The 144,179-nt window shown below is 37.0% G+C and overlaps 1 long non-coding RNA gene across 1 annotated transcript; it reads right to left on the reverse strand.

The window, feature by feature from the left end:
* Nucleotides 1-34,635: 34,635 nt before the first annotated feature.
* On the reverse strand, nt 34,636-118,124 carry LOC130540729 (uncharacterized). The gene is made up of 4 exons (XR_008954723.2): nt 118,056-118,124; nt 100,281-100,347; nt 38,223-38,407; nt 34,636-34,881 (listed from the first exon to the last, which is right to left on the reverse strand). It is a non-coding gene; the product is annotated as an uncharacterized LOC130540729 (long non-coding RNA).
* Between the last annotated feature and the right edge of the window lie 26,055 nt (nt 118,125-144,179).

Raw genomic sequence — 144,179 nt, forward strand, 5'->3', positions numbered from 1 at the left:
TGGCTTGCTGACACTCATGCGAATTTAACTTTCACACACACCCCCAACCCCAAGACATGGCAAGAAGCAAAGTCAACTCTATCAGTTATGGAAGAGAGCAGACCACAATTAATTTTCACTGCAGGTAGACAGTTTCCACCTCCCTCTGCCCTCAAGAACAAAAAGGAAAAAAATAAGTCAAACACACCAGTTCTGTCTTTCACTAATGAATTAGAAAACTCATCTCTCTTCATATGAAGAGAGTTCAGGGATTTTGATCTAGCATGTGGTTTTCAGCTGGTGTGCAGATAGACTCCACAGGAGACTTGAAGAAATGCAAGGAGATGCTCCTGGAATTTAGTAGGTGTGTGTTAGAGTTGCCAAACATCCTGCAAAGCACACTACAGTCCCAGCCAATGAAGAACTCTATTACCTAAAAGACAATAACACTCCTGTTGAGAGCACTTCTGCGGACCTTTCCACAGGAAAACATGAGGAAAAAGGAATGCATCACCCTAGCAGTATCGTAGGTGGGCATGTGTGTGTGCACGTGCAAGTCTGCACCTATGGGGACACAGCTAAGTGAATTATTGCTCTCTCTCTCTCTTTTTTTTTTTTTTTTTTTGAGATGGAGTCTTGCTCTTGTTGCCCAGGCTGGAGTGCAGTGGCGCGATCTCGGCTCACTGCAACCTCCACCGCCTGGGTTCAAGCGATTCTCCTGCCTCAGCCTCCCAAGTAGTTGGGATTACAGGTGCCCACCACCACACCCAGTTAATTTTTCTATTTTTAGTAGAGATGGGGTTTCACCATGTTAGCCAGGCTGGTCTCGAACTCCTGACCTCAGGTGATCCCCCTGCCTCGGCCTCCTAAAGTGATGGAATTACAGGTGTGAGCCACCAAGCCCAGCCAAATTATTACTCTCTTTTTCAAAAAATTAAGGTATAATTTATATTCAATAATAGTCACTGTTTTTAGTAAACAATTCTGAAACAATTCTGAGACGTTACTATCACCAAGATATAGAACAATTCTATCTCCTCCAAAATTCGTCCATGACTTTTGAAGAAAATTCCTCCTACCCCAAACCCCTAGCCACTATTGATCTGCTTTATGTCCTCATAATTGTGCCTTTCCCAGAAGATCATATAAATGGAATCATACTTTTGCATCTGGCTTCTTTCACTCAGCACAGCACATTGGAGATTCATTCATGTTGTTGCACATATCAATAATTCATTTCTTTTTATTGCTGAGTAATACCCCATTGTGTGGAGGTACCCCAATTTGCTTATTCATTCCCTAGTTGAGAGGCCATTCATGTAAACTTCTAACCTTTAGAGATTTAGGTTGCAGATAAATATCTTTCAAGAAGCCATGTCCAAAACTGAACTTGCTGAATCTCTCTCCGTATTCTCTCTCAACACCTTTGGGAAACCATTTTGATTCAGGTGATGTAATTCAGTGAACCCAGGTTTCTTGTACATGCTACCATTATATCATTTACTACATTGTGATTGCCAATTTCTCCCAACAGGCTTGAATTCACTGAGGTAGGTGTAGTGTCTCATTTAACATTTTTTATCCAAGGCACAAGTACAAGGCTTGGAGCATATAGGGTGTTAATATTTATTGAATAAATGCTTGAGCAAATCAATGGCAAGTGAATGAAAGCACTCTTATATGTGTCTTATTTATGTATTTTTGAGCCAACAATATGTGCATCTGTGCAGGAGTCCACACTTGACTGTTGATATCTAAGAGGAACTCAAAGTTCCCCTCTGCTTTTCTCTCTACACCCTACACATGCACACGCACACACACACACTCACACACACACACTCACACACACTCACACCCAAGTAGAAATGTAGACTCCTAAGTACGTGATTGTTTCTTTTGCAGCCACCTTATCCTCTAAGATTTATCAAGAAAAGATTTACACAGAGACCAAGCCAGGTAGGCGTGGGTGCCTTATAATAATGTCATTATAGGCAAGAAATGTTGGCACAACCAGGGAACTCCATCCCAGGCCTGATGGCCCTTAATTAAATAAGTCAAGCTGTCTCCTTTGCTCCTCCCCTCTAAGCCCAAGTCCAAATTTCAGCTCTCTGAATCACAGTACTGAGATGGCAGGAAAAGATGGAAAAGCTAGCAAGAACGTGTGGATACGCCTCAAGCAGGGGCCAGGTCCCATCCAGAAACAGCCTCTGGGAGGCTCTTGCCTACCCTACAGCTCTGGAGAGAGTGGAAAAAGTCAAAGGGACACCCAAAATGTTTATTTACCTCTGTCTTCACCACATGAAAACTGGACCCCTGAGAATTGTGGCCAGAAAACAGATCCTTGCACTTAACCCTGATAAAGGACTGAGAAGGAGACAGAGAGAAAGAAGCAAAAGGGAATCTTGAGTGCCATTTAGGGGTCAACAATCTAGTCTAACAATCTCATTTTGTAGATGAGAACAGCCTATGGTCAGAAAACTTCTTTAGAAATCAGAAAAGCTAAATTCTTGATCTCCTTCCATTGCTAATTATTAGTAATGAGACGATCTTGAGCAAGTCATTTAACCTTCCTGAACTTCATTGAGGAGAAGTCCCATATTCCATGCTTAACCCATTGATGCGTTATCAATGAAACAATATATTAAAAGTACTTTGAAATACGTATAATATTATCATGTTTAGAGTACTACTATAAACAACTCACTTGGGAGAGCACTTAGAAATATCATAGATTCAAGGATAGACTATGCCTGGGACTGAAATCAGAAAACCTTGATTAAGCCTTGCCTTAGTTCTGTTACCAGCTGGTTCTGTGATAACCAAAAGGAATCTTTCTCAGCCACTTATTTTTTTTCTGGGCATTATATAGGAACACACAAATTTCATATAAAACAGTGTAGAAAAATAAGTATTAGCTACATTTTATAGGATAAGAAAATAAAACTTACAGTGGGTAAAAACTTTGCCCAGGAAACAAATTATAAATGTCAGCTTTGGGATTCAAATCTTGGTCCACTTGATATTAAGCTTGTATTCTTCCCATTACCAACATTTCTAGCTGCGGTTATTTTATCTGAAAAGTAAAAATGAGAGAAGATTTGAAAATCTACATTATCCTGTACAGGTCAGAAATATTCTAACTTTTAATGATTCTAATTTTAAATTTTATATTTCTCTCTTATATCTTCTTAATTACAGAAATTTTTTTATTTTGCCCTTCTACTCATCATTTCAGTTCCTGATTTTATAACCATGTGTTACAGAAATCGTTCTAACTCAATAAAGTGAGATATAAGTAGTTTAAGTTACTGCCTTCATCTTTGCTCACCTAACACTTTAAAATATTTTGAAATTTAATGTAGTTTGTTTGGTTTATATCTAAAATTTTTCAAATGAGTTTAAGTAAATAACATAAATATATTATTAAATCTATAAGACATGAAAGTAACATTTTATTGCAAATGTATCTCCTAAAGAAAATCGTGAGCTTTTTTTTTAAGTTAGTTCATGTCTCACTGAATGAATATGACCAATAACTAGAATGAGGCAATACATTAACTGTAAAGAAAAAAAAAGAATAAAAAAAGTCCAATTTTCTCTCTAAGAGATATATTTGCAATTAAATTTTACTTTACTGTTAAATACCGATTTATAGATTTTAGAATGTATTTGTGTTGTTTACTTAAACTTTTTAAATTTTTTAATGTCAACCAAAAAGAACTACATGAGCTCATAATAAGTAGGTGGTAATAGAGGGGATTTTGATAACAATGTCACTTACTTTGTAAATTTCTTCTGAATGTTATACCAAAATTGTGATATATTATCAGGAATGATTTTAATAGTATGTCAATTAATAACTCAAATATTTTGTTTTTAATCATGTTGAAAGCAAATTTTGAAACCACCTGACCTGCAAAAGAATATGTTGCCCAGAATTTACTTTCTCAATATCTGACAAGTATCCTAGAAAAGCTTTACCAAGACTTAGTAAGTGGCTCTTCTTTATAATGGTAGCTCTTTCACTTGGGGACACCTTTTTTTAAAGCGAGTGTGCAGAAAGGAGTTGACATAGAACTTTAAAAAAAGCTATCCTTGGCCAGGCGCAGCGGCTCATGCCTATAATCCCAACACTTTGGGAGGCGAAGGCAGGTGGATCACCTGAGGTCAGGAGTTCGAGACCAGCCTGGCCAACATGATGAAACCTCTCTACTGAAAATACAAAAATTAGCAGGGCATGGTGGCATGCACCTGTAATTTCAGCTACCCAGGAGCCTGAGGGAGGAGAATCGCTGGAACCTGGGAGGCAGAGACTGCAGAGTTCGCAACACTGCACTCCAGCCTGGGTGACAGAGCAAGACTCTGTCTCAAAAAAAAAAAAAAAAAAAAAAAAAAAAAAGCTATCCCTTTGAAAGGTCTGCCTGCAAAATTTGCTCATGACTGGCACCTGGAACTTAGATTTTGAGTGGATTCCCACCACCATTAGAAGATAATAATGGCTTATGATTTCTAAACTGTTTATGCAAACAGCATGGCTTAGGCTGAACACCTGCTTTCGTTCTGGTAGTCTGGGATTTGGGTACATGACAGGCCGCAGGTACCTATGTGACCAGTCCCCAGTAAAAACCCTGGGCAGTGAGTCTCAAAGAAGCTTTTCGTGGCAAACAACAATTCCCAAGAGCTAGTGTCAGTTGTTGCTGGGGGAATTAAGTGTGCCCTGTCTGACTCCACTTTGGAAGCTGTGCCTGGTTTTCTCAGGACTTCGCCTCATGCACCTTTTCCCTTTGCTGTTTGTGCTTGTACTTTCATTGTAAAATATTAAAGCGCTGAGTACAACTATATGCTGAGTCCTATGAGTCATCCTACTAAATCATCAGATCTGAGGGTAGTCCTGAGTACCCCCAACATACATAGTATAGTCAGAAAAAGTTGGAAAAAATTAAAATATAGTTATTTCAACACCCTTTTCCAATGCAATATTTTTATAACTTTTTCATCTTAATTTTTGTAAAATATGCTTTCATATTTTGAAGCCTTGAACTTGCATACTTTGGTTACTTCATTTATGGAAAATTTTCACATTATAGCCTAAATGACAAAAACATTCTTATTGCCAAACAATTAGCCAAAGCTGACTAAAGAATAAATCATCTTGCAATATTAATTACTAAAGGTTATCTCATCAAAATTAAACCAAATGAGATCCAATATATTTATTTTATCCAAATGTATAATTTTAGAAAATAAGTAGAAAAACATACAGTTTCTCTTTACTTTGTAATGAGATAAAATATAAAATTAATACGTGAAATATAGCTAAAATTAAAGGTATTAATAAAATGGAAAATATAAGTTATGGTATTCTTTGAAAAATGTTTATATGGAGAGATTGAGGTCCTGGATTCAATTTTGTAGAATAATTGAGTAAGAATCAACTATCAAGTAAGAAATAATTAACTTTATACATCATGATCAAACTTTTCTAATGTACCAATGAAAGAGAAAAGAATATAATGTTAAAATGAATCCGTCCATGAGCTAGCATATAATTTTAGACTTTGTCTATAGGTGGCAAAAAAATACTAAATACATAATAAAATGAAATAAGATGAGGCTACAATTGGAATAAATATTTCATAGTATGGCTTATTTTGAACTTGAAAGAAATCATAATAAATTTTTATCTTGGACTTTTAGCCAATGTATCATGAAAAATTTAATAGTCCTTGAAAATATTCCAGTTAGAGTTAAAAAGTCAATATGAAAAATCTATTTTGCTTTGACTTTTTAAATGTACTTTTAAAAATTTTCCAAGAGTGAATTTTAAGAATAGTGAAAAAGAATTGTTTATTATTACATACATGAGAAAAACATTTTTATTGCTCAGTATAGCTTACTGATATTTACTTCGCTGTGTTTTACTCTCCTTCAAGAGTATTGCAGTTTTTACAATAGGACAAAAGAGGAATGAAATGAAACAAAACAAAATCCTTGAATAAATGTGGCCATTAATCCCACAGTTCTATTCTACCAAATACCTGAATGCAGAAGATCCCATACAAATCAAAATACCCTGTTGTCTGATGCCATGCTGTATGCTTAAGAGAATACGTATGAAGAAAGAACAATAAAAATCTCTAATGGTTTCTTGTGCATTGATCAGTTGTCAAAAGTTAAAGGGGTCATCCCTTTTCTCTTGTCTGCAAAGAGTACCGAGGATGCCTAAAGCACCATGATAAAATTTGGGGTATGGTAGGGTGCCTTTCTTTGATAAAATGGAAGGATTATCGCTAAAAGTGTCACAGACTAATTTTAGAAAAGAGTTCATATAAAGGTGGAGAATCTGAAAAATATTCCTTAAAACATCTGGGCTCCCTTACCCCTTAGAAAGTTTTCTTACACTCCCAGGATTAACATGTCAATCCCAGTTTGAAGATCACTAGTGACAAAAATTTTTCCTGAATATCCCTAAGCTTTCTTTCTGACTCAATTCCCAGGTCCAGTTGCAAGTGGAAACATATTATGAATAATATAGGATAAACTTGGAAATGAAGGCTTTTGCCTACCTCACTTGCTAGGCTTTCTTTCTAACGATGCTTTCTATGGTTCTTCTTTGTAGGATTCCATACCACCCCAGCTCCAATTTGCCAGGCGTTTTTACTGCGTCTTGTCAGTCTAGGTAGCAGCTCTATTAATCCACTGATGACAGTAATGTGATTTTCCTTGTTCAAGAGGTAACAGCGTTATTAGATATAGGATCTTTAACAGCAAAAATATACACCCCCGACATTAGTGCAGTAATTTGTATTTCTAAATCTTATTATAAATAGCATTATAAAATTCACATAAATATATGCAGGTGCAACTTGGAAAAAAGTGAGATTTTGTGTTTATTGTGTTGAAACTTAGATTCTTTCATAGAAGAACTCACGGGACTTAGATAAAAGAAAAAAAGTTGAGAGCTACTAGTTTAGGAAATAGAAAGCCAGTTTGGCAATAACCAGCCATTCTACTTTCTTCCCCTTCCTATATTCTCTGGCCAGTGCTTGGTAAATTTTAAATCATGATTTTCTGTAATTTAATCAATAATTATTCCAGGCTAGAAATGAAGTGTATTATTATTAATATATTTATAATAATGTGCAATAATAAGGCTAGACAATCATCTGGCATCCAGAATTAGCATAATCCATCTCTAAAGTGGTTGACGCAGTGAAATAAATGAAGTAACCTAAGTGAGTTTACACAGAGATGTACTTACGTATCTAGAAATAAAACCCCAAACCAATTTTGGTTCAGTCATTTATCATCCCACCAAACCACAATTCCTTCTTCTATATTGTTTAGGCTCTTTGAACCACCAGTCCTTCAAAATGATGTATTTGAAATAGATTTCAGAAATTGACTTTCACTTTGTTCCTCATATGTGATATTTTGAGCATGACTAGTAATGGCAGAGAATGAAAAGAAAAGAAAATGAAAGAAAAGAATAGAAACGAGAAAGAGAAAAGAAAAAAACTATTATTGTGAAAAATCTGGACACACAAGACTATCATGTTAGATAGATTATTACATATAAAAATAGCCCTACTAAATGAAAGAAATAGACTCATTATTGCTTACAACATCCTAATATTACATTATCATATTTCTTTCTTTTTTTTTTTTTTTTTTTTTGAGATGGAGTTTCACTCTTGTTGCCCAGGCTGGAGTACAATGGCACGAACTCGGCTCACCGCAACCTCCGCCTCCTGGGTTCAAGTGATTCTCCTGCCTCAACCTCCCAAGTAGCTGGGATTACAGGCATGCGCCATCATACCCAGTGAATTTTGTATTTTTAGTAGAGACGGGGTTTCTCCATGTTGGTCAGGCTGGTCTCGAACTCCCGACCTCAAGTGTTTCGCCTGCCTCAGCCTCCCAAAGTGCTGGGATTATAGGCGTGAGCCACCACACCTGGCCACATTATCATATTTCTTTTAAGAAGCCTTGCTATACTAACAAGTTTATTGACATAAAACAACAAAGCACCACTGACAAAACTGATAATGTTTAAATAAATCTCTGATAGATTACTAAAAAGGTCTAGAAAACAACTTTCTATTTAGTTTATATTTATAATTTCATCAAATGCAGCCTATACAAAGGAAATATTATGTGTTTCTGTGCATCACCATAATTCAAATATAAAGCAAATGAAACTGGGAAAAACTATGCATTCTACTGGAATTTTATTTCACTTCTTTTGCTTTATGAAGCACACCCTTATCTGGCTTTTTAGAAACCAATTCTTTATCCAGGATGGCAGTTTCAGGAAATGATGTATAAAGTTTCTGCATATCTGTTGCTTAAAATTCCAACTGGACAATTTTATAGTTTCTAAAGGATAAATCAGACCAATCTTATGCACAATACTGTGCACTTTTTTCAAAAGAACTGATATTTATGTGCTTTGCCAATTTCTCAGAAACCACAACTATCTGAATCTCTATGAAATAAATAGGAAGAATTTATGAAACCATCTACATTTTATCTATAAGGTCAAATGAAAATATTTTTCATGGAAACCCTGGGATATATGGAAAAGTTGGGAACTGTGTAGGAAGAAAAGTTAGTCAATTTACTTGAACTTCTTTTTCTTGCAAATATCCAATGGAGTCAACACACAGTGGTTATACAGCTATTAAATAAGCTGAGAAAACCTCCAAATATTTGAAATTCACATTTTCTCCTCAGCCCTAAGTTCCTCTGAGAATTGTACTCAGTTCAGAAGTGCCTGGGAATGCAGCTCCTAATTCCCCCTGAAGAGAAGTTTCTTCCCACTTTGATTTTCTCAGCCACAAACTAATCATTCTTAATTGTTTCCAGCTGTGATTCCTTCTCCCTGCGGTTGCTTCCTGCTGGTACCCAAGTAGTACAGAATCATGCAATTTTGTTAAACTCCAATAAATACATGGGAGTGTTGTAGAACCTAATTCACGATACAAGATTTCAAGCACTGTGACTATCAAGTAAACTTTCACTCAGCTTTGAAAGCTGACCACATAATGAAGACCACTTTTCATTACAAAGAGGTGACAAGATAGCAGGCAATTAAACGTTATATTTTCTACTATTAGGGATTATAATGGAATAATATTTATATGTTTATTTGTAATATGTGTATATATGTATATGTATTTGCATATGGACATACATGGTAAATTATTTGTAATACATTAAAAGTAGTTTTCACATATATTTGGGATATTTATTTAAATTATTGTTACAGCAACAAGAAATAAAATAACGGTTCAGGACTACATGATGCTGTCTTGAAACAAAACACTCTATAACAACACCAAGAAAGTAAATCAAAATAGGAAATATTGACACATTCAGGTCTTCATAAAATTAAATACTTGGTTCCTCCTTACATGTTTACATTTTAATCTCCAAAACAAATATTAAAAAAAAATTTTTAAATCCTTGTTATCAGAAGAGCATTTAAATTACATCATTGAAAGAATATTAGGATTTTATCTTTTCTAGTTTATTAATGTTACAAACTCAACCATTTTGTTGGTATTAATGAATCAATCCTTTTTAAGTTACTTTTAAACAAAGAAAAAGAAGCAACAAAAAACATGATTAGAAGAAATTAAGTACATGTGAAGTGATTTAAAACGTGAACGTAGGCTTTCTTATTAAAACCAGTGAATCTGAAGTTTCAGTTAATGAACCACCATTCATGGCTATTAGCTTCACTAATAAACTTTGTTACTGGGGAGAAAACTGAGGATAATAAAGACAGCATTTCAAAGCTTGAGAAGAGGTTGTCATTGACAGAAAACGTGCAAGTTCAAAATGCCTAAGAAAGTTTGCAAAAAGACATTAAGAAAAGCACAAAAATAATTGTTCTTCTGCACCTGTAGCCTTAATGAACTCATTGGCTATTTCAACATACTACAGTTTATTTATGCTCCAAATAATACTTACATAGCATCAATGTGCTGAAGGAAGATTAAGAGGCTAAGCTGTGTTGGTTATAGAGTTTTATCCTAAATAACAATAAAAAACAAAAAAAGTTAAAATATTTACACATTTTAGGGTAATATGGAGAATTTCTTAGTGTTTTTTTATTTCTGAAAGTAATTTTATAAATAATAATTCAAGGTGTGCCATATTTACACTAAAATTCATGCTATGAAAACACAATGTTCAGACAGAAATAAAATTTAGAAAGACTAAACTGAGAGAGGATTGAGTAGTTCATGCCATACTAATGCCTCCACAAAAAGCAAGTAGGAAAGATAGACAAAATATAATAATCACTTATTTAAAACATCGGATTTCTGTGAAAGCAACAAAAACTAAAAACTAAAAACTAACATATTAGACATGGGGAGACTGTGGAGAAATGAGCTGGTGATCTGCAACCACTAGGGCATATGTCAGGCTGGAGCATCAGGAAGAGGGAAAGAATGTGGTTTGGTCTAGGCAGAAGGCCGCTATGTGGAGAGCAAAACCAGCGGAGTGTTCAGTGGTTGTACAAGCTGGAAAAACAAGACTGGAAAGTTAAGTGGCCTCCAACATAGCATGTTATCCCCAAAACTGGGTAGGAAAGAGACAGAAGAGATAATCCAAAAACCTTGATAAAGTAAAGCAGCCAAAGAAGATAAATACAGGGGAAATAAACCTATAAAAAGATGCGCTCCAGGCCGGGCACGGTGGCTCACGCCTGTAATCCCAGCACTTTGGGAGGCCGAGGCGGGCGGATCACAAGGTCTGGAGATCGAGACCATCCTGGCTAACGTGGTGAAACCCCGTATCGACTAAAAAAAACCCAAAAAATTAGCTGGGCGTGGTGGCGGGCGCCTGTAGTCCCAGCTACTTAGGAGTCTGAGGCAGGAGAATGGCACGAACCTGGGAGGCAGAGCTTGCTGTGAGCCGAGATCCCACCGCTGCACTCCAGCCTGGGCGACAGAGCAAGACTCCGTCTCAAAAAAAAAAAAAAAAAAAAGATGCGCTCCATCAAATATCATCAGGAAAATGCAAATTAAAACCATGAGATACCACTACACCAATTAAGATGGCCAAAACCCGGAAGAGTCATAACATCAAATGCAGGAGAAGCTGTAGAACAACAGAAACCTCATTCATTGCATTCATTGCCTGGGGGGATACAAAATGGTACAACTACTTTGAAAGACAGTTTGGCAGTTTCTTATGAAACTGAACATACTCATACAATGAAGTTCAGGAATCATGCTCCTTGGCGTTTACCCAAACGTGTTGAAAACATGTCTACATGAAAACCTGTTTATGGAGGTTTATTGCAACTTCATTCATAATAATCAAAACTTGGGAGCAAGCAAGATCTCCCTCAGTAGGTGAATGGATAAACTGTATTACATCTGGACAATGGAATATTATTTAGCACTTAAAATGAGCTGTCAAGCCATGAAAAGACATGGAGGAAACAATGTATATTACTAAGTGAAAAAAGAACAACCTGAAAAGGCTACATACTGTAGGATTCCAACTATATGGCATTCTAGAAAAGACAAAATTGTGGAGATACTGAAAAGATCAATGGACGCCTGGGGTTAGTGGGAGGTGGAAGGGAAATACGGTACAACTTGAGCCATAGAGTGGAGTCAGTGGAGACCAGAGGATTTTTAGGGCAGTGAAAATATTCCATATGATACTATAATGGTGGATGCTTGTCATTTTCGATTTGTCCAAACCCATAAAACACACAACACCAAGAGTGAATTGTAATGTAAACTATAGGCTTAAGGTGATAATGATGTGTCAATGTAGGTTCAGAGTGGTAATACACCCTGCTGGCAGGGGGTGTTGAAATAGGGGAGGCTATGTTTGGGGTGGAGTGGCGGCAGGGCTGCATTTGGGAAATCTCTGTACCCTCCACTCAATATTGCTGTGAACCTAAAACTTCTCTAAAAAAATCTATTTGGTTAAAAAAAAACGAGCCACTAAAACTGGAAAAAATAGTAAAGCAGACAGTTTCACAGTAATGTGATGCTAAAGAGAAAAGACTGTTCAGACGAACTGGTGCTAGTGAACATCATATTTTCAGTAGAAAATCATGGAAGGAGAAATATATTGGTGAGCCACAGATGTACTTTCAATTTTTTCAGTGGGCAGAGAAAGGGATTCCACTCTTGTCCCTGGAGAAGATCTGGAATACAAAGAAACCAGCAGAGACATTTGTGGTCACGCAGGATTAACATGACTAAATTAAAGGCTTGAGTTTCCCCTTTAAGACCTTTGTCTGCTGACTTCAATAAATGGATCACCTTCTGAAATTGGATTCTTTAGTAATCAATTAATTGTTGTATAATAATTTTGATTTAATGCTACACATTGTAAACGAAAAACAAGAGACACAAGATAAGGTTATCTTCCTCCATTTAGCAGACAGAGAAACAGATAAGTACCTTAAAATAATAATGATATGTTAATGGAAACAGAAGATGAGAGGAATAAATAGATGAGTGAGAAAAAGAGAAAGAATATGATCATTTAATTGAAACGCCTTTTTACTTTTACTTTTAGAACTGAAAAATATATCTAAAATTAAGAAACTATTGGTTGGGTATACTGGCAGGTTGAACACAGTAAAAGATAAGATTATTGGAAAGATAAACTGGAAGACAGGTCAAAATAAAATATAATAACTGAAATACAGAAAGAAAAATGATTGTGGAGTAAAAAAAGCATGAGAAGCATGAACAGCATAGCGAAAAGGTCTAAAATATGTAAAATTGGAGTTCATATAAAGAGAAGGAAAAGATCGAAATAGAAAAAATATCTAAAGAAACAATGGCTGAGAACTTAACAAAATTAATGAAAGTGATTAATAAAAATCTACAGGGAGCTCTGCAAATATGAAGCAAGACTACCAAAACCATGGGAACCAAAAGACAAGGGAATGGTTTCTTCATAATGCAGAAAGAAAATATCTGCCATCCTAAAAATCTATGCCAAGTAAAAATTCTCTTTAAATATAAATACTAAATAAAGTCATTTTTAGGCAAATACTAGTTTTTTAAAATGCATTGACAGAAGACTTTCACTGAAATGAATAAAAAAGGAAATTCTTTATGAAAAAGAAAAATGGTCTTACAAAAACAAAAGCAGTAAGAAGAGTAAAATAGGTGCTTAAAAAGTGGGCAAACACGAACAAATATTAACTGTAAAAATAATATTAAATCTTGATGCATTAAAAAATATATCTACTTATCAACTAAATGTAATGTGGTATCATAGATAGAATCCTTGAACAGAAAAAAAAATCATTAGGTGAAAACCTAAGGAAGTCTGAGAAAAGTATGGACTTTCATTAATCATAATATATCAATATTAGTTTGTTAATTTTGACAAATATACTTAATAAAGTAAGATGTTGATAATCAGGAAAAGTGAATATGGTTATTTGGAAACTCTGTGTAGTATCATCGTAATTTTTCTGTAAATCTAAATCAAAAAAGTAAAATTAAATGTTTATTTAAAATATGTAGAATTAAAACACATGGCAATGACACAAAGCATGGAAAGAGTATATAGGGCTGGACTATTCTTAGATTCTAGCATTATTGGGCAAGTGGTAAGAATAATAATTTCAGATAGACCCTAATACACATATGGGCTCCACTCTCTAGAGAAACACTGTAAAATAAAAATTTCTGCAATTGTAGAAATGTCCTGTATATGTACTAACAATACCATAGTCACTGACCATTTCAAATGCAGCTAGTGGGACTAAGGAATGAAATTTTAATTTTATTTAAATTTAAATAGCCAGCTGTGGCTCCTGGCCACCACGCTGAGGAGCATAATTCTAGAGTAGCCTAAAAGAACAATAAAAACTTAGGTGGCCAACAAATTATCAGGAAAAAAAATCAAATAATAAAAAATTATATTTCGTTCATCCAATTGAAGGCAAAGAAGGTAAGAAAATGTAACATAATACAAGTGGGTCTAAAAGAAAATAAATTGTAATATGGTAGCTATAAACTCAACTGCATCAATATTATATTCAATGTACTTGGACAAAATATTCCAAATAAAGGAAACAATATACTGCTTAGACCCGATTATATTTTGTTTATAAAAATAAAAATATCTTTCCAAGACAGCAAAATAAGGGGAAAAATCAATTTTGCAAGGTAGGTAAGGAATTCAATCAACGCAGAGAACTGAAAGAGTAGTATCTTAAATTTCAGTCCAATGTTAATCGGATATAAAGCAAAGGCAGAATAGACAACTCTTCCAAAGATACCTTCTCAATCAATACTTCCATATTTAAACTTCAGCTGTCAGATATGAGTGACAGCACAAAAGGAAAATTTGCTAAGGTTATACCCTTCACCTGACATTTTTAAGCCACTCCTTTTCTCACTTATTTTTATTTTCTCCTACTTTACCAGCTCTTGTCCAGCATGGTAACATTTCTAGAGAGCATCAGTTTCAACCACAACCAGTGATCAAAAAAAGAGAACTAAGACTTTTTTATAAATCACTCACATTTTTTCTACTAGATTTTTCTTTCCTAAATCTGTGAGACTATATTGTTCTTGTTCATCTGGGATATTGAGTCAGCCCCAGTGAATTGAATTTATTTATATGTTTCTTTACATTCAGCTCCAGTTTTGGAGAAATCTAGTTTATTCATGAGAGGTTAAGTTAGCAGGTAACAGAAAATCCCAAAATCTAAGTAGCTTAAGAAAAAGTTTTTATTTCTTGCTTAAGGAAGTTGGCAATGGGTCTGGGTGATGCTTCAGGGGTTCTGTCTTCTAACAGCTCAGCATTACACCTTCATATCAATATTTGCTTTTATAACCACATAGCAAGGGTGAAAGCACTGAAGGGTCTCACAAGTAGAGGATTCTTAAGAGGAACATGAGTCACTTCTGGTCATATTTCATTAAGACCATAAGTCAATGGCCATGCATAAAACCTCAACAAGAGAGAGGAGTAAGTGTCATCCTTCCCTTGCAATCTTATCCCAACAGAAGGCAAAAAGGAACCATTGATCAAATAAAAAATATATTGGGTAACTAATGTTTTAAACCAATTGTCCAAGCTATGTCAAGTCTGAACTTTAATATAAAGGAGAAAGAAATATTAGACTTGAAAAAAGTGGATACTAGATAACGAAGAGAAAACAGGGTCTATCCAATGATTCAATTTCACATAGCTTCGTTGAACACTGACTTGAGAAGAATTCTGATGCCAGTGTTAACTCAGTGGAAAAGAGTGATTTAAGAGGTCAGTGATACCAGCTAGGAGCACAAGAATGAGGGGTAGTTCTATGTAACAGACTGTCTTACTCACCCCAATTCCAACTTTCTTCTGCATCCACACTTTTTCTGGGCCTCATGGAGGGAGGGCAGAGTGTGCTTCTCCATCCCTCAATCAGGCTTGACCCTGCAACTTGTTTTGGCTAATAGCACATGGGTAGAGTGTGCAATTTCTGAGCCAAGACTTCAGTGTCCTCCTGTGTTGCCACTTGTTCTCACGTGCCTCTGTCATTCTCATGAAAAAAGCATACCCCAGGTGACACTCTGGTACCAGGAGAAGAATGTGAGATATATGAAACATAAACCCCTTGTTCCCACAGCCTGAAATGGAGTCACCCCAGGCATTCCATAGGCTTGTGAAGGGTGATCATCAAAGCCATATGTTGAGTTCAGCCTACACTGGCTGAACTTCAGCCAACCTTCAGAGAAGCAAGAACAGTTACAAATGTTTGCTGTTTTAAGCCATGGAACTTTGGGGCAATTTGTTATGCAGCAAGAGCTCATCAATACATGTTGGTGTGCCAGACAATGACCACACATAAATTACAGTGGGTGGAAAAAAAACCCACATCTACAAAAGAAAAGAGATTGCAGACTGTCACACAAAGAAAAAAAAAAGATAGGCATTCTTGAAAATCTGGAAAGAAAAAGAAGAATAGATACATGTAATGTGACCATTTTCTAAATATAGATATATGAACTAACAGTGTCTTTTCTAGTTTCAGTCTCTATTTACCTGGAAAAAATTCAAAGATACAAAATTGTACTTTAAAATATATACTTAAAAACTGATTTTATTTTAAAAGAAAAAATTAAATGAAATGGAAATAGTACCTGACAATATAACATGAATGACTGTTAATAATTATTCTATAAAATTATAAATTTAAACATCAGGTTTATTAAAAATACATATTTATTTATTTATTTATTTTTTGAGACAAGATCTGCCTGTATCACCTAGACTGCAGTGCAGTGGTGCAATCTTACCTCACTACAACCTCCACTTCCTGGGCTCAGGTCATCCTCCCACCTCAGCCTCCTGAGTAGCTGGGACTACAGACACATGCCACCATGCTCGGTTAATTTTTGTATTTTTTGTAGAGACAGGGTTTCGTCATGTTGCCCAGGCTGGTCTCAAACTCCTGAGCTCAAGCAATCTGCCTGCCTTGGCCTCCCAAAATGCTGGAATTATAGGCATGAGCCACCATGCCTGGCCTAAAATATCTTAATGTATTAAAATTAAAGAGATGTCTCAGTTTTGAAGGAAGAAAACAAAAGAAAGCATAATTTCCAACAGTAAAACCATAGAATTCAGTGACTTAATATGAAATATTAAAATGTAAATGCTATCATGTACCCCATAATGACATTTTGATCAATGACAGACCAAATAAACAATGCTGGTCTGGTGGGATTATAATACTATATTTTTGCTGTACCTTTTCTACATTTAGATATGTTTAAATATGCAAATATTTACCACTGTGTTACAATTGCCTACAGAAGGGGTGTCCAATCTTTTGAATTCCCTGGGCCACATTGGAAGAATTATCTTGGGCCACACATAAAATACACTAACACTAATGATAGCTAATGTACTAAAAAAAAAAAAAAATACCCTCCAAAAAAAAATCATAATGTTTTAAGAAAGCTTACAAATTTGTGCTGGGCCACATTCAAAGCTGTCCTGGGCTGCATGCGGCCCGTGGGCTGCTGATTGCACAAGCTGGGCTTACAATATTCAGCACAGTAACATGCTGTACAAGTTTGTAGCTTAGGAGCAATAGACGATACCATGTAGCCTAGGCGTAGGCCATACTATCTCGGTCTATGTACACTCTATGATGTTTGCACAATGATGAAATCTCTTAATGATACATTTCTCAGAATATATCCCTGCTGTTAAGCGATGCATGACTATAGATGTTTTAAGGTGAATTTCAGAATGACAATTTGGGTATGGGATATTTAAGAAAGCTAATTTGAAATACGTTTTGAAATGAATACCAATGTCCAAAAGGTAGCCAGGCACTAGTTTTATGAGAGCAAGTATTGGTTTGATTTGGCAGCACTGTGTTTTTAACCCAAGACTCCAGCCCGAGTATCAGCAACCTTTCCTTGCATAAGAATCACTTGGGATGCTTTTTAACATAGAGGCGCCCAAACTCTATCTCTGAGCTTTTCATTTAATTGGTTTGGTTACAGCCTAGATATTAGTAATTTTTAGAAGATTTCTATATGATTTCAAAGTGTGACTAGGATTAATAATCATCACTACTTTGTCCTTTTCAAAATATAAGTAAGTCCATTATTTCAAAATGATTCATGACAGTTACCAACTCTCCAGATCCCTGGCTGTTCCCAGTCTCATTGCATTGAACCACAGCAGGTCTGATAATTCTTATCATCTGTTTATAATCATTCTGATCCTTCTAATAATCTATTTCTTATTCTGATATTTAAAATCTATAGGAACCATCGTGTTATAAAATATGTTCAAAGTAACACAGTGGCATCTTTGCAAATTGTACCTCCCAGTAGTCAAAGTGGGTTACATAACAAACAGAGGCAAAACATTACCAGTTAACCCTAAAAAGAATCTTCTATATCTATAGAGATCACTGTTTACACAGAAAGTACTAGTTTCCAATAATATGAGGTAGAGAACTTTTTTAGTGTAAGCATTATGATATGGAAGAGACTGGACAACAGAAAGAACCACTATATCATATAATCAACTTTTGAAAAACAGTATGTGTTGTCAAAAAAAAGGCATAATATTGAAGCTGTATTTACAGGTTATATAGAAAATGGTCACAGAGAAAACATTGCTGAATACCTACTGAAGTTCAGGTGTAGGAACTTAGTACATGGACTACAAAAGGGCACAAGACTAACCTTTATTCCAAAAAAAAAAAGAAAAAGGAAAAAAAGAAGAAAAGATAGAAGGAAGTAAAAGGGAAAATGGGAAGTTTTATTTTCCTTTTCAATTTTGAAGAAAGCTAAAGAAACGAAAACAAGGAAACCATTTGAAACTTACTACTTGCCAACATTACTATTTGATTGAAGTGATTTCATTAGAAAATTCCATTTGAAGTTATTTTTTGTTAATAAATTGATGTGTTTGCAACTGTAAAACATCTTTAAGGTTCCTATAGTTAAGAGTGCCCCACAGAACAGCAGGTATAAAATAAGTAGAAGCTTTAGCAAGAAAAAAAAATGTTTAAGAGTAAGGACTATGCTATCCATGTTTCTGTTCAAAGGGGCAATCTGATTATAACCCTATCCCAGATTTGGAAGCTATGAAGGGGTGTGGGGGGAATTTACAGCTGCACAGATTATAGAACAAACTGGCAACAGCACCAGAGGGAGCCAACAAGCTTCATGCCCAGGCAAACGGAGCGGAAAAGGGAGGAGAAGAATGGGAGGAGAGGAAAGAAAATGTTAACTGAAAGTGTTTTATGCCAGAAATGTACCAGCACCTTTGTTATTAAACACAGGCTTTGATGATGACACATTTCCCGTGTTCATAACTTGTGATTGGTGAGTTACTTTTACATTTATCTTAATGAGATGACACCCTGCTCTGAGATTTTATAAGCCATTTTCCTACCTATGAAACAAACAAAATATTCTTTTCTCCGATTTCATTTCTTCGTTGACCTTGGGAAAGCTAAACAAGAGAATAGTCTTGGTTACGCATTAACCTATGTGTCTGAGGTTGTGTGGAGAAAAGGACTAGTCACGCTTTACTAGCGCTGAGGAATTTTTCACCTGGAAAACTCGGTTCAGTGTTTTTGTGACTTTTATTTGTACCTTGAAAAATTAGAAAGACAAATGATGAGAAGTAAATTGTAGGGGGAAGTTCTCAAAAAATGTAAATACATATTCGGCCTTGAAAAATGCATCTGAAATCAATTCCTTTTTGTGGGTGAATAAAGATTAATGGAATGTGATTCATTACGGGCATTAAATATTCAAATTAATGAAGAACATAGCCAAGTAGACACAATTATTGTATTCTTCAGTTATTACCTGCATGCTGCAGTGGACAGAGGAATTTGGAATGTGTCTTTTATTGCTGTCACGCTGCTTGGGGCACTGGCTTGGGAATTAAGGATTCATGCCTCTGCATAATGATATATGATTAGCACTGTGAAAGTAATTGAACTCTTCATTCTAGACAATCCTTTGCAGTGTCAGCAAGAAGCTGGAACAAACTGTGTCATTTAACAGAGTTATACTGTGAGAAAAACCTCTGATCCCTGCACAATTAACTTCCTAATAATTTTTAGGTTTTTGAGATCAAATGAGAGAATTAATATAATAGGGCATGTAAATGTGCATCAGAATATAAAGCAACGCAAAGGCACGAAAAGGGATGGAAAATTTAAAGAAATTAATAATTGCTCTCAAATATAATAAGAGACAGGTGTCGAGCTGTTAAAAGGATGATTGTTGTAACCGGAACAGCTGAGGATGGTAAAAGCACAGCTGTTGCGAAGATTAGTTGTATAGTAACAGAGAATACTTGTTTCACTGTGCACTCCACTACACTAAATTGTATTACAACGAGCTCATAAAGTACCACAGAAAGTGAAGTAATCATTATATTGACACCTATTTTACATAATAAAATGCTGTAACTCAAACCATTTACCATAATTTTATGTCTTCAAAATTCCACAAACTGGCTTTATTCTTTATGAAGTTTCTCAATTTTCTTCATTAAATGCATAGCATATCTCATCATAATTGTAAGATAACAATAATACAATTACATTATATCACATTAGGATCACATGTTGAAAGCAGTATATTCTCCTTGAGGTTTGCCAGTGCCAAACATTTATTCTGGGAGTTTAGCTTTATCAAAATGTTATTTTGTTCAGTCCAGAGTAATAAATTGTATTTCAGGTAATTCTGTAAATTCAATGAGTGCCGCTTCTGGATAAGGACTGGATTGTGTTTGTTTCAATGTCAGACTCATGCTGACATTCAGGGAAAAAAAAAAGGAGGTTGTTTTATAATTATTCTCAGTTCTTTGTTACAAACAAAATGATGACTGGGCACGGTGGCTCATGCCTGTAATCCCAACACTTTGGGAGGCTGAGGCAGGAGAATCACCTGAGGTCAGGAGTTTGAGACCAGCCTGGCCACCACGGTGAAAACCCATCTCTATTAAATACATACATACATACATACATACATACATACAAAAAAAATTAGCCAGGCATGGTGGCTGGTGTCTGTAATCCCAGCTACTTGGGAGACTGAGGTGGGCGAATTGCTTGAACCCAGGAGGCAGAGGTTGCGGTGAGCAGAGATTGCACCATTGCACTCCAGCCTGGGAGACAAGAGCGAAACTTCGTCTAAAAAAAAAAAATCATAACTAACCCCCTTTGTACAGCATAGATCACAGAGCAAAAAAAAAATTATCAAAATAGAGAAGTGACTGTATTTATGGTTCCCAATGTTATTTCTTTTTTAAAGAGTCTAAGAATAAAAATGAATTTTAGTCACTTATTTTTAACTTCCTAAAATATGTACCTTTCTTGATGGCGCTGGGATTATTCAGTGAGTTTTCTTTTTGGTTCCTAATATTTTGTTTTGATAAATTATAAAATTTCCCTTTCTCACCTGTCTAGTCAACACCATCTCATGTGAGTTACACTCACACTGGCAACTAGATGCTCATTCTACCAAACATGAATTAAAAATGGAAATAATATATTTGAACTGACAAATTGCTTTGCGAATTGGTCTCAAGCACCAGTTTTGTGCAACTTTGGAAACTTTTCCAGTATTTAATATTTGTTTGATGGCTGCTTAAATAAACATTTTTCACCCTAGCAATATTAAATTGACCAAACACAAGGTATTAGACATTTTTTGTTAGTGATGGGAAGAGTTTTGTGTCTGCCTGGATAGACTTAAATAAAATGTTCATCTTTTTACTATTAAAGTTAATTTGATATTTTGCAGAATTCAAATGCTTAGAATTTTATTCTTTGGGTTTTGTTCTGCCTTGTTTTTGTTTGTGTGCTTTTGTTTTTTGCTGGAGTAAGTTGGCTATGCAATTAAGCTTCCACTAGTCTTTAATTACTACTGGCCCACTGATTTTGGAGCCAAGATTTGGTAGACACTCTGGGCTGATTTCCTAATAACATTTCTATTTGAATACTCAGAGAGAGACCAGTGTGAAGTGATGATGAATTTTGATAATACTAAGCTGTTCTCCTTATAAAGAGCAAAAAGGAAAAAGCATGCTATTAACTATGTTAAAGAAAAGTTTAGTAGAACTTTTCCTATATATGCTATTCTACTCTTTCAAGAGCAATTACTTCACTTACTGTTTCTAAAACCTTAACAAAATTTTACTTATAAGAGAGTGAATGAAATAATTCAATGAAAAATTATATTGTTTCTGCTGCTATGAATGATTGTCAAGGGTGTGTCTTCAGGGTGACATCAGCATTTTGAGATGGTGAATCTGGCATAATTAATAACATGCCACAACCACTTGACTTTTCCATTATCTTTGCAATTGAAATTATATAACTAGTTTCTCTGGATCTTTTGTTTTTTATCAAAGTTACTGCCACTTAAACCAATGAGCTAAAATGCTTGGAAAGTTTTTAGATCTTAGTATATAAGTTGTTTGTTTACTTACCTTTCCTCCCTGTTTTCTGCCCCATGCTTATACCAAAAATGAGCCAATCGCGCAAGAGTAGGCATTTTTTTCAAGGTTCTATGCCCTGCAGTATTCAACAAATTGCCTTTCATTTAAAGGACTCACAAATAAGTTTAAATGAATTGATCACATGAACACCCATGGAATCCAAGCAAGGGAACAGAAGGTCAAGGTAATGCACAGAAACCAAAAAGGAAGATAGTATCCAGAATGCAGTAGGGAAAATAAGTGAGAAACAACAGAAACCCTAAAAAGTAAAAAGAGGCAGATGGGCTTCAGGATGGTTGCAGCAATTGGAGGATCCAGACAAAGTAAGAGTTTATTTCACTCAATGCCCAAATATTGGTCAAGTGACAGGAAACATAACAAACACTGAGTGACAATGAATAAGACAAACACCTAACCTCCTGCAGGTGTTGCCTTGTGGAAAGCACAGTGAAGGAAATGAACATTGTGCTTCGGTAGATGGTAATGGATGGACAAGGGGTTGACAAGGAGCGGAGTAGGCAGCTAGGATTTCCATGAAGAGATATTTATTTTGAGATCTATTCTTTCCAAAAGTGGAAAAAAATAAATTCCAAGCAGAGTGGACATGTGCCAAATTCCTGAAGTGAGAGAAAGCTTGGAATGTCCAAGGAACTGGAAAAAAAAAAAAAGTCAGTGAGGCTGGAGGACTGAGAGGGGGGGTTGGCAGAAGGAAAATTGAAGAAAAAGGTGTGGCAAGGTATTGTAGGGCCTTGAACACCAAGATAAGGATTTCATTACAAGCGCAATGGAAGAATTTCACAACTCTTCCAATTGCATTAGATATCAGTACTTAATTTAACTTAAAGAGGAAATATATATGTATAAAACACTTCCTGGTTGTCATGTGAAGATTAAGTGTTAGGGAAACGAGAGTGGAAGTGGGAAGGCCAATTTGCAGGCCATGCAGCATCTCTAATGTGAGATGATGACAGCCTTAATTTGGGCAATGGTGGTGAAGACAGTGAAGCATGGAGCTCTTTGATGATACAGCATTTGCTGAGGAATTGGATGGTGGAGATGGAAATGAGGAAAATAGTGAAACAGCTGAATTTTGGGTTCAAGTCTTGAGAAACTAGATGAAGTTAATCCATTGACTAATATGGGGAACGTAACAAAAGGGAGGGAAAACCGAGTTTGAGTGGGAGTATGAATCAATAGCCCAATTTTAGCTATGTCCATGCAGAGATACCTAAGATGTCCAAGTAGACATGTCTGTCTTATATGCGAATTTGGAGATCAAAGATGCCTTGGCTAAGGGATTTATTTGGAAATCATCTGCACCATATAGCATTTAAAGGAAAGAAAGTGAATGAGGTCATCCAGAGAGAGGAGAAACAAAAGTAAATACCCAAGTACCACCAGCAATCCAGCAATCAGAAATGCCATGACTATTGCTGTAAGGTGTTTTGTCTCTGCCCTAAGAAGAACTTCCTTAGACACTTCTAACTACACTTCCATCTACATGGAACAGGGTAGGTCTTCTCATGGAAACAGGAGATTCATTGATGACTGGCTTGAAGACATATGTAGCTAGAAAATAATAATAGATATTAATAATGTGATGTTTCTGTCTTAGTACTGCCAACATAGCTTCTGGTTAAGAAACACCACCCTATCTTCCTTAAATCTAAAGCATAGTCTGGATATCCTCTTGCTCAGGTCAAGAGGAAGAGGAAATCTTTTCTCTGAATAAACATTCATGCCATACCCCCTCCTGTAAACATCTTAAGATACCTGGCTGCAACTGGTTACAATTACTAATAAAATTTTGGTCTTTTGAGCCCCAAACATCTTTCCCACCCTCCTCTCAGCATGGTTTTCCTTCTTTGAACAATATAAAATCTCAGGAATGGATCCAAAATTGTTCTGACATAGTTAAAGATGACTGGTAACTTTTAAAATATTACCTCTCCCTGAGGAATTTTCTTTTCAACAAAAAATTTGGAAAATTATGGTATCATTGAAAATAGGATGGTTGAAATTGAAGCCTTCAGTGGTAGAGTTTCAGATGATTGCCTTCAGGAAAGATGAACCAAGATGGAGAAGGGAAAGAGGGTTTTATGCTTCTGTTGGTAGCGTTAATATTTTCTATTAAACACACACACACACACACACACACACACACACACACACACACACACACACATATTTTGGAAGCAGAGAATACAGATTTAGCTGAGAAGCCTATCTTTTGTATCATATGCCCCTTGGTTGGTATAAAGTCCAGGCATCCTGATTCAAGTGAATTCTGTGTAAAAGTAAAAATGAGTTGTCAAGCTTTTACCCAATAAAATTGGTTATGTTTTTCTTTATGAACTGAAAAGTATGTCTATTGTAGCATAAAAATAATAACAACAATTCTTAAGGTTTATTTTATGTTTATGAATTTATTTTTCTCACGGAAAAATTTATTTTTCTCTTTAATAATTGCCTTCAGCACTCTTCCTCCTAGGAGGAACAAAAGCAAGGCACACTAGAAAGTACTAGACTGAAAGTATAGCAGAAACTCTATTAATTGAAACACAGTTCAAGTCAACACAGACAATAAAGCCAGTGGCTGGGGTAAAATTTAACTGACCCGTTCAAGGTTGAGAAAAATCTTCAATCAAAATGTTTCTCTCTCAGTGGATGAAGAGCTCTACATTGAACTGATTTAACGGTGAAACTTACTGAAATACTTCTCACTAGGGAAACATAAGCTAAAACAAAAACAAAGATAGTAAAAACCCACTACAATAGTGGTTAAGAATATGCTTTAAGCTGTATTTTTCTGCTTCAAAGTCTACTACAGGAGAGAGGATTTTTTTAAGTAAAACAAGTCAGATGGACAAAATTAATATTTTTTAAGAGTAATGTTATTCCTCTCTACTGTTATGGTTAAGTTTGGCATTAGATCTAAGATTTTAGACTTCCATATATATAATTTATATTTATGTAAATCTATATATAATTTATATTTATATTATTTTTATATTTATATTATTTATATTTATATTATTTTTATAATATAAAAATTAAAAGGTTCTATATATAAGACATAGAAGTAACAATATACAAATAAAACGAGGATTTTTTTACACAAAAGGATATTTATGGTTTGCTCTATTATACTTACTATCAATGTCACTGGCCTGCCTTCAGGGTTAAATCCACCAGTAAGTATTCTGCAGTAAAAGAGTTACCATAAATATGGTGTTAACTTGCGCTTCCTGGAAAATAGAAACAAATTTCTCTGGAAGTTGAGGATGTGATTATTCATCATAATGAAGTATCTTCTATTGGCTCCATTTTTGTTTTCTAAGCTTTCAATTATTTTAGCCACAATCACAGCCAGTGCACAGGGTCTCAAGCTGGACACATTAAAATCAATGGGTGGCTCGAAATGATTCAACATGATGTGCCTTTTTCATTTCAAAATGAAGAACAACAAAAATTATCACTTTACTTCTACTGATTCAAGCTGGAAGCAAATCTGATAGGTTCACAAATCCCTCACAAAGGAAGGTTAATAGAAGCCATAATTCTGATACCTTCTCAAATTGTGGGAAGCAAGTCAGAGGCCACACAACAAACCCAGCTCCATTATTAATTTCACACTTGAGTAGTACCACATAGTTAAGCATTCACTGCATGAATTCAAATCACAGCAGACTATTGGTTTCAGTAATAATCAAAAAGGAAAATTAAGTTTAAAAAAAGATGAAAACTGTAGAATGCAAGGCTTTCTGTCATTAAAAGTCACTTTTACCAAAATATAGATTTATCAGATTTAATCATAATGTTAGTGTACATAATAAAAACTATCAAAGAGGCCAAAATTTTTATTCACCATCTGAGTGAATAAAAGTATGAAAGTAATTTTCCAGATAATTCTATAAGTGACTATTCTTCTTGCCTGAAATCTGAATTAGGGTGAAAGTATTCTCCTCCCTTTTTCTATCCCTAATTGTCATATTATTTTGGCAGTTTGCTCAATTCTTTACTTTGATAGTGCAAATTTCTTGCAGTTATTAAATGTTCTCAAATGATTTCATAATCCCTAGAAAGCTCAGGAAAGCATTGTATGCTTAGAACAAAATATCACCATTCAACAGCAGCCAGAATTATGAAAAAGAAACAATTCTGAATAATCATTTTGTGTGCAGATACACACAAGTTTTTAAAAAATCCTCAAAAGCAACAATGAAGTCAAATTCAAGACAATGACTTTTAGGTTAAAGAGAATTTGGATTTTTTTTTTCCTTATAGTTACCTTTTATGCCAGGGCTACATAACAAAAAGTCAATAAAAATTGTTAGCAATCAGCAATTTGATTATAAACTAAATAAATTGTGTCATAATTTCAACAAGAGAGATTACCTGACTACATTCATTCTTTTTCTCTTGAATTCTGTGAAATTTAATTGGACCTTCTAACACCTGATGCTAGTAATTATGTGTCTTGCCTTACTTTACTACATTCTAACTCTGCATTTCTCAGAATGTAGTAAGTATAAATTTTGGAAATGGTAAGTATATTCATAAGTGAAGCCCTAATATCCACTGTGTTTAGGGTAATCTTTTATCAGTTAATGGCAAAAACAAACAAAACAAAAAATTCTAAATAAAAATGATACAAATAACCATTAAAATAATTAAAATTGATTTTTATTTTAGCAAAAATGCACACATTTACTTACTTTTTTTTAACATAGGTCTTTTTGTTAATTACAAATCAGTAGATAAGTATTTCTCAGAAATTCATTATTTAAAATGTTGGGTTTTATTTCTTTAAAGTGGTCCGAGAATATAAAGATACTAGCAAAGCAATCAGAATACAGAAACTAACGGCTGGTATTTTTTATCTCAGTCTTTCGCCTTCTTGCTCATACCTAGAGAGCCTTTTTTAGTAACTTACCATTATCAAGGCTTTTCATAGCATTCAACATGGTTTCATAGAAACAAAAATAACTGTATCAAGATATATAACTGGATACGTACATATATCCTGACATATAAAGAAAATGTATATTATAGAATCCTAGAAAAGTATAAGCTTCTTATTTCTGTCTGTCCCCATATCAATAGCATAAATAGGTAACTTTATAATTTAATTTGTTCATACTGATTTCTACTCATTTTGACATGTCTAGCAAATCTGTAAGAACTTAAGGATGGAGGGAAGGAAGGAAGGAGGGAAAGGAAAGGAAGGAAGGAAGGAAAAGAGGGAGGGAGGAAGTCTCAAATGAGTTTAAGCTTCACTATTTTTAACCTGTGTTATAATAGGCAATATCAAATATCATATATACAGGAGTGCTGAACTACACCCAGTTCATGTAGGCCTAAAAGAGTACATTTGTAAATTTAGAAACCAGTTGTTAAATACAGCCATTGCCAAAAATTGGATTATATAAACTTACAATTAAATAAATTACAAAATAAGCAAACGAAGTAATACTCAAAACTTAGTATTTCCCAATTATTTTAATGCATTTCACTATTATGTGTGCTTTTGTAGTTGCTTATATTTATTGCTTCTTTACTGTAAAAATACTTTATAATGATACCCTTCCTAACTGTATGTCCAGTGACATCAAGTTGGTACTTTGAAACTGGACATGTGGGAGTATTTATACTATATAAATCAGCAAATGTAACAAAACAAGTTGCTGTTTTTTGGGGAGAGGGATAGGTGTTGAACATTCACAAGTACATAGTTTTATATACGGCATAACATGTAACTAAAAGATATGTTATAAATATATTTTTGTCATGTTCTTAAGTATTGAAAGTCATTTTTGAAGTCAGTTTTCAAGATGTTTCAAAAAGGTAATTTCTAAATGTGCACTGTCCTCAAGAAGAAAGAAGAGTACTTTGGCAGACACAATGGGAAATCAACTCAGATTATACAAAGAAATTTAAAATAATCTGAAAACCAATGGTCTACTCACTATGATATTTAAATAAAGTTAAACATGAAATGAATTGTACTACTTAAATGCTGTGGCTAAGAGCTGAAAACTCAGCAAAATTTCTAGTGCAATGCACAGATTTTGCAACCTATAGGTATAAAATTTTGCACATCAAAAATATTTACAAATGGTTTAATACTCTTCTTTTAATAATAGAAGTTATAAAAGCAAAACATTGTGTGCTGGAAAACTCAAGAAATATAAATTCAAAGTTTATTTTGCATTAGATAAGAACTCATGGAAAATAAAGCCTAACCTTTCTAGGCATATGCTATCATTGGGAAATCATCCACTTACATTGGTTGTGGCCTAAAGTCCAGGGTCTTTGACATGTACCCAAAGGTTTATGTCCTGTAAATGCTGTAATCTAATTAAGTAGATGCTCCATTTAAGCATTAATAGCAGAGTGCCTGTTAAAGTCCAGAGGGACAGTAAAAGATGAGCTTAGACTCAGAGAAAAAAGGAGAGTGGAAGAATAATCATCTGAGATTGGAATATTTGTCTGTTACATAGTCCCCCTCCCCATTCCCAGGTCCTTCTAGCCTTTGTCTATAATGGAGGATAGTATTTCCTCAAATCTGAGACAATTATCAAATTATCAATTTTAGATGTACCGTTCATTCATGTGGAGCTAATTTTAAGAAATCATACAATTAAACTGACACAATGCTTTCTTATACCTTAGAATCTTTATTTGATACTTGTTGAAAAATTTAGACATATATGAATATAACACTTTTCAAATATCACTCTCAGGCACTCGTAAAATGAAAATAGAAATAAAAATAAACTGGTAAAGAAATTCACAAACTTCTTTGCAGAATCTTACTCTTTTGGATAATTTCCAACAAAAAGTCATTGATAACTCTGTTTTTCCATAAGTCATCCTCGGTGCCATACAGAGTATTGATGATGCTCTTAAAATATGCCCAAATATTGTCTTTGAGGTCTTCTTTCAAGCTTCCTTTGAGTTTTGGTGTTAGTGTTTTCTTGATCTTAATTAATTCTGACAATGGAAAAGTTTGGGTAACAGTCAAAAGACATAAACTTTCCTATTAATGCTCTCAAATAGTTTATGATTGAGATATCAAAGTTTTTATTTGCCATATGGTACAGAAGCAACAGACAAGGCCAAGCATGGGCGGGAAATAACATATCATCACTTCCACCCGATCAGAGTCCATTTTAAGATTCCATCAATCATAAGACACATCCCAACTTCCGAAAAATTAAAATGCGGAAAATATGCAGCCTAGAATCAATAAAATTAAGTGTTCAAGCTGCCCCAAGTTAATTTGGGCAAGCAGAGTTAGGAATTTTGACACAATTGTTAAGTCATTAGACTGCTGATTAATTTAATCTGTCTGTCTATGTGACTTTCCCTTTCATAAGAACCCATCCTTCCTGCCCTCATAATCCATTACACTGAAGTCACCTACATTGCCCTCTATGCCTGGGTCTAGAGTTTGTAATATCAGCAAATTTTGCTCTCCGAATTTCTCCTCCCTTCATGAAGGACACTTTGTAAACCACTTCTCTCAGAAAAGGATCCAATATTTCTTTATACCAAGCAGTGAAACACATAATAAAATACCATCCAATTTAAAGTTAAAGGTCTATATCTCTTCTCTAGGACCAGAGGACAGATGAGTTTCAGAATTCTTAATTTTTTAAAAAAAGTCATAAAGATTATACAGTACATGTACCATATCCTACGTAACCCCAGTGGGGTCTAGAGTGGCAATCTGAAATCAAACTCTAACATTTCTACACCAAAATGTATAAATAGTAATATTAAAAGGGATAAAGTTTCTTGTAAAAGAAAAATCTAGGGTACAATAAAATTTTAAAGAGTTTATTTGAGTAAGAAATAATTCATGAATTGGGGAACACCAGACTAAATGAAGTTTAGTGTTCCAATGACACAGCTTCAGAGGCAAATATTTATAGGGTGAATAAGAAAACAAAACAACTTATTTGACTAGTGGCAGTTACAAATTGCTTTTTATGGTTTACCTTGTTGGAAAGTCCCTAGTCACATAATCATATCTTAGTAGACTGCTCATGATTGGCTAGGTTAAGTTTTGTCTCTGTATAACATAAGCATTTACCCAAAAAGATCCGAGTTAACTTTTGCTTATGTTTGCAACTTAAGCAAGGCTAAGGCTCTCTTTAAAGCCTTGTTGGTTTTGTTTGGTAAGGCATTCTTCAGGCAGTCTCCATTTTAATCTTTCTTTAACATTATCAATGACATCCCTTAAATTCAAGCTGGATTTTGCCACCAAATTAGACCAGATAAGGTGAATTTTGCTGCCAAGTAGGTTACACAAATCTATTACTTTTCCAAGCTAATGGAATTTGGAATTGCAGATATGGTGTTGTGGACATATATTAGACACAAAGAATCTAGGTTTTGCAAAGAGTTTTAGACATGAGAAAAAAGTGAATTATATTTTAGAAAGATGGAGAAAGCAGTAGTTTTTCTCAGTTCCCCAGTAACTGCATCACATTTAGAGAAATGGACAATATCCACAGCTAAGGTTCACCTAGTTGCTCTAAAAAGTTTCCTCACTGCGTCATCTTCCTCCTTAAATATCCGTATCTCAGCAATGGCATCATGAACCATCAATTGTTCAAACCAAGCACCGTATAGCTGTCCTTGGTTCTTTTTGATCCTTCCTCACATAACCTATCATGAAGTCTATCAATTCTGCTTCCAGAGTATTCTCTTCTACGTCATAGGACCTATAACATCCTCTCCATTTCTGTAGCTACTACCTCAATCCAAGTGCATCATGTTTTTCCTGAATTAAAATAACTTCCCAATCAGTCTTCTGTTTACATCCTTATCTCCCTGCTGCCATTCTGCATGTAGCAACCAGCGTCATTGTTCAGTCAAAAATCAGATGATCTCATTCCCCTGTTTAAAAATTTCAAAACTCTTAAAATGACTAAAAAGGCTTTTAATGACCCAGCCTTTTCCTCCCACTCTGCCTTCACTTACTGCGGTTTCATTGCTCTCATCAACTTTCTTTCTGTTTGGCAAATAAGTAAGCTCCTTCTTCCTTTAGAGCCGTTTGCATTTCCTGCTTCCTCAAGGACACAGTTGGAGACATTGATTCCCAGCCTTTGCCTTGCTGGTTTCTTCTGGGTCTTCAGTTGTCAGTGAAGATGTAAATCCCTCAGCCATGACTTCTCTGGTTTCCAAACTAAAGTACATTTAATTCCCAAGCCCTCAGGCACGACCCTAGTTGATTTTCTTCAAAGTATTTGTTATTATTTGAAGTTATATTGACGAATTGTTTGCTGACTTATTTATTGGTCTGTCTTTGCCTTCTAAAATGTAAGCTCCATACAGGCAAGGACTGTTCACCAGTGTGTCGCTGCTGCCCAGAACATTGTCTGGCACACAGCAGAGGCTCATTGAATATATTTCAAGCATAGAATCAAAGCCAAGTAATTGATAGTTTAACATACTCATTTTATTATTGCAGTCATTCACATTACTTGTGTTCCTGGTCCACTTAGGGTGTGCTCAGATTAGAGTGGTCTGTGGATATTTCAGAGAATAATGATGTGTCCAGAATATGAGACACAGTTTTTATGTCTGGTATTTTTTTGTTGTTGTTAATTTGATATTTTGCCTACCTAAATCAGTACTGTGGGTCTACAACTTGGATTACATTTAATGAGGGTTTGTATAAGAACTCTATGTGTGTGTGTGTGTGTGTATCAGATAGATAGATAGATAGATAGATAGATAGATAGATAGATAGATAGTTTTTTAAAATATTTTACCCTTTTAATCCTCTGAAGAGAATAAGTGACCTGCCCAATGTCTCATAGCTAAAGCGCAATCACACTTAGTTTAAATTCCACATTATTCAGAGTACAAATGTAAAGAAATGAATGTAATTATTCATTTTTAAACAAATTTAACCTTCTGTATGTAGATGATTTAAATGCAATTTTGGAAATAATGCTGTTCTATAGCGAATGAAAAGAAGTGGTTATTTGAGCTCTATGGATTTTGAAGAACATGGAGAAAGAAAGGTTTATTGCGTCTTTAAATCAGAAAGATTATCTTCTTTGTGGAAAAGCTCCAGAAGCTGGAGTCTCCAGATTTATTTCCTGTTACGCTCAGAGAAGATTTAAATAAAGTAAGAAAATCCTCTCATGAAAACAGCCTGGTTTGCAAGGCTATCATTTCGATAAGGACACCAAAAATCTGCCTTCCCCTACAGTCTGGACCTCAAGGAAGATGTATTTTCAGTATAAAATTTAATGTTTTGGTTTAAAATTTGTAGGAATATTAACCTTCTTTTGGTGAAGAAAGTCCAGATTATCTATCAGGATAAAACAATCTTATGTAATCCAATGGAAACTATAAGAAGAAGATGTTTTGCAAACAAATTGCTAATATGTGAGTCATTTGACTAGACCAACAGGGTGACCAAGCTGAAAGCTTCAAACTATCTCATGGGCTATTTATGCACTTATTTAAAGACCACCCTGCTAGATTGGGTGAAATAACATTTTCTTTGTCTTATTTTCTCATTTATTTACTATGTTGCAATAAAGTGTATGTTTCCTCAAAAATAACATTCACACACCAAGAAATAGAATTTTAAATCAGAAAGTTGTCTTGAGGTTTATTTTCAACTCTTCTTGTCAACACTTCTCAATGCTAACTAGATTTAGTGAAACTTCTTTTATAAGCGTGTGAAGACCTTATAAGCAATGACTATCCCTGCTAATATTAACAACAAAGTCTGGGGTGTGATTGTAAATGACTCTTCATCTGCCAAAAGTATTTTATTTTTTGAAGTGTCAAACCCTTTTCTTAACTAGCAAATAAAAAATCATATATATTTATTGTGTACATGTTGTTTTGAAACATGTATACATTATAGAATGGCTACGTAGAGCTAATTAATGTATGTGTTACCTCACATGCTTTTTTTTGTGGTCAGAACACTTAAAATCTACCCTCATGGCTTTTCAATAACACAACACATTGTTATTAACTGTAGTCACCATGTGACAGTGCGTCTCTTTAACTTATTCCTCCTAAATGAAATTTTGTGTCCTTTGATCAATATCTCCTCTACCCCTGCCTCCAGCCCTTGGTAACTACTGTTCTACTCTCTACTTTCAAATCCTTCTTTTATTGCTGGCTTTACACAATGGCTATAATCATTCCAAGAAGCGACTTCAAAGAAGCCATTTCAAAAAACATTGCCTAAACTAATTTTAAAATAAAGTTGTTGTAAGTTATTAAAAAAGAAACAATACATGCTAAGTATAGAAAATTCAGGACTAGAGAATTGTTATTCAAAACATTTCTCTCTTCATGTTTATTTAAGAAATTATATAATGCCAAAGAATAAATATTAATTTTCTGAAAGACATCTAAACCATCCAGATATAATATAATCATGGTCATATCAAAATTATTCTATCCATGATCATAACCATAGAGAAGAAAAAACCCATACTTGTAAGTTCTTTAATGGTTGTACTGACTTTATTTATACAATGATGGCATCATCCATCTTTCACTGTATATTATTTCAGTGACCTTTCAGTAACTTGATTTTAAAGATCTTTGTTTCCCTATTTCTCAGTTTTCTTCAAGGCCAGTACACATTGGAGGGAAAGCTGTTTTTGCAAGAGGTGCAGTTTGTGACTGATATAGGCAGGCAAATCAGCCTGAATGGGGCTTATTTTGAGTCCAAGCCTGTTGACTGAAAGAGAGAGGGCTAGAATTTAAGCAGCACCCACCATAAACTAGGCTATGTCTTTCATCAGCATATCAAGAAAGAAGCTTGGAGGCTCAACTCCTTAAGTTCCTCTACAGAGAGGGTACCACTGACATTCCTCATTGCATTTAATCTCATTAATAATTATCTCCTGTTTGTTAAGTTCTGTTATAGACCTCATGTTCCACATAAAGATACTGAGGCTCAAACAGTCAGTGCATGGTGGGCAAGGGTTTGAATCAAAGACTCTGGCTGCAGGCTCATTCTGTTTGTCATACTTCCTGGCGAGGGAGGGTGACTCACGCCTCTAATCATAGAACTTTGGGAGGCCAAGGTAGGGCCAGTCACTTGAACCCAGGAGTTCCAGACCACCGTGGGCAACATGAGAAAACTGAGAAAACCCTATCTCTCCAAAAAAACACAAAAATTAGCTGGGTGTGGTGGCATGCCTGTGGTCCCAGCTACGAGAGAAGCTGAGGTGGGAGGACAGCTTGAGCCTTGGAGATTAAGGCTGCAGTGAGCCAGGATTGCACCACTGCACTCCAGCCTGGGCGACAGAGTGAGACTCTATCTCAAAATAAATAAAATAAAAATAAAATGAAATAAATACTTCCTTTCCAAGCACTAGAGAACTGAGAGATTTATATACAGTTAAAAGGGCCAAAGCAGTGATTTTCAACTATTTTATGAATAAATAATGAAATCTCTGTGTGTGTGCGCATGCATGAATGTATACAGAAAGAGCACGTGAAGATAGACAGAGATACACAGATGGTTTTGGTAGAAAGCACCAAGCTTTAAGAACAAATGTAAATATAAAGATTAAAGAACTTAGGATTAATACCATGATTGCTTATTCAGAAAAGAGGATTTTTTTCCTGTAAATTTCATTACTTGAAATCATTTCTCAAAAAGCATTTAGATCATCCTTTATTCATATTAAGAGGAATTAATTGCTTTTCATTTCAATTTATTTTTTCTTCAAGTTAGCCAGTTTTTTCCCTAGTATTATAGATTCATGCTTCATAGACAAGATTAACTTTTTTTAAAAAAAAGTTTAAGTTAGCAACAAGGAGGGTATGAAATGATTAAGAGCTTGAACTTTTTCCTTAGATTTCCTGGATTCAAATCAACTGCACCTCAGATTTCAGATTTCTCTCCTGTAAAATGAAAGTTGTAATGATTAAATGAGAAGATACAAATAAAGCACTTAAGACACCTGATAAACATTAAATTATAGCTCTTACATCAAAATAACATGCAGAAGTGAGCATTTAAGTGTCTTAGATAACAAAGATGCTTCAATTATCAACAATTCATACTAGACCTGCATTGGATTGTTGAATCAATTCTCCAGTGAATAAAGTATTGATTGCCAATCTCCCTCAATTTTCAAATAATAAGGGTTTTTTAAAAAATGAATCATATTCTATGGGCACAAATGCTCTTTGCCTCTCTATCTTAAAACCACACACCAAACCACTCATGAATCACTTAAATCAGTCATTTGGAAGTGTCAAACCAGCATAACACAATCTAACAGTGTTCGTAATGTTACATCTTAAAAGATTTATCCATAAACAGGCAACATAGAATCATAACAAGCATCTTCCATTTTGTACATAAAGTATGGGTATTTTGACAATTTGAGAAGAATTATAGGTGGGGCATTTTGCTTCTCAGATTACTGGTTTAGTGAGGGCTAGGCTAAGTATAATAGCGTTGAACAATTTACGCCCAGGATCTCAAGAATAAAACTCTATTGCCCCAAGTGGTAGCCCCAAAGCAGTTAGCAATTAGCAATTCTGAGCCTAGGGTTCTTTCTCTGCTTTCTAACCTCTGGCTGTTATTTGCCTGAGAGTGCTCAAGTCTGCTGATGACTGGCACGTCAAGTTAGAATGAATAAGTGGCAGACTCCATTCCTGAAACCTGTGGCATCTGGGTGGAATCCGGATTGCCAACATGGCTCAGCTGATTTTGCATGTGCAGCTAGAACTTCCTTATGTAATAATCTGATGGACTTCACGTTACAATGTAACTATTGTAACATGTGCCTGTGTTCCTTGCTCTGTGTGATTAACTCAATCCTGAGAAGAGTTGGGTTTGTTCTTAATTAAGTTGTCAGTAATAAAGGAATTACTTTAAGGGCTTAAAGGGATTTCTGAGACCATATGTATGGTAACGCAATGTTATATTGATGAAGCACGGATTCTGACTCATTTATGGATACCTAAGATGGGCCATAGACAAGGGCTCAATAACTATCTGTTGCTTGATGACTGAGTGAAGAAATGTATAAGGCAAAGCCTGGAAGTGAGTGAGTTAGGCAGGAAAAAGAAAAAATCTGGGTGTAGGTGGAAAAAAAGAAAGAATTAGGTACCTATTAGGTTAGTAGATCAATATGTTGTCAAAAGTTACAGAAAATTAAATACTCAACAAATTCCACACACATTTACGGCCACCTTCATGCGTTAGTTCACTGTTTCCCACACATCAGTCATTTGTTTAGTTCCTTCACAATTTGTCATATTGAAGCAATACCTACGTGTTATTTTCCTTTAAATGAAACTTCAATCAATGGATCTTTTTTAAATGTGGCCCATTCTACACAGTATCACCTGCTAGATGATGGGTTTGGTGCTCTCAGTGCTTCTCATACTTTTTTTTTTTTTTTTTTAAGGCAGTGTTTCGCTCTTGTTGCCTGGGCTGGAGTGCAATGGTGCGATCTCGGCTCACTGCAGCCTCCACCTCCTGGTTCAAACAATTCTCCTGCCTCAGCCTCCCAAGTAGCTGGGATTACAGGCGCCTGCCACCATGCCTGGCTAATTTTTTGTATTTTTAGTAGAGACGGGTTTTCACCATATTGGCCAGGCTGGTCTTGAACTCTTGATCTCAGGTGGTGATTCACCTGCCTCAGCCTCCCAAAGTGCTGGGATTACAGGCATGAGCCCCCGTGGCCACTTATCATACTTTGATGTGAGCTCAAGCCACCTGGGATAAAGCTAAAATGATTTTGATGCCATCAGTCTGGGTTGGGGCCATTTCTGCATTTCTCACAAGTTCTCAGATGAGTCTGAGAACCACATTATGAATATCAAGATGCCACATACGTATTCTAATAAACACTTAAATACTTAACTAGCAACATTTTAAAATTTATCTTCATATCAAGTAAAATTGTTTCATATACCCCATCAGTGGTAAATTCAATGATATAAATACAAACACTCTACTGCGGTTAAAAAAAATAAATTTCCATTGCTCTCTGGGAATTCACTGCCAAGAAGAAAGATAATTATGTAAGAAACCAAAGTAACATGTGCCATGGGCTATTCTAGAGCTCTGTACAAAATGCTCTGAGAAAATTCTAGAAATTTGGGGAAAACCATGGAAAAAGTGTGTCTCTGAGCATGAAAATAATGGTAGTATGTCTTTTGATAGGAAAGAACTAGTTGGAGGGGTAGGAGGGTCAGGGGAACCCAGAACCTGGGCTGTCTTCTGCCTGCCCCTACAGTTGTGAAGACTGTGCCCCATGCAATGGAACCCAGCCGAGGGCTGCATGGGTGTGCCACTTGTCCATTTCTGCAGACCTTCAGAAGACTGCACTGGCCTGTGTATTAGTCTGTTTTCATGCTGCTGGTAAAGACATACCCGAGACTGGGAAGAAAAAGAGGTTTAATTGACTCATAGTTCCACGTGGCTGGGAAGGCCTCACAATCATTGGCGGAAGGCAAGGGGGAGCAAGTCACATCTCACATGGATGGCAGCAGGCAAAGAGAGAGCTTGTGCAGGGAAACTCCGCCTTATAAAACCATCAGATCTCATGAGACTTCTTCACTATCATGAGAATAGCACAGAAAGACCTTCCCCCATGATTCAATTACCTCCCACTGGGTCTCTCCCACAATATGTGGGAATTCAAGATGAGATTTGGGTGGGGACCCAGCCAAACCTTATCAGCCTGGAAGGGGGCATCATTTTGGTATCATCCGTCCCCAGATGGAGAAAAGGTAGCTTTTTCAGCATTTATCTTCCTGGAAGAGGCTCCCTCTTCTTATTCATCTTCCTGGGTTGGGGGGGGGTTGGGGCGGGGCATCTTAATTCTAATTTGCACAGACATCATAGAGCTGCTTCCCTGAACTATTTCCTTCCTACCAAAAGACATCCCATCCTTATTTAGTGCCACACACTGTAAATTATGTGCATAATTTCTTGTCAAATGGGGTTCAATTCTATTCTCTTTCCCAACTTTCTATCCCATTAGTAGAAGGTAAGAGGATGGATCGTTTAGGTGAGGAGAGGAGAGGACGAGAAAGCCTTAGTTCCAGCTCTCAGAGATTTTTGGCCTTTCTTCAGTATTCTATTTACCCTCTGTCACAGGCAGGATAATGGTCCCCCAGAGATGTTCATGTTCTAATCCCCTGAACTTGTCAATATGTTGTGTTACATGACAAAGGAGAATTAAGGTTGAAAATGGAATTAATGTTGTCAACTGACTGACCTTAAAATAGGAAGAGTATCTTAGAATATCCAGATGGACCAGTTGTAATCACAAGGTCCCTTAAAATGGAAGAAGTCTCGAACTGCCAGCCTCAAGCAATCCTCCCAGCTCAGCCTTCCAAAGTGCTGGGATTACAGGTGTGAGGCACTGCACCTGGACTAAGATAAATTACTATAAAGTAATATCTGTAAAAAAAAGAAAGTCAATATATATATAAACTAAGAATTTTCCAATTTTCTTTCTCAGAAAGAAAACTGGCAATTATCATTTCAAATGTATTTCCTTAGTCTATATTTATGTGTTAATTTGAAAAAATAACAGCTTGAGTTCAAGCTGGTATCAGTTTTTTTTAAAATTCCTACTAATAAGGCAGTAATTTAACCAGATATCATAAGCATATATAAAAACAAAATATTTTGCCATTAGAGGCCTGCACACACCCTCAGTGATATGCTCAACAACTTCTTGAATATTTTCTTCAACACCTAAAATTAATTACTACACAATTATAATTTGTTTCCATGTTATACCTTGCCTCATATAAGTTCAAAAAACTATCAAACAATAATGCATATGATTAATAGCACTAACAACAACTAAAATAACCATAACAATATTTCAGTAAGTTCAATACATTTTAGACATTACTAATTGTATCAATAACATATTACTGTGATAATTCCTAATATGTGTCTGGAAAGCCTTGTTAATTTATTTGGCTTAGAGTTAATAAAATGAACGCTATTTCTTTGGGTGGGGGAAGCAGGAGAGGGAAGCAGGAGAGGAGGTCAGATGGTGTGATATGAGAAGGACTCCACACTCCTGGCTGGGGGAAGGGGCCATAAGCCAAAGACTGCAAGCAGCCTCTAGAGGCTAGGAAAATAAGGAAGTGGATTTTCTCCTAGAACAGTGATCCCCAGCCTTTTTGGCACCAGGGACCAGTTTTGTGGAAAACAATTTTTCCACGGACTGTGGAGGGTGGATGGTTTCAAGACGGTTCAAGCGCATTACATTTATTGTGCACTTTATTTCCATTATTATTATGTTGTAATATATAATGAAATGATTATACAACTCACCATAAAGTATAATCAGTCGGAACCCTGAGTTTGTTTTCCTGCAACTAGATGGTCCCATCTGGGGGTGATGGAAGACAGTGACAGATCATCAGACATTAGATTCTCATAAGGAGTGTGCAACCTAGATACACAGTTCACAATAGGGTTTGGGCTCTTATGAGAATCTAATGCTGCTCTGATGTGACAGGAGGTGGAGCTCAGGCAGTAATGCCAGTGGAGCGATGGGGGAGCAGCCTTCAGTACAGATGAAGCTTCTCACCTGCCTGCCACTTACCTGCTGCTGTGCAGTACCAGTCCGTGGCCCTGGGGGTTGAGGACCCCTGTCCTAGAACCTCCAGAAGTAACGCAGCCCTGACCACACCTTGATTTTAGCCCAGTCAGACCCACATCAAACTTCTGGCCTGTAGAATTATAAGATAATAAATTTGTGATGCTTTAAGCCACTAAATGTGTGATAATTCAGAACAGCAGCAATAGGAAACCAACATGACCTCTCGAGACCCAGAGACCCCTCTGTTTTGCCTCTTTCTGTTTCTAGGATGCTGCTCTTTCCTGGCTACATCTCCTACTTTTCCTTCACAGTCTCTTTTTCTGGCTTCTCTTTATCTCTAAAAATTGGTTCTTCTCCAGATTATGCAGTTACTTCCCTTTTCTCACTCTACGGGAATCACAAATTTGCTGGACACGGCCCAGATTCAGATTTCGGATATGTTTTCCTTGGCCTACACGGTGTTTTTTCACAAGCCAAAGTGAAATGCATTTAGGCGAAGCATGCGTCCTCTAGACTTCCATAACTCACACTACTCCATACTGTATTTTACCTGGCCTTCTTCCCTCATTTACATTATTTGCTTTGTCCCTAAATGTTTTGATTTGAGGATTCTTCTTCTACAACATACATATGTAATGAGATGTTAAGATGTTACTTTGAAAAGGATTCATGGGTCACATAAGTTTAGGAAATGCCGTTAGACAAAGGTGGGTTGTTATATGTCAAGAATTAGGAGCCTCGATTATGCTAATTATCATATATCTGCATAGATAGAGTACATACATGCACACAGTATGCATCTGTATATAGCGTTCAGCATATCCCAAACTTGCATCCCTATGGGACTTTAACTAGTGTGGCATCTTTAGGTTGGATGCTCCAAGTGTGCACATTGAGATATGTTGTTCAATACTCTCTTTTCATCTGTTTCCATTACTGCAATCATCACCCACATCTTGATGACTTCCCAAAGCTATAAATAAAACCAGCACTTACAAAGTATCAACTACATGGTACACACTGTTGTAAGTACTTTCATACATATAAGATGACTTACAAAACTGATATGATTGATTGTAGGCACTGTTTTTATTCTTATTTTACAGGTGAAGAAACAGCTGAGGCCTAGATAAGTTATGTGCCCAATGCCACACAGCTAGAAAGCTACAAAGCTGAAGTTTGAACCCAACTCATCTTGGTCCAGAGTCTGTGCACAGAAGTCCTCATACATCCAGCACTCAGCCTGCTCTTGAGCAAAAGGTACATGTCCAACTTAAGAAAGCGTTTACTACTAGAGATCGCTGAAAAAATCATAAGTCATCTCAATCAGGTTGAATGCACTGCCCCAGAGATGTTCAAGAAGAGGTTCAAGGACTTCTTAGGAGGGAGTTTTATGAGAGGCACCAACATTGAAGACATCAAATCCAATTGTAAAGTCCTTCCAAATGGAAGATTGTAAAAGGATCTAAAGGTCTATTCTGGATGGGAAGATAACATGGGCAAAGGTAATGACTATCTGGGAGGAGCAGACCAGTCTGGCTGTAATGAGAAATTCATGGAGAAGAGTGGTTTCCAGTAATGCTGCAAAAATCGGCTAGAATCAGATTGCGAGAGACCCTGAATGTCAGCAAAATCGGGTTTTGGTCTTAATCCTCTTAATCCTTTAACTGATAGGAAGACTTAAAGAGTTCCTCCTCTGGAAAGTGATAAAGTTTTGCCTTTTTTTTTTTTTCTGGTTTGGAGTTTTTTGTTTTGTTTTTGATACAAAGGGTATGAAGGAAATTAATCAGATGACATTCTTGATCTACTGCAGAATGACTCAGTCAAGCCTCTTTTGCATCTTCTCTTCCTCCCACTGTCCACAAGGTGGCACCAGAACTCAAAATCAGAACTCCCTGGAAGGTTGTCTCACTGTTCCAAGCCTTTACTGTAGGATGACTCCTATAAAGATACTTGTGAGGTGAACATGTCAAAATATATTTTTATTAACAATTTTTAATCGGCCTCTTCATTCACTCTGGTGTATTTTTCCAGGAGTTAACAATTTTCATCTTAACTGACTGCAACGTTCTGAAGAACTTCTGGGGACTGTGCCAGTTTAGAGACTATTGTAGACCAAAATCATAAACAACACATCCTACAGAAAATGCTAATGATCAGCTGGACGTTGATACAGTGGAATTTGTTCAACCCTCGATGACTTCCAGAAGGGGGGAGCTGTTCTAGTTCACAAGACGGAGAGGTTTGTCAGGTGGCCGGTTAAATAACCTTCTTGACGCTTAACTCTAGGTAGGATGTGGAAGGAAATGAAAGTCTGAGCCAACTTACTACTTAATTCTTCAGGAAAGAAATGTGAGAGTACAGCACTGTGTCCCCTCTTTCCTTTCCAAGTGGCTTTTCATGCTATCAACTACTTTACACTGCTGAGGGCTCTCTCCTTTACATATTTCTTAAGCAATTTTTTTTTCTTAATGTCACAGTTCTGCTTTTGTTTTGTCTTTTTTTTTTTAAATAATGAGAGAGAAGTAAGCTTTCAATTTGTTGGAAAGTTTCTGTTCTCACCAACCTCTATAAAAAGCAATCATTCTTGGTCACTTGTAAATATGCCTAGTACGCGTATCAGGCTTCCTATTTTAAACATCTAAGACTAGTTTGTATGATTCGAAATTTCAAAAGGCAAAATGGCCTAGCACCCAAATCACAGGTAAGTGGGCACATGGCATTTTTCCCTAAATCCTTCAAACTGAAATTTGAGGAGGAAACACAAAGTTAGTGAGCGTGTGACAAAGCAGGTATTGTTTATAAAGATAAAGAGGCTTTTGTCTAAATACCATGGTCTCAATTTCCCAGATTCTAGAGAAAAAGAAAAAAAAAGTAAGTATTCTATTTAATTTTATTTACTTGAAATTCTTATGTTTTAGTTTTTCCAAACCTGTCTCTTCTAAAATGGGCAGTAGAAAAGAGAGGCTAATATAGATGATAGACTGATGGATTTGGATAAATAATTAATGGCCTGGAGTAATTAGCTGGAAGATGCTTAATCATTAATTTGTCTGAGTCATCAGAAGCATTTGAGCTTACCCATAAAATATTCCACTAATCATGAGTGTGTATATTTTGTCAAGATGGAAATTAATATGAGATGAGAATTAGCACTTTGAAAAATTAAAATACGGGACAAGTCTGTTTGGTCTACTCTTTGTTTGTTAAAGATAAACGAAATTTTGCTTTCCTTTACTGTACCTAATGAGAAAAAAAAAGGTACATAAATTCTATCTGTACACATAACCAAGAAGTCAAACTTTTTGGTTGGAGAGGCAAAGTAGTTGGCAAGTTTGTCTTTCTTTAGGGACTTATTTAGGGGGTAGGAGAGCAAAAACAAAAACACTTCATTATTAAAGTATCTGGTGAACAATTAGGCTTCTTTCAGAGGATTTAAGGGGAAAGGGTCCTTTAACATAATGCAATTTATGGCTGTGTTCTTCAATGTGGTGTTTTCCAATACAATTTTATTACAGGCTCTAAATTATACTTTCACAGGAAAGGTCTGTCTTTAAACTTTTAGGTCAGAATTGTTCAGATCTTTTCACACTGAATCAATCAGGTTTAAAGCTGGCAAAATCCTTGGCAGCCTTGTAAATCTTTCAAAAGATGTTATCCAATTACCCTTCATGGGCCACAGGATTCTACAGCATGACTATTTCCTTCTCTATGAGGAATTAAGTGCTCATGAGAGGTTAGAAACCAATGGAGTTGAAAAGCAAGGTTCTGCATTTTTCCTCCAGTTCACATGGTAGAGATATAGGCAGCTACTGAGATTTCCTGAGATCTGCCATAGACATTCTGACCTAAACAGTGGCCCTCCTGGCATCATTAAAATTTTAATTGCTTTAAATCAGAAAAAAAAAAAAAAAAAAAGACATTAACACCAGAATGGTTCTTGTTACAAAACCTTATTTTTGGAGCTGTATTAAGGATTTACCAGAAGAACCTGTTCCAAATGGAAAGCATAAGAGATCACTATTACTCTTAGTTACTTTTGCAAGAAAAACATTTTTAGGTACAGTCAGTAAATACACAAGGGATTGAAAAAGAAAATAACAAAGAGGATAAATGTACTTCTTTAGTCTGTGTTGATCTAAAAAATGTGCTTATTTTCAATTTAAAAAACACGTATTAATCTCTGTTAGTTCTTCCTCTTCTAGGTTTCCGATATAGAATACTAATAAAAGGCTAAGGAGACATTCAATTTATATAAAAGCCTATTTCATGCCACTTGGTTTCAAGGGAGAAAATAATCATGGGCAGAATCATTTGAAAATAATTTTTCAAGGAAAAATGTGAACGTGTAGCTAGATTGCTTCACAGAAGTTAAGAAAGCACAGCTTTCCTTTGTCATGTAAAAAGCGGAGTGGAGGTTATGGGATTCCAGCTGCACCTTTGACCTCAAGGCTTCTTGAGTCACTCACTTGTCATGACCTTTGACCTTTGGCAAATCATGACCCTATCTGTTTCGCTTGATTTTTACTATCTACAACAAAAGACCTTTTCCCCTCTGGAACACATAAGCAGAAGTCATATAAACGTTTGCAAATAGTTTGTCCGCCAACCATCAGGCAAAGAGAGAATAAGTATAAAAAAAAATTACAAAGCATGGAGGAAAATGCTCTAACATATAAAGTTTCCTCCAGTGGCGTAGATTGATTTCAATGACTACAGTGTAAACACCTGGATTCATGTTCCCTCTTTTAAAAATCTTTACTTTCTTTTATTTAAAATATAATGTAGTAAGAGGTGAAAAGATTGGTGTTTTAATAAATTATACTTCCTGTACTTTGCACTCTAGTCACTAAAAATTGCAGACATCATCTCACAGCTGTGTGTTATCAATACCTCCTTTTACTCACTTTCTAGATTGTTTCCATTTCCAAAGAAATGCAATTCCTTTTTACAAGATTGTGAGTGAAAGGTAAATATGTGCAAACTTTGGGAATAAAATGTAGTGTTGGAGCTAACTCAAGTACAGAAGAGGAAACCAGGCTTGCAAAAGCATACATAGAAGCTCTCCGGGTAGAATATTCAACCACTTAACACATATAATTCTAAGTCCCAAACCTTATTTAGTCTTTACGATAATAGCAACTATTCAGAATCTATTTAATACACACTGCTGATTGGTAACACATGCTTCGAATTTTCAGAAGTTTTCCTTTCTAATACTGAAGTTTGTTTGCTTGCTTGTTTTAAGCAAGTAATAAGGAGAAAAAAGCTTGAAGATATACATTAATTAAAGTGTCTAGAAGGTTCGGCACAACAAAGAATGATGTATACACTTTCACCAAGATGAGAATGAATGAAATCTCTTGGATCATAATACTTTAGGATTTGTCTACTTATGGGATGTTTTGTGGTTATTTTTACTGCCCAGCCAGCATGGAGATTCTTATTTTTTTCTTTTTGCACCAAGACAGAAGTATTTTAATATTTGCTTTGGGAATAGTTTTATTTTTAGCTATTTCCACCTACTTTTTGCATTCATTCACAATCCACTGTTTTGTTTTTTCCTGGCAGTTTCTCTTTCTCTGAAGCTCAAAACACGTGTTTGATTCTTCGAAAACAGTGAAAATTGGCATCTTAATGAAGTCAGTTTAGGTGAGCCAATACACCTGGTTCAATCAGAATTTAAAAGGAAAATTAAGAGCTTGCCAAATAAATACTCATTTAGTTAAAGCCTTTGCAACAAAGACTTTCAATATTTGTAATTCATTTTAAAGAGGGTTGAAAACAAAATCTCTTCTAAAATTCTTACATAAATCTGTTTATAGCAGTGTATCTGCAGCCTATAGTTTTTATGGTGGCTACACAGAAAAAGATTAGACAAAAAGATGCCCAGAGGATTAAAATATTACCCTTCCTGAGTTAGAGGTAGGGTCGTTTGAATGGGCTGATAACTGTTGAAAAAAATACTTAACAGTGGCCAGCCTGTGACATCCTATGCTGCCTGAATGTACTTCTTCCTCATTTTCAGATCTATCACCACAATACCAAATACTTCCTAGAGCAGTCAAAATTCTTTCCCCTCAGATCTCAGCTAAGGGTCCTGTGGCTTCCAATTAAAACTCTCAGGATTTAGTTTTCATTACCTTTCCACTAGAATATTTATGACTTCCTGTAGAGCTAGACTTCAATAGCTTTTAACCATATGGAAATTTGGGGGAATTTGTTGCATTGCTTTCTTACCTGAAAATGTTTACAGGCTTGAAAGTTGAGTTGATAGAAAATAGATTCCTTAATTTCGTGAAAATCTGCAACACACGTCATCGGAATGAGATAACTAAACGACGAATATTATCCATGTTTTAATTTTCTCCCCTATGTTAAGCCATTTGAATGAATAATATCACTGACTTTCTCCATCCTCCTGAGGGATGGGTGCAGTTTTTATAGTCATGGTAAAAAAAATTAATTAATTAATTAATACTACTATATAAGATAGTAAACAAATTTTACTTTAGGCTTCACATGGCTAATAGTGACAGTAATTTCTTCATGAACCCTTTGATGTCAACCTGTATCTACTACTAGCTTTCTCCAGAGCAAGATACTTTTGAAATGCAAAAGATCACTCTCACTGTCCTCCCTCCCTCAACTTACCCTAACTCTCCACCCAGAGTCCTGCATAAAATAGTTCAGTGGCTATCCATTCAGATGGAGCAGGGTTTCTCAACTGTGGGATAATCCTTTATGGGGGTGGGGAGAGGACTGTCTTTTTTTATTTTAGGAGGCTTAGCCTAATCTCTACCCTCTAGATGCCAGGAATATTATCCCCAAGTGATGACAACCAAAAACATCTTGAGATATGCTAAATGTTTCCAGGAGGGGGAAATTGCCCTCAGTGATAAACCAGTGAGATGGAATGAAATCCTGAAGAAGGATTTAAGGTGTTTTCCTACCTATTAAGGTCTGTAATAGTCAGGGTTCTCCGGAGAAACTGAACCAATAGGATATGCATATATAGAGAGAAAGAGATTTGTTATAAGGAGTTGGCTTCCATGATTATGAAGGCTAGCAAGTCCAAATCTGCAGTGTAGACAGGTAAACTGGAGACCCAGGAGAATCAATGGTGCAAATGAAATCTGCCGGAGAATTCATGTCCCTCAATGATCCCTTTCCATTATCCCCATGCTTCAGCCACACAGACTTTATTTCACTTCCTTGAACATAGGCTCTTTCTCATCAGAGGATCTTTGCACATGATATTCCCCAGTCCTGGAATACCTCTTCCCACTACACCCTGCCATTAGGCAACTAACTCCCTCTTTCAGTTCAACCTCAATTGCACCTCTTGCAATTATAAATTCTTCCCAACCTTTCTGAGTAGATGAAGTCTCCCCATTATTTGCTGTCATAGCACTTACGCATCTTCCTCAAGACATTTATCACTTTACAGTCTTTAAGGGTATTAAACGTTTGCCTTGCTCTATATCCCCAATACCTAACATACAGTAGGTATTCATCAAATATTTATTGACTGACCAAATAAATGAATTCACATTCACTCAAAATATGGTATCCTTTTTCTGACAATTACTGGCTTACTGAATGATGTTGTAATGGTCTGAATCACAAGCTTCTATGCATGAATATCAGAAAGTCAATATAGCAATACAGCATGCTTATTTGACAAACATTCATTGTCAGCTGCCTATGGGCTATTAGAGAAACTACAGATGCCTTAGACTCCACTGCCACTGTTTCTTACCGCAATTCCTTGAAAACTATAAAATGCATCACTTTATTTATTGTAGCATAAAATGTGTAATGAGCATTCATAAATGTGCATTACATATTTTGGAATTTAATGATTTGGGGAAAAGTAGTGTGAAAGGAAAATACATCTTCGGGCCCTAAAATCACTAAGCTAAAGGGAAAAGTCAAGCTGGGAACTGCTTAGGGCAAACCTGCCTCCCATTCTATTCAAAGTCACCCCTCTGCTCACTGAGGTAAATGCGTATTTGATTGCCTCCTTTGGAGAGGCTAATCAGAAACTCAGAATGCAACAATTTGTCTCTTATCTACCTATGACCTGGAAGCCCCCTCTGCACTTCAAGTTGTTCCACCTTTGCTTTGAGTTGTCGCAGCCTTTCTGAACAGAGCCAGTGTTCATTTTATACAAGTTGATTTATGTCTCATGTCTCCCTAAAATGTATAAAACTAAGCTGTTTCTGACCACCTTGGGCATGTGTCGTCAGGACCTCCTGAAGCTGGTCACGGGCGCTCGTCCTTAACTTTGGCAAAATAAACTTCTTAATTACTGAGACCAATCTCAGATTTTGGGGGTTCACAGTAGGTATGCCAGTTACCCATTTATTGCCCCTGTGCTCCAAATTCACCCTTCATTGCCCTGCTTTGGAACACTGGAGATGGAACCCTAAAAGACTTATCGTTTGCTAATCAGCATCACGTTAATCTTTGTCCGTGAAAGACATCAGAGGAGGGACAGTGCCAGAGGAAGAGACTTCTCTTGATTTGTTTGCTTCCTGTCTTCTTGTTCTAGAGTGTAGCAGTTGGAGGTGTGTGTCCAAGAGGTGACGTGGCACATGCCCTCCAGCCAGTTTTGTTGGACCCCAGTGGAAAGCTTTCTGAATGCCAGTTCCTACCCAGACTTCCCAGCTCACCAGTCCCAGCCAGCTGGCCATGGACAAGATTTGGCCTGAAGCAGTCCAACTTCTCTGCCATCCAGTAGGTCCAGCCACAATGCATTTAGACTCCAATGAAGTCTGAATCTTAGTGCTGGAGAGGAACCCCCTTCTCCAAGTGTATTTCTTCATTTGGGACTTTCAGAGAATTCAAGGGAATTCCCTGAATTCTCTTTTATACCCTCTGAGTGGCTACTCACCTGCTACCAGTTAGTATTTCTTTCTATTAAATATTCCCTGATCAATTACTGGTGTTGATTCTGTTTCTTTTTTGGACTCTGTCTCGTACAGTAAATCAATGAGTAAGAAGTCTGAATACATAGGACATTTACTCAGTCTTAATTCAAGAATATTCTGCCTTACTAGGCTAAAAAAAATGTTAGCAAGCAGAGCTTTTTAAAGACCTAATGTAATCATCAGACTCCAAGGAATAGATTTTTACTGCTGGATGGAGCCCAAGAGGCCACCAGCCTTTCCAGTTGAACCATCCTGGTCACCCAGAGGTGAAGTGGCTTTGTTTATGGAGTGGCTGTGTGGGACATGCTGGGAGGCAGCTTCTCCTTGAGATTCCCCTGGCTGCTGCTGAGGACCCTCTCCAGGAGCTGCACCAGATGATGCACTGACGTTTTTATGAGGACCCATGGGAGGGAGAAAGTTCTCTCAAGCCTGAGAACTGGGAATAGTCACGCTTCTTCTGAATGACTCTTTGGGATTTAGCTCATGGACACTCTGAAACATGTAACTGCGTGGTTCCTATTTAGAACAGTGGCCAGAAAGGTCAGGAACAAAACAGTGGCTCTCTCCTGGTAAGCAGGCAGTGCCCCACGGCAATGACGCTTTACATTCCTGCTCCTCTGGCTTAACCTCAGTTGTTTTCCACCCTGCTTTTTCCCTTGCCTTGATTGCCTCATGTATTTATTATTGTTATCCTATTATATACATCAGACACTTTAAAACATCCATTTAAGAGTTAGCTATAAACAAAATATCAAAGTATAAATCTATTCTCCTCAAGCTAACATCATTGTTCTTTTCATTACTGTTTCCTTACAGCAACAAAGAATTCAAATACTTGTATCTTCCTGAGAATAGGTGCACCTCGGAGATCCAAGAGCAATTTGTTCAGATATTTCAAAATTTCCTTTACCACTTGCTTACCTAATTAATATGTGTAATAAATGTCCAATTTCATATTCAAATCACAAAAATTGTTAGCCTGGGCTTTATCAACTTTTTAGTATTTTTTCAATGCAAAGGTATCCAAATTGATCAGTTTGACTATTACAAGGCTGGCCACAGGCTCAGAAAGAATAAACTTTTATTTTTTCTTATTTCTTTATCAAATTATAGTGTCAAAATGTGGTTTCTTTCAAAGACAGTCATTTAGCAATACTCCATAAATTGTGGGGAAAAAAAAATTTGTGTCCTCTCTCTTATTTTTGTGCTCTTATTGTTTTTTCTTTGCTGAATAAGCAGCTTTCTTTCTCGTGTCTCTAGGATGGTGAGAGATGACTATTCAAAACCTTATTTACACCTAGACTCCCTCATGTTTCTGTGCTTCCGTGGCCAGACTTCCACAGCTATCATTTATCATGGGCAGTGATTCATACCTTGTAGGGGCAAAATAAATATTTGCTGAATAAATCCTCAGAGCTGCTACCAAAAATGAGAAATCTTGGAAACAAAAAAGCAATCACAGAAAATAAAGTAACTGCAGCTGTGGAAACAGAAAAACTATATGATATTCTTGCTTTTCTCTTCATAATTCCTCCAAAGAGAGGCAGATTTTGTTTTCTGTACTGAAGCTGAAAAGCAACGTAGCTTTGTCTTCGTCTGATTTCAAAGAATTCCAAACAACGTTTTTCTTGTTTTCCTTTACTTCAGAGAAAACGTGACGCTTTGCCGTTGGTAGATATTCATTCTTTTTGTTAAGTATCTATGTGAGAACTTGTCAATGTTTTTATGCAGATAGCCCTGGTAACCTTGGATCATCCTCCAGAAAGCCTTTGGTGAAGAAAAGTCAGGCAAATTGACCTACAGACCAGTCTAATGGGAGCAATTCGGAGAAATGGGCCATGGGAACAAATGACAGGAACAGATAAAAAAAGAAGTGTAAATGAACCAAAAAGGAGTCAGTGCCTCTGCTCTCCTATTGCTATAATCAGCACATTACTAGACGTAGCCTTCTCTTGGTCTGTTATTTAACCCTGAGTGTGGTTCATAGATAAATGGGCCAGTGTCCTTTTAACCATCAGATTTTCCATTTATTTCAGAAAATATAAGATCAATTTTCCATGTGATTTAATTGGGTTACTGGGTTAGTGCCCTTCATGCCTTCAAACATATTCTTGTACCTATTTGTATTACCCAAGTCTTTTATCTTCCATAATGAAGCCTGTGTTTCTCTTAGGGCCCTTCTGGGATGACTAGCTCAACCGAATCAAGGAGGAATGAACCCTTATTTCTGAACACCCTAAGTTCCTCAGCAAGTGAGCTAACAGAAATCAAAACAGACAAACGAATTGCAAAAGACACATTTTAAATACCGTATCCTATCAGTTGATATTTTAATAAAACGGGTGACTAGATTTTCAGACTTAGACTGGTCTTACAAGTAATTTGTTTTTGAAATTACTAATGGGAAAATACGTTGACATTTTCCAACTTTATCAATCCCGTGAAAAGTTTTGATGATCACTTTTAAGACATTTTAACAAAAATAACCTTTTCCTATAGTATGTAAGCCTTTGGTTAAGGAAAGCATGCATGTTATAAGTGTAAGTTCTCCTGGCATTGCGGTGTAAGTATGACCAGGAAGATAAAAGGCAGTGGTGTAGCAAAACAGAGCTATTCAGATATGTGTACAGACAGGATCCCCGGGAGCCAAGGGATGCTGTGTTGTGATATGCTGCAGTTACATCTGCTCTTGCCCTGTGTGGTCAGCTCACTTCTGATAAGATGTGGGATCTCTGAGGAATTAAGTCAGGACCTAAATCTAACCACTAGAGAGCCTGTCGTTGGCATTAGCAGTGACATTGGCCCTGCAGTATGCAATAGCTGAGCTTCCCCTTGACAACCACAAAAGTTCCTCAAAGGCTGTCTACAGGATAATGTGAGCAAGTAAAGAGGAAGAGAAGCATGGCATGCACAGTACTTAGTAATGGAAATATGACAATTCCTGTTGCTATTTTTGACTGGTGCAAAATTACAGTGGGGATAAGGCAGTCTAGAAAAGGCTATGGCTTCAGTGTGCTTAGTTTGGGGGTGAAAGTAGAGATAAGGGTTGGTACAGTTAAAAATAAATGATTCTGTTGCCATGGTTTCCTTCTTTATAAATTCTTTTCAACATGAATTGCTGTTGTTGTGTTTAATTTTAGATTCATGCAGATTTTCAACAAATAAGAATTCCTACACGTCTGAGAAATGGTTTTTTAAAGCTGTAGGAAAAGGTTTTTGGCAGTCTGGTTTAAACATTTCTAAGCAAAACTAACATGCAGGGTTCTGGCATTTAGACAACTACCAAAGGAAAGCGAATAAAGAGAATGGGAACTTAAGGAACATATAAGGCTACATTTATTGTTCTGATTAAAACATAAATTCATATTATTGTAACATTTAAGGGCATGCTGAGTATTAAATATGGCCTCAGAACCATAGGAATACAGGTGTTCCTCCTATGGAGTAAGTCTCTTGACAATGTACTCATAAAAGATTTCAGGTATCAAACATTAATTTAGATAAATATGTGTTTATTAATATCAAAGGCTCTAATTGTGTTTTCAAAATCTGTCATATTACCTCAAATACAATTCCATTTTCTTGACTAGGGAACCAGAATTACTTATAATTTATATCCACTCTAAAACACCTATGTTTCATTTTTTTAAAAATTGATAATGGATATTTCAAATTTGGAAAACATAAATGAGAAGGAAGAGTTGACTTTACCAAATAAATTATTTTTCCTTATGCATTCCTTATAGTGTCATTTAAATAATGAACTCCCCTACCACAATTAAAATAGGACTAGATTTTTAAAAAGAAAGAAAATCAAATTACCTGTACAGAAATGCATTATAATGCAGTTACAATGTAAACAGCAATAATACAGTCGCAGTAGTAAAGGATGAAATTCATTACAACTGAAAGGAAATGAGTGAACTATATTTGTCTTTATAAACTTATTTTCTAATTTCATTACTCTGATTTATTATAGTACTTATTTTGTTAATTTTGCATTTTGTCTTTTAGTCATACTAGTTCCATTTTTGCTAAATTTTTTTAATCTGAAAATTTAGAAAATAAAAAGTAATCCTTGTGGTATTTTAGTTCAATTAAAGTTGAAACAGAAGCTGACAATATTTCTCTTGATTTATCCTAAATTTAAATTAACGCATACTGGTTTGGGGTTTGGTGAGGGGAGGTGTGTGTGGTGTGCTTTGGAGGAGGGCAATGGACTTGATTATTAAGATAGTTCAACTAATTGCACAGTCATTGCACAAGTTGATGTCATAATTGTATCAGTCTCCACTTCTGCTTGTAAGTGTAAGGAGATTTCCTCATTTTTTTACTGTTTCCATAATATAGTAATCATGCAAAAAATGTGAAAATTCAGGTGTGAAATTTTCATGAATAGATCAGAGCTGGATAAAGACACCAGACTTTATCCTGTGTCTGTTCATTCCAGAAATATGTCTGGGAGGTAGTATGGCCAAGGTCATACTACTTCAGTTTCTCTAAGCTTTGCTTGTGGCTGATTTGGAAGAACAGCTGATCGGTTTTTTCCTGATGGCAGCTTGCCTCTCTCCTGAAGCTAAAAATCCCAGGGGCCTTTGGATTAAAGTGCAACCGCAGTGGTACTATGGCTATTAAATCATTTAGCTTCGCTATGAAAGCATAAGGTACATACCATTGGCTATGACAGACTAGTGTTGACTGGTCTTCATACCCAGAACAACTAGAAAAGCTTAACAAAATACTTTTCAAGAATCTGCTTGAGGCTAGGCATGTGGCTCATGCCTGTAATCCCAACACTTTGGAAGGCCGAGGCAGAAGGATCACTTGAGGCCAGAAGTTTGAGACCAGCCTGGGCAACACAGGGGGACCTTGTTTTTACAAAAAAAAAGAAAAAAATTAATAAGCCAGGCATGGTCCCAGCTACTCAGGAGACTGAGGTGAGAAGATAGCCCGTGCCCGGGAGGTTGAGGCTAACAGTGAGCCATGAGCATGCCAGTGACTCTATCTTTGGCAACAGAGCAAGACAATGTCTAAAAAAAAAAAAAAAAAAAAAAAAAAAAAAAAAATTAGAATTTGCCTGAAAGTTTTAGAGAGCTAGCAGAGCAGCCCCGACCTAAAGGAGTCAAGATCACAAAGATCAGAGAAATTCATTGTGATGAGTCTCCTATTTTATGCCACTTTTCTCCCTAAGCAATCCCAGAGTTTCCTGCAGTCTCACCAAACTGGAGAGCTAAAACTTGGAGTCCAACCCCCAAGGAGCCATAATATTGGAGAGAAGGTAAGCACAAACTGAACAATTTGAAAGGAGACCCAGTGAGAAAGTGGATGACAGAAACAGATGGTGATGTAATAGATATAACGGAGTTATGAGGCAGACTTTCCAATAACTCAAGAACATACTTGGCAAAATGAGGAATTGCATTTGAAAACTGAAATCTATTCAAAGAAGAAGAAATCTCTAGATCTAAAAATTAAAATAAAATAAACATGCAATAGATCGCCATAATGACAGGTTAGACACAACTGAAGAAAAGACAATGATCTGGAAAACAGGTGACTACAAAAAATATCCAGATTAAAACAGAGGGAGAACAAAGCTAGAATATACAGAACAAAGACTTCAGAGAACGTGAGACAAGATGCCAAGGTCTAATATGTGTGTGATTAGAGTCCCAAAGGAGAGAAAGAACAAAAGTAAAACGGACAACATTTATGAATATAATAGCCAGGATCTCTTCAAAACTAATAAAAGTTATCAACCCACAGATTCAAAAAGCGATATGAACCCAAAGTAGAGTAAATACAATGAAAACCATGCCTCAGTAAATTAGTAAAATCTACTGAAAAAAAAAGAAAAGAGGTAACCTCCAAAGCTGCTACAGAAAAATTACAAGTTTTTACTTTCAAGGGGCAAAATACTTTTCATAGTAAATTTCTCAATAGAAATAAATAAATCCAGAAAACAAGGAAATGATATCTTTCAAGAAAAAAGAAACAGCCAACTTAGAAATCTATGCCAAGAAATAATAGTCTTCTAAAATGAGATACTTTTCTACGCAAACTTAAACTATAACAAATTTTTACCAACACATCTGCATACAAGAAATATTAAAATGTTTCTTTGAGCAAAAGGAAAATTGTAACAGAAGCACAGAAATGCAAGAAACAATAAAAAAAGAAATTTTAAATATGTGGGTAAATTTAAATAAATATTGACTGAAAATAAATATAATTTCACCTTATGTGGCAGAAATATTTATATAAGTAAAATGCATGATTATAATAATCCAAAAAGCAAGAATGACAGTAACTGGTGTTAAAGGGTCTAAGATCTCCATAAGGTATAAGAGGTGATAAAGATACAATTTATATTAGAGTCTTATAGGTTAAGGATACATATAGTGACTTCTAATACGGTTTGTAACTAATGTCTACCTACAAAGTTAAAGAAAGGAAAGTGAAGTGATAAAATATTTTATGAAATGCAATAAATACGAAAAAACTTGCATAAAAAAGAAATATCACAGGCAGAACAAGTAGAAAGGAGTAAGACGATGGATTTAATGTCAAATATATCAGTGATTATATCACATACACATGACTTAGTAAAGTAGTGCAATGGCTTGGGAAAATTTTTTCACAGTTTCTTATGTAAAATTAAATATACATCTATTCTCTGACCCTGAAATTACACCCCATTGAATTTTTCCTAAGAAAAATAAGAATGTATGTACATATAAATGCTTATGGAATCTTTATTCATTATATATGAAGACTGGAAACAATTCAACTGTATATCACCAAAAAAAAAAAAGAACCAGTCATACAATATAACACTACTCAGCAATAAAAAAAAACTTATAAATGGTAAGCATGTATCATGCAAAATAAAGGAAACCATACACACAAAAATTTACATGCTGTATGATTCATTTATATGAAGTACATATCCCAGTCTATGGAGTTAGAGCTCAGAAAAATGGTTGTCTATGGGAGTAGAGACGGCCTGGAATGTGACCCAGGGAACTTTCTGGAAAGATGGAAATATTCTATATTTTGATTGAGTGGTTTGTATGAGTATATACTTTTTTAAAGTTATCATATTATAGATAAGATATATGTATAGGTCTCACTGTAGGAAAATTTCACTTTAGTAAAAAAATTAAAAGCAAGCAAAAAACGAAAGTATACCCACAAAGATAAATAGACTCAATATTCTAACTTTTAAAAATTATCAAACTGTATAAAACAATCCAAAATAAATGCTGCATATAAGACATAAAGATACATAAAGGAACAAAATAAGGTTGAAAGTAAAAGAATGGAAAAAAGCTATTCCATGCAAATACTAATCCAATGAAAACTAATGCGTATAAATTAATACCAGAAAACATAGAGTGTAAGGAAAGAAGCATTACTAGGAATAATCCTTCACATTCCTCCACAAAGAAGATTAAAACAAAACTCTAGGCCGGGTGCGGTGACTCACACCTGAAATCCTAGCACTTTGGGAGGCCTAGGTGGGCAGATCACCTTAGGTCTCGAGTTCAAGACCAGCCTGGTCAACATGGCGAAACCTTGTCTCTACTAAAAATACAAAAATTAGCTAAGCGTGGTGGCACACACCTGTAATCTCAGCTACTCTGGAGACTGAGGCAGGAGAATTGCTTAAAGCCGGGAGGCAGAGGTTGCAGTGAGTCAAGATCACGCCAGCCTGGGCAACAGAGTGAGACTCCACCTCAAAAAAAATTAAAAAAAAGAAACTCTATGCATCTAATAATGTACCTTCAAAATATATACAGCAAAAAATGCAAGAGTATACACGGAAGCTGAATTATCACAATGGGAGATATATATATGTATATATATATATACACACACACACACATATACACACATATATATATATATTTGTTTCTGTTTTTTGTATTTTTGGGTTTTTTTTGAGATGGAGTCTAGCTCTGTCTCCCAGGCTGGAATGCAGTGGCGTGATCTTGGCTCACTGCAACCTCCACCTCCTGGGTTCAAGCGATTCTCCTGCCTCAGCCTCCTGAGTAGCTGGGATTACAGGCATGCACCATCATGCCCAGCTAATTTTTGTATTTTTCATAGAGATGGGGTTTTACCATATTGGCCAGGCTGGTCTTGAACTCTTGACCTTGTGATCCGCCCACCTTGGCCTCCCACCTTAGCCTCCCCACCCGCCTTGGCCTCCCACCACGCCAGGCCCATAATGGGAGATATTAACATTCCCATCTTAGTAACAGAAAGAAAAATCATACCAAAAATGTCTATAAGATTATAAAAGATTTGGACGCTTATAACTAATCTGACCTAATTGACCAAATATAAAACAATGCACCAACAACTGCAGAATGTACATTCTTTATCAAGTGATATGGTTTGGCCATGTGTCCCCATGCAAGTCTCATGTTGAATTGTAATCCCTACATGTCAGGGGAGGGGCCTAGTGGGAGGTGATTGGATCATGGGGGTGGATTTCCCCCTTGCTTTCTCATGATAGTGAGTGGGTTCTCATGAGATCTGATGGTTTAAAAGTGCAGCACCTTCCCATTCTCTCTCTCTCTCTGTCTCTCTCTCTCACCTGCCACCATGGTAAGATGTGCCTTGCTTCCCCTTCACCTTCCGCCATGATTTTAAGTTTACTGAGGCTTACCCAGCCATGCAGAACTGAGTCAATTAAACCTCTTTTTTTAATAAATTACCCAGTCTCAGGTAGTTCTTTATAACAGTGTGAAAATTGACTAATACATCAAGGAAATGTTGAGTAGTTATCAAAAACTGACCATATGCAAGTCTATAAAGTAAGCTGCAACAAATGTCAAAGGATTTTAATCAGAGAGAATTTCTTCAGTGACTATAAAAAACTAGAAATTAATAACAGCAAAATCACTATAAAATCACCTTATGTCTAGAAATTAAGTAATATTCGCTAAAAAAATGAAATCAGAATTTTATATAATAGTGGTGGGAGTCTAAATTGGTTTCATTACTTTTGAAAACTGGCAGTATCTAATTAAATGGAAATCATATGTGTCCATGGATGCAGTAATTCCACTCATAAGAATACACTCAACAGAAATATTTATGTTCACCGAAACACATATACAAAGATGTTTATGGCCACACTATTTGAAATAGCCTGAAACTGGTTAATATTTCTCTCAAATCATCATCAAGATGTCAGAATGAATAATAATGACATATTCATAATATTTATTCAATGTATTAACACATGAAAATTGACTACAGATATATGTAATGATGTGGGTCATTATTAATTTTAAGTGTATATGACACACTGTACATATTTTGTCATCCTGTATATAACAACTTTATCTCCATAAATTGTATAGATGGATATCAGGATAGTAATTACCTTTGGGCAGATAGGAAATTGTTAATGACTATAAGAGGTCAAAAAGGAGGCTACTAAGCTGCCAGTGATGTTCTATTTCCTGACCTAGGTTATAGTTAGCCAATGTATTCATTTTGTGAAAACTGATCAAGCTTTACACCTAATTTATGCAGCTTTCTGTAAGTATATATTATTTAAACTACAGAATCTACTTAGAAGCTTGAGACAAATTCTTTTAGATACCTTCACTCATGGTGAATGGTCCCTTCTTTGATGACTTGATTCACCATTTTGAAAAGAAAACTCAAAGGTAATTTTGATGCCATGTGATGAATAAAGTAGGTTATTAAGCCAAGGAAGAAGAAGGGGTTGTCTGACCAAACAGGACACACGGCTGTAACATAATGGGAATGATGCTCTTATGAGACTGAGAAACTGATCTTAATAATAACATGTCATAGGAGGATTTCCAAAAATTTTAAACAATGGAAAACTGGGAGGAAGAAGAATGACTATTTGAATTTCAGCACTTGTTTGTATGAAATCATACTATTTGTTCGCATAGGTGTGTAAGCATTTATTAAACAGTGCTTTCCTACTATATTTTTACTACCTCAGCACTCCGGTGAAGTAAGCATTGTAATTACTTTGTGAAGGCAGGCATTATTATCCTGCCATTTTTATTTAAGTTTTTGAAAGAGAAAGATAGAGGAGGATAGGAGAATCTAGACAGTGATTTATTTACCAAGGTTACACACAGTGGGAATATGCTAGAGGCAGAATTTGTCCAAGGTCTTTCAATTCCTGCCCACTTTCCATTCCTGTGCATCCTGGAGAGTAACAAGAGAATCTGTATCTATTTTTCTTCTTTGAGCTGTTTCCTTATCTACACTACCCTTTTATACAACAAAGCATGTCGAGCTTCTGATTTTATTTGAAAAATACATGATTTTTGTACTTGTAGAGCAGAAATTTCAGTGTTACAAAATCTAACAATTTTGAATCTAGGTTTGTGTCATTTGCACAATAAGGACAATGAGAAAAAAATAAAATCAATAAAACAACACATCTTTATGATCACCTCCAATACTTTATAAAGTCAAGATTTTTATTTTGGGGTGAGTTTATCTGATTCCATTGTTTTGTTATGCATATTATGCAGCTATTAAAACTCAGCGTTCCTCTGTTCAAGTTTGCTATTATGTTTACTAGTGTTTGAATGCTATCCCAAGCAATTCCTGAGGACCTGCTGTCCTCAGAGAATTAACTTGGAGCATAGAATTATAGCTTGTCTTCCTGTACATGCATTTTACACAGTAGGTGGCCAAGAAATATTTTTAGAATGCATTAATAACTGAATCATTAGTGACATGAGGCACTCTGATTTGGGGAGAGGCTCAGAGCATCCTGTACCTCACAATTATACCTCAGACAAAAGATATTTTCTCTGCCCTTTGTGACAACTTATGCAATTGTTGTGTTCAGGCAATGTGAGATACAGTCCTGCTACTACACATTCAGATATATGTGGGTGATTCTCATTTTTAGTGTTAATTTGAGCTTTGTAACTTTTTGATGTTTCCAGTTTATTTTTTATTATGAAGAGTACACACAGCCTTATGGAAGACAATAGCTAGTAGATATAACCATAGCCAAATTAAACTTCTGCTGATCTATTTCAGAAAATAATGTTATCTTGGATTTCCTCTGACAGGTGGAAGACAATTATTATTCTTTGTCCATCTTTCTTGTCCCATGTTTGCAGTTGAATGTAAGACAAAGAAGGTATATATATTTATATGCAAAGAGTGCATGACTAAACATATTCTACATAATTTAGAAATTTCTTATATTTCCAACATTTTGTTTTTCTCTAATTTCAGTCTTTCCATCTCAACAGGAAAGTGATGGCCAATTTGAAGAGTTGCAAAGATAGTATTTACAAAGCTATCTGGGAGCTAAAAGTGGAACTAATGTATGAAACCAAAAATGCTCTCACCGTACAACCCAGCAATCATATACTCTTGAGCATTTATCCCAGAAAAATAGAAACATACAATCATGAAGAACCCTGTAAGTGAATGTTCACAGAAGCTGCATTCCTAGAAAACAGACCAAGGCGGAGAATAGACATGGGAACAGAGAGTCAGGGGCAAATGGAGAAACCTGTCCATTTCTGCCATATGCAAATACTTTCTTCTTGCATTTCTCAGGCAAAATTTTTCTTTTAATAGTAGTATTTATTTTTCTGAAAATTTCACATTTTTTTCAGTTGTCTGTGTAGGCTTCTGCCTAATTGGTCCTATGATAAGTATTATTCTATTTGTTGTAAAGATGTATTGTAGTTTTTGATCAGTAAACAAACACTATGTAAACTGGATATATTTTATTTCTTAAATTTAATTAAAAGCATAGTACTGTGGTAAGTCCTGCTAGAGATACACTTAGCAATAGAGAGAGGGAGATTTCCCTGACCTCAAAGTTATTCTTAGTCCTGTGCAGGAGACAGAAATGCTTACAAAAAGACACCAGTGCATGGTACAACGTGAAAGGAAGGGAGTGCTGTGTCTTTAACCAGATGTAAAATTCCAGGTTGAAATATTGACCTGATGATGCATGCAGCTTTAAAATTCCATCAGAATTGAGCAAATGTTGGAAGGGGATGGTGAAATGAGAGATGTGATACTTCTGAATCTCATCCCAGGAATGTAGTTAATGGAGTCCTGAGATGGCTTTGCATTTCTGATGCAAATTAGGTTTTCTTCCACTTTCCATCATCTTCCTTCAGCAATGCAAGATGGTATTTTTGCAGTCACCTATTTCCCTCTTGCTTTCTCATGTTGCAACTATCTGGACTACATCAATCTTTCAGCCTTAATTCCTGACCAAATCTTCTACTCTTTCCCTGCCATATCACAGCAATTGAAGAGAAACAAACTTAAAATTTGAGTATTGTTTTTAACAAAGTAGAAAATATTATGTATATCATCTATCAATTTTGAAATGCCGGCCACATAGGACATCAATGTGACATGAAAGCACACTTTTTCATTTAAATTACATTTTTTTGTACAGAAGGAAAGATCCAACTGAGATTGTTCTGAATAAAATAAATATACTATAATCAACTTTGCAGTATTTCCATCTGTGAAAATGAAAATAGATCTGCATAGCCTTTGAAATATTTATTTAGTTTTTTTTCTTCAAAACTGTTTTTTCCTTGCATTTGATTGCCACCAGCAAATATAAAAAGTGATAACTTTTTCTAAAGTCTGGAACTAAACAACTCTTATTAAGCAGCAAGAATCTCACAGTCATTGTTCTTTGTATTCACTCTGCACAATGACTTTTAATTTGCCTCGCTGTTATGTTAAAATAAAAGAAAAAAATCTGACTTATAAGTGGCATAATTTGCTCAGCTTTACAAAAATTGTTTCATTTAAATAATTTACAAAACAAACATGTCCAAAACAGTTCAGATTGTACTTATCTTCAAAACAGATTTGCATTGAAATCTAATCTTAAAAAAATCCTATCTAAACAGTACATGTATTTTGAGTCTATTCGTCTTTAACAAAAGACAGTGAATTTTTTATCACCTTATCTCCAAAGAACACCACCACTACTCTGCATTATAAAAGCATGTTTATCTTGAATGTTTGTATATATTTCATCTCATTTTATCCTAACTCAGTGGTAGTAGAAATCTGTCTTGCAGATGAAGAATTAAGACAAATGATTTTGTCTGAAGTGACATCTGTACAAGGAGCTATGCACGAACCTAAAACCCAAACATCTAGTCCAGCTCTCTCACAGTGGCCACACTGCTGAAGTAGCCAACATACCACGTGCAGTAGAGAGTTGAAAGCTTTTGTCTCCCTTCTGTAATTCCAGCAGCTGCTGGTCACTGCTGTTCTGAGCATGGTTGTTTCGGGGATGCTTTACAATTAGAAACTGAGGAAGTAACTAGAAAGGGGTGTGGCTTATTTATTTTCTGGAGAAGGAGGAAATGGAGAGGATTCCTCCTATTGGTAAGCTAAATTTTTCACTACCGGAAGTCAAACTTTTTATTACAAAATGACAATTTTCTAAAGGAAATGAATAGCTCTTTTCATTCTGCATATTGACAAAAACTCATGGGGGAAAAACAGATAACTCAGAGTAGTGTTAGTGTGCTTCAGATACTGGATACGTTAGGACAAAGATACAGAGAAGAGAAACGCAAGTGAGAGACAGAAAGCCAGCGGCCAATGAGGAGGCCCCAGGGATGGGCTTAAAGAAAATGGGGAACTTACGAAGATTTGCCACAAAGGCTAGAAAATACTTACAGATGAAGTCATTGCAGAAGTCTGCAAGCCCTCTGAAACCCAACAGAAGCAGCAGCAAGAAGGGTAAGGCTGAGGCAAGACCTGTTTGTTATTAACTTAGAAATGAGGAAGAATAGGGAGATTTATGTCTACTACCAAAGAGCAGTATCTGCAAACTTGTCCACTAAAATGTTTAATGAATTTTTCTGTAACAGTCCATTGTGCTCGATTGTTCCCTTTTTGTTACAAATCCCAAAGAAGTAACCTCAATCTGCTATCCTTTGAGAAACTGCGGATTCTTGGTGGCCTCTGAAATGAAGAAGCCACAGACATATTTCAAGGAAGGGAAGCAGAAAGTACCATCAATTCCAGTGTTTTTAGAACTGAATGACTTTGGGGATAACTTGGTTGCAAACTCCAGGCTCCTTTATCTCTTTAGTCTCAAACTAGGAAGAAAAACCTGTTCTCCCTGACTGCATTCCTTTTCAGAAATTTCCCTGTCTCATACCCAGATGGTGCCCTTTGAACTTAAAAGCTAAAGAACTTTGTTCCCCACTGTAAATCGTCCCCACGACCATGTTGCTTTTCCATTTAGCTGCCAAGCTGGGAGAATTGGCAGTTCTACCGGACAATTAGCACTTTGAAATATTATACCACCACATATGTAACAGGTTAGCACAGTGCCTGGACCCAGAGAGCACTCTGCAAATGTTAGTGCATCCTTTCCTGTGGGCATGGGAGTAAGCAAGATCTACTTACCCTCCTACCACTGACACACAGGAAAAGGAAAGTAGGAAAGTTGGTGTTTGGTGTCCTAAAAGGGAATAGATACAAAAGTAAAAATATATATTAAAAAAAGATGTTACTGGACCCTTATTTTAAAATTTACTTTTAGATGTATAGATCATTAAGCAAAACCTGAAAAAATCAGAGAGAAAAATAAACAACAAGAAATGAAATATTAAGATTGAAATGCCTGAGGGCAATCGCCTTTATCTCTGGTTGGTAAAACAACTCCCACTGTAAAAACTCACAGCCCACAGCATTACAGAAAAACCAAAGACCTAAAAGTGGACTGTCTCCGTTAATAATTAGTGATGGTTTTAAGTTTTTTTTCCTAGCACTTCAGTACAACCCAAAATGTTATCACCTAGAAGAAAGAAGCAATAGCAGGCCTGTTATTTATACAATCTGTGAAAATAAGCACTAACCCACTCCTCTAGTCCCTGAATAAAATCAGACATATGGTGGGTATTAAAAAGCAAATGTAGTCTATCACAATTTCCTAAATTTTTGTCTTTTCATGAAAACTCTCACTTAAAGGTCATTTCTCTGTTTCAGTTTTCCTTTAAGAGATAAATTCTCTAAAACACCCTTCACCCTTTCAAAAATCCTTAAACCCAGAAGAACATGGCTCCTAAAAGTATTCAGATTAACTTAGGAGTAATAGGGCAATTTAGCTAGCCAAGAAGTAAGTGGAGACTTTCTAGCTATTCCAATAATTGTTTCCTGACCAGAAAAGGGAATAACCTATAGCTTTGCCCTGAGTTAATAAATTAAGACAAATTTAAGCCAATGTTTAAGTAAGACATCCATAATGTAGACTGCTAAACAGAAAAATAACATAGAATTTAGTTGAGATTTCCAAGTTTGATTAAAAGTATACTAAATCAGGAATCAGAAGATGAGTATGAATGAGTCTTAGATCTGTGAACTTGAAGTGTGTCTTTCTGTTTTTCAATTTTCTCATCAATAACATAGGATAATAGAAATTATGAGCTTCTGTTTTTATGTGAGAAAGAATTGTGTAACTCTAATTGGATCTACATTATTATTCCATCAGATGGCATTCATTTAACAAATGTATTTTCAATGCTCATTCCCCCAAAAAAAGATTTTATTCATTTGAAAGTTTATCATTATATATATCCAAAATCTGTGGTGTTTTTGGAAGGAATAAGAAGGGTTAAATCTCAGGTATTACAAAGCCCCCTTTATTCCTCTGACCTTGCAACCCTTAGTTCCGGAAGCAATGCTTAGCCTCTCCTCAAAGACTGCTTGATCTCACTTGGGGAGGGGGAAAAGATGCTTCTAAATTTAGTCTAAGTGGATTTAACATATGGCATCATACCTTCCTGGGTCAAGAGGTCCCAGGGTTTCTGGAAAACTGGAAAACAGATTTTACTGGGTGGTGGAAATTGGAGAGGGTAGGCCATTCAGCTACTTGAAGAAAAACAGTGACTTGAGGATTTATTTTTCCAAGCTAAATTTCGAAAAGAAAGCTATGCCCTGATGCTAAAAGGCATCTTGATTTAGGCTTTTGAGATATTTCCCTGATGGCTCTAAGATATATTAAATTATTTGGCATCTGGTCCATGTGGACTCTGCTCCAATGGAGTTAAGTCAGGCTTCGACCTGCCAAATTATCCTTATTGGATTTGAGGATAAAAATAAATAGAAACATAAGGAGGGTTAGAATAGAGGTTTTCTTTTAAAAAGCCAAATGGTCAAAATCTATGACAAGGCAAAAGAGGAAATAATAAGGAAAAAATAGTAAAATCTAATAAGACTTCTAAATTAGTAACAATTTTTAATGAAGAATGTGACTCAAATCTGAACATTTTCTTAATAACAAAGTCATCCCATTACTTTTAAGCGAGCATGGCTGGCACTGTATTAGCAAAAGATAGCGATGTGTATTTCTGTGAACCATAAATAGCCATGAATGAGAAACAGCTATGATCTTTCATATTTCCTTATTGCTTAAGTAAGCTATAAAGATTCAAAAGACACAGAATCTGCTCTTATGTCTGTCATGGGATATTCATAATTACTAACTTTCCTATATAAGTTTTTTTTTTTTAATTTTTTTTCCCTAGTTGCACCAAAGGCATAAAAAGAGGCCAGGAAACTAACAGTTAGAGACAGAGATGGAAAGGTGTAAAATCCAAAAAGAAGGTGCATATTTGGGTCTGTGCATTGAAAACGACTGCAGTGGCTGCCGTTCTAAACTATGTGAATAGTGCCATCTAATGCATTACTTAAAATCAGCAAGTATTTTGGGAACTTAACATTGGGAAACAAGAGAAATTGAAAATAACCACCTAATTAGAAATGCCATCATCAGGATTTTACTTCAAATTACGTTAAATGAAGTATTTAAATGAATCATAGTTCTTGGGTCTTATTATTATTTTTTAGCACACCAACTGAATTTATTTACAGAATACCTGCCACACTATCTTTTCTCATTTTTTAAATAATAGATTTTTTTTAACCAGTATTGTGTAGGAAATAGTATTTAAATTCAGAAATTTGCTAATTTAGGATTATTTTGTAGCTTGGAGAAAATAAGTAATCAAAGTCTAGACCTAGAAAATATCCAACAATTTGTCTTTACTCAACATTGGATGTGATTAAAATGTCAGATGTTCTGTTAGAAGCTATCAATCCTGTATTCACCATGGCCATTTTCATTGCTTCAAGACTAGAAAAATTTTGAAAACCTGTTTATAATGAATGAGGTAGAAGAAGCATATCTCACACATACACACACGCAGACACACATACACAATAACAAGACTATCATAACTTCCTCTTGTCTTCATATAAGGAATATTTGGGAAAGAAATAGTTAAAAATGTATGAAACACTTCTTATATTGGGATTTTGTTAAATGGCTTTACTAAAACTTCAAATGAGTCTGGCACAAACATTTATATAAAATTTATAAGCAAGTTGAAGTAGTCCTGTATTCTTTTGGTTTCACTGCCAGGAAATAGCTGATGGTTATCTTGACGCAACAATTCCCACCCCAGAGAAACTGAAAATTCTGTTTATGAAGAAAGAATGCGTAGTGGGTCAAAGGAGAGATGGTGCAGTAAATTTGATAAGTTTGGAGAAAGAGTACTGCTACAAACTTCCCCAGCTTTGGCTGAGATCAATACTTCACGTTAGCTGAAGATATGTCAAGGTCAAGGATTTAGAGGCAGTTGTCTACATCGACAGTGGTAGAATGTTTAGAAAATGCTTGTATTTCTGCATTCATTAATTCACTCAGTTTGCTGAGCTGAGAACTGTGAGAGATGCAGAGATCATGAGATGGTATTTCTATGTTTCGAAACTTTCACAGCAGTAGGAGAAAGAAGATATCTTCACAAACACAACACATATAACAGAATTTGAAAAGGGTACGGAGCTTAGCAGAACAGGTGTTCAATAATTATTTTTTGAATATTTGAATGTGTAGGTAATTGTTTGGATAAATGAATACATGAATATATGATGGAGTGCCATAAGAGAGGTCATGGGGGTTCAGAGAAAAGACAAATTACTTATAATTTTGATGAGATGGGAAATGGAAAACGGATACAGGAGATTAAGATAAAATATAAGGTAGAGTTGGTGTTTGTGCAACATTGAATAATTGGTAATACTAGCTCAGGTAAGGATGAGAGTAAGGAAGGTCAGTGTAGACAGAAGAAATAAGAAAGGCTCAGAAACAGGAATTTATTTGAAATAATTTTATTTCTGTTTGCCTGAGTGACAGATGATATTTTTAAAAGAGAAGAACCACAACTACACACCATTTACAAAAATTAAAATAGATCAATGACCTAAATACAAAAGCTGACAGCTATCAAACACATAGAAGAAAATGTAGGAGCAAATCTTCAAAACATTGGATTTGGCAATGGATTCTTAGATATGACAACATACGCATGAACAACAAATAGATAAATTGGACTACAGCAAAATTAAAGACTTTTGTGCATCAAAGGACATTAATAAGAAAGTGAAAAGAACCTACAGAAGGCAGGGAAATATTTGTAAATAATATATCGGACAAAAGTCTGGTATCTAGAATATACAAATCACTTAGAGCTCAATAACAAAAAAAAAGGGAAAGGAGTTACATAAATATCTCTCCAAGGTACATAAAAAGATGCTCAAGATCATTAGCCATTAAAGAAATGCAAATTAAAACCAAAATGACATGCCACTTCATACCCACTAAAATGGCTATAAAAATAAATATATGTTGGCAAGAATGTGGAGAAATTGGCACCCTTGTACATTGCTGGAGGGAATGTAAAACCTTTGAGTTGTTGTTAAAAAAGTAGCTTGGTGGTTTCTCAAAAATTAAACATAGAATTGCCCTATGACCCAGCAATCCCATTCCTACTTATATATGCAAAAGATACAAAACAAGTACTCAAATACATGTACATGCATGTTCATACCAGCTGTATTCACAATAGCCAAAAAGTGGAAATGACCTAAATGTCGATCAATGGATGAATGTTTAAACAAAATGTGGCATATCTATGTAGTGGAATATTGTTTGGCCATAAAAAGAAATGAAGTTACTGATACATCAGTAAAACTGGAAACATTATGCCCTGCATCAAAAAGTCAGACAAAGGTCAATAATTTGACCTGCATAATGACTTAAACAGTCAAAACTGTATAATCTCATCTATATGAAATATCTAGAATAGATAAATCCATAGAGAGAGAAAGGATATTGGTGATTGTCAGTGGCTGGGGAGGAGTAAATGGGGAGTGATAAAGTTTGGATGTCTGTCCCCTCCAAATCTCATGCTGAAATGTAATCCACAGTGTTGGAGATGGGGCCTGGTGGGAGGTGTTCAGGTCATGGGGGCATATCCCTCATGAATGCCTTAGCAACATCCCGGTGGTGATGAGTGAGTTCTCGCTCTGAGTTCATGGGACATCTGGTTATTTAAAAGAGTCTGGGATCTCCTGCTTCTCTCTCTTGCTCCTGCTCCCAACTTGTGATGTGCCTGATCCCCCTTCACCTTCCACCATGAGTGAAAGCTTCCTGAGGCCTCACCAGAAGGAGATGCTGGCACCATGCTTCTTACACAGCCTGCAGAACCATGAGCCAATTAAACCTCTTTTCTTTATAAATTACCCAGCCTCAAGTATTTCTTCATAGCAAAGCAAAAACAGGCTAATACAGGGAGTAACTGCTCAGTAAGTATGGTTTTCCTTTCGGGGTGATGAAAATGTTTTGCAACTAGAGACAGGTGGTTGAACAACATGTGACTGTACCAAATGCCACTGAATTGTTAACTTTAAACCGGTAAGTTTTATGTTATATGAATTGCACCTTGATTAAAAAAATAAAGAAGAGGGAAAAATTTAAAATCGAAGGTAAGTTGGATAACTTTTTGTTCACTGCCAATAAGACGAACATGAAAGGGAGAGTCACTCACTATAGGTTGTTGGTTAAAAGAGTGACATGATCACCTCTATGCTGGGGGAGGTTTGAAGCAGCTGCAATGTGTGGCAGAGAGTGGATGAAGTGACAGGGAGCAAAGCTACCTTTTCACAATTTAAAAACTAGTTCTGCAGAGGTCTATAAAGGTCCAAACTATGCTGGTAGCTGCAACAGGCATGGAAAGGCTAGACTGAATGTCAGAAGTTAAGAAAGTCGTGTGACATACTCAAACCAATCCATCTAATCTATCTACAGTGGGGGTATAATTTGCAGAGAATGACTCATTATTTTTTTGTATAGTTGAATAATATTGCCTAAATTGACAGAAAAATGCAAGTGGAATGGCTCTCACTGGAAAGCTGTGTAGAGGGTTATTCCATTCATTCACGTGCGTGAGGCATATGATAGAGCAATCACAACTGTAATCATATTTTGCTATGCACCTCTGAAAGTTTCCACCATTATACTCAATTTCTTCTCTCATGGTGAAGAACAAAAGTATTCTCTGAGCAAATATTTGTTGAATATACACAATATGCACAGTGATAGACACAGTTCAAAGAGGGGGAAAAGTTGGGCTTACACTCTAGTGGAAGATAAGTCAACAGGAAATAATAATGTAATTGAAGGGGAAGGATGAGGGTAAGTTCAGTAAACACCAGATATGGGAAAAGACAGCTGAACCATCTGGGATATGAGCGGAGGCAGGTGGTGGGCAGGGGAATGGGAGTGGGAAATGGGTTTGGGCTCTGGGAAGTCTTCTGCAGAGGAAGTCACAGCTGAGACCTAGAGGACAAGACCTATTAAACAGAGTAGGGCAGGGTTGAGAGCAGAGGAACCTCCGTGATTTCTGTTCAAGTACCTGAGTTAGCAAGAGAAGTGTTTCTGTAGCAGGAGCCTGCTACCAATGGAGAAAGAAACAAGTGTCTTTACCTAAAAACTGGCAGGCAGGTTTTATCCTGCAGGTGGCAGAACTTATATTTATGTCAGCTAGAAATGACAGTATGCCATTTGGGGGCCTTACAGCTGCCTGGACTTGGGCTGTCATCAAAGGTAACTAGACTGGGTGCCTGATACTGGTGAGCCCTCACTTGTAACTGTCCCATAAAAACTCCTCCTGATTTACACTTGACTTACATTCACATCCACATCCCAACTCTTTAGTTCTAATTACGTAAGGATTTTTATACGTTTCCTTTCAATGGTTCTATCTAATTGGGTTTCTATCTTTTCACTATATTGGATTGCTTTTAATGTTTACATTAACGAATAATGTTTTTGCATATTTATTTTTTTCCTCTTATATTTTACTTTTAAATGAGGAATAGGAAGCAGAATGATATTGAATATGATGAACAGCTTTCAGTTCACACAAATTAATCATTTCCTGCCTACCAGTTGTTTTTTTCTCCACCAAGTCCCCACACAGCATAGTAATCCTATTAGAAAAAATAATGTTATTTTGAAAAATATCTAAATGCCTTCTTTTGGAAAAAGACTCAAATAACTCTTTATTTCTAGGGCAGACTTTATGCCAAGTCTCTGATAACTTTTCCAGTCAGTTTCCAAGGAACTCTCCATTTCACTGTGGGCTATGAACCTGGATTTTCTAATTTTAACTGTATATTTCCTTCACTACTTACATATAATATAAGTTGGTGGAAATCACCATATCCTAGCTATGCTCTACATGTGGGTTATGGATGATTTGTTTGCTATTATTTTGATATGTATGGCTTTTCAGAGAAGGTGTAGGAAGATTCAGATTCAGGTGGCCACCAATAGCCTATGAGAACCTACACATTCTTAAAAATATGATACAACTTGAATTCTAAGTTCTAAAACTGAATTGAGTGGGGAATGTTTTAAGAATTATGAATTTCTTTACAAATGTTTTCAAGTACAGAAACATTAAACCAAAGTATTTATTTCAAAACTACTGTAAGTTCTATGTTGACTGTGGTGGTGGCTACAAATCATTACTGTAGCATAGGTTTTTAAGATTGTTGACCAGCTGCTGTAATGGGTTAACTTAGAAATAAGCAGTCATTTTTACTTTTTGAGTAGAAATTTTATTTTTTGTATGTACCTCCTAAAGGTGAGAACTTACCCCAACGACAATAAAAATTGAAGAAAATATATTTCTGATGGTTTGAAAAGTAACTCTCACCAACTTTGTTTTTCTCAATACCTTTGCTTTCCCTAGCCTATCCTCTTCCCCATTCTCTTTCTGTCTTAATTCTGTAAAAGATCCTTACTTCTTCCCTCTCAATCATTATATCTCTCGCTTATAGATATTAGAAATCCTAGCTGGGGAATTGTTCATTCCCATGGAGTGTAATCACATTTTTTTTTAGATTTGAAAGTTGTTCTCAGTCATAAAATGATTAATAAGGCCTGCTATATTAAGCATTTATGGCTATGATCAAATTTTACATGTTTGGAATCAAAAACATAAATGCAAAATAGCAGACAGTGACTTCTCTACCCATCATCTGTAAGGAAATCACTTCCGTTACACAAACATTCTCACTAAAAAAAAAACTTACATTCTAAATAATTACTTAGTTACATTTCTGTAGATGTTTGGATATTCTTTTAATATCTTCTGCTTTTGACTAACGGTCTTGGGGGGGAAATAGCTTGATTCTTCTCGTCTCATTTTAGACAGTGCTAAACAGAGTTCATGCCACTTGGCTATAGACTTAAGAGAGATACTTACAAAGAACAATAGACCTTGTCACATTTCAGCATTACAAAAGGTAGGGAGAAAAATAAGGGAAGGTTCAATTCTTCCTGCCTTTATTCATCAGGCTGATTCTTTCTTTGTGATAACTGTTCTTGTAGCTCCTTTTTTGCCTCCCCAGTTGGTCAATTCTTTCCCCAAAATTTTGTCTATGCAGTAACAATTAAAACCCAAAAGCTATCAGCCCACCGTCATCTTCCTGCAGGATTCTCTTAGCTCTGGTCTATTTGGGGGAAAGAGAAGATAGTTCTGTTTCCTACTGAGTCATTTCTATTCTGCACTTCTTTCCTAACCCCATCAGAGACTTCTACCCCTTGGCTGGCAATCACCTCCACCCATTCACAGCCCCAAAAATAATTAAATTAAGGTTATGTATAACATTTTTTACTGGAGAATTGAAAAAAACACTTAAACTATTAAACATTCTATCCTCAAAATTCTTTTCACCCTCCCTATCTCAAGAGGCTGTTTCCTGAGTGTCCTCTCTACTTGGGCAAACTCTTGCCTTATTGCAAGGCCTCATCTGTCCTTCTCACTTCCAGGCAGCTCCCCGCTGTCTACTTTCTTTTTATTTTGTTTAAAGCCAATTTACCAATCTTCTGTTTTGCTGTCTCCTTCCAAATCCTATATGCATTAACTCCCAAGGTTAGACCGTTAACGTATTTTCTTAAACAAAAGACTCCAGAGAAAAATTATGCCACCTCCTTAGGGGCAAAGGCAGTTATGTTATTTGTAGTTTTAACTAGCATTTTTTTTCTCTCTGTTACTTTATGTTATTCAACAACGAATGTAGTCCTTTACATCAGGGTCATCATAACCAAAGACTCAATGAATACCCTTAAGCTTTAGAAGTGCTTTTGCAAGAGAAGAGATTTATAACAACCTAACTCGGGGTTATAGGAAATACAACAGTGATGAAAGAATTAAAATACTCATTTTCTATTGCAATGTAATTCAGGGATTTTAAAAAGGCAACACTCTCTTTTTCCAGTTCCAAGGTGGAGATGTGCAGAAGCTTTAAGCAGACTGTGACTAAGTCATTAATGGAACAGTACACTAAATAAATTAAATAAGCAAATGGCTTGTAAAAGTACAAGGCAATCATGGCTATGATTAGAGAAGCTTAGGTGCAGAACACCCAGAGAGAGCGCTGATGGAAGTATTAAAGACTCCATATGTGGCCCACCTGGCTGGGGAAAAAAATCTGGAGAAACAGTCAAATGAATAAATCAGAAAAGTAGATCAAAAAGAAACTTTGAGAGTAAGATCAATGTAAGTAAATTAAAAGACAAGAAAAAAACCTTTTATATAACATGACCAAGATTTTGAGGGAGCCAGCTATGTAAGATGACAATAGTTTTTTAAAAAATACCCATTTGTATCAAGAGTCTATGTATTTCCCATGTATAATTAATTCGTGTATTTATAAGTTGTCTTAAAGTGTAGCAGTCAATCAGTATGGATTCAAGGTGGCAAGCAACAGAAATCAACTCAACTTTAAGCAAAAAATAAAATAAAATTTACTAAAAGATATCCAATATCTCAAAGACTTGATTTGAGGGGAGGGCGCTGCAGAATGAGTTTCAGAAATGGGTACTACCCAGGGAGAGGAGGTGGCTAAAGACTTACCACTGAAAAGTGTGATTCGGATGCTCTCTTAGGAGCACCCCCAATGGGCACTCAAGTCTCCTCCGATGCTTCTACCACCACTCTGGAAAATTTCTCACCAGTCACTTTTCTTCTTGAGATTTAAAGTTCAAAGTCTCAGACAAGAACATTTCATGGGATGAGCCTATGTCACATGACTGGTTCTAAAGAGAGAAACAACCATGTCTCTTACCACAGCTCATATAGACTGTGCGTGTGTGTGTTGGGGGCCTGGGGAGGATTCCTCAAATACAGAAGCCCCTTCTCCTTGCCCCCACCACCAAGTAAGACTCATCAAATAGCTTCCATGAAAACAGAATATTTGACAGTGCATTCAATTTAATTTAGTTGGATTGATGAATGGAAATAGCTAGAATTCAGTTTTCCTGTTTGATCTTCCATCACAAAACGAAGATGTAGGGTGATGGCTGGGGGAGGAGAAAATTGAGGTGGAGAGGGCTAATGGTAAAGGCTCTATAGTCCAAGATTTAAATCTCAGTTACAACATTTACTATCTTTGAACTTGGGTAAATCTATTACAGCTTCATATTGGTGATGTCAAAAACAAAAATAAAAATGCTGTTCACCTCATAGATTTATTCTGAGGATGAAATGAAAAAATGCATATCACTCCCTTAACGTGTTGCCTGGAATATGGGCAAGTGCTCGTAAAGTGTCAGCAACTATTACCACTTAGACTATGCAGCTCCACTTTCCTCCTACCGTGGTGCCAACACATGCATTACCAGGACAGCTACTTTGAATAAATGCCTAAATTTTTATATTCCTCTTTCTCCCAGAGCTGAGGAGAATCTTGATACCAGGCTTCTGTGTCCAGTGATCTTGACTGCTTTTTGGAGTTTGTCTAGTTACCCTTCTTTATCTTAAGACTCCATCTCCTCAACATATTATCTTGTGAATAAAAGAAATTCTGCCTTCATCTGTATTCTTGAGTTCCATATTTGGTTTAAAAGAAACACACCCCAACAGCCCTTTCTAAGACTAGTGCTTTGTTTTATCTTGTAAGCCATTTTGCCACCAATCTCAAGCATCCTAGTGACTGGATCCTACTACCATGACATCAGCTCAGAAGCCAGATGGACTTGGCTTTGAATCAACCTCTACTACTCATAAGTTGTGTGACCTTAGACAAGTTAGTTAACCTCTCCAGGACTCATTGGCATCATCTGTATAATAAGGATGCTAGTGAATCTGGCACGTTAAAAATGCCTTTGATTGTTATCTCAATAAGTGCACTTAACTATGAGTAGCCCGAAGCTTCTGTCAGGATACTGTAATGGAAAAGGCTCTATGGTGTGATCTGATCAGAGGTTACAATAAGCTAATGGAAGATATAATGGTTAGTGACTCTGTAAGAAACTAAGATTAAGATCACTCCATTCAGGCACTTTATAAAATTATTGTAAGACCAATGGAGAGAAAGCCCTCTTCCAACCTCAGCCAGCACCATGTGGATCATAATGGGAGATATAACAGCAAGATGACAGGAAAAAGACAACATCACAGTCAAACCCACACAGGATTGAAGCCCAGGCTCTCCCAGGCTTTGGGAAGTGTCCTCTCCAAAGAGATGGTCTCAAACCTGGCTAGACAATGGAATCATTTGAAGACTTTTTCAAAAACATCAATCTCCAAGCCCCATCATCAGAAGTCTAATGTGGAACTGCATTAACAGGGAAAATAAATATAATTTAAAATATAATTTTATATTAGAAAGGCAGAGAGAGAAGGAAACACTATCCAGGGAAGTTACTGATCGAGATCATCTAGATCATTTGCCCACTTCCTAGAAATACTCTGAAATCCATGCAGAAAGATAAAAACCCTAAACAAGTTCTTATGGGTTCTATTGTTGATGTGTTTCCAATAGCTCAAAACCTTTACAGTTAAGAAACTCTTACTAGAGTTTAATCTAAATCCCTTCTATTGAAAGATAAGTTCCATTATTCTAGCTCACAGCCTGTTTAGCTCAGAGGATATAAAACTTGCCAGCAACACTCAGATGTTGCCCCTCTCTTGAAGTGTCACCCAAGTTTACATAAGATGAGTTCCTTTCATGCTTAATGAAATTGTGTCACCATTTCTGCCAGGCTGTCCTAGGAATCAGCTCACGAGCCACTCAAAGCAGCATCCATCTTGTCTCCTAAGCCAGGTTCTGTTGTGAGAGCAAGCATCTCTGTTCCAAGGGCCGTCAGGTGGATGGGATGGCAGGACCCCACATTTTGGTTTCCACTCAGAGTAACCATTACACTGACCACAAGTCCCTGGTGGTAGCCTGACTTTATTAAACTTTTCTGCCAAGCCTGGGAAATGAGAAATGAGTCTTTGGCAATCTCCAGTCTGACTCAGTGTGCATTTAAGCCAAAGCATGAAATATAATAGCCACTGTTACTGAGCATCTAATAGATGCCAAAAATGTCATAACAATTAAAGGAGAAAATTTATGTACACAGTCTACTGCCAAGCACATAGTAATCTCTATAAATAGTGACTACTATAAGCGTTACTGCTAATCCCAAAAGTGGCCTTGAAAGGGTGCCATGATTATCCTCATTTTACAAGGAGGAAATCAAGGTTCAGACAGCTTCCATAACTTGCCCAAGGTCATACAGTTTGTAAATGGCAGAGCTGCCATTAAACTCAGGGCAACGTTTTAACAACGCAGCCTTGCCCAGGATTTAGAGAATAAGGGCAGTTGCAACCGTTTGTGGTGGTTTCCCATGACTGGGAAGGAGAATGAATGGAGAGATCAGTGAATTACTTCCTTTTCTTTTGCATAAGATCAAAACCACTTAAAATTAATCCTGCAGTAGACTATTGGTTTTGGGTGTGTATGTGTGTAAGAAATACACATGAAATGTGATTCACTGGCTTAATGGTAATAGTATAGAGGGGCAGGTGCTGAACTGAATTGAACTGAATTGTAGCCATAGCACAAATTGATCACATTCTCTTTGAATATCAATATCATTCATTTCAATTCTCAAAGTATTTTTTTTAAGGATGTATTATGTGTCTGGTAGTGTGTGCATGTTCCTTAGAGGATTGAAAAAAAATATATGGCAAAGTACCAGCACTTAGAAATCTCTGGTATGGTATAGTTAATACTTACTCTGAAACAAAGAGCCAAAGAATATAAGAAACTGTACAATAAAATGCTAAATTAAACATAAAATTAAATACCCAAATATATACTACATGATTTCAGGATGAATGACCTGAGGGGAAAAGAAAGAGCTGGACAGTTATCAAGGAAGGCTTCATGAAGGAAGAGTTGACTAGAGACAGGCATTGAGGGATTTGAAGCAAAATGGAGAAAAGGGTGTGAATTTCATTTACTTCATTCCAGGTCTCTTAGGTATCAGCCTGAGCAAAGCACTTAAGTCAAGAATTCATTTATTCATTCATTAACCAAGCAAATGTAATAGGTGTTAGATTTCTGGTAGGGAGAGAAGTAAGCATGATATGTACAATGACAACGAAGAAGCTTACTTGGTAGAACAGAGAGTCTGATAGGAGTTGTTAGGAAACAGACACAGAGAGCAAATATCTGGACACCCGGAGAGACAGAAGTCAGTGGCTCATGAGAAACTGTTCTAAAGTTTTGAAGAAGAGAAACATACAAGAAAAGTGGTATTAGAGAAAAATTAATCCAGAAGTGTACTCAGGATCCTTGGTGGCAGGTTAGTACACACATGCACACACATATATAATCTGCTTACTTGAAAAACTGGTTTGGCCATGCTAAATCTTCAAGAAAAACAGTATTTAAACATGGCAATGAATACACTCGCAGGCAAAAACGGTCCATAATCCCTGACTCTGGTTTTCAGTTGATATCAGATAGCCCCATTCTAGCCCCTTTCTAGGAAATTTTTTGTAATCCCATCATCAAACATAACGTAGGTTGGGTTTTCCATTACCATTAAAAAGAAAATACCAAGAAGTTTTTCATCGGCACCCAGAAATCCATGTGGTTAAAGAGGGGATTTTTTTTTTCTCTTGGAGACATAAGGCAACGGGCCAAGAAAGGAAAATCCTTTCAATGAAACAAAGAAAAGTCAAACAGCTTGTTATGCTTCACTGCTAACAAAAAAAAAAGAAAAAAAAAAGGAGAGATCAAATCTTATTTTCCTACTGTCAGACAAAAGGTCTCAGTCTTTAAGGAATCTATGACACTCAAGCTAATTAGAATAAATCTGTCCTAAATTGCAATTGGCTTCATTACATGATCAAAAAAAAAAAAAATCAGAAAAACTCTCTAGGGGAAAAATGTGAAAATTGCCAAAGAATGGCTTTAATTTTAGATTATCACGAAGAATTTCACACAGCAGCAAACATAATTCCACTAAAGCTGCATGAAAATACTATCTACCTAAACAACTATAAATCTTTTCTTGCAAAATAACAGTAAATGCCATAGTTCTAATGAATAAAAATGAAGTTTAAATCTATATCCAGTACCAGTATTAGCTTGGCTGCTAACAGAGTAGGTCTAAATCTTAGTTTATGGCCTTATTGCTCAGCTCCAGAGCCTGTGGATTTGTTTTTCCCATTATGAGTGCATCAAATATGAAAGCAACCTTCCCAACCATCAATCACTTAAAGAAAAGGAGATGTCTTAGCGGGTTGCAGTGGCTCATGCCTGTAACCCAGTGACTGGGGAGGCAGAGGGCAGGAGTTCAAGACCAGCCTGGGCAACATAGCAAGATCCTGTCTCTACAAAAGAAAAAATAAAGAAAAGGAGATGTCTTACTCTTAACCAAAACGCTGCCTATTGGCACACTAGATGTTTCAGCCTAGTAGAGGTGGGCTGGCTGAGACTTCAGAATGTGGCTGTAGCATCTGAGACCATATTGTTCTTTCCTGATGCTCCATAGTTATCGATAGGGACAGTGCCAGACATGAGAATGTGATTAGGAAAAAAGTTCAGAAACTCTAGACAGAAAAATTCATTGTAGCCAATCTAACAACTACAGTGATTTCAGTAGTTTGGTTCTACAATGTCTGGAGAAATGAAAATTATCACTCTGAATAACCCCTAGCCGACTTTTACTAGCCATCCCTAGCTTGTTATACAGCTGCTCCTACAATTGCTCTTGTAAGAAGGTGACATCGAAGGCAACTATGGGTTGACAAACTAAAGAACTGGCTTTTGCTCTTTGCGACATTGACAGCAGTTGTGGGTAGAAAGGAATTTAGATGATCAGACATTACCACACTACATGCTTTTTCTAGTGCTGATACACTGGCTGTCTCTTTGCTCTCTGAATGGTGACTGCAAGCTGATCACAAAATCTGATCTTTCTCTTACACAGTGTAGACAGTGTTGAGCATGTCCCCTCCCATGGTTCTAGGTTCTAGGCTTATCTACACTTAGGTGTGGCCATATCACTATGCTTTTGGCAAAACAATGTAGGCAGAAGTGATGGATGTCTTTTTAGTCTTATAATGAAATAAGACTGTGCCTTAAAACCATGAACATATCTGTTCCATGCTCTCTTTCTTTTTTCTTCTTGCTGCAACCCAGACAAGGCAGCAGTTCAGCATTGTGATTGCCCCAGAGGATGCCTGTATTAGTTCGTTTTTACACTGCTATAAAGTAATACCCGAGACTGGGTAAAGGAAAGAGGTTTAATTGACTCAGTTTCACATAGCTGAGGAGGCCTCAGGAAACTTACAATCATAGCAGAAGGGGAAGTAGGCACCAACCTATTCACAAGGCGGCAGGAGAGAAAGCATGAAGGAGGAACTGTCAAACACTTATAAAACCATCAGATCTTATGAGAGCTCACTATCACGAGAATAGCAGGAGGGGAAACGCCCCCATGATCCAATCACCTCCCTCCCTGAAAATGTGGGGCTTAAAATTCAAGATGAGATTTGGATGGGGACACAGAGCCAAACAATATCAATGCCGCAACATGAAATTAGCAGAAATCTAGATACCAAATTAACTTCAAGGAGTAGAGTCACCCTACTGACCTGCAACTATCCTCTGAGCAAGGAACCATCTTCTATATTCTTTAAGACTGTCTCTTGAAGTTTAGTTTTATCCCAAATAATATGCCCTATACAGCCTAGATATCCACATTTGTCAGTTAATTAACTTTATACTAATTTATTAATTAAAAACAGCTTTGAATATTCAATACCTTGCCATTCTGGACCAAAAATAAGCAAATTTCATTTGTACCTGTTAAACAAACTTATGTGAGCTGTGCTTTCCCAGTGATATATTTTCCTTGAGGCTGTTCCCTTCATCTGAATGACATCCTTGAACATTTGCAGTTGTTCCAAGTTATCATAATTATAAGTTTTGAGAGGAGAGAGTATATGGCAAAGCAATTTCTTATTTCAGTTGGAATTATAAGTGAGCTAGAATAGACCAGAATTTTAAAAATAATAATAAGGAGGTCCTTGCCCTTTGAAATATTAAAATGCTTTCGAAAAACTACAATCGTTTTTTAAAGGGAGATACTGGCCAGAGAACAGACAGATAACAAGATGAGACAGAATACACACACATATATACACACACACACACATATACACACACATATATATACACATACACACACATATATACACAGATATACACACATACCCATATAAACACACATACATATACGCACACATAAACACATATACACACATATACACACACATATATATGCACATATATACACACACAAATTATATATATATATACACATACATGTATGTATATATGTATAGGTTAAGGCAGCATCTCAGATCAAGAAAAAAGATTAGGGGTTAATGGTGCTGGAATAACTAGTTCTCCATTTGGAAAAAGCAGCAAAAACAAATCTCTACCTCATTTTATATAGCAAAATTATTTCCAGACCAAAAAATGGCTCACATGAAAAAAATAAATAAATATCAGAGCATTTATCACAGGAAAGTGATGAAAATGTGGAAAATGTATACAAAAGACATTCATGTCTTTAAGACACCTAAAAGTCAACGTACACATTGGCATACATAGCAACAAGTGTATACAAACGTATACAGAAGATATCCATGTCTTTAAGACACCTAAAGTTCTTACAAGTTATTTAGAAAAAGAGGTACCAATAGAAACATAAATAAAGGATTAGAATAATCACATCATAGCATAATCAGTCAAAATCGACAGTGGGCATATCAAGATTTCAGCTTCAGTAGCAATTCAAAATTTCAACTCAAAACGGAAATGAGAGGTTATATGTCAACTATCAGATTGGTAAGAAAACACATTGCAATAGCAGGGCAACTTGCAGACTGGAAAAGTGAATGCAAATTAAGGTTTATGGAACTCCGCTCCCACTGGGACCACCTATGCCACGACAGCAGCATGTCTTCTACAGACCTACAGAATCTCTAAGTCTCCCCAGTGTTCTAAACCTTGGGGCTTAGATGTGCCTTTAATTCACACCTACAGTTACCTATTATTTTTGCTATTCCTACCTGGGATTCTAGGTCCTTCCTGTTGCTCATTACTTCAAATATGATTAGGCACATAAGATGTTAGAGAAATATCGCCCACTGTCAAATAATGACTTCCTTTCTGCTAGAATTAAATCACAACTCCATAAACCAGGTTTCTTGGCTAATTGGGAAGAGAAGGCTTAAGGAGTCGGGATGCAGTTGGGATGAATTGCAGGCCCACACGAGAATATCATTGGTAATTAGGTCACCTCTGCTTAAGTATCCTTCTCCTTACTTTATCCCGTCTTCGGATCATCTGCCTGCAAGATAGACCTTGCTTCTTTTCACAACGCCTTTCACATAAGACTGCATTTGTACCATTTGCCATTTTCTCAGGATAAGCAAATCAATCAAACTTATCCCTATTAATGAGGTAGTGGGTGTATCTATTAACTCTATTCTTAATCTAAACAGGTGGTTCTAATGGTGGCACTTGCTGACGCCACGGCATGGGTGCTCGGCCCTGGAAGCAGATTCAATCACCTGAGGATGACACCAAAACCAATTTCTTTTTTTTTTTTTTGAGACGGAGTCTCGCTCTGTCGCCCAGGCTGGAGTGCAGTGGCGCCATCTCGGCTCACTGCAAGCTCTGCCTCCCGGGTTCACACCATTCTCCTGCCTCAGCCTCCTGAGTAGCTGGGACTACAGGCGCCCGCCACCACGCCTGGCTAAGTTTTTTTTTTTTTTTTAATTTTTATTTTTAGTAGAGACGGAGTTTCACCGTGTTAGCCAGGATGGTCTCAATCTCCTGACCTCATGATCCGCCCACCTCAGCCTCCCAAAGTGCTGGGATTACAGGCGTGAGCCACCACGCCCAGCCACCAAATCCAATTTCTAGCCAGCAAAAACTATTAATTCAGAATATCTGGCACTGGGGCTTGGGCACACTTTGTTGTTCGTTTGCTTTGGTTTGAATGCTTCGAAGGTGATTCTGATGTTAATGTGCAGCAAAGCTGGCAAATCAATCCCTAGGGCAGTGGCTCTCAAAATGTGGTCTCCAAATCAGCAGCATCGGGATCACCTGGGAACTTGTTAGAAATGCAGATTCTCAGGGTCCACCCCAAGCCTACTGAATCAGGATTCCAAAGGTGAGGCCCAGGACTGCTTTAGCAATGCCTCCAGGATATTCTGACGCGAATGCTCAAGTTTGAGAACCACTGCAAGAGGACAGTCATTCCACGATATTTTGTGAGTCTTTCCTGTGCCCAGGCACTCTGTCTATAAAGATAAATTGGAAGTGAGCTTCTAATTTGGCATGGTATCATCGGGAAAGAATAACAACGTACTATAATAGTCCAGAGGAAGAAAGGATTAAGCCTCACTGTGGGAAGGCTTTCCACACAGCCCTTTCAGCAGCCTCTCAAATTATTACGCTGCTTTAGGATTTGACGGTGACCATGGACAAGGCAACGTCAGGTGGGCTTTTACAGACTATAGACTGGCGATCTTAAACCCCAAATGTCCCGTTTACTTTCCATCTTCTGATGACAATGATCTGATGAGAGTTACACATCGTGAGCCCAAGAACAGGAGGTGTTATGGCAAGCGGCATTGCCTTCTGTTCCGAAGCCACTGATCAGCTCCACCCCACCCCATCCCCAGTGTCTTTCCAAAGTGGCTCAGTCAAGTTTTGCCGAAATTAAAGGCTCTGGCTTCACTCCCACAGCATTGAGCTGGCGGCCAGGGCCAAACCTAAGCTAGAGTCCGACAGAGCCGCCCAGTCACCCCACCCACTCATAGCCCCCTCCCGGGAACCCCCGGTGTGCACTGTCCCTCGCCCGCCCCGGGCGCCTTGACAAGGGAGACCAGCTCCTCCGGCACAACCCGGAAGGAAGGGTAAAGGGCCAGCAAGAAGGGAGAAGAAGCGAAAGGGCCGATCTTCTGTTGTTTTCCACGTCCGGTGGACGGCGCCTCTCCTCGGGCGCTTGCCCCGGTGCCCGCGGGCCTGGGAGCGCCTCTATGTCCGCTGCCAGGCGCGTCCTCCGCGAGCGCGCAGTGCCCAGCCCCGAGGGGACGCTGGGACTGCCCTCCGCCCAGGAACGGACAATCTGCGTTCACAACTGAGTCTGGGGCCTCCCAGACTCCCACGGGGAAACGGCAAGCCCGGCACTGGTGGTCCCCGCTGGCCGGATCTCTCCCAGCTCAGCGCAATCTTGTGCGCCGGGAGCCGCGGGCCCAAGCGAAAGGGACGCGCTAACCCAGGAAGGAGGGCGGGGCGCAGGGGTGCAGGCACCTCTGGGCTTCCTTTCCCCTTTATTTCTTATCCCATTCCCTCTCCTCTTCCTTCTCCCCTTCGATCCTTCCATCCTTCCCACTCTTCTCGATCTTTCTGCAGCTCTCCTCCCAGGTACTCACTGAAACAGTGGGAGGAGGAGCCACCGCCCTGCCGCCCTTTTGACTTTGAACATTCCTGATGGCCCCTTCCAAGCTGGGTTGGAAAAGAAAAATCAAAGGATCGGGCTTCTAGAAAGAGTCATACCCCATTCACTCCCACACATGCACACCTGGAAACAGTAGTCCAAGAGAAACATCAACCCTGGGCGAAATTATCAAGTGATTACATCATTGCCCTTCTGAGATCGCGCACACACACCGCCAAGCAGGCATGCGCACATCCATGTGCTCACCCTCTGCGGGACCCAGCCGCTCCCCACAGATGGCATTTTATGTGCTATGTCTTTCTTTATAGTTCTACGGTACATGTGCACAACGTGCAGGTTTGTTACATATGTATACATGTGCTATGTTGGTGTGCTGCACCCATTAACTCGTCATTTACATTAGGTATATCTCCTAATGCTATCCCTCCCCCGAGAAATGAACAATGAAAACATATGTGCTATGTCTTTCTGCATCAAATGGATACTCTCCTGTCTCGTTTTCTCCAGGGCCTGCCAGGTGACTGGGATATATCCGCTCCACCTCCACTTAGCCTAAGCCTGCCCTTGTCTCTCCCTCTTCTCCTACCAGATCTCCCCTCTTACCCTGTCCTTCATTTTTGGATATGTTCATTAAAAACAAGTAAAAGGAGTCCACAAACTTCTCGTAGTTATTTTATGCTAAAAATTCTCTTCTCTTTAGGTCTCAGTGTGCTAATAACCATAGAGCCTCCAGATATACTCTATTAATCCCACTATTTCTCCCAAGGACCCTTTGACTTTGAGATCTTGCTGGCAGGGGGCACCTGTGTGTTGAAAGGGATCAGACTAGACCCTGGAGTAATAGAAGTTAAACCTCTATACCCATAACTTAAAAACATGTCTCAGCTTATCAGGTATTGCCCAGCACACAGCATAGGGTATCCCTGAAAGGGTACTTAGTAGATATCTTTTGTAGGAAGGAGGGGTTCTAGAGCAAGGTAGAGAGCAATGGTATTCCGTCCTGACTGCACATAATATTCACCAGGGAGCCATGTAGGGGTGTGTGTGTGTGTGTGTGTGTGTGTGTGCGCGCGCGCATGAGCGCAAGTGTACACACAGCACCAGGGATAGGACCTGGATATATATTAATCATTTAAAAATATAAAAACCATTCTTATGCTCTGGGATGAAGCCTGGACATAATTTGGGGAGTTTTGTTTTGCTTTTTTTTTTTTAATTCCTTTGGTGATTCTAAGATACCGTTGTGATTAAGAAGTGGGGCTAAAAGCCGTCTCAAAACACAGTTCCAAGACCAGCAGTATCGTCATAACCTGAAAGCTGGTGAGAAACGCAGATCCTCAGGTCACACCCCAGACAGACAGAATCAGGAACTCTGGAGGTGAGGCCCAGTGATCTGTGTTTCAACAAACCCTCCAGATGATTCTGATGCACACTAAAGTTTGACAACCAATGAGGGTTGTCTGGTCTACACCATGCTATATCATCCACAGAGCTAAAATAATATGCATATTTTAAAAGAACTATATATAAGCAGCAAACAGATCAGGCTATGCCCACAAAGCCTAAAGTATTTACTAGATGGCCCCTTACAGAAAAAAAGATTCCATTCTACACTAGAGGGTCATACGGTGGAGGACCCTGTTATCCTACCAGACAATGGCAGTATGAGAGTACTTAGAAGTTTTGTGAATTAGTAAGAGACAGGAGAATGTAGGGAAAGAGAATAGGAAGGTGTCAAGAGTAGAGAGAGGGAAAGATATTTTTTCTTATTCATATAAAACCAGGCACTTGCTTAAGGGATTTGCTGAAACAACTGGAGGTCAAAGCAAGATTGCCCTCTTTTCTGTAGATGTGCATAATTTATAAGCATCAAGCAAACAAGTATGGAGGATTTGTCTTTCATATGGCATATGTGAGCCACAGCAGTCTTCCAGGTAGAAGCTGAAGCAGGCTAGTTCCATTTTTATTCCACTTCCCTCAGCCCTACCTCTACCCAAAGCTGTTTGTGTGTAGGTTTGCTTTCCCTAGGAGCCCTTCAGTGCCTCGAAGACAGAAAATAGAAGCTTAATTTTTGTGGTAGGTTGAGCCTGAAGCAGAGTGACAGGCACAGAGTAGGTGCTTAGATATGCACATTTCAATCAATGTTTATTTAAAAATTCCCATGCATGGTTCTCTGTAGGAAACAGTGCCAACTCTTCACGTATGTGCTAGGTTAGATATCTGGGGAAACTACACCAACTGTCAGATAAGGAGGAGGCTAAAAAATATGTAATAAAGGCTATGAGGCATCCAAAATAGCGAACATTATATTTTACTAATTGCAAAAAGAAATAATGCCCATCTTTGATACAACAGGGCAACCATTCATAAACTGGATCAATCTTTATCCACTCAAAAAAGTTGGAAACGCTTATTGCTGGTTAATGTTAGTGCTATTTTTTCACCTAATAATGGGTCAGCTCCCTGCTCATCATTCTTAGTAAGGTATGCAAACTAAATGTATACATGTGGATTTCCATTTTAAAAACTAGACTTACAGCATCCATTTTGATTGAATGATACTATTTCCAGGCCTGGATCCCAGCCATTACTAATACTACTTGGCTGTGGTGGGGCTAAAATGAATTCTATTAAAAGAGAAAATCCTAAGTAACAGATATGTTCACAAGTTGCTCTCCATTTAGCATTCAATCTGTTTAAAAATATGTGATTCTTTTAATCCAGAATTAATGCAAAATTACAGCATTTCAGTACTGTATTGTGTGCTTTAATAAACAAAAATTTTTGCCAAAAACCTCATATTGTAATTTTTGGAAAAGGCAATCATTTGGGGCTTGGGTAGTCTCTCTCTGACAATGAAAAAAAATGTTATTGATTCACAAACAAATATTTGTTTCCTCAAACTTATTCCTATCTCATGTTTCAAGGCCACTTCAAGTCATTCAGACACCTCACTTGCCATTAAATTAAGAACAGATGTAGCAACACCAGTGTAATCTACTAGAGTGAAACCTTGTGTACTAGTCAGCTCAAGTTGCTATAACTAAATACCATAGATTGGGTGGTTTAAACAATAGAAGTTATTGTCTCACAGGTCTGCGGGCTGAATGTCCAAGATCAGGGCACCGGCATGGGCTGGTGCTGGGGAGGGCCACCTTCCTGGTTTGTGGAGGGTGACCTCCTCACTGTGTCCTCACAGATGAGAGGGACAGAGAGAAAGTCTAGGTCTTTTTTTTTTTTTTTTTTTTGAGACAGAGTTTTGTTATTGTTACCCAGGCTGGAGTGCAGTGGTGCAATCTTGGCTCACTGCAACCTCCGCCTTCCAGGTTCAAGTGATTCTCCCGCCTTAGCCTTCCAAGTAGCTAGGATTACAGGTGCCCGCCACCAGGCCAAGCTAATTTTTTGCATTTCTAGTGGAGATGGGGTTTCACCCTGTTGGCCAGGCTGGTCTCACAATCCTGACCTCAGATGATCCACCCACCTCAGCCTTCCAAAGTGCTGGAATTACAGGTGTGAGCCACTGTGCCCGAACTCTAGGTCTCTTCTCATAAGAATACTAATCCAATCTAATCAGGGCTCCACCTTTATGACCTCATTCAACCTTCATTACTTTTGTGAAGGCTCTACCTCCAAATATAGCCACACTGCGGGGCCAGAGCTTCAACATACAAGTATGGGGGGGTGGGCACAATTCAGTCCACAGCACCCTGGTTTTTAAAGATGTAAAAATTCAACCTTGTTCAAGTATAGAGTACCTAGTTAAATCCAGTGGAAAGCAACTAGCCTATGAAGTCTCATTTACACACGTGATTGTAAAAACACAAAACTGACTCGAGTCTTTCGCACAGTAATAAAAAAAATTACCAAATACCGGTGTCCCTTTATGAAAACAATATGAATGTATGAAAGTATAGTTGAGGCTACCTAGGAGGTTGAGATGCTTGCAAATGCTAAAACATAACATGTTTAAAATGCCGCTAAAGTGTAAAAGTTCACCAATAAACATAGCAAAGACCGTAATTTTATTAAAGTCCCACAAAACAAATACAATATAAAATTATTGCTCTAAATAATTTGATCAAATGCTTTTGATTAAATGCTTTTTTTTTCTTTGACAGAGTCTTGCTCTGTTGCCCAGGCTGGAGTGCAGTGGTGTGATCTCGGCTCACGGCAACCTTCGCCTCCAGGGTTCAAGCGATTCTCCTGCCTCAGCCTCCTAAGTAGCTGGGATCATAGGCATGCACCCCCATGCCTGGCTAATTTTTGTATATTTAGTAGAGACAGAGTGTCACCGTGTTGGCCAGGCTGATCTCAAACTCCTGGCCTCAGGTGATCCACCCGCTTCAGCCTCCCAAAGTGTTGGGACTACAAATATGATCCACCACGCTCGGTCTGATCAGATTCTTTTGATCAAAAGCTTTTACCTATGCTAATCATGGTGTTTTGCTTCATGTTTGCACCCCATTTTCCCAAGGAAGAGGCAAATTACAAAAAAATTAAATTAAAAATGTGGCAGAAAGCAAGATGTACCTTTAAAAAAATACAGAATATGCCTCGAGGTCAATACAGATCCAGGCCTCTATTTCAAACTCTCAGTCACCATCTACTCCTAGGTATCTGTAGCCACTAGTATCACATTAATATTCCTATAGATATTAGTTTGATGAATGTTTTTAAAGGCCATGCTTGCCCCCTGCGGGTGCATATTACTAAGATAAGGGTCTTCCTAGCTGGGACATATAGCCAACTACTCCCATAATCAGGTCTACTTAGCATGTTGGGCCTTCCCTGGTTGCCTCTTGATGCTCCTGTCAACACCTACCCAGTTCCCATACTGGACTGGCTCCTTAGTATATATAGTTCAGCTGAACAGTAATGAAATTCTAGGTTGAACGATTTCCTTGCTTTGGCCCTCCTCCTCAAAATCAACCCCAAAGGACCAGATTAAATCTATCCCCATTCAAGAAAATCAGCTATTAGAGCAGACAAGGCAGATTGATTGCATGTCCCACTTTGTGTTTCTGGAAAAATATCCAACATCCTTACAATATATTCCCCTTCAATGAAGCTAGCTTAAATTCCTTTCTCTTTTCTACAACCAAATAACTCCCAAGGCAATAAAGGATTCAAGATGGAATCATGGTCAACAGGCTGGACCACCTCGGAAAAGTCTAGAAGAAAGTATTATAAGAAAATGTATAGATATCTAGGTTTATCAGAACAGAAACCAGTCAAGAAATAGAACCTCTATGAGATAATTACACAGGGCAAAAAAAGTGGTCAAGTGTGGAATTGGAGCGGCAACCCAGGCAATAGCAGGGAGATACTACCACCTATGGGTTTGAAGAACCAGAGGGAGAAGATAGGGCTAATAGAACATAAGAGTTAGGGCTGCCCATGAGGATGTGGGATTATAGAGGGTGATGCTGCCTAGCAAAGCTACAAGTATAGTTGATACAACTATAGTTAGAAATCCATCCAAAACAGGAAGGTTAGGGGTGAGAGAAATTCCCTGGCTTCTACTCTCTTGCTCTCCTTCTATCTCCTGCCTCTTTTTCCCACTGGCCAAACCCAGCCGGAAGCTGATTGGATAAGAAGCTAGAGAAATGCAGTTGGCAGGAGTCAATATTGTACTACACAGGGCAAAGGGAGGGAAATGGATCAGAGAGCAAATAAGTTGCCCAGTAATCCACCAGTCTCTGATACTGGTTACTAGATCTGCATCAGTAAGCCTGGTAGGTCAAGACTACTCCAACATGGTCTGCTTTAGTGAGGATTGATTCATAATCAATGATTCAATTGATTGGTCCTGAAATAGAGAATATCAGTCATTCACATGAACTCAGTAGTGGTTGACTCGACTGGATTCATATGCAGAAATAAAGTAATCAGAAACCAACTGAAAATGATTTTCCATAGTAGAAGAAACAAAATATGGTTCCTACCTTCAATTAACCCTCTGGCTGTAGCAAAATGTTGTAAGTGGCACCGTGCTTCAGAGTGGAGAGGAAGGAATAAAAAGTGAGCTAATGTTTATTGAGCTCCTATTACGTTCCCTAGGCTAGCCATGTCGGTGTGCCATCTATTTACCCATACTGAGTATGGGTACTGAGGGCTTTATCAACACTGTTTCATTTAGTCATATAAAACCTTATGTTAATAGACAATTCTCCATGAGTCTCTGATAATTGTAAACATGTTATGAGCAAAGTCACTCACAGCTTTAGTTCCAGAGTATCTTCGTATAGCAAACAGCCTTGAAAGATAAAATGGTGTCTCCTTCCAGAGCGGAGGGCAGGGTTTGTGTTTGGTTGGTTTTTGTTGTCGCTGCTTTTTTTTTCTTCTTCTTCTTTTCTACTGCCCAATATAATGAAGATAATATCTTAGTCTGGGACAAAGGTCAGGCAGCTTTGCTTGCACACCATAATAAAAGATGTGGATTCTTTAAGCCTGGAATTCCTGAGCTATGTGACAAACCCACTTAGGACACAGCATCCACCTAGGCTGCTCACCATTACAGAGCAGACTTGGGTGGCAAGGGAACTAGCACGAATGTGAAGCTCGGGCTTCTCCATATGCCATGAGTCCTCAGTCTTTGGCCCAGGGATCTTTTGTTTTTTGCCAGCATCCATGAAACCGAAGTAGGCTAACTTGTTAGCTTGCAAATAAGATAAAATCTCAGACCCTTCACGTTTCTTGACACTAGCATCATGACACCAGGGCAAAGCGAGAGGCACCTTGGGCACACAATGTAAGGAGGAATTCACTCAAGATCCTGCAAGGGCCTTCTCTATCGGCTCCTCTCTTCCCTCGCTCTAGTCCTGGCCTTGCTTGACTCCTTGGGTACTAAGTATTATATTATTCATTTTATAGATGAATATTGTAGACAAAGTTTTAGCCCAAGATCTGTCTCCCTCCAAATCACATTTTACCATGTGTGTACATGTTCATGCATAGCATATTTACGAGTATGGAGGACCTGAAGTGGTGATGACACCAGAGATTATTAAAGAAAAACAGAATTGTGTGATAGGAAAAATACACCAAGCTTTTGGACAGTTTAGTAGAAATTAGACAGCATCATCTCTGATACCATTTTGACTTTGGAGTTCCGGATGCACAGCTCACCTTGCATCACAAACAAATCATAGTGTACTGGGCTGTGCTGAACTGCAACATTAATGTATTACCTGGCCTTCACACAGAAGACAGCAGAACTCCCTTTGGAGTTTTCTACACTGAAGAGATATCCAAGAGATATAGAAAATTTGTTGCTATGAAAGAATAACTCAGTCTGAACTAAAATGCTTTGCAGACCATGAAGGAAAGTGGCAGGGCTGTAAACACTGATGGACCTTGTAAACAGTGGTTTCAGACATTATACCCAACCACTGTGGCAGATGAGTCACATTTTTTTTTTGTATTTAGTGTCAGATGCAAGCACAAGAAAAAAAAAACATTACTGGAAGCTTCATTGAAAGCTAATGATAAATTTTATGGAATATAAAAGGAAAGGGGATGTCAGGGAGAGTTAAAATGATATTTTCATTCAGATCACTTGAAGTTAAAAAATTCTTGCTTAAATGAGGTGCTTAACACCTTATTAGAAAGGTTAACTTGGGAGCATTTAGATGAAAAACCAGAATTCCATTAATAGATGTTAACGATGGAATCTGAAGTTGTTCCATTTGATAATACAGACGGATGGGAGTAATGAGGTTAGACGAGGTCAAATTTATACATTAAAGTGAACGCTATATCTTGGAAAATTAAAAGACATAAGACTTCAAGTCAAGTCTAGAGCTCTTAAAATCCCAGCATTTGAATGGTGAAAATTATCCTACATTTAATTTTGATTGGATGACATATCAGGCATAAAGAAGGCAAGTTCCATACGCAATGAATACAATCATTCACATATACATACAAATATATGTGTGTGTCTTTGTATACAGAGACACATACATGTAGCACTACCTAATATTCTATAAAGAAAGCTGCTTCCTTTGTCTGTTCTGGGACCCAGTGCCTTTACTGAGATCTCCAGGGAAAATCCTTTCAGGCCTATTGCATCTGTAGCAATCCAAAGGTATCCATAAAATTACCTAGAGGGGTCCCTCAACTTAGAGTTTTCTGAACCTATAAAAGACTTCATGGAGAAGGACTGAACTAATATGATAAAAGACTTATATTCTGTTTTACTAATCAGTTAATGTATGTACTGGCACTGAATTAGTTAATTCAGTTATACAACCTGCAGTTACTTAACATCTCTTAGCTTCAGTTTTCTCCTGAGGAGAGTAATGGAAAAACACATACCTTAATGTTAATGTGGATTCAATGAAATAATGCAAGCAAAGTGCTTGGCATGCACATAGTTTTTTAAAGTGTTAGCTATTATTTTTTATCATGCACATTACAGAAAATATACTTTCTCCTCACGGAGGATTGGTCAAAACCCTTAGCCATGTACGATGCTAAGGATCTGAGCTATAGTTCTTCTGTTTGGATCTCTGGGGTTTGCTTACCATCTTCCAAGTTCCCCACAATGTTCTTATTCTGCCCTTCAGGGTGAGGGGGTTGTCAAATGCCTCCCAGCATCAGGGCTGAGAAGTCTCAGATGTTATCTACAATATCTCAAAAGTTCACATTTCAATATCCGAGTCTTTGTATACCATGGTAAATGATCTTCAAACTCTCCTCCAAAGTGCTCTTCTGAATGCCTGCCAAGGATTACTCATGTCCCAGAAAGTGGCTTCTCTCTCAATGTGTGCATACCGTAGCTTCTTGTTCCTCTGGGAGGGCTCTGAGCCTGACACCCCTCAGCGCTGCCAGATCTGTGTCGTTTGCTCTGTGTTGTGGCAGGGATGGAGGGAACCTGATTCCATAACACTTCTGGTCGGAGGAGTCACCTCTGAGTTTGGTCATCACCAAAAAGAATCCCCCATTGTTTGGCAAGTAAGCTATGTTGCCACCTGCTTAGCCCCATTGAACATCAACCCGCCTGGTTACAGCAGCCACAAGACCTCACTTTGTATGAACTGCATTCCTGACATGTTGTGTACTGCAGAACAGAAACACACTCTAGAAGGGTTACTATTACACACACAGTGGCACCTCCATCCCACTTTCCCCTTAAAAACAGCAAATATTTATATAACACTTTTGCTCTAAGTGTTATATAATGCAAGCTACTATATTATATTTATATAATACGAGCTATTGTTCTAAGCACTTTACATGTAATAATTCACTCAGTCCTCAACAGCAACACCATGAGATGGAAACCAGTATTATCTCCATTTTATAGGTTAGGAATGTTAGGCACAGAGGGGTTAAATAGATTGCCCATAGACATGGCTAATAAGCTGCTGAGCACGCCTTCTAGTGCTCTGCTCTCTTTCAAATGGCATGATAAACCCATGTTTATGTAACCATTATAAATACTTCTTAATATTGAGCATTCTCTAACTCTGAAATTGTAATCATTGACATATATAAATTTATATGCACAAGAAAAGAAGAACTAAAAATTGTACAAGAAACATTTTGGACACATTAGTGATAATTAACTGGAAATAAAGTCACTTGTCCTCTAGGAACCTCCCTAAAGCAAAAATAAATATAAGATGCAAAAGATTACAAAACCAGACCTGAAGTCCATTTTATGCTTTCTCTTTGCAGAAGTAGAAAATGCAGGATAAATACCTATTTCATGAAACGCTCATAGGAGAATTATGAGTATCTTTAGAAATAGCTGCAACGTAAGTCAGCTCTGAATGTCTTGATTAATACTGCCATCTAATGCCCAATGGAGAAATCCAAATTTATTTTAGACTGAATGTGTCCTGGTGCTGTCCTCCAACATTACTAACAGAAATGGCAGCACAAATTGTATTATCAACTAGGATCCTATAACTGTATCAATCATTGTGAGATAAACTTTAGAAAGTAACAAGAGACTGTGGCTCTTTAGCATTACAGTCCAGCTTTAGGCACCTTAGTTTCAGGGTATGGTGGCATAGTCATTACAAAAACTGATTTCATTATAACCTCCCACAAGGTATAAGACCAACGTCACAAAATACTGTTAGTAAAACCCTACTGAAATAATCAATATTTATTTTGCTTTCTATCTAACTCTCTTTAGATTTTTTTTCCTCTCTTGCTTCTTCTTGAGAAGTGTATTGATAAAACATGTCTTTCCTTGGCCTGGAGAAATATACCAAATAAAAATGCAGAAGCTAAACAAAGTCTAAAGTGTGACAAAAAGACCAGGTACTGTATGCATAAAGAAAAGTATAATCTATGCTAGGCACGATTCACTCACGTCTGTAATCCCAGCTGCTTAGAAGGCTAAGGAATGAGGATCACTTGAGCCCAGGAGTTTGAGGCTGCAGTTAGCTATGACAACACCATTGCACTCCAGCCTGGGCAACAGAGTGAGACTCCATCTTTAAAAAAAAGAAAAAAAAAAGAGTATGGTCTATTTTCACTTTTACATACATATATCAATGTAAATGTGTACACTGTTCTACTTTTATCTCTCTTGGATTATTTCTTGATAGTTGATTGATAATTATTTCCTGGTAACAAGAAGATTGGGTGACCCTCGGATCCTTTTAACTTGGATATAAAAGATGCAAAGAAAAATTATTCATGGTAATTTATATATTGTTAAGTTAAAGAACCTTGACTCTTCCTGAAAAGTTCCCATAGTTTTTACATGTTTATTTAATCTTTACTTAAATTTAAAACATTCTATAAATTATTACATTTTTATAATCTACATGTTAACTAATAATCTCCTCTTAGCGCGACTTCCAAAAATTACGTATTCAGCTGGGCGTGGTGGCTCACGCTTGTAATCCCAGCATTTTGGGAGGCCAAGGCAGGTGGATCACCTGGGGTCAGGAGTTCGAGACCAGCCTGGCCAACATGATGAAACCCCGACTCTACTAAAAATACAAAAACTATCCAGGCATGGTGGCAGGCACCTGTAATCCCAGCTACTCGGTAGGCTGAGGCATGAGAATCACTTGAACCTAGGAGGTGGATGTTGCAATGAGCCAAGATGGCACCACTGCACTCCAGCCTGGGGTATACAGCAAGACTCTGTCTCCAAAAAAAAGAAGAAGAAGAAAAAGCAAAACAAAACTGATATATTCATTCTTGTCAACATGATTGAGCAAGTTTTAGATAACTAGTGCTATAATAACCACATACATATTACACCTAGAAGAATCCAATTCATGGCTTAAGGCTCATTTGATCCTTCAACTTCCCCAACTTCCCCAAAGTAAGAACGCTTTGGTTAGTATAACTAAACCATGAGTAGACCCCATTGGTTAATCAGTTTCACAAGGATAGTTCTCACATCATGAGTGGGCCTGAGACATGGCTCCATCCCATATGGCATATGGAAAGACAATTTGAGCAGTGCCCAGGACAAAATTTCAGGGCCAGAAAAGAGGATCCCTAAGTAAGAGATGAACTTGCCATGATTTATCCACCGAGCATCCTCCTTTCCCCATTGCCCTTAGATCTGCTTGCTTTGTCACTCTTCTAAGGCTGACAAAATTTAAAAGTAGGATGACTGTTTATAAAGGGCAGAAAACCATCCAGGGATAGATCTGTCCCTACATATTGACGAATTCCATCTTATGACATTCATGCATGTATTTAGACAAAATAGGAAAAGATGGTATTTATGCAATTTCAAGCCAGTTTTTAAGAAAGAGTTGAATTATTATTAAAAGTGATTCTGAAAACTGATAAAATACTGTCAAATTTCAAATGAATAGCTATTTTCAGAATAGCAAGTGATAGTTCAGGATAGTAAATGTCATCAGCCATAAGGGACTGTGAAGCCTCATCACTCTTTCGATTTCACGAAAGACAGAAACTAACTTGAAAAGTGAGCAGAGATAACTTGAAAAGTTCTGCTACCCTGAATCATTTACCACAAATTGAAATATACATTGGGGTTTTATGTTGAATAATGATTGACCATGTTTTGAGAAAACTGCCTCTTATTTTGTTTTCCTGATTTTCTGTCAAAAAAAAAAAAAACAGAAATATCCATCCAATAATTAAAGTTGACCATTTTGTATAATGATTTTTAATCTTTGTAATAGTAGTAGTGTTGTTCTTGTTACATATCCCTTTGAGAATCTGATGATCTCTCCGGAAAAATCCACTTATGTTCCCTTCAGTTCTGCATGTTTCAGAAAATGCACAGAAGTTTTATTCAATTTAAGAAGGTGATAATGTAGGTAGGAATAAGATAAGCAGGATAAAAAGGGAATGTGATAATGTATAACATGATGATGAAGAGCAATTCTGGAACCAGGTTTGGATGGTTCAGGGTCATTGTGCACAGCTCCACACAGAGGGAGGATAAAGAGAATGGTATCCTAGCTCTGATGTGGTTCAAATCCACCTCCACCATTCATAAACTCCATGAACTTGGTCAAGTTCTTAGTCTCGGTTTCTTCACCTGTAACCCTGTACCACCATTTTGAGTATTAGAAAAAGTAATGCCTGTAAAACATTTTTAAATAAGAGGCATGGCACATAGTAAACACATAGAAAGATAAGCTGTTATCATTGTGTCCAAGTTGGAGCTAGTATAATATCATAGAATGACATGCCAAGTTATTTTTCCAGTCCTTCATCATCGACTCCTTGAATATGTTTTCTACCTGGTTGTACCAAGCACATATTCTCTATTCCCATGCTTTGGAATGTCCTCTTCTTATCCCTATTCACACTGATAAGCTCCTACCCAGCATTTCATTCCCAACTCAATTATCACCTCCACTGGGATGGTTTCCTCAATTCCCTTGGACAGAGCTTGCTGTTCCTTTTCTATACTCATCGCATGTATTATCTCTATTATTTAACTCATCACCTTATATTGAAGTTTTAAATCCACCTTTTTACACTCTTAGATTGTAAAATATTTATTTCTATTCTGAAGTCTTAGCACATGACTGGCAAAAAGCTAAATATTTAATAATAGATGGGTGGAAAGAAAGAAGAAAGAGGATGGAGTAACAGAGAGAGAAAGGAAAGAAGGAAGGCTGGTTGTATTGCCAACCTCAATCAAAATGGAATAAAAGTGAACCCATTATCTTCCCCCACAACTGAAACTCCCTGGAGTTCTCTCTTTCTAGGTTTATGTGAGGGTTTTTTTTGCTTGTTTTTTTTTTTTCTCGGTGGTTTCACTATCTCCCACTTTAAACCCACAGTCCTATCTGACTTTCTTGCTCAATCCCTTGAAAGGCAATCCATTAGAACACCATCTTATCTTTCTTTTTTTGATACAGAGTCTGCTCTGTTGCCCAGGCTGGAGTACAATAGTGCGATCTCAGCTCACTGCAACCTCCACCTCCCAGGTTCAAACAATTCTCCTGCCTTAGTCTCCTGAGTAGCTGCGATTGCAGGCATGCACTAACACACCTGGCTAATTTTTGTATTTTTAGTAGAGAAGAGATTTTGCCATGTTGGCCAGGCTAGTCTTGAACTCCTGACCTCAAGTGATCCTCCCACCTCAGCCTCCTAAGTGCTAGTATTACAGGCATGAGCCACTGTACCTGGCCAACCATTTTATCTTTCTTCATGGAATATCTTCATCTGTCCACCTCTTATTCCTCTTATACTAATAGTTTAGAACTTGTGCCTAAAGCATTTTTAATACCTTCCTTACTGCTCTCTCATGCCCAGTCTCTCCCTACTAAAAATTAATTTTCCCCGAGAAAAACTAATTATGTCATTTCTTGCTAGAACAGCTTTAAGAGTTCCCTGTTGCCTGATACTCAGTGTGCTCCAAGGTCTGGTCCCAACCAACCTTTTCAGAATTCTCTCACTCAATCCCTTCTTTATCCAACGAAGTAGGCACATTTCTCTTACTCCACACTTTTTATCTTTTCCTCTACACCATACCTTTGCTCACGGTTACTCTCTTCTTCTCCAATGCCCTTCCTTTTTTCTTTTTAGCTCATATAAATCTTTTAATTGATAGTGTTCTATTTATCTAAGACCTCAGACCAATGATTTCCAGCCCATGGAGTACTAGAGATCATTTTAATGCTAAAAAAATTAAATGTTGAAGATTTCCAGGTCTGTCATGAACTGTGAAGTGTCTGAGATTTTAACTACTTGCAAGCTAGTAAGTTAGCCTGTTACTGTTTCATTAATGCTGGCAGAGGCGGGAGACTCCTAGACCAAAGACAAAGGACTTTTGCATCCTGGTAACGAAATAAGCAGCAAGCACATCAGGATATTGAGGCTTATAGCCCTTGTACCCTGTACTACCAGAGCACTATTACAGGCCCAGATAGGTCTTTCACATCCACTGAGTTTGCTCACATATGAGAAATCCAGGGCCTAGGGCTCAGCATTATGTTTTTACTAAATTTAATTATTAATTGATACATAATATTTTAGATATTTATGTGGTTTGTGTGATATTTTGTTACAAGATAGAATATGTAACGGACAAGTCATGGTATTTGAGGTATCTGTCACCTCAAGTATTTATTTCTATATGTTGGGAACAATTCAAGTCATCTCTTCTAACTACTTTCAAATATAAAATACATTGTTGTTAATGGAATCAACCATATCTTTTCTTTTTTTTTTTTATTCTATATCTTTTTTTTGTTTTGTTTCTTTGTCCTGTCACCCAGGCTGGAGTGCAGTGGCGCGATCTCGGTTCACTGCAACCTCCGCCTCCCAGGTTCAAGCAATTCTCCTGCCTCAGCCTCCTGAGTAGATGGGATTACAGGCACGTGCCACCACACCCGGCTAATTTTTGTATTTTTAGTAGAGACAGGTTTTCACCATGTTGGCCAGGCTGGTCTCAAACTCCTGACTTCATGATCCACCCGCCTCAGCCTCCTAAAGTGCTGAGATTACAGGCGTGAGCCACTGCGCCCAGCCGATTCTATATCTTTGCTACTATGTATAGTGCTGCAATAAACATGAGAGCTTAGATATTTCTTTGATATGCTGATTTATTTTCCTTTGGATAAAGACCCAGTGGTGGGATTGCTGGATCATATGGCACATCATCTCAGCATTATTTTTTAATTTTTTTTTTGAGAAAGCCTTGCTCTATTGCCCAGGCTAGAGTACAGTGGCATGATCATGGCTCACTGCAGCCTCAATCTCTTGGGCTCAAGCAATCCTTAGCCTCCTGAGTAGCTGGGATTATAGGTGCAGGCCACCATGCCTGGCTAATTTGTGCTTGTTTTTTGTAGAGATAGGGTTTTGCCATGTTGCCTAGGCTAGTCCTGAACTTCTGGGCTCAAGTGATTTGCCCACTTTGGCCTCCCAAAGTCCTGGGATTACAAGCCTGAGCCTCCAGCATTATTTTTGAGCAAGTAGCAAACATTGTAGCAAATAATAGTCAGTCCTCTTCTCTCCAAGTAGCACGCATTTACAGGGAAGTCAGACTATGATCCCTTTACCTACCAGTTGCCTGTATTACTAGCTACAGAAATGGGTCACCAGTAGTGGGATACACCTTGCAGTGTGTGGGGACATTCAGGGCTCATGCTCAAAAATATTAAGAGTTTGCCACTCTTAACAATATTGAGTGGCAAATGTCATGACAAACAAGTAGACATTCATACACTTGTATCTTATTAGTCATAAAAGTATCTACACACCTTTTTGGAGAGTAATTATATAGGTAATTTGTAAAGCATGAGTCAATCTACAGAAAATGCAACTCTCATTTCTATCATCCTTGGAGGTCTGTAATATACACAGGTTGGAAACCACTACTTTTCATTATAAAGCTCTTTGAGGTCTCAGACTGCATTTTAATGTATTTTTATTTCCCATGACCTAGCATAGGGTTTGGTTTATTCTAACTATTTAACAGATACTTGTTAAAGAAAAAAAATGAAGATAAATAGAATTTGCCAATAAATTTGTGTTGAAATCTATGGAGATACATTTCATAAACAGTATTAATGAAGGCAGCTGGCTTTGAAAACAATACGAGACAAAGAGTAGGTGTACATCAATCCAGGATGTGGGGAAGCAGATTTCAGCATGAGTTTGATTCCATTTTTCTTTGGTGTGTTGTAGAATTTGTTAAAGTTCTGAGGAGTAACATTCAATAGCCAAAAATAGATGCTTCTGGCAGGTAATGATATAGTAAAGTCACCATGACAGAGTTCAAATAGTAGCAGGATATTGATCAGGAGACCTAGATTCTAGTTTGAGTTCTTCCTTTAACAAGTTGTATGATATTTGACGTATATCTCCTGTCTTCATCTCAGTCTCCTTACCTGCAGTGGACAGGGACAAGGCTGAATTCTGTAGGGGATGTTGTTGGGGCCTCACCATGGTAGACAGCAAACAATGGCCACACATTTTTTTTTTTAGTTCTTCCCATCAACAGGTGGAGTCTATTTCTCCATTCCTTGGCACTGAACTGGCCTCATGACTTCCTTTGACCAACAGAATGTGGCAGAAGTAACCTTGTGTATGCCCCAAGCCTGGATCTCAAGAAGCCTTGCAGCTTGCACTCTTGCACTGAGAACTCTCCCACCTCACAAGCAAGCCTGAGCTACCTTTATGAATCAGGGGTCAGCAAACTTTTTCTATAAAGAGTCAGATGGTAAATATGTTAGCTTTGGTGTCTGTACAGTCTCTGCCTAACTCTTTCATTTTACTGATAAAGCAGATACAGGCAATATATAAAAGAATGTACTCCAATAAAGCTTTATTTACAAAAACAAGAAAAAAAACTGGATTTGGCCCATGGGTCACAGTTTCAGATCCCTATGATAGAAGATAAGAAACTATGTGAAGAGAGGTCTCAGCCGTGCCAACTGCCCCAGCCATCCCAGCTAAGGCCCCAGACATGGGGGCAAGCCCAGCTTAGATCAGCCGAAACCTCCTGAGACCTACAGGATGGTCCAGTTGCCCCACTACATGAACAACCTGAAGACATCCGAAATGAACTCAGTCACTGCAGTTTTAAGCCTCTAGGTGGTTTGCTACACTGCCAAAGTTCAACCATACACACATTCCAATCTTCTTTTCCAGTCTAAAATACCTGTTCTCCAGCTGCTGTAAGGTTACTGAGGGCCCTGAGCTGCTCCTACTTCAGAGAACTGCCTTACCTTAGAGATTACACTCTGCCCCCAAGGCAGTCAACAATAAATGGCTGACAGGGAGGTACAACAGGTCAAACCCCTACTGCAAAATGGGTGCAATTCAGGTGTTGCGGGCTCTCTCTGGGGAGCTGGAGTGAGTTTCCGAGTTTCCCTCTGAAATCTTGCTTTGATTGGGAGCTTCTTCCCTGCCCTGCTTTGCTTCCCTTTCTTCCTTTCTCCTGCGTGTACTCTTCCAACAGACCATTTGCACAAAAATCACTATGCCAAGTTCTGCTTTTAGGAAACGTAAGAAAGCTCCTAAAATTTCTTTGGTATCCATCATAATTATAATCAGGCCACAACTTGGGATAAAAGACTGAGATGCAAATATGAAGGGCAACGTAATAAACCAAAAAGATAAAATTAAACCCACTTTAAGACATGGCGGAAGAAGAGTGTGATCTTCTATGCCCCAAATGCCTCGTCTGCACCTAGAAATGCTAGTAGGGGAAGGAAAATTGAAAGTAGAATTTCATGGAATAAAATTAAAATCCTGGTAATCTGTCTTCACTTAATATCATTTTCTTAAAATTACCAAAATTATCAAATTTTTGAAATACATGTTTATTATACTGTCGCAAAAAAGTCCCTGTTATAGTTGGTGCATTTGTCCCCTCCAAATCTCATGTTGAAATTTGATTCACGGTGTTGGAGGTGAGGCCTGGCGGGAGGTGTGTGGACGGATCCCTCATGTGTGACTTGGTGCCATTCTTAAAGGATTAAGTGAGTTCTCACTAGAAGTTCCAACAAGAGCTGGCTCTTAAAAAGAGTCTTAACACCATTCTCTCTTTTCTCTTGCTTCTTCCTACTTCCTACTACCTACTTCCGCTCCTCCATGAATGGAAGCTCCTCCATGAGGCACGTAATGCCTACTTCTGCTCCTCCGTGAATGGAAGCTTCCTGAGGCCCTCCCCCAAAGCAGATGTGAGTACCATGCTTCTTGTACAGCCTGCAGAACCATGAGCTAAGTAAATCTCTTTTCTTTATTAATCACCCAGCCTCGGGTATTCCTTTATAGCAACACAAAATGGACTAAGACAAACCCTATTCTATTGGACGCTGTGCCTACATCACGCTAATAGATAATGTTAGTCCCTAATCTTGTCTTCCTTTCGTCCTTCATTTCCTCACTGAGAAAAAACACAGTTGTTCCAACACGTCATGTGAAAATTGAGACTACTAATGAATTCATGCACATAAATTACATTGAAATCACCAAATCACCAGTAATTTGTAAATACAATATACCTATCATCATTATTATTCAAACAGCAGTCTGAGTATTCTGAATCAAAAAAAAATAAAGGAAAGAAATATTGCCATCAGCGGGTTCCCTGTAAACTGGGAATTGGGTAGCTGGCAAAAGGAGAGATCTGAAGGAAATCTGAAGAAAAAGTAATGACAGCAGCAGGGTTCTCTTTCAAGGGAAGAGAAATAAAGAATTGTCAGAGAGGAAACATTAATAACTACACAGTGAAGTATGTGAAAAGAATCTCTAAAAGGTGTGAGATAGAAACAGGAAGACAGCCTATATCTAGAAGCTAGAAAGGGGAAATTTAAGAAAAAGAAAATGCATTTGTTGGAATAACATGAAGATGCTTCCTCCATGTGAGTATGTCTTCTAGGGATGAAAACACTCAGGAAAAGAGTGTAGTGAAAAATAAAATCAGGAATACTTTGACAGATACACACCGGAATTTATACATTCTTAAATATGTGTTAGTTTTAAAAAATAAAGATTTAAACGAATGTTTTCATTTTTGATTTCCATCATTTCAATTAGTTTATATTTTTTTGTAAGTGAGAATTACTATCCAAACTAAGATGGTTCTGTCGTACTTGCTTTCTTAATAGAAAAAAAAAAGAAGAGGAAAGAAAGGAGGAAGAGAACATTTCAATATACAGACTTCTTTGAAATGCTGAGGACTTCATCAAAACTTTCTATATCTTAGTTTCCTCACTTGTATGTAAATGAAAAGATTAGGATATGTTTTAAAATTCAATAATTCTTAGGGAAAAACATGAGGTTGTATTGCATGAATACTAACTGGAGGAAACATTCTCAATGGCATTTTTAAGTCAAATTGCTGTTTGTAACCTTAGAATACAACTTAGAAGAGCAATACTTTCTGCATTGCTTCAAATCTAAAAGTATTCAAAAAAAGCTAATTTGGTACAGCTGGGAAGAGCTCTAAGGATGTATGTTAATCTAATGACTGTTTAGTATAGGAAATTATAGCTTAAATAATTTATATGAATTTGGATATTCATTAAGGTTTAACAGCATTTGAGAAAGAGTAATTTTAAGATCATTAAATCATTAGTGGCATTTGCTTTCACAGAAACCACAAGTAAATGGCAAAGCATATAATTAATGTACACATTACTTCATTTTAGGGTTTATGCAAACCAAGAGTTACAGAAACTATAAGACATTTTGAGTTCAATGCATGTGGTTATTTTCAGGAAATTAAAAAATTTATAAGATTGAAAAGGGAATCAACTAGATAACTTTAAAATAAAAATTAGCAGGAAGGCTTAGGGAAGTATTTTTGTGGATAAACTTGACTTCGTCATAATCAAGAGAAGGCTGTAAAAGAGAGAGTGGGGAGAAAGATGGCAAAGGATAATTAGGAAGCAACATCCCAAAGCAGGTGAAAGCCATGAGAATTCCTCTCTCACATGGAAAGGGATTCCCCTGAAAATGCACAGAAGCAATTTTTCCTCAGGAGGGGAAGAGGTGAAAGCAAATGTAATTTTCTAGTAGTTGCCAAGACATTTGCTGCTTTTTCATGGGCTTCAATTCGTTCTTGTCTCCTTCTAAACCACTCCTTCTGGGCCACTGGTACGAGGAAGTGCTTCCTGAACTCACGTGGTTCAAATCTCTCTCCCTGTGCCCCAAGTCTCATTTCAATTTTGATGACCGCCCTCCGGGTACTGGTACTCCATGGATCTGATTGGGTTCCATGATTGACTTCTGATTTGAATTCTCTAAATTACCATGAATATTACCATCTGCAATGTTCCCTATTTTTTACTCTTCTGACAAAATCCACCCCTACTTCCATGGCTGTAACTATTTAGTCATTACAAAATATTTGAATTGGCTAATCAATATATTTGATATATGCCACAATCTAGATTGTTGTCATATAAAACACACGTTTCATACCTTTGGTCTTCAATGTGAAGAATTTCACATTGCTTATTATTTAGGCACTAATACATTATAGAATATATAATTTTAAAATTTATGTGTAATTCTATATGATTAAAATATACAAATATAATTTATGTATATTAATAATAGTGTTACAGGCTTTTAATAAATCAGCATGTTAATATCACAACTAAGATTTTGTTAATAACTGAAAAATATTTTATTCTAGTAAAGTATACATAATACAAAATACCATCTGAACTATTTTAAAGTGTGAAGTTTTGTGGCATTAGCGTATTCACATTGTTCTGCAACATAGCAACCATTCATTTCCAGAACATTTTCATCTTCCCAAACAGAAACTCTGTAACCACTACACTCTAACTTTTCATTCTCACTCCTCCCAGCTACTGACAACTACCATTCTCTTTTCTATCTCTATGAATTTGACTACTCTAGTTACCTCATATAAGTTGGCTCATACAATATTCGTCCATTTATGACTCTTTTATGGCAGCTAGCATAATGTCTTCAAAGTTCATTCATGTTTTAGTACCTGTCAGAATTCCCATGTGTCAGAATTCCCTTCCTTTTTAAGGCTGAATAGCATTCCGTTGTATGTGTGTGTGTGTGTGTGCATATAAAAATTACATATACACACATACCACATTTTGTTTATCCTTTTAACCATTGATAAACACATAAGTGGTTTCTTGGCTATTATGAACAATGCTGCTATGAATGTGGATGTACAAATATTTGTTAAAGTTTCTGCCTTCAATTCGGAATGGTCATAGTTTTTGTTTCATTGTTTATATTTAAAGTCTACGACATTATGTTATGGGATATAGAGACACTGAAAAGGTTACTGTAGTGAAACAAATTAACATATCTATAACCTCGCACAGTTACATATTGTGTGTATGTGTGTGTTGGTGGCAATAGAGGTAAAATCTACTAATTTAGCATGAGACTCGCATACAGTGCAAATTTACTGCCCATGATCTTCGTGTTACAAAATTAGATCTCTAGACTGCAGAGAACTCAATCGTGAAAAAACAAATAACCAACTTAAAAAATGGGAAAAAGACCTGACTAGATATTTCTACAAAGAATACATAAAAATGGCCAATAGGTATGAGAAAAGGTGCTTCACATTAATAAAAGGGAAACACAAATCAAAACCACTATGAGATACCACCTCACCTCCCGTTAGGATGGCTGATAACAGAAAGACAAAAGATATCAAATGTCAGCAAGGATGTGAAGAAAAGGGAACTCCTGTCCACTGTTGATGAGAATTTAGGTTGCTACAGCCATTATGGAAAACAATATGGAGATTTCTAAAGAAATTAGAAATGGAACTACTATATGACCCAGCAATCCATCTCCTGGGTGTATACCCAAAGGCAATAAAGTCACTAGCACATGAACATATCTGCATACTCATGTTCAATGCAGCAGTAGTCACAATAGCCAAGATATGTAAATGACCCTGTATCTGTCAACAAATGAATGGATAAAGAAACTGTGGTACAGACATACAATGGAATATTGTTCAGCCCTAAAAAAGAACAAGATCTTGCCATTTGCCACATGTATGAGGCTGAAGGACATTATGCAGACAGATGACAAATATTTCATGATCTCACTTATATGTAGAATCTAAAACAAAAATTCAAATATAAGAGAAAGAACAAAACAGTGGTTACCAGGGTGGGAGGGAGAGGGGGAGGAAATGAGGAGATGTAGGTTAGAGGATAGAAAACTAAGTATTTTAAAAATTACTTTAGTGTCTGGTTAAGTATATCCTGCTCCTAGCTACTCAATAAATTTCTACTAAATGCAAAATAGCATTCCCAATTTCCCAAGATTATTTTGTTGTCAAGTATTAACATTTGTCATCTTAATAAAAGGATAGGAATTACTTTTCTAATTAATAAAACGAATCCCTATTTTCATTTGGGAGTCTTCATTGAAATTTGTTACAAAATAGTTGGAAGGAAATGTACAATGAAAGGTTATTTTAAGAAAGGTTATATGAATGATTGCTTCTTAATTAACAATCCTTTTTACCAATTTAGTTGTAATTGATGCCCTTATGAAAGTGAAGTTTCTGTAGCATCTAGATTCTTCCTTAAGGCATCTAGTAATCATTTAAAGATGGACTAATATACAATGAAGTTTGGGTTGCACTATTATTGGTAAGTTTGTGCTGTTAGTGTACACTTTAAAATAAAATGAATATAGTTTAATTAGATGCTATTATCTTTCTAATTTTACCAGCAATTTTAAAAAGAAAATGAAACCCTTGGCCTGGAAAAGCAAAGGTCATTTAACTTTCCTTGCCTTGTTTGTAATCTTTTAAAAATATTCTAATGAAAAATAACATTAATATCTAAATTCATAAAGATTCCCTCCACTTTAGTCTCTTTACCTTATTAAATATACTCTCATTACTGATTCTAATTATGAAAATAAACCACACATGGCCTCCAAATCACATTTTTTCTTTTTTCTTTTTTTCTGAGACAGAGCCTCGCTCTGTCACGCAGGCTGCAGTGCATTGTTAAAATCTCAGCTCACTGCAACCTCTGCCTCCCAGGTTCAAGCATTTCTGGTACCTCAGCCACCCGAATAGCTGGGTTCCAGGTGTGCACCACCACGCCTGGCTAATTTTTTTGCATTTTTAGTAGAGACAGGGTTTCTCTGTGTTGGCCAAGCTGGTCTCGAACTCCTGACCTCAAGTGATCTGCCTGCCTCGGCCTCCCAAAGTGCTGCGATTACAGGCACGAGCCACCACCCCTGGCCTAAATAACTTCTTAAAAATAATATGTAATTATAACTTCAAATGTTATAAATGTAGAAGAAACCTATTAGAATCCCTGATTTTTCAGTGGCAAAAGTAACATCTCTCTCCTATTTTTACAGAGGAAAAAAAAAGCTGATACCTATACATATACAGGTATAGTGTAATATAATATATACACAGAATACAATAAACGTAATAATATATACGTATATCACACATGTCTATTAAACAGCAATCATTCATTCTATCACCACATGTTGAATGCCTATAATATACCAGGCACTCTTCTGGAGAAAATAACTTGACATCTAAGGTTAAAGTAAAGATCTGACGTAACAAAGTCTATTTTACATGAACATGATTGCTTTTAAACACCTTCTGATAAAGAAAAATAATCCTAACATTTTGTATATGAAGGGTATTGTAGACCCACTATGGGTTTTGACTCCAGAATGACCTGGTTTCAAGTAACTGTTGCATCGTTTACTAGATATGTGATTTATGTAAGTTACTTATGTGATTTATGTAAGTTACTTTAAGTTCTTTCAAAAAAGAACTTATGTAAGTTACTTTATGTTCTTTCAAAAAAGAACTTATGTAAGTTCTTTCATCTATGAAATGGAGACAATAATGTAGATTTTTAGGGGGTGGTTGTTGCATGATAATTATACACACACACACATATAGCTTAACACCATACCTAACACATCCTTCAAAAGGCAATTCTTATTGAATCTCATTGCTGTGACTCAGGAAATAATCATGTACAATGACACTGTATTAGTTTTCTATTGCTTCACTAACAAATTATCACAAATATAGCCACTTAAACAGAAGTTTATTATTATTTTATGGTTTTACAGATCATTAGTACAACACAAGTTTCACCAGGCTAAAATCAAAGGAACCACACTTCTTTCTGCACACTCTAGGGAGGAAAAAAACCTGTTTTCTTACCTTTTCCATATTCTAGGGGCCACCCACAATTCTTGGTTTGTGGCCTCTTTAATCTATTTTCAAAGCCAGCGACAATGGGTTGAGTCCTCTCATCACATCTCTCTGGCCACCAGAAAACCAGAAAAGGTTTTTTGCTTTTAAAGACTCATGTGATTGCATTGGGCCCACAAAGATAACTTAAGATAATCTCCCCCATCTCAAGGTCTGGAAACAATCACATCTGCTAAGTCCCTTTTGCCCTGCATGGTAACACATTCACAGGTTTCAAAGATTAGAGCACGCACATATTTAGACAGCACTATTCTACCTACTAAAGGCACCATGGGACCAACTGGAAGGGTCCTGTATTGTGGCAACAAGTGGCAGGATCTCAGATGTAACTATTGCTGCTGCTGGCATTGGACTTCCTTAGAAACTTGTAACTTAATGCTGAAGAAACTTTCCATTCTTCCTCTACCCATGTGAAATCGTGTTAGTGTAAATGCTGTTAAGTTAGAAGCAATCATCACGCTCTACGACTGTCTTAAGAGAGCAGTGCAAAGTCAGAATTAAAAATAAGCCCATTTATGCTGAGATCCTTGGGCTCTCTGACACTACTTTCATGTCCCTAATCAATATATCCCATGGCTGCAACTACCTGGGGCTTTACTGTTTAACCATTTTACACTCTCTGTGAATGTTCTTCTCCACAGTGTATATTCTTCTCAATAGTCTTAGCAAGACAGCATGACTGGTTTGGCAGCTTCGTCTGGATTAAGCAAATGAATTATTCTAAATGGATCTACCTAAGTAGTTTGATCCTGCCACTACCTCACATGTTCTGTCTAACGAACAAAGATGTAATGAACAATTTAAGTAAATCATTTGGCCACTATATTAATTCCTTTCATCTTGTAAAGAAAATAACATATTTGCCATTTTAAAAAGCAATGAAATAGAGTAGAAATTTTGTTTTACCTAGTCTTAAAATCAAGGAATTTAATGCAACTTCATTAAAGCCAATGAATATTTTTGGTATATCTACAAAGTTATGCACCAGGGCCTCAGTAGACAGACCACATTTGTTCATTGCACTCAAAGATGCTAAACTATAATGGAGGTAAAAACCCATAGATTCTACTATCCTAACCCCTCATTTAAGCAATAAGGAACTGAATTCCAAAAGATTTAAATGCAACTGATTCCACCTTTGATGCATAATCCACCTTCATATCCCCCAAAGTAGAATTCATTAGCAAGATTGGGCTTCTGAGATTAGGGAGGTCAAGGCATTCAGCAGAACACTGACTCTAATTATCTTGGTAATCCAAGAGAGAAAAGTGGTGCAAAAGATACCAAGCACATTAATAATATTAGAGGAGCAATAATACAAATAGCTAGAGCTCCCTTGTCAGACACATCAGGGCTTTCATTCCAGTCCAGTATGTTAGCTTGTGATCTTCACCAAACTGCTTGACCTTTCTAAGCCTCAGATACCTCATCTGCAAAGCATGGAGACATCATAGCATGGAATATAAAAATGCAGACATCTGGCTTCAGAATCACGTGGGTTTGAATGTGATTCTGCCATCTTCAAATTGGGTAATGTTGAGCTCATTCACCTCCTTTAATATTACTCTCAGTAATATTGGAATAATACCTGCCTCAAAGGTATTATTAACTCCTTGTTACAGGGAGTAAACGGGGTACATAGAACACTTAGGGCAGTGTCTGAGTAACAGCAAGAAGTCAGTAAATAGTAATAAGTGTTACTGCAAATTAATTTGATGATGCTTTGTGAAGATTAATAAATGCAAACCAATTCCCTCATATATTACAATTGTTATGGTCTGATGTTTATGTCTTCTCAAAACTCATATGTTGAAATCCTCACTGCCAAGGTGATGGTATTAAGAAGTGGAGACTTTGGGAGGTGATTAAGTCATGATTTGGTTTAATGCCCTTGTTATACCAGCCTGAATGAACTATTAAAGCAATGTTGTGACTGTCTACATTCTAATAGTAATTGTATATTTTCAAAGTCTCTTTAACCACGGACCCTATCCTCATGCCCCAGCAACTGAACGGTTAATTTTTCCTCATTTCACAAAGTAGAAGTTTGACTTTGGTAAGGTCCAAATGGTTCAGGATCAAATATTAAAGTAGGAATGAAGAAAGAATTCAAACTCAGTGACCTCTGGCTCTCTATTCACTGCTTTAACTATTAAATTATATCACCTTGGCAGTTTAACAGTACACTAGAAACATTTTCAAGGAAGATTATCTATATACACAACTCTTGGCACCATAAATATTTGTCTGAATTTATCCTGCTCCAGGCCAATCAACACCTTATGAAACTTGTGATTTAAAAGGCTTCGATTTTTATTCATGCGGTGTTAATATAATGGAAAACAATTCAGTATCTCCAGCAGGAATGATTTTACAGGCATTAAGCAGGTGGCAGACTACATAAACTTTAACTTTCTTGACATTTTTAAACAACTAATATAGTTTTAAAGCATGTACCTTTTTGTGTCATTTAAATAGGAAAATTATTAATGATAAAGTTTGTAAGAGACATAAATTTGAAGCATTTTGTTTACATTGAGTTAAGGATATATAAACTTTGATAAATGTTAATGGAAGTTACCAACACGCATTCCTTTCATAGCAATGGAAGACCTCTCTGTATAATTCCCAATAACCCTTTTAACTTGTGAAAAGTGAATAAGGAACTGGAGTGCATAGAACACCAAAGTATAATAAGAGCAGAAATAAGTGAGCTTACTCCAGTTTATTCCCGAGTTAAATACTAAGAAATAATTCCAAACAAGTGCATTTCATGAAGCTTATCTTTCATGGCACTTTTCTTCTGACCTAGCCCAAAGAGAATGCCCTAATTTTTTACTATTCATTCCCCCATAACAATTCCCTGGCTTCCTTCCTTACCTGCTGTGCTTTTGTAATGCTGTATTGAATTAGAACTATAATTAGTCAGCATCTACTCATTTAGTCCATGAGTGTGTATTTAGCACCAGGTACTATTTGTGACAATAGACAAGACAGCCGTCCCTGTTCTCCAAAAGCTTATAGTCCAGTGGGGAGAACACAAATTAAGCAGAAGGTTTCAAAACAGTGTGATAGTATCTAAGGCATGTAATGTGAAAAGGGCTAAGGCTTAGGTAAATAGAGTGTTCCGGAAATGCATGGAGATAATGTAGCTAAATAACTTCAAGGACTCAGATGCTAGACCAAGAGGGCCTATTGAGCAAGGCACTGTGTTGGGACATTGTAAAATATAAATTCAACCCCTGCTGCCCAGAAAATTCACTGTAATTGGGAAGATAGAGGCCAAAGCTTTCTCTCCTTTTTTCCACAACCAAACTGCCTCCTAGACATCTTCACTTGGATGTCCCACCAGAGCTAAAACTTATTAGGCTCAATGCTTGTTTGTTTTCTCCTCCAGTCCCCAGACCAGATCCTCACCTCCAACATTCTCTGTCTAAGCAACTGGCCCCAACCCATCTAGTTACTAAATTAGAATGAGAAGGAGCATTCCGTGGGTCACTTCCTAGTTCCCCTCTCACTTTGAAAGCATAGGACAATGTTTGGGAGGGTGAGTAATAACAAGATGGGAATAGTTCACAAAGGTTTCATGTGACAAGCTGAAAACTGTAGGCATTATCCTATAGACAATTGTGCCATTCAGTCACTGCTAGCATTGCCTTGTCATATAGCTAAATGAAAGAATATATTTATAAGGCACTCTGAATTTTCATTAGTGATAAATAGGCTCTGATTAATTTTAATGTCTGGCTAGGAAACAGGGAGAAAATTTGTTAAATCATAAAATGCATTCTAAAGTCAAACATTAATAGGAAGGGATCGTTATTTAAATTAAAAAATTCCATGTGTGCATGTGAATATATACATATAAATAGCGTATTCTAAAGCCAAATATTAATGGCTATAAAACTTTTTACAAGGAGCATACCAGATAATTCATATCAAATAGTATCTCTTGAAACTAATTATCTCTGTTGGCCACATAGACACAAGTTGAACATCCCTAGTCTGAAAATCTGAAATCCAAAATCTTCCAAAATCCAAAGCTATTTTCGGTAAAACACAATATCACAAGTGGAAAATTTCATACCTGACGTCATGTGATGGGTTGCAGTCAAAATTTTGTTTCATGCACAAAATTATTACAAATCTTGTGTAAAATTATCTTCAGGTTATGTGTATAAATGTGTATGAAACACAAATAAATTTCGTGTTTAGACTTGGGTCCCATCCCCAAGATTTCTCATTATGTATATGTGCATATTCTAAAATACCCCCCAAAAACCTGAAATCTGAAACACTTCTGGTCCCAAGCATTTGGGATAAGGGATACTCCACCTGTAAATGTTTATAAGCAATGTTTTTGCATTGAATAGACCTCCACTGACATCGTGCCTGTGATATTTTTCTACTACATGACCTTGGGCAAGTCATTTAACCTCTCTGAGTCTCAATATCCTCACTTATAAAATGCATATAAACCCAACCTTTCAGGTTTTTATGTGAGCATTAAATAATATAATTGAAGCATAAATATATGGTAATAATTCAACAAATTATAACTACAACTATACTCACTTCGAAGAGAAGCCATGGAGAAAGATGGCATTTTGCTTAGGAAGAGGTCATTTTAAAGCATCAGCTGGCTTTTTGAGGGAGCAGCATTTAGTAGCTATATGACATATTCTAACAAGATGGTGGAAAATGATAAACTAAAAATTATCCGGATGCAAACACCTAGAAACACTGGATAAAATCCACCTAAATCCATAGTTGAAAGTCCAAGAATAGGAATACTCAGGAGTCAGAAACAAAAGAGAGTTGAAAAACTAAAGCAGTATGTGAATATACTGGCAGCTATCCTTGCCGTGGATGATAGATGTGGACAGCTTCCATAAACTTACAGCCTGGGTTTAAATACCATGAGTGACAAGAAATGAGGCCTTGGGCCCAAGCAGGAGGAGGAAGTTAGAACTAAAACCCCTACCGAAATCTGGGACCTCAAAATATTTCACTATCAATGACAAGTAGACTAAGGCAAAAATATACTCACATACAAAATAAAAAGGAAGCTATGTCTCTGCCATGGGCTTAGGTAGGGAAAAAAAGAGACTCTCCCCTGAGTATCAAAAACCATTGACCAGCACCTTGCATGGATTTGCAGTTCAGAATTCTCCTACTAGTTTGTTTAGGAACTCCCAAGCCAAGATATTAGCAACAATAGCAAAATGATTCTGAGTGTTGATAGCTTGTAGGGTATCTGGTAGAAGCAAAAGCAAATCTGCATTGGAGTGCCACGACTTCCACCTAAGCTCACTATATACCTACAAGTACACTAAAATTGCAATGCCAAAGGTAGAAGCAAAAGCAAATCTGCATTGGAGTGCCACGACTTCCACCTAAGCTCACTACATACCTACAAGTACACTAAAATTGCAATGCCAAAGATATATTTAAAGTTACTTTTAAATATTCCACTATGAGCAATGATTAGCAGGGACAGCCAAAAGGATTAGAATCCCACAAACTTTATATTATAAAAGACTCTGATAAACCCTCTGGAAATGAGCATGTTTAAAATTATTGAATGAGAAATCAACCTCTAAAAAGAACAAGACACAATGGAAAAATACTGGCTAGATTTGAGAAAGAACAATTCAAACTTGTAAAAGTAAAAAATATAATCATAGAAATTAAATCTTAATAGGCAGATGACACAGGAGATAAAACAAAATATAAGGCACAATTGACAAATTGAAAGATAAGGAAAATACCTAAAATGTATCAAAGAGGGATAAGGAATTAGGAAAATAAAAGACTATTTAAGCATCAAAGAAAACAAGATGAGATGTTCAAATATACAGCTATTTGGAGTTCTGGATAGTGATAACAGAGGGAATGTAGAAATATTACTCAAAAATATAACGGCTGTGAATGTTACTAATTGATAATGTATTCAGGCTGTCATTCATGAGTCAAAAAGCAAAAGATCCTCTCAAGATTAATAGATGGGTGGGTAGATAATAGATGGATGATAGATAAATAGATACATAGGTAGACATGTATCTGGATAGATAGATAGATAGATAGATAGATAGACAGACAAATAATATTGAAACTGTATAGTTACAGTTATAGAGAAGGTATTTAAAGCAACCAGAAAAAAAGGACAGATTATTTACAAGGGATCAACAATAGACTGACAACAAACTTCTGAACAATAAAAGACAGAAGACATTACATTCAAAAGTGAGGAGAAAGTAAACCGTTAACTTAGATTTCTCTATTTCTGTAAGGCAAATAGCTCTGTCTACTAGTGGAAAAAGTGAACTGTATATTACATTTATTTCTTTGGAGAAACTTTCAACACGGACTATAACCTTATTTGACTACATTACATACATCCTTCTAAAAGGCAAAATAACTGAATAAAAATACAAAACAAGATCCCTTGCAGCCCTATGATTCAGCAGTTTGGGGATTTAAAATCCAATACTTCATCTTTGAAGATGCTAATTTTGAAAGTGAGTGTTATTCTTCCAGGTCCCATGTGCCTCAAAACAAACAAAAACTACGAACAAACAATGAATATGAAATCTCTCCTAGAGACATTTAATTTAATTTGCCCTTAAAATATGACATAAAACCAGCAGTATACAGTAGTCATCACTAAGTTTTTTGTGGCATAATTTTAATTGGTTCGAAAATCAACGGCCACCAGATCTTGCTCTATTTATAACATTAAAAAGTAGGAATTCGTGGATTTCTTACATTTGACCACCAAAAGATATGGCAGCTCTGAGTTATTAGGCCGTGCTGCCCTATTTAAAAAACAAAAGCAGAAAAGCCAATTAATACACCTTATTATTAAAAATTGTGAGGTTTTGACACTGAAAGGTATTTTTATCTTGCAGCTTGGTGAAATATTCCTAGCGGAATTCATACGAAGTGGAGAGCCAGCTGGGAGAAAGGGAGGCTTTGAAGTGGCTGTGCCTGGGAGGGACTCTCAGCGTCAAGGGGCTGCAGAGCTCTGATATCCCGTGGGTGCCTGAAAGAAGCTTTTTCTCTGTTTATGAGTTCTCAATCAGTTAGATACTTTCTGTCTTCACTAATAATTTTCATATTACAAATGTGATTACAGAGGTTTATATTTTTTTCCAAATCAAACAACTGGGTAAATTTCAATATAAACTCTTTCCAGTCTATGCATGTATAAGTATTTTAAATATTCTACATACCTTTAAAAGATACTTGGACTGCCTGATAAATAAGGTTAGCAATTTTAATGACTGCAGTTGAATATGTCTCTTACAAGAATGGAGATAACATTAATTCTTTCATATTGATTAAATCTTTAGCAATTTCCTAACTGTATTCAAAAATATATACTGTATGCCCAATAAAATCTGCAGATTAAGAAATAAGCTACGTTTATATTGTGTAACTTCCTATTATTTTTCTTCATAAACTACAATGACATCTTTAATTTTTTTTTTTCGAGACATCAAAACAAGAAAGAAAAAAAAACATTTAAAGAATGAAAATAGACCAGGCCTTCACATCCAGGTTAAACAGATATCTTTGTTCAGAACTACAAACAAATATATAAAACAGCCAAAAATCATCCTACTCACCAGCACCTTCAGGCTATTACAAGAATTGAAAGGCAGCCAAAGATTTGTTCTCTAACAAGTACTCAAGTACTCTAATACTAACATGAAATGGTATGACAGTTACCCTCACAGGATGATTACTTTTGTTTCATAAACCATCTTAAACACGAAATTATTAAACTGAAACTTGGTTGGTTTGTTTGTTTGTTTGTTTGTTTGTTTGTTTTTTGAGACGGAGTCTCGCTCTGTCGCCCAGGCTGGAGTGCAGTGGTGCAATCTCGGCTCACTGCAAGCTCCGCCTCCCGGGTTCACGCCATTCTCCTGCCTCAGCCTCCCGAGTAGCTGGGACAACAGGCGCCACGCCTGGAGAAACTTAGTTTTTAAATGATGAAATTAAAGTCACATGTTCATATCCCAGAAAAAGGTGAGTGGAAGTAAGTCTGAATTGTGTAAGACCATTGGGTATGCAGCCGTGATTTCAGGGGAAGCAGCATAGACGTTTTTCAGCTTGTGTTTAAGCTTGGAGTGAATTCCATGGCCTCCCTAGGCCTGTGTTGTCTTTGTTATCACTGCATAGTGATCTCTGCATATAAGAAACAAGGAACAATAATAATAGCTAATGCTTACTAAATAGTGAATATAAACCAGCCTCGTTTTAATCATTTTACATATACCACCTCATTTAGTCCTCATAAAAACCCTGAGGTAGGCAGTCTACCTTATGTACAGTTCCATTTGACAGATAAGAAAGGCAGAGCAGGGTTAATTTACTTGCCTGAAAATCACTGTTAGCAAGAGATGGGCTATTTGAATACAGGTACATTTATACATGCACACACAGAACCTGTGTGTGCACATGTGTGTGTGTGCGTGCGTGTATGTGTGTGTGTGCGAGTCTGTGTGTAAACACAATAACATAAAACCATTCTAATTATTTTCAAGTATACAATTCAGTGACATTAAGTGCATTCACAACATTGTACAACTATGACCCTTATCAAGTTCCACAACTTTTTCATCATCCCAAACAGAAACTCGCTACCTTTTAAGATGAATTCTCTTTTCTCCCTCCCTCAGTCCCACAGCCTGTCTTTTAAACTACTACTTTCTTCCTTTGAGTAAATGAAGTAAAACTGAATTTCTGTAACAAAAACTGGGAGAGAAACAAACTAAAAATCATTTTGTCATACCAAATCCTTAATAATGGAAAGTCTGAGGATGTATTTTAGGCAGAATAAAGATAATACCAGGGAGAAGGTCTGAATATGAGAAGGGATCATAAGCAGAGATATCATTAAATTTTTTATTAAATCTCAACAATGATTGAATAAAGTAGTAGCATTTAATTTCTGTCTTTAAAGATTAGCAGAATTAAAATATCAGGTACCACTGTACGTAAATTAGAAAGGAAGTATGATCAAAGTTAAAGCATTTTAAGGTTCTTGTAATTTTCAGGATGAAGGTAAATGTTTTGATACTTCTAGAAGAATAGATGTGGAACACATAGCTGCTAAACAAGTTGAGGAGAAAAAAGTAAAAGAAAAAAAGACACAAAAAATGAAAGAAATATATACACACACAGCACAACAAAAAATACTTGACATAGCTATATTGATACATAGAATAAAATATGTATCATGAAATACCTGCATTAGAGAAGTAGAAATGCTCAACATTAATAAGTTTAGTGTGTAACCCAGAAATTTAGAAAAAGAACAGAAAATCAAAAACAAAGGAAATAAGAGGAAAGAAATATTTAAAATAAAATCATAACAATGAGAAGCAAAAACATACAATAGAGAGAATCAACAAAGCCAAAAATTAAGCCTTTGGACAGATTAATAATACAGAAAGACTTCTGGCTAGATCAACTGAAAGACAGATAGAAGACACAAAATAAAAAATATTTGTAATAAAAAAGAGACATTACATGCTACAGAGATTTTAAAAGGTGACAAGTTTTTAGGGGCAACAGTAATGTCAAATATCTTGAAAATGTTGACAAAATAGATAAATCCTTTAAAAATACAAATTCCAAACTTTACTCAAAAAGCAAGTAAAAGTTTAATAGTCTTAGAGCCATTAAAGAAATTAAATCAGCAGTTAAAAATCTTCTCCAAAAGAGAACACCAGGTCCAAATGGCTTTGTAGCAGGTAATTCCAATCCTACACAAGTTTTCAGAGAATAGAAAAAAGTGATAGTCTCCTCAATACATTTTGAATGTAGTTCTCAAGCTTGAGATGGAGCACTCAAGCTGTGATACCAAGGAAAAACAAGGAAAACATTACTTATCAATCTTACTTATGAGCATAAATTCAACAAATTGAGCACAGCATTGTTTAAAAGTGTATATATGTCATGACGCAGCCGGAATTATTTCAGAAAGATAGGATTGAATTAATAACAATAAAGTATTAAAATTAGTTACTACTCTAAAAGAATAAAAAAGGAAAATTATGTTATTACCTCAATGGATACAAAAAAAGGGGGGTGGTGAAATTCCGTGTCACTCATAAAAAATCCAAGCAAGGAGACTAACAAGAAAATGACAAGAAAGAAATTTCCTAACCTGAAAAAGAACATGTATAAAAATAGCAGTAAAATAAATGCCACACTTAATGGCAAAACATTGAGAGTATTTGCTTTAAGATAAAGCAGCTTAATGACAAAGATATTCATTATTATCACTTCTATGGCAAAAAAGTAAAACAAAGTAAAATTGCATCCATACTTTGTATCATACATAGACATTAACTTTAAATGGATTCAAGACTAAAACTTAGTTGTTGAAGACAGTTTATCTTCATGACTTCAGAATTGGGAAAGATTTCTTAAGACCCTGAAAGTTCCAATTATAAAGAAAAATATTAATAAACAGTTCATTAAAACTTCAAACTTTTGCTCATCAAAAGATACTGTAAAAGCAATAAAGTAAGATCCATATAGTAGAAAAATATTAGCTACATGCATAACTGCCCAAGGATTAGTATTCATATATATAAAGAACTTCTACATGTTAATATGAAAAATAAAATCCACTAAAAACATGGACAAAAGACCTCTTCTGAAGTTTCAAACACCATGGAAGGAATCACACTTTATTATGTAATCATGATGTCACCTGGTCTCCTCACTACTTAAAATCTAAATAAGATTAATTCAAACACCCAATTGCATGGATTGTGGAAATTCAAAATCTTCCCTAATTATATTCAAATTCCCGGGAATGGAGAAGGTGGAGGTATGCCTTAAATTCTCATAATCTCTTATGATATGATTTTCTTCCTCAGGTTGAATTTTTTACCCCTGCCCTGTGTCTCATGCCTATTTTTATATGTTCATCCTGGGATCATCCCAAATATGGAGCAAAGGTCCCTCTTCTAACCCATCTCCCAAAAGCTACAACGAAATCAAGCCTATTAACTATAACAAAACTTCTGCTGGAGACTTGAGGGTCCCAAAGAGGTTCCAGCATATTCCCCCAAGAAATTTTCACTGACAGATTTATGCCATGTAGCACTCCAGCCTTTAACCTTTCTGGAATCTCTGACACCCACCTCACTTCCAACACTACTTCTCTGGTCCTACCCTCTCTTCTCCATCTGGCTCACAGAAGCAGAACTGTTCCTTCTTTACTTTCATTCCTGCCAATACCCATTCCCTCAGGGTCTCCCTGTCCTAGTGAATGTTGCATAAACAAAACAGTACTGCCCAGAAAGGAGTTCAGGAGGCAGCTGTTAAGATAACATGTTTTCACCCTGCTGCATTTTAAAGAAACAGAACTATGCCAGGATTTGTAGTAAGTAATGATTCTTGTAAAGGTATCTCATACATTGAGAATTTTGAGAGCACTCACATCTATTGAAAATTGATTTGAAAGTTAAGATTTATTAGACTGCACCACTGCATGCTTAACTTTTGACCATATTCCAACAAATTATCATTTGTCCAGACATACGTTTTTAATGTGTTTAATGTCCTATCTAATTCTTCTATAACTTTCAATCAACCAATCTGCCTATCAGCATATCATATAACAAAGGTGGTTTATTTTAGATTAGAAATCTGCTTTACTTTTCAACAGAGTTTAACACTCTTTGTTTTATGCAAACTTTATCAAGAATATTATTTCCATTAAAGAACATCTACATTTTAGGGTCAGCTGATTACTAGAATATTTTACAAGTAATTTTTAAAGTTGATTTTTTAAAATAAAACGTACTCCATGGACATATATCTTAAATCCATCTCCTTCATCCCCACCGCAAGCAATTGTCATGAATGTGACATCTAGCTTGGGTGCCACCAACTGTTCTCCAAATAACAGCTAGTTAAGATCGGAAGCGGTGACCAAAGTGGTTCCCTAGTCATGACTGTGATTGACAAGTTTCCTAAACCACTTCCTCTTCAGGTAATAATGTCTCTCGGTTTTGTGACTTTTTTTATCTCACGTGGGGTTGAAAATTATTCTCAAAATTAATTGACATTTCATTGATAAAAAGAAGAGCCAACTACCAAATTTTTAATAACAATTAAAAAACATTAACATTATTAACACATGGAACAAAGCTTAACACACTCTTTTTGTTCCTTCAGTATCCCTCCTCTTCTTTAAATATTATCACTTTCTTGTCTTAGGTTTCCATATGTAAGAATTGACAGCTAGCAAAACTCACACATAAGTGTTTCTTTCCACAGTTCTCTAGGACTTCTCAAGCAGTTTTCACTACACCATAATGACGTTTACAAATTGTGACATGGAGACTTGGTTGGCAGTTCGAAGGAAAATTGATTTTTTTACTATGAGATTTTAAAACTTCACTTTATGGGGAGACTTTAACACCATCGATGTAGAGGGACGAAATCGCTATAGCCTAACAAGGTCCATAACTGTTACTTCTGACAAAACAAAAACAAGACCTCCTTGTCACCTTGTTTCACAGCTGCCAGGGTAATCATAAACACAAACTACTCGGGGTTTAGTTTGGAGGAACAAGACAGCTAACCTAAAATAGTAATTAAAAATTAAGCCTCCAGCAATCCATTTTGAAAATTTCAAGTCTTCTAAATTCTAGTCAGGCAGGAAATATGTTAAGAAGTTATGACCCTGGTAGAAGTCAGGATTTCCTTTTTTGATGGAAAAGTAGATGAAAACAGAAAAACTGAATCTTAAAGTGAAAAAGGCAAATCTCTCTTTATCAAGTATTTTAGCCTTAGTTGTCTTTTTTTCTCAGCAGATATCTTATCTAAGAATACAAAAGAAGGAGACTTGGAAATTACATATGAATACAGTCAAGACAATAGTTTGCCTCTTTCAGGATCTGAAAATGGTCCCTGACATTGGATGCAGTGATCATGCAAAGAATACATACATATTTTTATTTTATATAAAACACATATATTTATATCTTATATTAAAATAACTATATTTACAATTGTTACTAATTTTTTCATCTTAAAAATAGCCATGGGTTTAGAAATGAATCCTATGATTTGCAACTAAATACTTTCAGTTTTCCAAAAGTATAATTGTTCTGAAAAGGCTAGCTACTGTATAATTTCAGCTACATGGCATTCTGGAAAAGGCAAAAGTATGAAGACAGTAAGATGAGCAGTAGTTGGCAGGGGCTGGGAGGAGGGAGAAGGAGAGACACATATGTCCATAGGTGAAGCACAGAGAATATTTAAGATGATACTATATGATACTTTAATGGTTACTATATGGCATTATGCATTTGTCAAAACCCATAGAACGTACAACACCAAGAGTGAACCCTAATGGAGATTATAGACTTTGGGTGATAAAGAAATATAAATGTATGTTCATCAATTGTAACAAATGTACCATCTGGTGAGGGTCCTTGATGGTGGGGGAGGCTGTGCATTTGCAGGGGCAGGGAGTAAATGTGAACTCTGTACTTTCTGCTCAATTTTGCTGGGAATCTAAAAGTGCTCTAAAAAATAGAAAAGTATAGTTGGCAACTGAGATAAGAACATGGTAAGAGATGGCAGTTACTGCTCTACCAAACCTCACATTAAGGAATCAAAAGTAATAGCAATAAATATTTTAAGAGGAACTATATATGACACTTCAGGAATAAAGTTTGGCCTCAAACGGAAATTCTTGTACAAAAACTTCATAACCATTTGATTGCATGCAAAACAAAGTCATTATAAAGGGGTACACATCTACACATGTTCTGTTGTAAGACTAGAGGTTGCAAAAGAAGTGGGGCTTGTTCAGTGTGTTCAAGTTGCGAACAGATCCATGCTTTAGCAACAAGACTTCCTCAACTGAAAATAGAACTTTTGAGTTCAAGTTTGATCTATTCCTTTTTTCAATGATGCTGAGTCGTTTCCTCTCTTCAGTCTTTTTCTGAAAAGCCAAACTTTGAAGGGCTCAAAAAAACTGGAATTTCAGGTTGTCTGAGCCTGTAAGAATGTGCATGCTGTTCCAACACTCATCTGCATTTAGAAAAGAATATCATCCCTGTTTGATTCGTTCTTGTGGAATGAGCTCATAATCTGGATTCAGTTTTTTTTTCAACCTTTGCACCCATTTTTAAGGTTATTTTCATGACACCCTCTTTACGTAGCCATTTTAGGAATTACCGTCTCTATTGTAAGGACCAAAAAGGAGAGTGTTAGCAACAAGATCATCTGACTGGCCACCTAATGCCAAAGGACTATGTGGAGAATTAAAATTGGTGGCCAAACTTATTTTGAGTCCATGTGTATAAAAACATGGTAGCTCTTTCTTAGGTAGTCAACTAAAATTTCCATACATCCTCTCCATGATATTTCCTCAAAGAAATGCTCTGATACGCAGGCATTTTTTGCTACTGAATCTGTGCTGTCTTCCTTAGTCTTCTGTACCCCAAAATCTCTAAATAAGTTACTTTAAAGAAAAGAAAAAACTCAAAAAACAGACATTTCACATTATATATTTATACCTCTAAGTTTTCTTGTGTATGTAATGGCCTTTCAAGTCAATATAGAATGGAGATAAATTTAGAAGACTTCTTATTTCTAAAGAGATAATTACAGAAAGAGAATAAGCCGAGCATCTCCTAATTTTCTCTGGGATTTAGAGATAGTTGGTGTATACCTATGAATATTCTCAGAGATGTTTAATTGGACTAAAGTTCTGAAAAACTTGGATGCCTAAAAGGCCAAGAGTAGAGAAATGCCATAAAGTGAATGAAGAATTGGATTGAATACAAAAAGAAATTGTATCTCATATGAGGGTAAATCTAATTTATAAGTGAGAAGTACTCAACAATGGCAGGTCCAAGTTCAGTTGAATCTCCTTTCTTCAAGATTTCTAGCTATTGCACATAGGCAGAAGAATGCTGCCTGTGAAACATTACTCAGTGAAAAAACTATACATATCCTTAATAGAAAGAGCACTTTGAAAATTATATAATTTTCATAAGAGCTTCATAAATATCTCATCCTGTGATTTACAAAAGCACGCAAGATCTAATATCCTCTAGCCCAGTAGAAAGCAAGATGACCTAAAGTTTACTATATAACATAAAATATACATATAATTTCCTTTCTCCATTTTTGGTTGGCCAAGCTTTAAACAAGCTCCAAAGCCACTCAGTTCTACAAAAGACAATGCCTAAAATAAAAGCTTGTATGTTTCCATTTATTCAAATCTTTTCAGAAAATAAAAACAGTAGAAACAAATTATGTTTATCTGAGGACAGCAGCGCTGACAAGAGCAGGAGGGTAGATTGATGATCAAGATTCTCTTCCTATCGCCTACAATTATGATGGATGGTGGAGCTAAACCGCAAGTCAAAGAGATATAATGCACTTTTCAGTATTTTTAAAAGTTATTCATCCCACTCTTTAAATTCCAAAAATGACAGAACATTTATTCTTTCATGAGATTATATTCACTGTGAAAATTTTCAAAGAAAAATAGTTCTTTGTTGCTATTGAAATGTTACTAGATATATGTCAGTTTTCCCACTTCCCATTTTCATGGGACTTAGCTTATGTGCCACCCAGATTCCTGACTGTCCTGAACTCTACTTTTTAGTGGAGCCAGAAAAGACATGCAAAGAATAGATTCTAGGTCCCGTTGTAAAACAAAAACAAAACAGGATAATTCACCTCCTTTCAAATCCCAGAAGTGGATCTCCCTTGCCAGAGGAGTCGAAAGGTTGCCCCGAAGGATGTGATGAAATAGAGGTTTGTCCCCCTGACCCCATTTCTATGACATCAGCTTTGCTTTTGTTTTACTTATTGGGCTTCCAAGTTTTTGCTTAAGGAATGGGCTCAGCTGCATCCAGATTTTAAAACCACTCTCTAAGAGAATTTGATCACTGCATTTAAGCACATTTGGTCTGATGCTTTATTTTTATATCTATTTCTACTGAGGAAAACAACAGTTGCTAGGTTGGCAATAGAAGTCAGGGGACTAAGTGAAAGAGTATGAATGATCTATAATTTGCTAAATAGCTCAAAGTATTTCATAAAGAAACTACAAAAATAGCAGGTATAGACTGGGGAAACCCTAGACATCATTATAAAAAAGAAATGTCCTCATTGTCACTTTTGTAAGCCTGTCTTCTAGTTCCCCTTCTATTCACACAGGTCTTGATACCCACTATTTTGTATTTTCCCTTCTCATGTCAACATTACACCCTTATACCCGTAGCTTACCTTATTTCAATCTCTTAGTATGTTGCTCTCTGCATTGGGAAAGCCTTCTTTTTAAGGCATTGTCCTCTGTTAATTAAACGCATGGGAGCATAATTTTCAGACCTAGAAGAAATAAAATTCCTCTGAATTAAGCTTTTAAGGAAGATTAACTTCGATACACTTTGCAAAGACTCTCAAAGTATAAAATATATCCGTTTATTTTTTAACAAATATTTGTTGTGATTTTACTGAGATCCACATAGTCCTTTTGAAGAACACTCCAAGGAAACTTAAAATCTCAAGGTGGAAGTATGACTAGTGCGGATGTGGCTTTCAGCCTTATAAACCCAGAATCTCAATTTCATCAGTTTACCCAGAAGCAGAGAGGCTTTATAAATGTAGAGCAAAGATCACAGGATTCTGAGTCCAAGACATAGGTTTGAGTTCCTGCTGCACGGCTTCTTAGCTGTTTATGTTCTTAAGCAAGTGACTTAATCCCCTAAGGAAAAAAAAAAGTTGAGAAATAACACTAGGCTTGCAGGATCGTTGTGAAGATTAGATGAAATCGTGCATACAAAAAGGGTTTTATATACTGTCCTAGGTTAAACATGTGTTGGTTAGATTTGCCTCTAGCTTGAAGGAGACTCCCTAAAGAAAAGGACTTCTACGTGCCAGTAGGCACCAGCAGGGATTCCCTGCGGGCAACCTTTGAAGGCTGATAAGCATCTCTAACAGCTGCATAAGAGAATACACGGACCAGCTAGAGGGCAAGGGTCATGCCCTTTGCCCTTCTGCTCTCAGCTCAAAGGACATCTGCCAAAGATCCCCTGCAGGGAAATTTAACTCTAAGGAGAGAGGCCCAGCAAACATTTTAAGAGATCATTACGTGTTCTCTTACAGACCTATCCCTTCGTACACGTAGTGTCTTGCCCCTATCTTCCATCACCTGCTGAACTTAACATCCTATATTACTCAGTAAAAGCCTCCACATTTTTCAAAGTCCATCTAGATTCTTCAGAATTGTTCAGGTTTCTCTCTCTTCAGCGTCTGCAGAGAACCCACTCTTGGCAACCTCCAACTCCTTTCCCCTAACAGAGCTTTTTTAAAGCAGGAGTCGTGTGTTGTTCATCTCTGATCAATAAAGGTTATTCTACTCTGCAGTTTCTCTGAGACAACTGCTAAGGATACTCTCCTTTGCACCTGGAGTTCTTGAATGTAGTCCTGTCCATAGCTAAACTGTATCGGAATCACCTGAGATATTTTTTAAATTAAAGATACCTTGATCTTTGCAATTTTGTTTCAATAGTTTTAAATTAAGGCCCTAGGGACTATATCAAAAGTTTCCAAAGTGGAAACAATTTTAAAACTCCCCAGGTAATTCTGATGCAGTTTATCCATGGACTGGCATTTGGACCCACTGAATTCAATTGCTGTAATTATCTTGATGAGGTTTAAATATTAAAACAACAACTTGGTGTTATTAAATTGTTTACAAATGCCTTCTTAGAGTGGGTGAATTTTATTATTTTTTCTTTAGTGTATGATTTCTGCAGTTAGCTATCTTTCATATTATATACTGAATATTCGTTATCAATTTCATTAAGAGTTCCTGTTTCTGACTTTGTTTTCAAATTGTCTAGTGCTTCTTTCAAATTGTCTAGTGCTTCTTACTACAGATTCCAAATGCCTATTTGGTTGTGAGAGTTGTATACCTTCCACTTACAAAATTGACCTAGAAATTCATTATCAGAATAACTGCATAAATGCTAGACAAGAAGCATGAATCTATTTCTTTCAGAAAAGAACCTCTTACATCTACTGACTGCTTCTCTGCTGAAATTGTGGCATTGGCATCTTTATAGAAGAATAAATAAATGGTTCAATGTGAGCAATAAGCAATCTCGCGACAATAAAGAAACAAACGAACGAAAACTCAGGAAGTTATTATGACACTCAAAGCTGATTTCCTCAATCACATTGGTTTTGAAACCAGACAAAATATGGGGTATAACATTTAGAAAAGTGACTTTTTAAAACAAACCTGCCATATGCCACACACCCAAAAATTGTTGACTCTTTATAATACTTTTTTAATATTGGTTTTCATTGGTGGCTTTAGACATTTTTTTCATTGTTACTTCTATAGAATCAGGGATCTTTTCTGAAACTAAAAGAAAATGTCTTGAAAAATAAAATATAACAAATTGTGTTGATAACAGATTTGAATTTTGAAAACAGCTAGGAGATATATAGCTTCAAGTCTTATGAAAAGTTGGGGAAAAGAAAAAATATGATTATATAGTAAAAATAATGTTTGGTCTAATTTTAATTTAGTTTTGAAGCCAATTGCCAAAGTTTATTTCTAAAAAGTTTTAGAAAATGATACTACCAATTGAGTAAGAATAAAGCTCCCCATTTTGTAATCTGATTTTGATAATATTTATTCGGATGTTTATGTGCTAGAAGGTATGTTTATGTGCTAGAAGGTGAGTAAAGTCAATCATGTTTCATAAACTTTGAGATAAATTATTAGTTTAATATTGGGCTTTTTAGCTACTTTAAACATTTATATAATTTCAAAATTAAACATGTCTTTTAAAAAAAGAAAAGAAACAGCTTTCCCAATTTGCACAAGGATAGCCAGAGCAACAGATGGCCACTGTCTGTTTTTCTCCCAGTCCTCTTCTCTACTTAGATTTTTTGTAGTGTTCAAAGCGGTTCTTCATTTGAGAGCAAGAATTTAGAAAAAGGAATATTCAAGGTGCTAACTAAAAGAACTACTTTCATGGAAAGCAGAAAGTTCTTGGCATGATAAAAAATAAGCTCCTTAAGAGGCTCAGGAAACAGCATTGCATTTGAGGTGTATTATTGTTGGATGCACAAAGTGTGCATGAGATGTGAATAGTGGAAATGTGAAGGTGGGGAGGAACCAAGACCCTATCCAACTTTGGGCAAAACTGAAAAGTAGACTAAAGCTTGTGTGTGTAGCTCATCTTTTCCCTGTTTAATGATCACATCCCATCTCCCAGTGACCCTCATTAAAATATTAGCTAATAATTCTTAAGGAATACAAAGGAATCAACCCCAGCAAATAAGGCAATAAGTGAGCTGGGGATAAAAATGTTTCCCCCTCAGTTTGGGAATAACTTCACTATTGCCCCTTAAAGGCAGCCTTGAGATTGTTATTTTATTCTCTCTTGCTAGATATTACCCTAGAAGTATATTTGTGCCTTCCTGTGAGGTTCTTAAGGAGAAAACAGTGTTCTGAATCCAGGGAGAGAAAGCTGTGATGTCAAATCTGTGGCCCTTTCCTGACTTGGGAAGACGCTACTGTACAGAGAGGCCTTAACTCTCACTATCCAGGTTCACACCAGGTGGTGGCCACCGATTCTGCCTCACTGTGGTGTTTACTTACCCTGTTCCAGACACCCAAGATGTTTTCCCTGCACTGCCACATGAGTGGCATGGCAAGATTGTTTATTAAACATAGATAGGGCACGATGGCTTACACCTGTAATCCTAGCGCTTTGGGAGGCCAAGAGAGGAGGATCATTTGAGCCTAGGAGTTCGAGACCAACCTGGGCAATACGGCAAAACCCCGTCTCTACAAAAAAATACATAAATTAGCTGGGTGTGGTGGTGTGCACCTGTGGTCCCAGCTACTTGGGAGGATGAGGTGGGAGGATCACCTGGGCTTGGGGAGGTTGAGGCTGCAGTAAGCCATGATCAAGCCACCAAACTCCAGCCTGGGTAACAGAGTGAGACCCTGTCTCAAAAAAAAAAAAAAGTGACACCATTGTTAAAGAAACAATTATTTAGGCCAGACGCGGTGGCTCAAGCCTGTAATCCCAGCACTTTGGGAGACCGAGGAGGGTGGATCACGAGGTCAGGAGATTTAGACCATCCTGGCTAACACGGTGAAACCCTGTCTCTACTAAAAATACAAAAAATTAGCCGGGCGTGGTGGTGGGCGCTTGTAGTCCCAGCTACTCGGGAGGCTGAGGCAGGAGAATGGCGTGAACCCGGGAGGCAGAGCTTGCAGTGAGCCGAGATCGTGCCACTGGACTATAGCCTGGGCGACAGAGCGAGACTCTGCCTCAAAAAAAAAAAAGAAACAATTATTTAATGATGTTTGTTAAAGCACAGTATGAAAGACTTTATTCAGGACCATTGCAATAGGTATAGAGACCACTGCAATAGAGTCTTGTGGTTGGGGAGATCAGGCTCAACTCCAAATACAGCATGGGCAGGTGGGAATTTACATCCAAGGAGCAAAGCAGGGGGTCAAAGGATGGAAAATTACTAAGAGGAAACATCAGAGGTAAGGGGGATTCTGGCTAAACCAACCTAACAGGATTCTTGCTGAATGCAGGCCAGGGTAATGAGACGTCACCTGGGGGATGGTGAAGGATGAAGAATCCGATCAGATATCTGGTGTGAGCAGATATTGAGCTAAACTGCCTTGCTAAGCCAGGATGTTATAAGGAAGTACAGAGATGGGCTGAGGAGAAATTTCAGAAGCCTGACTGAAGTTTGGCCAAGCAAAGGATCTTTGTGACCACATGGCAGTGGCATCCAAATTAAATCAAAACTAGAAAAAAGAATTCTTTAACCTTGACCTTGAATGACTCAGCCAGTTTTCTGGGGTTTTTTTTCTGTGTTAGTTTGTAGCAGAAACCAGAACTAAATCTGTTTGCTGAATAATCATAATTGTGTCTTGGCATTATTATCACAGGAGGAACACAACGAAGGGAAGGAAGTCATTCTTGCAATAACAAAGCCATCCTACTTCAAAATGCAAAGGGATGATCCTCACTTGGGGAATGTCACATTGCATTTGAGACGTATTTTTATTGGACGCACAAAGTATGTATAAGATGCAAATAATGGAGAAATAGAGGTGAAAGGGAACCAAGATCCGTGAAAGCCCTCATCTGCTAATAGGATTCCTGATCCCTGCTTTTCTCTAACCAACACTCAGTTGGAGTTTGGTTCAGTATCTGTTATATTTCCCTAAGTAATCTGCTTTTTTTTCCTACCTATAAAATAGGAAACATAATAAAGTTTGCAATCTAAAATAAGTATAGTTACAAACTTCAAGATCTGACTTGAGACTTGAGTAATGCCACTCTGAAGGTTACCCAAGTTTTATCTTCCTATCCCTCCCCAAGGCTGGTGTGATTTAGGAAATCAGAATTTACAAGTATGTTTTATACATATTCATATTTTCATGATGCAAATGCATACTGTAGACCCCATTAATAAAACCATTAGTCCTACCCATCTTTCCAAAATTATTTCATCTGTCATCTTTTGATAGAAATTACTAAAAGCAATATTGCCACTGAAGGAAAGAATTCAAATTTATTCTTCAGAGCTAAATAGAAATAAAATGAATTCATGTGACTTTCAACTCGATAAAGTAATAAAATGACAAAATTTTATTACTTTTTGGTCCAAAGACATATTTTAGTGTGACATAATCATTTATATTCATGTAATAATAATGGCACCAATAATAACAATAAACATTCTGTCGTTCGCATGCGGAGATGAGTCTCCTAACTAAGCATGCTAGAAGCTCCAAGAAAACAATTATAAGGTCAAAGAAAAGTATGCTTTGGCACTATCCTAGTTCCCCTTCAGGCAATCTTTCCCAGTTCCTGGAGCACAGTCTTCTGTTTTCCATTCTCCACTCCCTCAGCTCCTTCAGTGTGTACTATTCTCATAGACACTAAGTTTCCAGAAGGCAGCAGCTCCCTGACTCATTTCCCATTCCCTGATTTTCCCAACATTTTCAACCCACTGATTGCAGAATGCACACCACCTCCTAGCTCCAATATACCACACCTTCAGATTTAGCAATATAGTAATCCATTCCTTGCTAGCATGAGTTTGAAAAGATACATTTAAGCTGTCCAGCTTTCCACATTCTGTGGGGCTTAGTTTTGTCACTCTCTCCATTATGCATCTCGAAGGGTTTTCTTTCTGCCAACCAGAAACTCCCCATTTGTGCTGTGAATCGTCTTTGTGACCTTAACCCAGTGTCCTTCGGTACTCACCATGGGCTTTCAGCATTGTTTCTCAAATCAATTTACACTGTCACAATGGTGCCTCTTTCTGAAAATGGGGGACCTGATCCCTACCTTCCTTTAACTTCAAAACTATAACCCAGTTTGCAAAACTAGGTTTCTTTCTATCTTGGTTTATATTATGAGAGTTGTGTTCTAGTTACTTATTCAAGTATGCAGGAATTAGCAGTTATTTATGCTTAGTTTCTATAACCAAGAAGCATTTAGTGTTTTGGCTCTTTGGTTAAGGAATATGATTAATATGGGATCATATTATTTAGTCAATTTAGCTAAAATAGAAAGGCAGTTGATTAGCCCACCAAAAATTCATACTTTCTAAGTAAAGCCAATCATCAAACCTCAAGTTCATTTCTCTGATTTTCCAAAGCATATTAGAATGATCTATATTTTCATTAGCAATTCTGGCTGGTGGATCTGGCTTCAACCTTTGGAAATTTTATTTTCACAAACAGCATCATCCACATCACAGCTTAGACCCTATATCAGGGCAGGCTTCTTAAGAAATAGTAAAGAGTCTAAAATTTTTAACCTGCTTTTAAGCTAGCAAGTTGAGCAAGCTTCTGCCAGTTCCATGGATGCTGGCAGAAGATAAGAGACTCCTGGGTCAGAAACAAAGCACAGTTTATTACTTGCAGAAAGAGCATTGGTTAGAGTGTCAATTTTCTTGTGCTGACCCCTACGTCCCAATTCCCATAAGACAATGTAAAAAGGGTCTGGTGACACCTGCATATGGAGTGAATGGAATTACAGCAGTTACCCTAAGCTTAGGAAATCCTAATGTTTTATAATATACAGTAACACGTCCTTGGTGAAAATAGCTCCGACTTCTGAGGCTGTTTGCCACACAAAAATCCTTTAAAAGAGAGCCCTGAACAAAGGTTAGTTAGTCCCTCTGCTCGCAAGATGTGCAGAAAAGGAAGAAACCCATGGAGAACTGTCTCCCAATGATATTTCCTCTTCATTTCTATACTCTTGTCTTTTGGTAAATTTTCTCTTGAGTACACCACTTCATCAGCCACAGTACTTAATCTGAACAGAGGCTGGAACCAAATTAAATGTCAGTGCCTCCTAACTGGGACCTATATCAATTAAGGAAACAGGAGGCAGTGCTTCCAACACAATTTCTTAGATAACTGGCAGGGCTTAGATTTCCAGTTCAGTTCAAATAATTAAATCTACTCCTTGTTTCTGAAGAGACTGCCTCGGGATATCAGTCCAACCTGCCTGTTTTTCCATGTCACTCCAATGGCTGCAGGAATGGGGTTAGAAACAATATTCTGAGGTACTGATGGGGTATTTTGCACTATAAGTGCAGGAGCTCGGCCCTCCCTGGTGTTTCCAACAGACTCCCAGGTAAAGTTTTAGGGAGTACAGATCGAATCATAGTCAAAATCATGTGGCAGAAGATGACAGACCAACCGTTAGTTAACTATTTCGAGGTGTTTACAAAACTTTCAGAGAGCCTTATCAGAGTATTTTCCTTTGTGAAAAAAGTTCCAGTGTTGATTCTGAAAGTCAGTGATCACTAATGTCCCTCATTCTCTTGTACTTCTCAGGGTCTACAGTGTTTCCCTCCAGGTCATTGCTCACATTTCACCTCCCTGCAAAACCTCCCCAAAAAAGCATGTCCTAGTCCAGTAGCTATAGCTTTACATTTTTTTCTAATCTCCTCCTAGTTGCATCCAGACATTTCATCAGGAAGAGCCAGCCACAGGAATGATAAAGGCATTTTACTAAATCTTTCAAAGACCCATTATGTTCTCTATTTTGTCTTATGTTGGCCATTTTGTGGGAATTCATGACTAATGTACTAAGCCAAGTGGTCATTAGCCATATGATCTTGGATCATGTCAATTCAAGAATAGAATCCAGGTGGCTGAATCAAATAAAGTTTGAATCTCCTAGACCAGGCTACTATCCAATGGAGGCATAAACCACACTAAAATGGTGATGTCATTAAGGAAAAAGAAAGAAGAATCATGCCCAGGCATGGTTGGAACAGAATCCCAAATTTTTCAAAGTAGGTCTGTATAACTTCCCAATCCAATGCTTTTTGCCTTGATCATAACCCAGGAAGTGGCCTAAAGGCGATAATCCCTTTCTGAGAACAGTGCATTCAATGAGCAAACTGCTTCACGAAGGTGTATGGATCAGAAGAAGGTGAGAGAGGTAGAGTCAAAATGTTTTTGAGTCAACTTTTGAGGGGGCCATTCCAGTGCACCAAATACCAGATGCCTGTGGAAAGCACAGAGCATGAAAAGCTATTGAATATTTTGACTATCAGTCCATGGCCATGTGGCTTTTGTGTTAGAAGGCTCACAATTGTCGGACTAAAAATGGCCTGAAAAGCCAAAAACATGACACATTCGATTAGTTCAAGGGCCACAATGTTGTGACCAGAGTCAGCTGATCAGACTGCAACAACTCCATACCCTGACAAGTATCAACAGCAATCAGGCCACCTTTATGGCCCCAAAAGGAGCCATATGCCTGATAGACTCCCAGGAGTAAGCAGAGGTCATAGCCCATGCAAAGTGGCCTCCCCATCAACTTTTGGGGAAAGTCACAAATCTTTCATGCAGTGGTAGCTCTGCATTCAAAGTATAAAGTCTTTTAATTTGTGCCTAGTCTATGATGGTCAATGGGTTATGAGTTCTGATACACTGAAAGATCCAGCTATTAGTGTTGTCACCCAGGGCAGTGCAGGCTTGATCAGCAGCTTCACAGCAGTCAATTTCATCATAAAACAGACACCTACCATAAGCATCTGCATAAGTGATTCAGATGGCCTCCCTTTCCCAGAGACTATAATAGGCAAAATTGCCACTCATGTGGATTGTCATCAGTCAAAGCGTTTTGGACAACTTTCAGAGATGCCCATTGATTCAAGCACTATTCAAAGGATATGGATTTGCAGAATAGCTGATATAAAGGATCAAGTAGAATGGCCAACTGAGACATACTGTCTCTAATATCCCATAGCTCAATAAGGTGCTGGGCCTCGTTTGGTGGTGAGGCCTGAGAGATGGTCCTTTTTTTCTTTTCTATCATTGGAGGGATTGAGTGTTGTGCATCCATCCATAGTCCCCTGAAATTTTTACCTTCACACACTCACAGCACTTTGCACTTAGGAAGGACTCAATAAACATGTGTTGAATTTTTAGATCATTCTGGAGAGTAAACCCCAAGTAGTAGCTCTGAATTAATTACTCATTCTACTATCCTATTGCCATTTACATTCATTCACCTATGTCATTTACACTCATGCCATTTACATTTACATGCCATTCACAGATGGCATTCTTAACAACTTGGGTGTCTAATATAAACAGAATGTGAGCCCAAAGGCAAAACAGAGTTAAAAGTCAGTATCCTACAGTGGGGCAAGTAATGGTAAGTGTTGGAACATGCATTCCAAAGTTGAAAAGAAGTAAAATTTTGAAAGCATTTCCCAGAATAAGAATGAGGTCAGCATCCCAGGCACTAAAATGTTTGTTCCCAGGTCAGCACCAGTCATCTCAATTAGCCACACAATCCAGAATAGACAAATACAAAGATACAGAAAGCATATTAGTGGTTTCCACGGTCTAGGGGAAGGAGGGAGGGAAGGAGTGACTGCTGAATGGGCATGGAGTTTCCTGGAACTAGATAATGATGATGTTTGCACAACATTGTAAATATACTTAATGCCACCGAATTGTATACTTAAAAGTGGTTAAAATAGTAATTTTTATGTTATATATATATTTTACCAAAATAATAAGAATTGTTAAAAAGATGAGTCATACAATTGAGAATGAATTTTTAAGTTGGGAACTCTGAATCCATCCAAGGAATGGTGCTGGCGGAAAGAGTGATAAATGGTAAAGTAAGGAGGTATAAATCTAAAAATATCTACAAGAAAAGATGAATAGATACATATATTAAATATAATCTAATTTCTATTTGACCTTTATGTATTAGCTTGCAACCAAAATTTTACTATATTTAAAAATATTCCAATGTATGTAGTTTAGTAGAAGTGGCCCACGAAACTTGAAGCTTATAAATCAATTAACCATCAGGTTAAGACATTTAATCTCACTCTTCCCTTATCTTTTACATTTCAGTTTACTATGGTAAGGAATAATAATCTTATTTGTGAAATATAGAATTTACGTAGCTACATTCATTGTCTTGAATTCTAAACCCAAGTTATGGCATTTGGGGGTTTATTCTTAGTTTTGCCTCCAATACTATAGAATTATAGCTCAGGGGCATGGTGAGTAATGAATTTAAATGATTTCTTCTGATACATAGTTTCACCACTAAATATTTATCCCTGTTGGATGCTCCAACATTGCTTTTTAAGAGTGAAACTCAATGAAATTATATAACTGGTGACTGCGCTGAGCACCCTGTGGCTGTTCTATAAATATTAATAGAATCAAATTGCAAACATAGAGACCAAGAATGCCTAGAAGAAGTCCTTGCTGAATAAGAATCACCTCTTTCAGTGCTATAACATAGAAAACATTAAAGCCTAAAGAAGTCTTCTTTTTATTCAGTTCTATCAAAATATGTTAACTCAGGAAAGCATCTAGGGATATTTTAATTTCTGAGACCATCTGTCTCTTTGAATGAGCTTCATTTAAATGAATGAATTTTCACTGATGCTATAAAAATTGGTCAGCAGCAACTGATTACTTGGTCAACCAGCTTCTTCCTCCTCTCAGTTTCTAGAACAATTTTTGTGCTTAAATGATTTGTTACTTGTTAGAGTCATTCTATCATAGGGTTTTCCTCTGTTGGACTATGAGATCCCTGAAGGCGAGGATTATATCTTACTTATATTTGTAGTCCTAGGATCTAAACAAAGAGTTAATTAGCTAAGTAGATATTTCTTAATAAAGATGGGCCACAAATAAGTTAAACTTTTCATCAGCAAGTTTGTCCTGTACACAGTAGTTGGTTATAGTCTCTTAATCTGATAAAAAGAAAACAAATGAGAATGTTCCCTACAGGTTTAGTGGGAAGGAGGATCCTACTTTAGCTCCTATAGGGTCCCAGGGTAATAGGGAGAAAGTAGATTAGGGGAATTAGGCATATTTTGCTTTATAGGTAAACTGTTTGTAATATCTTCTCCAACATCCATTCTGCTCCACTATGTTCCTTTACCATAACAACAGTCACCCATAATGAATGATAGAAGGTTTTGGTTGAGATAGATTGACACTCCTATCCTGTCTTTTTATCACCTTCCACAATGAAAGAACATCAGACCATTCATGTTCCAGAGGGTTCTTATCATTCCAGACTCCTTGCTCTACCACCCCCCACCAACAAACTAAGTCCAATATTATGCTTTCAGTATCCCACGTTTCCCAAAGTAATAGGTAAGTTGGATTAAACAAGAGTAGTTTCTGATCATGAGTGTTATGAAATCCAGTTAATAAAAGAAAATGCAAGATGGCTTGGAAGATATCCTAAGGAATTTAGTTGAAACACAAATCCAAGAAAGTAACCACAAAAACCACATTTACTCAGTACTTTTTTTTTCAGATACCTAGTCAGAACAGAAAGAAATAAAACAATGATACGAAAAATATCATGAATAACCTTTGTGGAGGGCTTACTAGGTCCCAGTTACTATGATAAATATCTTACATATATTAATACATGTGATTTTCACCTCATCCTCATTAGGTGGCTAATATTATTATTATCCCCATTTATGTTTGAGGAAACTGAGGCAGAAAGTAATTAAATGCCTTGTTCAAAGTTTATCCAGGCAGCAAGTGGTAGAGTCCAGAATGAAGCTGAGTTAGCCCTCACTCATATGCTAGAGACAGCTTCTCCTGGAGCTGTGTCAAAGCTGCGTGTCTTTCATCACATTTTCATCCTATTCTCTGGAAATATTATGACTTCATATGGCTTCATATTAATAAAATAAATAAAGGTTCAGTTTTGTAAAATGCAGAAAAATTTCCTACAAACCTGGAACTGAGAAACATTCTTATCTCTCTATGTCTCAGTCTCTTTCTTCCTGAAAAAGGCTGAGAAACCTAGTAGCTAAAAAATAGAGATGTCACTCACAAGAAACTGCTCCTTGCCCTGTTCCCTTCTCCAATTTTGGGCCTCAACCAGTTGGAAACTGGCATCAATGTGCATAATGATGACCTCCGGGTGATCATTTTGAAATGACTTTCCTCAGTGATGTTAGATTTATCTGATGATTTTAATACCCTTCATTTTGAAATGCTATTATCCTGAGTGCATGCAGGGGACAGTACACTTAGTCATAAGTGATGGATGAATTCATTATCTTCAGCCAATTTTAATGGGTCATCTAGAAAGGAAATCACCAGTCAGTTTTGGCTACTGAGCATACTACCTCAAGCACCTTATTAAGCCAAATATAACAATAGGGGGCTTTTCATTTTCCTGTCAGACAACAAAGGTCACCTATCACAAGCTTGAGAGGCATTAAGGTTTATTTCTCTTTAGCCTGAAAAAAAATGGATAGAGTTGAAGTTTTTATCTCTTTCCATTGTGAACTAAATATTTCAGACTGTGTGGCCAACGAAGAAGGAAAGTGCTTCACAGGAATTCAGAATGAGGTTTCTCTGCTGAGAAATAGTGGTTGGCATTAATGTATTCCCTGGGTGACATTATGAATTGAATGGCCCTGTTGAATTGTAGGCCTTCAGCCCCATCATTAAGAGCTGGAAGTAAACACATTGGTGTGGAATATAAGTAGGTATGTCTGTGGGTATCACTGACTCTTCTATCCTCAGGTACTAGAAACCAAAAATATCTGATACACACAAAATAACTGCTATTCATATCTCAACAAATCTTTTCTGTTCTTGGTTGGGAATTCTTGACTTTTAATCTTTTAAAGTATCATTTTTCATTTGACCTATCAACTTGGACTTTTCTCTATGACCTGATTCTAAGCATCTGTAGCTGTTGAGTACAGTAATGGCAAAACAGGTATAAACTTCAGGATCTATGTTTGCTACTAGCTAAGACTCCCCTGCTGCTAGTTCCTAGTCATATAAAAGTGACTTGACATCATTTTAATGCATTTACATATTGAATAATTATTTTGCATTATCTTGAAAATGAACAGATTAGCAAATTTTGTTAGCAAATTTTTGAATTGTACAAGGAAGATTTTTAGGACGATTAAGAATCAAGGAGAAAAGCATGTTATAAATATTCTAATGCCAATATGTTACACCAAAATAACCTCAAAAACACATTGAGACTATACTGGGATTCTTGGGTGGAATTCAAATAGAAATAACTGCCCAAATGCTCAGAAAATAGTAGCTGATCTATCTGATTGCTATTTGATGTAGCTCATCATTTTAACATCCTTAATTAGAAATAATTATTTTGTTTATCTTGTATGGTGGTTATTAGTTGTGTTTAGTAGTAAAACATTATTTAACAAATAAAACATCTAGTTTACAGTCCCATCAACAGTGTAAAAGTGTTCCTATTTCTCCACATCCTCTCCAGAACCAGTTGTTTCCTGACTTTTTAATGATCGCCATTCTAACTGGTATGAGATGGTATCTCTGCATTTCTCTGATGGCCAGTGATAATGAGCATTTTTTCATGTGTCTTTTGGCTGCATAAATGTCTTTTTTTGAGAAGTGTCTGCATTTCTCTGATGGCCAGTGATAATGAGCATTTTTTCATGTGTCTTTTGGCTGCATAAATGTCTTCTTTTGAGAAGTGTCTGTTCATATCCTTCACCCACTTTTTGATGGGGTTGTTTGCTTTTTTCTTGTAAATTTGTTTGAGTTCTTTGTAGATTCTGGATATTAGACCTTTGTCAGATGAGTAGATTGCAAAAATTTTCTCCCATTCTGTAGGTTGCCTGTTCACTCTGATGGTAGTTTCTTTTGCTGTGCAGAAGCTCTTTAGTTTAATTCGATCCCATTTGTCAATTTTGGCTTTTGTTGCCATTGCTTTTGGTGTTTTAGACATGAAGTCCTTGCCCATGCCTATATCCTGAATGGTATTGCCTAGGTTTTCTTCTATGGTTTTTATGGTTTTAGGTCTAACATTTAAATCTTTAATCCATCTTGAATTAATTTTTGTATAAGGTTTAAGGAAGGGGTCCAGTTTCAGCTTTCTACATATGGCTAGCCAGTTTTCCCAGCACCATTTATTAAATAGGGAATCCTTTCCCCATTTCTTGTTTTTGTCAGGTTTGTCAAAGATCAGATAGTTGTAGATGTGTGGCATTATTTCTGAGGGCTCTGTTCTGTTCCACTGGTCTATATCTCTGTTTTGGTACCAGTACCATGCTGTTTTGGTTACTGCAGCCTTGTAGTATAGTTTGAAGTCAGGTAGTGTGATGCCTCCAGCTTTGTTCTTTTGGCTTAGGATTGGCTTGGCCATGCGGGCTCTTTCTTGGTTCCATATGAACTTTCAAGGAGTTTTTTCCAATTCTGTGAAGAAAGTCATTGGTAGCTTGAAGTCAGTGTGGCGATTTCTCAGGGATCTAGAACTAGAAATACCATTTGACCCAGCCAACCCATTACTGGGTATATACCCAAAGGAGTAAAAATCATGCTGCTATAAAGACACATGCACACATATGTTTATTGTGGCACTGTTCACAGTAGCAAAGACTTGGAACCAACCCAAATGTCCAACAATGATAGACTGGATTAAGAAAATGTGGCACATATACACTATGGAATACTATGCAGCCATAAAATATGATGAATTCATGTCCTTTGTAGGGACATGGATGAAGCTGGAAACCATCATTCTCAGCAAACTACCACAAGGACAAAAAACCGAACACCGCATGTTCTCACTCATAGGTGGGAATTGAACAATGAGAACACTTGGACACAGGAAGGGGAACATCACACCCCGGGGCCTGTTTTGGGGTGGAGGGAGGGGGTAGGGATAGCATTAGGAGATATACCTAATGTAAATGACGAGTTAATGGGTGCAGCACACCAACATGGCACAAGTATACATATGTAGCAAACCTGCACATTGTGCACATGTACCCTAAAACTTAAAGTATAATAAAAAAATAAAAAATAAAAAATAAAAAAATAAGTAAAACATCTTAGGTGAAACCTCAATAAATCAAATATAAAGGCAGAGCTGCTCTTTAGAAGGGCGAAGTTCAGGGAAGCTTAGAGTCAGCCTCAATCTGGACTCTACCACTTGCTGCCTGGATAAATTTTGAACAAGGTATTTCATTACTTTCTGCCTCAGTTTCCTCAAACACAAATGCGGATAATAATAATATTAGCCACCTAGTGAGGATGAGGTGAAAATTACATGTATTAATATATGTAAGATATTTATTCTAGTACCTGGGACCTAGTAAGCTCTCCACAAAAATTATTCATGATATTATTCTTATTATCATTATTTTATTTCTTTCTGTTCTGACTAGGTATCTGCCAGAACAAAAAAAAGTACCGAGTCAATGTGGTTTATGTGGTTACTTTCTTGGATTTGTGTTTCAACTACATGCTTTAGGATATCTTCCAAGTAGCCCACCCCCTCTCATCTCCCTGCTACCCACTGAGAGTCTCTAAGGGAATTCTATGGGACTCTAGGACTCCATAAAGTCAGTCTGAAATCAGTGACCTGCTGCAACAATCCAGACATAACTGAAGGAATTGTCCTTCCTCAGTGATTCCTGCTAAAGAAACTCTTTTAAGAGTATTTGCCTGAAAGTGAATGTATACTTCACTAACACATTTTCTGTGTTTAACTACATCTGACCCGGAGCTTCTTTGAGGCTTTCAGCTTCTAGTTTTTAAATCCTGTTTTTTAAGACAATTTTAGAAAGTCATCAGATTCGTTCTAAAATAAAGAAAACTAGTCATATAATCAGAACTTGAAAGTTATGACTATTATTTCAGAAAGTATATTTCTTACTGCTGTTTAGTTCTACAACTAACTACATTTATTACAGGTCCTGTTTTAAGAAATAATTTTCTTTAAAAATTAACTGGAGTAAACATAAATTTCATTAGATTTGAATTTGGTCATAACCTGAACAATAACTACAAAAGTATTAACCTATTCCTTTCATTAAGGTTAATTATTTAAGATTTCTTAAGACTCTGTGTGACATTTCCTGGGTATAATGCTCAAGAAATTCTCTGTGGTTGCTTTAACTATGATCAGGCAAATTCTTACCAAGTAAGGAGTGGTGATTGTTGCATTCTTTTCTCAGATAAAGTTAATGAAGGTAATGTAAACAGAGAGTGGTTTGTTTTCTGCTCATTTGAAAAACATATTACTTATCAAAATGCCACACCTAGGTAAAGAATGAAATTGATGGTACTAAAATGCTTTGAAAATTGTGAAAAGCTGTAGAAATTATGAATTAAAACAAGAATCTCCATCTCTTTCTCCCCTTTCCTCCATGAATTGAAACTGCCATCCAAAATCAATGATTTCCTTAGGAATGCTCACCCATATGAAAGCTCAAGTAAAGGCACATTTCCTTTTTCAAACTTATAGTTATCTAGAAGTATTGAAATATACCTCAGACTTTATTTCTAAAATGGATAGAATATTGTCCATAATAAAAAAAGAAAAGCCTTGCCATGTTATAACTTACTAAAATAAATTTTAACAGAAGTTACTAAGGATTTTAAACAGATGTAAGTTAGTTCTACCATACCCTATGTTTATGAATATGGCCAAAAAAATGTTAGAGAAGGTTTTAAGCAGTAGCAGATAACACAAGTCCATCTGCTTATGTCATCTGCTACTCTTTATGTGACACGGTAAAGATTATAAAAGGAAAATCAAATTCACATAGCATTTATCTAAGAAGATTCTATAATTGAATTCTAAAGGGATTTTTTTTGTTTCTTTTCTCTCTTTTTTTCTTTTAACCCTACTTACTAATTAAAACAGTAATCTGATATTTTGAATACATCCTCCTTTGTTTAAAACAAGGTACTTGTTATTCACTAACCCAATTTGACATATTCAAATTAGCTTTTTATTTTTATTTTATTAATTTCTTAGCCTAATCTCCCTAGGCGGAAACACACAAGAACACAACTGTTTGAATTAGTCTTCTGTTTTTAGTGATTTTTAAGCTGTGTGTTAATATTCAGTAGTATACACATGATTAGCAGTATAAAGCCAGAGTTCTCACTGCTCTAACATAGATCCTTATCACCTCGTTTTTCATCATTGCAATATCCTCCTATTAGCCTAGTCTACCCCTACAAACTTTTATCTCTCCCCTCCACCCAAAACTTCCTTGTTAGGGGTCATGACCACTAAGAGGAGCACAACATTCTCCTCCCTATCCCCACACCAAATCCACCCTCATGGAGGTCTGAGTACACATCAGACTCATTGGGCAACAATACTAGGAGATGGAGTATTAAGCACATCAGGCTGGAGGAGCTTGGAGCTACCTTAGAATGCTTATCACCCATATGGGTAATGAAGTGAGACTGGACCACCTACCTGATAGGAAGGCCATGGCCTCCCATCTATTGGGAGCCATAGGGTGACTCTAGTGAAAGGAAGTATGAAATAGATACAGTCTTATCAACTTCAGGCTTTTGGGTGTGCTTTTCTTTTGGTTGTTCTTCCTTTTCCTTTGTCATTCTTTCTCCTCCCCTTCCTTTTTCTTCTATTCATTCATCCAAAAAATAGCCACTGCGTGAATACCAGTGCTGTGTCAGGTACAAATATCGGGTGGTGAACAAGATACTCACAGTCCCTTCCCTCATGGAGCATTGATTCCCTGACCAAGGAAAACTGATATTAAACAAATAATTACAACTATGATGGGGGTTTAAAAAGGAAAATAAAAATGTGATAGAAGCAATAATAAGGGCCCTAATATAGTCTGCAGAAAGAAAAGACCACTTTGAAGAATTGGCATCTAAGCTAAAATCTGCAGGAAAGGGAATCAGCCATATGATATGAGGGGAAGGGGCACTGAGGAACAGAAGAGGGAATGATGCAAGCAGAGGAAGCTGCTAGAAATCCCATAAGAGGGAGAAAAAGGAAAGAGCGAGAAAGACAGTAAGGTTGATGAAGGTCAGGAACTGAAAATGAATTCAACCTATCAAGAACAATGAGTGAGGAAGGGCCAGTAAGAGGGGGAAGTGTCTGATACAGAGCAGAAAATAACTAATAGGGCAAGATCCTGAAAGAGGGGAAAGGATAGTGTCCAAAGCAAAAATAAAAGTGCAGCTACATCCAAGAAAGAACCACCTCTGCCAGTATGACAGGAGGGAAGGAAGAAAGGAAGATTTGTAGGTTTGGTAGTGGAAGGTGTAAAAGCACCTCTCTTGGGACTTTGTTTAAATGGAATCGGGGTGAGGTCATTTGGTGAGAGTGAAGGGGTGGAGATTTGAAATAACTGTTGTGATGCACACCAACATGAGCCAATTGGGAAATATATTAAGAATGCAAGGAAACAATGAGAGCCCAGGAAAAGTGATGACTGTAAATTTATAATGGTACCAATCTTGGTTATGTAATTTTCTACAGCAAGTCTTATCAGGCAGACTAGTGGCACAGAGTGGGTAGAAGTTAGATTATCCAGGGATGACGACTTGGCAGAATGGTGTGATGAAAAGAAAGAGGCCTGAACAGTTGGCAGGAAAGTTGCTGAAATGATCATCAAGATAATTTACAACCAAAACCAAGGGGAGAAAACTAGAAGGGGTGATGACTAAGGACCCAACGTAACTGAATAAGCAGACAATTATTGTTCCTTTGAAGCTCACATTCTACCGGAGGAGCCATAAAAGAAACATAGATAAAATGGCGAAGAGCGTGATGAATACCACAGAGAAAATTAAACCACGGTGAAGGGATACAGAAGGACAGGGTGCCTACTTCCTATTGAGGGATCAGGATCTCTGGGAGACTCCATTTAAGTTAAAATCTGAATGACAAGGAATATTCTGCTTTGAAACATGAAGGGAAAAACAATTTGGAAAGATGACAGAGCAAAAGTGCAGATGCACTAAGTTGAGAATGAGCTTAGAATGGAGAGAAGGCCCATGGCACTAGGGTGAGCAAACACGGAGAAGAGTGATTAAGAATGACATGCGGCCAGGCTGGGTGGCTCACGCCTGTAATCCCAGCACTTTGGGAGGCCGAGGCAGGGGATCACTTGAGGTCGGGAGATCGAGAATAGCCTTTCTGACATGGTGAAACCCCATCACTACTAAAAATACAAAAATTGGCCGAACGTGGTGGCGGGTGCCTGTAATCCCAGCTACTCGGGAGTCTGAGGCAGAAGAATCACTTGAACCCAGGAAGCAGAGGTTGCAGTGAGCCAAGACTGCACCATTGCACTACAGCCTGGGAGACCAGTAAGACTCCATCTCAAAAAATAAATAAATAAATAAAATAAAATAAGCAAGAATGACATCCAAGTGACACAGGCCATATTGTGTACAGCCTAATAGAAAAATACATGGAGTTTGCTCCTTTTTTTTTTTTTTTTCATGTCAGAAGATTAAAATGGAGGAGTGATCTACTTTGTGCTTTCAAAGTCAATTCTGGCTGCTTTGTGTAGACTGTGAACAGTAGGCCTCAGGGATATCAGGTTGCTGGTAGTCATTCCAGTGATCCAGGGAAGAGAGGAAGGTAGAATAGTCTAAACAGTGACAATGACAAGGTGAGAGCTGGAATATGCTTTCATGACTTGGAGGTGGGAGATAAGAAAAAGAGAACAAGATAAGCTTGGGACTAAGGCAATGAGGGTCAAGTGAAGTCATTTTCAGAGGCGAAAAGACAAAGATGGAGCAGATTTAGGGGCAGCAATAATAAATTCTGTTCTGGAAATACTAAGTTTGGGTTCTTTGTTAGGTCTCTAAAAGGATATCAGTCATGCAGTAGGATAAACAAGTTGAAATTCTTGTCAGGACTGCAGATAGAAATGTGGAAATAATATAGGCAATGGAAATGTCAGAGGAGGTTGTCAGGAGTCGCCAGAGCTCAATTATTTGAGCATGAGTGGGTCAATGACCTGAAAGTCCAGGTTCCAGATGTTCCATTCACTTACACAGGCTATAGAGGTGGTGTGCTCAGGGGGAGAACCAGGCTTTTGGTAAGGCCAAGAAACTACAGAGACTTAGGAAGGACAAAATTCTTGGAGAGTTCATGAGCAAGTTAGGAAGAAAAAAATGAGAGTTTTCTTGAAAGCAGATTTTAGAAATATGGAGAAGCTTACATTTTAACCAGAGAGGGAAGGGACCTGGAATACATGGAGTGGTGGTTGGAGTTTTAACACTTCCTAAATTCTTGGAGAATTTAACTGTAGCTTGGAAGGCTGTGATAAGTGTATCATTTTCCTTATGCTCCGTGGCAGTGTTGGCAAACTATATTTGCAGGCCAAATCCTATCCACGGCCTGTTTTTGTAAATAAAGTTTTATTGGAACACAACCACGCTCCTTCATTTACATAATGTCTATGACGGCTTTCACGCTACAAGGGCCAAGTTGAATAGTTGTGACAAAGATTGTATGGCCCACAAAACTGGAAATGTTTATTATCTGCTACTTCATAGAAAAAGTTTGCTGATTTCCAATCTATGGAACTGTAACGTAGGTGCCATGACTACAGAAATCAAGTATGAGCCTCGTGGTTTGAGACACAGAGTAGGTGGCTCCTGTGGTCTTTAAATAAAAGTTTTTGAACCTTTAGAGGAAGATTATGCCAGCTCTCACATAACATAGACATATAACGTGATAACATATTGAATAGTTTGAGAGCACTTGTTTTCAGGTAATGCTTGATGTTCCTCAGCACCTGTAGAGGAAGAAAGTACTCAGGTTATTCCTTGGAGCGAGACTCCCCAGCCATCGTTCTCAACAATCATTGCATGGAAGCTCAGTTGCCATGATCGTCAATTCATTCCTCTTGGAGCTTAGTAGAAAATGTTAGCCGTCTAT

This window comes from Pan paniscus, chromosome 14, assembly GCF_029289425.2.
Source record: "Pan paniscus chromosome 14, NHGRI_mPanPan1-v2.0_pri, whole genome shotgun sequence".
Lineage (NCBI taxonomy): Eukaryota > Metazoa > Chordata > Mammalia > Primates > Hominidae > Pan > Pan paniscus.